At 43.8% G+C, this 144,179-nt stretch overlaps 1 protein-coding gene across 1 annotated transcript; it reads right to left on the reverse strand.

Moving 5' to 3' along the window:
* Positions 1-11,562: 11,562 nt before the first annotated feature.
* Positions 11,563-116,355, reverse strand: LOC147898929 (Nop53 protein). The gene is made up of 11 exons (XM_087378160.1): positions 116,123-116,355; positions 101,710-101,885; positions 101,560-101,608; positions 101,180-101,214; positions 100,939-101,040; positions 74,847-74,957; positions 70,030-70,112; positions 29,936-30,055; positions 12,513-12,635; positions 12,259-12,325; positions 11,563-12,108 (listed from the first exon to the last, which is right to left on the reverse strand). The coding sequence occupies exons 1-11, from the start codon at positions 116,289-116,291 to the stop codon at positions 11,941-11,943; spliced, it is 1,203 nt and encodes a 400-aa protein (XP_087234286.1). The 5' UTR covers positions 116,292-116,355; the 3' UTR covers positions 11,563-11,940.
* Between the last annotated feature and the right edge of the window lie 27,824 nt (positions 116,356-144,179).

Genomic DNA, 144,179 nt, shown 5'->3' on the forward strand with positions numbered 1-144,179 from the left:
CATACACCCAGTATCAAGTTTCAAGTAGCTCTCGAACTTTACAAGGTACCTAAGGTAACCTTGCTTCCAGGTCCTTTCTTCTCTATGTGATACATTGTTCTAGTTGGAGAAAATCCTCCATTTTTTCCAACTTTGTTAGCCCTTCTTGACTAGTTTTATGGGTTCTATTCCTTGGTATTTCTTTGGAAGACTCACATATCTAGTAGCTCTAGTCGATATGCGACCTCATTCATTAGCTTAGTGATCCCAAAAGGTATGTAATCCTAGTTGACAGCTTTGGATATACTTTTTCTGCCTTTCATTTTCCTGTGGCTAGCTTTTTTAGGCTTGAGAAGTACTTAATTTCCTTCTTGGAGATTTATTTCTCATCTATGACTATTTATAGCTCTTTCATGTTTCTCTTTGTGGCCATTCAAACTTGAGAAAAAGCTATCTCTAGGTCTTGAACATTTTGATCAACTACAAAAATTTCGTCCTCAGTCCTTAAGATAGGTGGTAGAATCACCTTTCCATAGATCACTTTGAATACGGCTTGTCTTATGGAATCATGAATGGTGGTGTTGTACGCAAACTTCACTAGAGGATGATACTTTTCCCACTCAGCTTTTTACTCGGACACATAGCATTTCAAGAGATCTAGCATTGTGGAGTTTGCAACATCACTTTGACCATTTGATTGGAGTAGCTCGTACTTTAGGTGGTAATTCTGCAAAAGTTGCATCCAAGTTATACACTTCAATAGGCTCGTCTTCATCCATGTGAAGAAACTCCCATGCCATATGCACTTTGTCCACAAATTTTTTTGAAAGAAATTGGCAATAGAATACTTTGTTAAATTCTACCCATGTCTTCGGAGCTTTTCCAACGATTATCCATGCACTCCACTAGGCACTAATTGTTTTATAAGATGTAGATTCACCATTCGAAGCTTGGGGGATTCTTGAAACTTATTTGTACCAAAGGCCACATCAAGTTAGTGTATGAACTTCATAGCTTTTTTTGTTTGTCCATAATCTCCATCATGTGACGAAACGAACTGGCTTGCCTCCTTTAAACTTTTTCTCCTTGCTCCTTGAGTGCTTTCGTCATCATCTCCTGCATGGAGGAAGAGGACTTGAACTTGTACTAGGACTAGACTTTCTTTTGCGCTTCTTGATTTGGAGAGTAGAGTGGGCTTTGGGCTCTTTTGTTCTTCTCTCGAACCATGATGCTTTCGAGGTGGCGATAGGCTTGGAGAATGCCTTCTCGAAGCTTGATGCTTTCGTGGGGATTGCTTTGAAGTATTGATATAGGAGTACATGAGTATCTTTGAGGGATTGCTTTGTGTACATGCAATGGAAGAGAAAACTCCTCGAGCAGCAGCTTTGGTCTTCTAGAAATCATGCACAATAGATAGAAGGGAGGAGAGAGGGCAGTGATTCATTTGGAAACCTCATCACAATGGAGGACAGAAGTGGGAATGGATGAAGAGAAAAAAATCCACGAACAGGCTCAGAACCTCATACAAGCTGTGGGCAACAACTCTGGTCTTCTAGAAATCATGCACAATTGATAGAAGGGAGGAGAGATGGCTAGATTCACTTGGAAACCTCATTGCAATGGAGGATAGAAGTGGGAGGGGAGGAAGAGAGAGAGAGAGAGAGAGAGAGAGAGAGAGAGAGAGAGAGAGAGAGAGAGAACACACAAGAAATAAGGGTTGGCCAATAGAAATCTCTTGTACAATTGGCTCATCAAGGAGCATGAAGTTGAACACAAATCATTATCTAGTGAGCATAATCTCAATTTATAGACTGGAGTGAACAACCAGAAAGCGAATGCTTTCTAAAAGCTATCGCCTACTTTCTGAAAGTTGGGGCTTTTTAGCCTAGAATAGGCAAGCTTCCCAAAGACTCGGATTTTAGAGATCCTCTAAAAAGTGGGCATTGAATTTGTTTTTGCTCTATAGAATGATGTAGCAAAGGAAGTGACTAAGGTAGACATGGAGGGTTTGTCCAACTCATGACCAAAGGTAGGGAGGTAAAAGAGCCAAGTATACCATTATGTCTTGGATTATTGCATGATTCTTTAAGTCTTTGAGATAAATTCTATGAGTATGTGTATGTATATCAGTACATAAGCCCCTTTTATGGAAGCATACCATCAACTAATGGCAAACTATGCGATATCCCATTTTTCCAACATCATAAACAAAAATTTTCCTTTAACAATTTAGCATTGTTCTCAATTTTCTCAATTGTGATAACAAGCAATCTAGGCTTACGACACTTGTCTAGACCTATAAATACCATATGGTTCTAAGAATATTGAAAAATTTCACAGATGCAAGACACCTTGGGAGTTACCTGCAAACTTGTATTAAAGTTGACATGCATGCACAAATATCCCTCCTCCCGCACTCTCACATGCGACTACACAACATCTTTAATTGATGAACACAAGAGACTCTTAGATAGAGAGCCAATGTTGCATTTTTCTTTTCTTGAAGTGCTAATTAACATATAAGATCAAAACATGAAGACTTATATGCATGCTTGGACTAGTGGCATCAGAGGATATGGAGCTTATGCAGATGGATGTTAAGACAGCTTTCTTGCATGGGGATTTGCATGAGGAAATTTACATGGTGCAACCGGAAGGCTTTGAAGAAAAGGGCAAAGAGCATTTAGTTTGCAAGCTGAAGAAGAGTCTCTATAGTCTTAAGCAAGCGCCTAGAGAATGGTATCAGAAGTTTGATGCTTTCATTCGGTCCCAGGGTTTTAGAAGGAGTGAAATTGATCACTGCCTCTACACTAAAAGGGCTAAGGATAATAGCCTGATAATCTTGGCACTATATGTGGATGATATGCTATTGGCTAGCAAGAATACTTATGAGCTAGATGCATTAAAGGCCAAGTTGCATGAGGCCTTTGATATGAAGGATTTGGGACTTGCAGGTCATATTCTTGGTATGCGCATCACGCGTGATTGGAGTAGGAAACTCCTTTGGATTTCACAAAAAGAGTATGTTACAAAAGTATTACAGCGTTTCAATATGGAGGCGGGGAAGGCAGTGAGTACTCCATTGCCTCAATATGTGAAACTGAGTCATACATATAGTCCCAAATCAGATGAGGAAAGGGCCATGATGGCCAAAGTTCCTTATGCATTAGTAGTTGGGAGTCTTATGTATGCTAAGATAGATACTAGACCAGACATTGCATTTGCAGTGGGAGTTGTTAGCCGGTTTATGGCTAATCCAGGAAAGAGGCATTGGGAGGCAGTTAAGTGCATCATGAGGTACATGAAGGGTACCAAGGAGATGTGCATCTGCTTTGGTAGAGGAGACATGCGTGTACTTGGGTACACAGATTCAGACTATGCAGGGCATGTGGATAGTAGGAGATCCACTTCTGGTTATGTGTTCACCTTTGCAGGTGATGCAGTGTCGTGGATGTCTCGCGCACAGAAGTGCGTTGCTTTGTCTACCACAGAGGCTGAGTATGTTGCAGCCACAGAGGGTTGCAAGGAGGCTATATGGCTTGATCGGCTAGTGGGAGATTTGGGGATTCATACAAGTGTACCGACATTGCATAGTGATTCCATGAGTGCTATTCAGCTAGCACGGAATCCGATCTTTCATGCAAAGACCAAAGACATTGAGGTCAGGTACCATTTCATCAGGGAGGTACTTGAGGACAAGCGCATAGAGCTTGTCAAGGTTCATACAGATGATAACCCTGTAGATATGCTGACGAAGAGTCTACCTAGTCAGTGGTTTGAGTATTGTTGTGTATTGATGGGCATTGGATAGTATGCTCATTGGTTGTTCTCCCTTAAAGGCACATTGTTCTTTAAGTGGGAGGTTGTGGGGGTTAAAGGTCACTGTGCCTTTACCCCGGTTATGTATAATACTAAAACACATATATAAATGAATGAAAAAGAAGATTAGGGTGGTTCTGCACCCACCAAAACTTGTGGCTCTCTGTCTCTCTCTCTCTCCTTCTTCCGTTCTTGCTTCCATTGAGAGCACTCTCACTTTCTTGATTTTCAATAGCTTAATAATGTATTTTACTTGTTTCAAATGTAATAATGTCTATTCTCATTTTGTCTGACAAATTTTCAAATGCATCACATATTTGCAACAATCATAAGTTGCTTTCTAATGTGTGTACCTAGCCCCCAAGCAAATATATGAGATTGAAAGTGGTGAGTTTGATGCACATCAAACATCACTCTAGCTTTGACATTACCACAAGCATAACAATGCAGAGTAGTAGCTAACCGATATCAAAATCCCAATGATTTTATTGATTAGCTCATGTAATTATCTCATTGATTTCACTTCTAAGATTTTGGTTTACCCTAGCTATTAACAATTTTCCTCCAAAATCTAATTCCAAAATCTAATAATGAAGATACTTCTCACGATGGAGAGAACACATTTTAAGCTTAAAGCTATATGGCTTCATGAATTAGTCACGATATGGAGACATCCCACACATGACCAAGCGGACTTCATTATCAACCTCTTATTTCCTCACTTACAAGGCCTTTCAGCAATGTGCTAGAAATTGATATAAGCTAGAGAGGCCTAGGAACTCGGATTTAATTATTTATATAGCAGGATGCTTGGCACCTCTGGAAAACTTGAAGCAAATCCATTATCAGGTTTGAGGTAACGTTGTGCCAACCATTATACGAAGGTCTAGTATGATGTCTACTTCTTCCGCATCGCATGTTCAATTTTGACATGTTGATTGAGGATAAGTGGTTGGACATCAAGGCCTTACTAGTGTTAGTCGATGGAATATCATAATGCTTGAAAGAGTAACATGGCATGAAATAAGCTTGAATGCGTATGCCCATATGAAAGGGCTCCCACGAGTGTTTGAGACCTTTCCAAGCAATTCTATCGCGAGAAATTTCTGCAGCAAAAACCTAAAATTTGGAGCAAATCTGAGTGATTTCTGCAGCAAAAACCTAATTGTACAAGCCTATCAGAAAATTCGTACAGCCGTACCCGTACGAACATGTCAGAAAATCTGTACAACTGTACGGACACCGGAAAGATTTGTGTTAGAAAATTTCGTACAAATATACAAAAATCCGTACAATCCCGTACACCGCGCCAAAAAATCCATACACTGCATCAAAAAAATCCGTACAAATGCGTTAGAAATTTGTACACTGTGTCAGCAAGCATTTACTACAGTATGGGAGTTGCCTCGGAGTACACACCAATCATTTTTCAAGTTTCTCAGCATTTCGAGCTGCCTCGAGCAACGTGCCAACATTTCAGAGCTACCTCGAGCTACGTGCCAGCATTTTGGAGCTGCCACAAGCTACGTGCCGGTGTTTGAGCTGTAAATTGATTCAAAGACTTCTCTTTAAGCCCTTCCCTCCTCATTTGGCATCCTTTTGCCTCGGATTGTGAGCTTCTCTCCATTGGATCTCTTTCTCTCCATTTCTACGTGCTCTCCTCCTTGTGGGAGCACTTCTTTTGATGTAATTCTCATTTTTAGCCCTCATTTGCTTGCTTTCAGAACCTGTCACTGCTGTACATCATTGGGTAAGCCGTTGTTGCATTGGCTTTTTCCAATTTCTGCTTCATTTGCATTTTGGAAAGGCCTCGTGTTGCCTTTGGGGATTTTTCTTGTAATAGGTACACCTTGGGACAGCAGAGTCTTTTGCAGACATAAGCTTTGAAGCTTGGTCAGATTTTTGGCACTTGATTCTGAGAGGTTTCCTTTCTCTCATTTGCTTTGCCAGTTGGTGCATTTGCCTTGTATTTCAACACCATGTTTGGTGGCGAAGATGATTTGTTTGGGCGATTGGCGCTGATGACAAGCTTGATGGCACCAATTACCCCATGTGGTCATACATGATGGGACATGTTTTGGTTGCCAAGAATTTATAACATATTGTTTTAGGTTCTGAGGCCAGGCCTACACACACTGTTACTGGTGCTACACCTAAAGCCTCTGCTTCTTCAGGTGATGGTTCGACTGCTACAGCCAGGACTACTGCACCTCCTGCTCTAGGTGCTTTGCGTCCTTCACAGGAGCAAATTCAGTGGGATGGTCGTGATGCCAAAGCACATGCCTTCATTGCTCTTTCAGTGAAACGGGTTATTATCCCTCATATTTGATCTTGCAAGACAGCTAAGCAAGCATGGGATCAGCTTGCATCTTTGTATTAGGTGCGGAATGAGGCAAGGGTTGCCTATCTTCGCAGGCAGTTGAAAGATTTAAAGCTTGATGAGGGTGGTAACATGGATGCCAATCTCACTAATGTGAAGGATTTGAAAGAGCAGTTGGCCAACATTGATGAGATTCTACCTGATTCTCAGCAGGTTTCTAATACCCTTGATAGGTTGCTTGATTCATATCAAGGCTTTGCTAGTACATTGCGGTTGGTTGCAGGGGGTGATGCCAATCATTTCTCATTTGACTAGCTTGTTGCTCTTCTTCTTTAGGGGGAGCAAAGTCGTGTGAATCGCAATGCTACTATGGCTAGCGATCAAGCATTTGCTGCCTATCATAAACACAAAGGTAAAGGCAAGGTTTGAGCTAGAAAGCCCTCTCATTCCCATGCTGATTATTCACATGGTGCCTCTTCTTTAGGGGATAACAAAAAGAAGAAGAGATGTAACTATTACAGGAAACCTGGGCATGATATGCAGGAAGCGCATAGCATCTGAAAAGAAAAAGAAAGAGTTTGGTCTTGCAATATCTCGTTCTTCCAGTGCAAAAGATCGACATGAGTCTGCTAATTTCGCACAAGACCATCATTGGGATTTTTTGGTCATGTCAGTATAGTCCTGATGTTCATGATGCTTGTATGGCAGTTTTAGATGTTCGTGAGGCCTAGTTCTTTGATGGGTGCTAGCAAGCACATTACTTCCTGCAGGAAGTTATTCAGCTCATTGGAGCTTACATGTAAGGGGGGCAGTGTCACATGTGCCAATAATGCATCATATACCGTAAAAGGTATTGGGCAAGTTGCTCTTACTTTTGTCTCTGGTGGTATTGTCACTCCAGAGCAAGTTGCTCTTACTTTTGTCTCTGGTGGTATTGTCACTCTAGAGCATGTGCTTTATGTTCCAGGCATTCGTAAGAACCTCATTTCTACTTCAGCCATTGCTACATGTGGCTTTCAGGTTATTTTTGATGGTGAGAAGTGTGCAGAGTATGATGTTACACATGCCTCTACCCTGGCACATTGTCTAGCGGTCTTTATAGACTTGATGCTTATGACAGATGTTCTCATGATGATGCTGCACTTGCTAATGCACATGCCTTTGCTATTGATTCTACCATGGTAGATACTCATTTGTGGCATGAGAGGTTTGGACATCTCAAATTTGGAGCCCTAGTCAAGTTATAAAAGGAAGATATGGTTGTGGATCTTTCCAAAATGCATATGCCTACCAAACATGTTTGTGAACCATGCTTGGTAAGATGCATCGTGCTGTGTTTCCCAAGGATAGGAGAGTTGGTGCTTCACGTAAGCTTTATCTGGTTCATAGTGATGTTTGTGGATCCATGAGGGTTGTAGCTCTTGGGAGATTCTACTATTTTGTTACCTTTATTGATGATTTCACCAGATACACTTGGACTTTGGCATTGAAATCCAAGTCTGACTTTTCTTCATGCTTCAAGCACTTAATTGCCTTGGCTGAGAATGAGAGTGGGTTGCACATTGCTCACATTAATACAGACAGGGGAGGTGAATACATGTCAAAGGCGTTTGCTGTTTTTTTGGCTTCCCGTGGCATTAATCATCGATGCTAGGTGCCTTATACTCCTCAACAGAATCCCCTGGTTGAGCGGAAGAATAGATCAATGATGGAAATGGCCAGATGCATGTTGAAAGGCAAACATTTGCCTAATAAGCTGTGGTTGGATGCGGTCATGTGTGCAAATTACATCTTGAATAGATGTCCTACAAAGGCATTGCAGACTATTACACCTCAAATTACATCTTGAATAGATGTCCTACAAAGGCATTGCAGACTATCACACCTTATGAGGCTTGGGTGAGTCGTAAGCCTTGCATAGCTTATGCTCATGTGCCTTCACAGAGATGCACTAAGTTGGATGATAAAGCTGTTAAATGCATTTTTCTTGGATATAGTTCAGAGAGCAAGGGCTATAAGGTATATCAACCCGCACGGGCAACTGTTTTGTCAGTCGGGATGTTGTGTTTGACGAATCTTCCACTATGCCTTTGCTGGATTGTCAAAAACAGCCCGTTGTTGATGCCCCATACATATGTGACAGCTTAATGCCTTTATTTCCATCCGATGCTTGGGATGATGTTCCATCTAAGGTTGCCCCTCCATTTATTGGTCATTTGCAACCACATGTGCATGCAGAAATTCAACCTGATATGCCTATCATTGATCATGATCATTTGCATCGGGCTCTTCACCAAGAAAGAGCGAAAATTCAAGAGCCTAAAAAGGTACCCCATTGGCTCCTTGACACATTAAAAGATAAAGACAGCAAACAAGAGACTCCTCTACTAGCCCATACGATAGCAACTGTCTGAAAAGAGCATGATAGTTTTGTTGCTTATGCTTTGGTTGCTACAGCATGCAATGAAGAGCCATTATGTCATCAAGATGCCTTTCAGAATGATTGTTGGATGAAGGCCATGCAAGCTGTTCTATCCATCAGAATGACACTTGGGAGTTGTGTGATTTGCCTTATGGCAAGAATATCATTGGAACTAAGTGGCTTTACAAGATCAAACGGAAAGCTGATGGTTCTGTGGACCGTTACAAAGCCCCTCTTGTTGCTAAGGGCTATGCTCAGTAGCATGGCATTGAGTTTGAGGAGACTTTTGCTCCCACTTTCAGGATCACTACCATTCGCATTGTTATTGCCTTTGCTGCCCACTTTCATTGGCAGATACATCAGCTTGATATTAAGACAGCTTTCCTTCATGGGCATTTGTAAAAAGAGGTCTATGTTTCCCAACCTCCTTACTTTGAGGTTGAAGGTTGTGAAAGCAAGGTATGCCGCTTGAAAAAGGCCCTCTATGGATTGAAGCAAGCACCTCGGGCTTGGTATTCGAGAATTCATTCTCATTTGCTCACACTTGGCTTTCAGAATTACCCTACAGAGGCTACCCTTTACATCCGCAAGCATGGGACATATTTGCTGATTTTAGTCCTTTATGTGGATGACATGCTTGTAACTGGGACACATGCTTAGCAAATTGCAGATTTTAAAATTGATTTGCAACATACATTTGCTATGTCTGATCTTAGTCTTCTGCACTACTATCTGGGCATTCAATTTGCTAGTAGTGAGGGGTATTTTGATGTCACAATCCAAGTACATTGGACAGCTTTTACAACGTTTTCAATTTGAGGATTGCAAGCTAGTATCCACATCATTAGAGACTAGTTTTCACTTCTCTTCTGAGGATAATAGCGGTACATGTGATGTCACTCTCTATCAGCAAGCAATTGGTTATTTGATTTACCTATGCCATACGAGACCTGATCTACAATATGCTGTTTCACAGTTGAGCAGATATATGCATAGCCCATTTGTGCACCATTTGCATGCCGTGAAGCGTGTTTTCAGATATCTTAAAGGCACTCAATATTTAGGCCTTCTTTATGGGACTAATACTTCACTTGTCATGCATGGGTTCACTGGTAGTGATTGGACTGGTTATTCTGACACTCGTGTGTCACATAGTGGCAACTATTTTATGCTTGAAGCTTCATGTGTTTATTGATTCAACAAGAAGCAGAGTACAGTTGCTACTTCTAGCTGTGAAGCTGAGTACATAGTGACTTTTACAACTACAGTGGAGTGTGTTTGGCTTCAGAAGCTACTTGCAAATCTTTGTGCATATCAAACTGCGCCTACCATCATCTTCATTGATAGTCAGAGTGCTTGGCTGTCACACAGAGTCTAATTTTCCATGCTCGTACAAAGCACATTGAGGTTCACTATTACTATGTCAAAGAGCGATTATCAACAAGTGATATTGAGTTGTCTTATGTTCCCACTGAAGACAACTTGACAGATCTTTTTATGAAGACTCTACCTCGACCTAAGTTTGAGGCTTTTCAGCAAGCTTGAAACTTAGTACCTTTTGTAACTTGATTTGTTGTACTCTGTACAGTCATAGGTTGCTATATCCTATGGGACGAACATATGCAACCATGACACTAGATATTTAGATATCCTGAGCCATGTCCAGGATACCTCAACCCATACCATGGAGGGGGGTTTGTAGGCTGGATATCCATAGATGCCACTTATACCTTGGTATGAGCCTTGTAGGCCTAGTTATAGTCAATTAGGACTATTGGTACAATTAGTTTATGTACCATCTAGGTCAATTAGGACACTTAGTCCAATTAAGGCAATTAGCCCTAGGGTTTTGTTATGTTGGCTCACCCTTGAGCCTCCACACTTCAGTTTTGCAGCAATGTATTACAACATCTCGTTTTTCTCCATTGTACTTCCATTTTTGTGCTACCATGGAGAAGGGTTTGTAGGCTCTCATGGGCCCATAGATGCCACTATACCTTGGTATGAGCCTTGTAGGCCTAGTTATAGTCTGTTAGGACTATTGGTACAGTTAGTTTATGTACCATCTAGGTCAGTTAGGCACTTAGTCCAGTTAGGGCAATTAGCCCTAGGGTTTTGTTATGTTGGCTTACCCTTGAGCCTCCACACTTCAGTTTGCAACAATCTATTACAACATCTCGTTTTTCTCCTTTGTGCTTCCATTACTTCCAACACCCAACAGTTTCTGTTATTGAGAAACTTCCAAAATCATGAGTGAGAAAGTCTGTTAAAAGTTTGGAAGGCCTAGCGAGATGTGTGCAGATTGCTTTGCACAGGCATGAAGGCACACGTCAATAGTATGACTAGTGAGGGGAGGCAGTCCAGTATACAAGCTGCCGAGTGGTTTCACTGTCCCCCTTTTGTTGCACTGCTGAGGGAGACTGGCTGGAAAACTTCACCAACGACCACACACTGGACAACAACAAATCTAAGATCCATGCGACCACTAGAAAGATGGCTGGGTACATTGTTGTGTGGGACATCTGCCATGCAGCATATCATGTATTAAGAAACAAAACATCTATCAGTTGTGGAACTTCAGAGACATGGTTCATTTTTTTAAAGTGTCAACTTAATCAAATTGAAGTCAACACAAAAATGCTGAAGCTCAAATTCCATTGTACAAGAATGTGATTCCCTTTTTTAAAAAAAGAAATGGAAAAATAGAATGTGATTCCCTACTACGATGGGATGAAAAGATACCCTGTCAGCAGGTTGCCCTCTAGTTATAGGTGGTTGTAAAGTAGAGCTGCAGTCCTTTTTTCCCCCTTGGATAGACTATTTTCCCCTCAAAGAACAAGAAGAAAAAAAAGTAGAAAACATATGCCATCTCCTAACAAATCTGGGGAAACAAGTTGAAATCTTCTTTTCACAAACACTAGATGCATAGGGACATCTCAACTGTTTATACCATATTCTCTCTATAAGTCTAGACCTTCAGTAAAAAGCCTACAATCTTTTCATTGACCATACCAAGAAAAGGAAAAGATATGAAAGGAGATATTTTCTTCAAAGCCACATTATTTGATGTACTCCTGCAGCAGTTCAGCTAATCAAAACCTGTGACGAACACCTTAACCTCTCCCAAAACCGCCATGTAGGAGAGAGATAAATCTCTCTAATTCACCACGGAAGGTAAAACACAAACATGACAGCCACAGCAAAGCTTTGTGAAATCACAACCAAGTTGGTGATTAATGTAGCAACACCTCCTATAGATGTCTGGAAATTAAATAATAAGCATACAAATAGTTAAGATTCGTGGGGAATTATGTATCCATGCTTGTTCACTCATAGGATTCTTCACTTATTACAGCAAAACAGAGTGTTTCTTCTATTCAAACCTTTGTCTTGATGTAATTCAATCAGCCTCCTTCGCGGCATGCATTTCTCGCTCCACATTTCCTTTGGTGCCTTGCTCGAAATAAATTCGCTTCTTCCGAGCTCTCCTCTTGACAGGCAAACGCGGTTCTATAAGGCCTTGCTGTTGAAGGCTCTTGTATCGATCCCTTGCTAATGTAAAAGAGCCCTATATGCCAAACAAAAGTATGAATGTTGTGACAAGAAAGTACAAAAAGAGCTGAAATTTCATCCAACTTTCACTATCTGTAAGTGCTTTTGTGACAATGTTGTCAGGCTCTCCATTCCAAAAAGATCTGGTAACGTAAGGTCTTTATACCTTCAATTTGCGCAAAGATCCAGTGACTTCTTCTGACAGAAGCACCTGCACAGGGTCCGGCTGGAACCTGGATACCACAAATTTCTTAAATTATGGCTGAATGCTGTCCTAACCCCCCTTCACCCCCATCCCCAGCAACCATGCCCCTAAATTTTTCAGCTGCTTGGCACACCAGCTTTTTATTCCCCACCCAGTCAAGCTTATGAAGGAAATCAATTAGTCACAAGTTTCTAAGATAAAAGAAAGAAAGATACTTGTGTTTTCCTAGCCGTGGGGGCCCCAAAGCACGTTTTTCCTGCTTTGAAATAGTTCGCCGTATCCACTCTCTCTTCTTATCCTGCTCCTCATTTTCAATGTCTCTCATGATCTCATTTAACCTGTTACACCAAAATTTTCAGAGTTTGTACAAGTAGTAAAAATGAATGAGGTGCAGTTAGCCATATGATCTATATTTATCTTACCACTATGCTTGGATTGTAGAGACAGATTTTGAGACAGATATCACACAGAGTCACACAAAGGTGGCATTTCATTAGAGGTGAGATACACCCACCCATTTATGTTATGCTGATCAAATTTTAATCCCATCGATTAGCAGTATATAAATTCCGGCATATAAAACAAAAGCAAGACCGTTCAGACAACCAATTTATCAGGGAATGTTTGATGGCTGGGTGGTTGTGATTTGTGAACCTTACGCGTTTGATAACACAACTTATACAATTGCATGTGCAATTCATCAAATTTAATGTGCCAGCCTAACATTGTGCCATTATCAAAGTGCCATGATCAAACCAGAGCACTGTGCTAAAAGAAAGGAACTAGAGCCTAATGTCAGGTGCTGCTTCCAGAGAAGGACCCTGCTGTAGCCAAATGAATAAGCAGCAGTGTGTTTCTAGAAAGCTCATTATCAAAATCAAGCCATGGCAACTTGTTTCCTGAATTTTTACCTGATTGGATCAGGAAATGTATGGGAAAAGTCTCTTAAAGTGCTTGAAATATGATCAAAGAAAACCAGCCCCAAGTGTGTCAAAGAGGCCTTCATTGCAGGGAATAACATTCATCTAAGTGTCTTCCAAGTTTTATCACAAAGATGGCTCACACCATGCACTGAGATTCCCCAGGATGAGCTCAGGACAATGTACAGCCATTTGCAAACCCCGGAGCATGGGCTTGTTGAGATGGCAGGTGAACAATGGGGATGTAAGCTTTTAGTATTGTAGCTTCCCCCTGCTAGCACACCTACCCTTTGGCGTCCTCCTTTCCTCTATCCGATTAGTTCTCTATCCGATGGGAAAAGAAGGAAGGGGAAAAGATACTGTGAAGGAAATGGACAAACCTCAGCAGGTGCAATCGAAGCTTGAGGATGTCAACAGACGCCTCAACCGGAGTGGACTTGGAGTGGACAGCTGAGCGATTCATTAAGGGTCATCATCATCATCATCATCATCATCATCAGCAGCAGCCACAGCCACATCTTCTTCCACAGGAGTTACTTCACTTACATCTACACCCTCACCTGCGTTGAGAAGGCCTGCTTCAGCCCTACCACTGAAGTCTACTTCAACTGTGCCAATTAAGTCTACAGCTTTAGCCAACCCTCCCGTGACAGGCGGCGTTTTGTTGTCGTCCTTTTCCTCCACTGCTTTGGAGACCCCAGCCGTTCCACCACCCAGGTCACCCCCACATGAGGTTATGCACGTAGGGCCACTGTCCTCGACCTCCCCATCCCCTCTCCCTCTTAGTCAGACACCGCTCCCTCATACCACTGGGATTACTTCGCCACTAACTCAGTCTTCCATCTCCTATCCGATTGGGACCATTGAGACGTATCTGTACCTCAGGCATCCGCTCTCCTTACTCAGTTTGCATGACCACCGCCTACTATCTTGCCACACCCTACCACTTTTGTACCTCAGCCCTTTCAGTTTCAGCTCGGACAAGGTCTTTTCAATTCCCTGAACAGATAAGAGACTTTACTTAGTATACGAGCCAGGGAAGTGGAGCTGACCTGCTACACACAGGAGCAGGCCAAGTTCACTCAGGACTTGGTGTGGATGGTTCAGGAGCAGGCTCGTCATATTCAGGAGCAGGCCAGTATCATCCAAGTGCTGAGGCACGGCATGGTTCAGCTCAGGGAGGAGCTCTCCTCTACTCGTACACTTACAGGGAGCACACCGGTAGTAGATTCTAGAGGCCCAGATTGCGAGCATGCAATCCGTGATTGAGGAGACATCCAGATGGGTCGATGTGTGGAGCTGACCCGCTACACACAGGAGCAAGCCAAGTTCACTCAGGATTTGGCGCGGATATCTTTTCTTTAGCATTTCCACTCCCTGCCGTTGCACAACATCTTCCACCCCACTGAGTTCTTACTCCACCTATCATGATATAGGCTTCGACGTGACCACTCACCTACTTACTCTGACTGTCCATACGTACTCCTTGCTTACATTGACTTCATACCCCTATTAGAGGACCGTGCTGCCCTGATCACCCGCTCACTACACGAGGCTTCCCTTCATGCTTTTCCTCACACCACTCGCTCCATACGCCCACCACCTCCTGGGACTGTACCCTGTAATAACTGGTACGATGAATAGTGTAAGGCTTTACGTTGTCAACTCAGATTCAAAACCAAAAACAACCTTCCAAGCGAACCAGAGACACTACGCGAGTATTGTCAACTGGTACATAGGAAGAAACTAGATTTTCGTTCTCCAGAACGAGGAGGAACTACTGAACATTTCGTTTAGTAACAACTCTAAAGACTTTTGCTGGAGATTTTTAGAGGGACAGTCCCCTCACCACTCACCTACACTCAAGTCTCGTATAACTATGCACGCACATTATATGACATCTAAAACCAACCAGCCCTTGACCTCTCACATATGCCATGCCCCACATCCTACATTCTCTTCACTGCTAAGGGAGTGAAGGATGCCGTAATGAAACTTCATAATGACCGAGCGAAGGATCATGAGGGGCCATGCACTAAGTTCATTGCATATGGGATTAACCTCCTAGCCCCGATCTTAGCAAAGCTATTTAATGAAGCAGTCTGTTTGGGGTTTCCACGCACCTAGACTATTAACACTATTTCACCCATCCACGAGGCAGGGGATCCCATGAGCCCGGAGAATTACAGGACCATTATGATTGGACATGTTATGTCCAAGATCTATGCATCTCATAGACAGACTCCCTCCCTTCCAGTACAGTATGAACGCTCTGTTTTCTCCCCTCATGTCACACGATGTCAACTAGGTAATCCATGAGGATCTCTTATAGCTACACACATTCCGGACCTGGTTGGGAACGAGCGGACTCCCAGTGAAGCCTAGCTTCTACAGAGATCGTTGTTTACATATCACAAAGAAGGGTTTCATTGACCCACCAGGATACACGCAGATCCATTTACCCCACTCACTGAGGATGTCTATTGGGTAGTTCCGGGTCTCTTCACATAGACTTCGTATCGAGAGTGGCAGAGCAGAGCGCCTACCCAGGGAGAGGCGCTTATGCACATTATGTGACATGCACAAGGTTGAGACGGAGGAGCACTTCATCTTCAGGTGTCCCGTTTACTAAGATTCGAGGGTGTTTCTACTGCCTCTTCAGAGATAGCTATGGGGTTTTGTTCCGATTCCTCTCCTATCCAAATCAGAGATGCTTGGCAGGCTTCATTCATGAGGTAGTCTGGCACTGCGAGAGGATACTTCGATCACGGAGACAGGAGCAGACCTCTTCCTTGGAAGACCCCTCTCAGAGCTCTATCACAGAGTTCTTTCAGCCATATCACCTGGACTCCCCCGAAACGAGACCTCAACATGATCGCGACCAAGAGCTAATGACTCGACAGCTCAGACAAAGAACGGTCGCCCAGATTACACTTGGGGATATTCCCTCCCTGCTTCGCGTTGCAGCACGGCTGACAGGGGTTACTGTAGTCCTTGTTAGGTGTAGAGCTATGACCAGGAGACGTCACAGGACTGCACCCTTGAGTGGTCGATAGCACTCTGTCGCTGACTTCATGCTTCCAGTGCCTCATCTACCCCTAATGTCTTGATGATGATGATGATGATGATGATGTGACTAATATGTAGTTGACCACCGACATGACTATGTTGTATTCAGTATTTAGTACTACCATTCTGCCTTTTTCATTGGTGTGGATGCTCGTTTAGTAGCTCCACCCTCATAGCTCGCTTGTGTTAGGATTTTCACAGTCTCATAGACCCATTGCTCTTCCAAAGACTTTAATAAACTTTCTTTCTTTCTTTCTCTCTTTCTCCTGCATCTTCCTCTTCCTGCTCACTCCCTTGCCACCCCTTTTGTTCCCCGTCTGAGCCTGTAACAGCTCTGGTCGCAGCCTGTTTTGGGCCAAGCTGCAGCCTGTGCTAGGGCTGCCCATTTCGTGGTAACCCTAGCTAGTTTCACACCTGTTTTGGGTTGCAACAAAGCTCTCCACAGGTCTTGCTTTCCCTTCACGCTGCCTTGGACAAATCCAGCCCCTTGCATTAGCCAAACTGGCCTAGGTCCTTTGCACCCCTTCCTCAACCCCTTCTGCCGCACCTCACCATGCCGCCCCAGCCTGTTCTGCCGCCACCCCTCCCCTCATGCCCCCCCTTGCTCTAAATCACCAGTCCTTTGGCTCACCTTTGCCCCTCCTTTTTTGGTCTGAAGGTAGGTCGTCGCCTCCTAGCCTCTTTTGTAACCCCTAGCGCTGCTCATTCAAGCTGAGAGTCAGGGCCTCTTCAATTTCAGCACACCTGCCCACACACCCCCGCCTCTCTTTCTCTTTCTTCTTTTCCCTCTCCTCTTTCCCTTCTTTGCTCCATCTTCATTGACAACAAGAACAATGATCCATTCTCCCACATGGAAAGAAGCCGGACGTGTCTCATCCTGAGCGTCGGACTTCTCTCGAGAGGGAGGCACCAGAGTTGGTGCCATAAGACACAATTCAAGTTCCTTTGGCACAATTCAGACAAACCATGAGGCTAGCACTAGAGATACTCCTTCCTCCGCCTCTCCTCCCTCGCTTCATTCCCCTTGCCTGACCATTTGACTACTCTCAAACATGCCCTCTCCATCTTCCTTGCATCCCCCCCTTGCCCCTCGTCCCCCGTTCGCTGGCTATTATCAGCCTTGTCACCCGACCTCCTCTTAGGCCAGTCCCCCCTTGGAACTCACTTCGTAGTCTTCAGTTCCCCCACTACCAACCTTTCTTTTTTTCACATACTTTACGGGTTCAAGCCTCCTACCGAACAAGGCCTTGAGGGCCTATCAACCCTCTTGGACCATTCAAAGTAGCCCCTGGGCTGCGACTTAGCCTGAAAGCATTCCTATATCTAGGAAGGGGCTCACCCCACTCTCGAGTTGCGTCCTTCCTCTTTTCCCACTTCCTGTCTGCCTTTTTCTCCCAGCTTTTCCTCTTTCTTCGCTGCCTTAGGCAGCTTCTAGGCAGCAAGAAAAAGGAGTCCGTGTTCTCGTTATAACACTAGGAGGACTTGGTTGGATACGAGAGGCTGACTTGCTAAAGAGGGTTTGCCAAGCTCCAATAAAGAATCTTGCGTCGCACGCTCTCTAGCACCCGAGCAACCCACTCCTATGCTTAAACGTCGATACCCACATGACAACCCAAGTACCGTGTTGTCGGCCAACAGAAGCCAAGAGAGGCCCCTATAGTCCAAGATCTCTTAGATCTCCTCAATCCCCTTGAGGAAGCTGACTAATTCCTTCCAGTCCATCCTCGCCCAAGATACCAAGCAATACATCCCAAGGGCACACTGAACTGCATCTAAGATCTCAACCATGCCCTCCACAAAAAGGGCCATAAATTCTGCAAACTTTGAGTCAAGTAACTCCTCCAGATTGGGAGGCACACCTTGTAAGGTCCTCTGCTTAAGGATGGAGAAAATAGCCCATAGTGTTTGACACAAAGAGGAATAAGAATGGGGCTAGAGGGAGCCCTGGATGACCTCCTATAAGGATTTGAATGGAACTCATGTACACAATGCAGAGACCAGCGAATCCACCGATCCAAGAAACCCATCATCCGCATGGTGCCCTTCGAGAAAGCCCGCTCCACCTCGTCATATGCCATCTCGAAGTCCAAGAGAGATTCGGATAGGCTGAGACTGCTCATGGGTGTCTCCTAGAAAGTGAAGATGTTGTCCAAGATGCTACGTTCTCGAACAAAACATGTCAGAGTGTCATGGATAATGTCGCAGAGGTCAACCGCAAACATGAGGTGTCCAAAAGAGTGATTGGGTGCCACTGGCGGATGTGTACCGTTTCCCCCTTTCGGGATCAAGTGAATCCAATCCCGACTGAGCGACCGGAGGAGCAATTCTCAGTCAAAGATCTTCCAAAAGCTGAACCGCATGGGAGAACAAATGACCTTCTAAAAGAAAATAGTGGTCATCTCTAGTATCTCTTGGAGGTTAATTATGGCCTTCCTCATCTTGTAACCATTGTAGTTGAGCTCCCTGTCGAGCGTGGACTAGTGGCCTAGAATTGCCTAGTCATCTTCTCTCCTTGCTGAGGAGGAGTCATACAAGAACTCTGCTCTATGGATCTTTGTGGCTTGGAGGTCAAGTTGGGCACTCTCGCAAGCCATGGGTCTTGCTCCCTGAGATGGAGGCTAGGCCCCATCTCAGCTCTCTCTCCCATCCCTGTCTTAGTGCTCTCTCTTGCTCCTATAGAGACCGTCGTCAGTGAAGCACTTGTGTATTTCATCACTACTTTTCTGAATAGCATTTGCTACACTCATCTGGCCCAACCATCCAATGAGGGATCATCAACAGATGCCATATCTAGACTATGCCTAATGGACCACCTCCTACTGTAGCAACGTATTAGACATCCACACCTCTTCTATGGGAGTCCTCGATGGGCTGTACTAAGAGAAGCACAATCAAGAAATGGTCGGACATCGTACAAGACGCTTGAAGCTCCACCTTTAGGTATAGCCCACTCTCCCGATTGCAAAAATAAACTGCTCCCATGTACTGCCGTCAATTGAAGCATCACCAAGAAGGCGGCTCCCCCTTGCTTATCGTCCTCGAAGTCTAGGTTGTTGAAGTCTCCTCGAACAATCCAAACGTCAATATCCACGAGGCTCTTAGTAAGCCATCTACGGAAACATACATGTTGTTGAGGCCATGCGGGTGAATACACGATCAAGATCCCAATCTTGGAGTCTCCCATACTCAAGCCTATCCACTCAATCCGTCCTCCTATGAGCTCATCCTGATCAAACACATCATGGCTTAAGGCCTGAGCTATTGAATGCCCCCACCCCAGCTCTTGCCCACGAACAAGAGATCATAACTCTGGACCTCTCCGTGGGAGGAGAAGGCGTGGCCATCGTCGCATATCCGAAATTGAAAATATGTGCTTCTATATCATAAGAATGTCAACTGACCAACCCACCAAGGCTCACTGCAACTCCGGTGAAAGTGTCAGCTATTGTGGCTCCTGACATGAAATGCTGAGTACTATCCCTTTCAAGAACAGTTAGATTACTATTGGTTTTTATTAAGTACGCAGCAAACAAGATTGTAGGGATAGAGAAATGGACGGTAGATATGGCCCTCAAATGGGATGAGCACCCCGGACTAGTATTATGTTGACTCTTGCTCCAGCATATAACACATACAGCGTGTATACGAAGTAGATGTGGTGAGGTGAGTGAATGTGACAAGAAGCCACACCATGAGACATGAAGAGGCTCACACCTCTTCCTACCACCCCAACTCAATTGGGATACCCTTAGCCCAATTAAATGACTAAGGTTACCCCTTGAGGTCGTGGATCTTATAAAAGTGTACTCTAATGTGTCTAACCCAACCTAGGTGCCTAATGCATGACTCTTTTAATTTCATTGATAAAATAAGTGTTACCTGCCCAATTTGGTGCTGTTTGAAGCAATGGCTCCAGTTCGATGCGCCCTATCTACTTAAATAATCTTTTGCCATAACAATCTCAGTCGGTGTCTATCATAAATACAAACATATGTCGCACTATCAAATTGACGCATAATGTAATAATGTTCTAAGGTTTGTTAATTAACAAAATAATTATTTTCCTTGTCATAAGATTCCCTCCTGCTTGGATGAACAGAAGTCCTCTTCTGAAATATCTATTGCCTCTTTCTCTTCCATACGCATTCTCATTTTACCTTTGCATTTGCATCGCCTTTTTATAATTTGCAAGTTCTTGAGGAAAATCTATAAAGAACTCTTCTTCCATCCATTGTGCATTACTTGCTGACTGGTTTTTAACTTCAGCAGATACATCTCTCTTTTTCCCACCGATACTTTTCTCTTCATGGTACACAATCCCTCAAGTCAAGATTCCTCTTGAAGCTAAATGTCCAAAAATGCAAAGGCATCAAGAGGTGATCCTTATGTTCCCGAAGTTTGGTCAAACCTCGATAATCTATACACATTCAATAAGATCCATCCTTCTTAATAACCCCAAATGGAGAACTACTTGGTCGGATTAGGTCTTTCTACATTTGATCAAATCTATTTTTCTACCTCCTCCATTTCTATAGGAATTCATCTTATAAGGAGCTCTACATGGAGGAGAAACTCCTTTATTCTCTATCGATTCTCTACAAGGAAAACAACTATTCTATATCCATTCACAAACCCATGCACCTTGAAAAGGTCATGAGAAGTGTTGGCTGAATGGAAAACATTCACTATTGGTTTCATAGTCACGCTAGATTTTTGGGATGAGGTAGAAGCCTCACCCTCTTGTTGGCTGTCGGAAGCAATGGAAGCTCAAAAATGGAAGCACAAAGGAGAAAAACGGGATGCTGTAATAGATTGCTGCGAAACTGAAGTGTGGAGGCTCAAGGGAGAGCCAACATAACAAAACCCTAGGGCTAACTGCCCTAACTGGACTAAGTGTCCTAACTGACCTAGATGGTACATAAACTAATTAAACCAATAGTCTTGAATGACTATAACTAGGCCTACAAGGATCATACCAAGATATAAGCGGCATCTATGGATAGCCTATGAGATAGCCTACAAATCCCCCTCCATGGTATGGGATGAAGTATCCTGGACATGGCTCAAGATACCTAAATAGCTAGTGTCATGGTTGCACATGTTTGTCCCGTAGGATATAGCAACCTATGACTGTACAGAGTACAACATATCAAGTTACAAAAGGTACTAAGTTTAAAGCTTGCCGAAAAGCTTCAAACTTAGGTCGAGGTAGAGCCTTCGTAAAAAGATCTGCCAAGTTATCTTCACTGGGAACATAAGACAACTCAATATCACCTACTGATAATTGCTCTCTAACATAGTGATAGTGAACCTCAATGTGCTTTGTGCAAGCATGGAAAATTGGATTTCGTGCGACAGCCAAAGCACTCTGACTATCAGTGAGGATGACGTGAGGAGAAGTTTGACGTGCACAAAGAATTGCAAGTAGCTTCCGAAGCCAAACACACTTCATTGTAGCTGTAAAAGCCGCTCTATAATCAGCTTCACAACTAGAAGTAGTAACTGTACTATGCTTCTTGTTGAACCAAGAAACACATAAAGTACCAAGCATAAAACAGTTGCCACTATGTGACACACGAGTGTCAGAACAACCAGCCCAATCACTATCAGTGAATCCATGCATGGCAAGTGAAGTATCAGCCCCATAAAGAAGGCCTAAATGCTGAGTGCCTTTAAGATATCTGAAAACACGCTTCACGGCATGCCAATGCTGCAAAGATGGGCTATGCATATATCTGCTCAACTGTGAAGCAACACACTGTAGATCAGGTCTCGCATGGCATAGGTAAATCAAGCAACCAACTGCCTGTTGATAGAGAGTGACATCACATGTACCGCTGCTATCCTCAGAAGAGAAGTGAAAACCAGTCTCTAATGGTGTGGATACTGGCTTGCAATCCTAAAACTGAAAATGTTGCAAAAGCTGTCCAATGTACTTGAATTGTGACATCAAAATGCCCCCCACACTGCTAGCAAATTGAATGCCCAGATAATAGTGCAGAAGACCAAGATCAAACATAGCAAATGTCTGCTGCAAATCAATTTTAAAATCTGCAATTTGCTGAGCATGTGTCCCAGTTACAAGCATGTCATCCACATAAAGGACTAAAATCAGCAAATCTGTCCCACGCTTGCGGATGTAAAGGGTAGCCTCTATAGGGCTGTTCTGAAAGCCAAGTGTGAGCAAATGAGAATGAATTCTCGAATACCAAGCCCGAGGTGCCTACTTCAATCCATAGAGGGCCTTTTTCAAGCAGCATACCTTCCTTTCAGAACCTTCAACCTCAAAGCAAGGAGGTTGGGAAACATAGACCTCTTCTTGCAAATGCCCATGAATGTCCCACGCTTGCGGATGTAAAAGGTAGCCTCTGTAGGGCTGTTCTGAAAGCCAAGTGTGAGCAAATGAGAATGAATTCTTGAATACCAAGCCCGAGGTGCCTGCTTCAATCCAGGCCTTTTTCAAGCGGCATACCTTGCTTTCACAACCTTCAACCTCAAAGCAAGGAGGTTGGGAAACATAGACCTCCACCTGCAAATGCCCATGAAGGAAAGCTGTCTTAATATCAAGCTGATGTATCTGCCAATGACAGTGGGCAGCAAAGGCAATAACAATGCAAATGGTAGTGATCCTGGAAGTGGGAGCAAAAGTCTCCTCAAAGTCAATGCCATACTGTTGAGCATAGCACTTAGCAACAAGACAGGCTTTGTAACGGTCCACTGAACCATCAGCTTTCCGTTTGATCTTGTAAACCCACTTAGTTCCAATGGCATTCTTGCCATAAGGCAAATCACACAACTCCCAAGTGTCATTTTGATGGATAGAATCCAATTCAGCTTGCATGGCCTTCATCCAACAATCATTTTGAAAGACACCTTGATGACATAATGGCTCTTCATTGCATGCTGCAGCAACCAAAGCAGAAGCAACAAAACTAGCATGCTCTTTCCGGACAGCTGCTCTCGTACGCGCTGGCAGAGGAGTGTCTTGTTTGTTGTCTTTTAATGTGTCAAGAAGCCAACGGGGTACATTTTTAGGCTCCTGAATTTTTGCTCTTTCCTAGTCAAGAGCCCTGTGCCAATGATCCTGATCAATGATAGGCATATCAGGCTGAATTTCTGCATGCACATGTGGCTGCAAATGACCAACAAATGGAGGAGGGACAACCTCAGATGGAACATCATCCCGAGCATCGGATGGAAACAAAGGCATCAAGCTGTCAAATATGTCTGGGGCATCAACAACGGGCTGTTTTTGACAGCCCAGCAAAGGCATAGTGGAAGATTCATCAAACACAACATCCCGACTGACAAAACACTTGCTCGTGCGGGGCTGATATAGCTTACAGCCCCTGCTCTCTGAACTATACCTAAGAAAAATGCATTTAACAGCTTTATCATCCAACTTAGTGCATCTCTGTGAAGGCACATGAGCATAAGCTAAGAATCCAAAACTCCTCATGTGGGAAATGCCAGGCTTACGACCCGTCCAAGCCTCATAAGGTGTGATAGTCTGCAATGCCTTTGTAGGACATCTATTCAAGATGTAATATGCACACATGACCGCATCCAACCACAACTTATTAGGCAAATGTTTGCCTTTCAACATGCATCTGGCCATTTCCATCACTGATCTATTCTTCCGCTCAGCCATGGGATTCTGTTGAGGAGTATAAGGCACCGTGCATCGGTGATTAATGCCATGGGAAGCCAAAAAAACAGCAAACTCCTTCGACATGTATTCACCCCCCTGTCTGTATTAATGTGAGCAATGTGCAGCCCACTCTCATTCTCAGCCAAGGAAATAAAGTGCTTGAAGCATGAAGAAACATCAGACTTGGATTTCAATGCGAAAATTCAAGTGTACCTAATAAAATAGTAGAACCCCCCAAGAGCTGTAACCCTCATGGGTCCACAAACATCACTATGAACCAGATAAAGCTTACCTGAAGCACCAACTCTCCCATCCTTGGGAAACGCAGCATGGTGCATCTTACCAAGTAAGCATGGTAACATGTTTGGAAGGCATATGCATTTTTAGAAGATCCATAGCCATATCTTCCTTATATAACTTCACTAGGGCTTCAAAATTGAGGTGTCTAAACCTCTCATGCCACAAATGAGTATCTGCCATGGTAGAATCAATAGCAAAGTTCTATGAAAAAAAAAGAAAAAAGAATCAATAGCAAAGGCATGTGCATCGGCAAGTGCAGCATCATCATCTGAACATCTGTCATAAGCATCAAGTCTGTAAAGACCACTACACAATGTGCCAGTCAAAACCAGGGTAAAGGCATGTATAACATCATACATTGCACACCTCACACCATCAAAAATAACCTAAAAGCCACATGTAGCAATGGCTGAAGTAGAAATGAGGTTCTTATGAATGCCTAGAACATAAAGCACATGCTCTAGAGTGACAATACCACCAGAGACAGAAGTAAGAGCAACTTGCCCAATACCTTTCACGGTATATGATGCATTATTGGCACATGTGACATTGCCCCCCTTAGATGTAAGCTCCAATGAGCTAAATAACTTCCTGCAGGAAGTGATGTGCTTGCTAGCACCACTATCAAAGAACCAGGCATCACGAACGTCGAAAACTGCCATACAAGCATCATGAACATCAGGATTATATTGACATGTAACCAAGAAAGCCCAATGGTGTTCTTGTGCGAAATCAGTGGACTCATGTCGATCTTCTGCACTATAAGAACCAGATATTGCAAGACCAAACTCTTTCTTTTTCTTTTCAGATGCTATGCGCTTCCTGCATTCAGAAATATCATGCCCACGTTTCCTGCAATAATTGCATCTCTTCTTCTTTTTGTAATCCCCTGAAGAAGAGGCACCATGTGAATGATCAGCATGGGAATGAGAGGGCTTTCCAGCTGAAACCTTGCCTTTATCTTTTTGTTTGTGATGGGCAGTAAATGCTTGATCACTAGCCATAGTAGCATTGCGATTCACACGACTTTGCTCCTCCTGAAGAAGAGCAGCAACAAGCTGGTCAAATGAGAAATGATTGGCATCACCCCCTGCAACCAACCTCAATGTAGTAGCAAAGCCTTGATATGAATCAGGCAACCCATCAAGGGTATTAGAAACCAGCTGAGAATCATGCATAATCTCATCAATGTTGGCCAACTGCTCTTTCAAATCCTTCACATTAGTGAGATAGACATCCATGTTACCACCCTCATCAAGCTTTAAATCTTTCAACTTCCTGCGGAGATAGGCAACCCTCGCCTCATTCCGCACCTGATACAAAGATGCCAACTGATCCCATGCTTGCTTAGCCGTCTTGCAAGACCGAATATGAGGGATAATAACCCGTTTTACCGAAACAGCAATCAAGGCATGTGCTTTGGCATCACGACCATCCCATTGAATTCGCTCCTATGAAGGAGGCAAAGCACCTGGAGCTGGAGATGCAGGTGTCCTAGCAGTAGCATTAGAACCATCACCTGAAGACCCATCACCTAAAGAAGTAAAGGCTGTAGGTGTAGCACCAGTAATAGTGCGTGTAGGCTTGGCCTCAGAACTTGAAACAATCTGCCATAGAATTCTTGGCAACCAAAACATGTCCCATCATGTATGACCACATGGGGTGATTGGTGCCATCAAGCTTGTCATTAGCCCCAATAAGCCCAATCAAATCATCTTTGCCACCAGATATGGTGCTGAAATACAAGGCAAATGCACCAACTGGCACAGCAAATGAGAGAAAGGCAACCTCTCAGAATCAAGTGCCAAAAATCTGCCCAAGCTTCAAAGCTTATGTCTGCAAAAGATTCTACTGTCCCAAGGTGTACCTGTTGCAAGAAAAATCCCCAAAGGCAACACGAGGCCTTTCCAAAATGCAAATGAAGCAGAAATTGGAAAAAGCCAATGCAACAATGGCTTACCCAATGATGTACAGTAGTGACAGGCTTTGAAAGCAAGCAAATGAGGGATGCAAATGAGAATTACAGCAAAAGAAGTGCTCCCACGAGGAGGAGAGCACGTAGGAATGCAAAGAAAGAGATCCAATGGAGAGAAGCTCGCAGCCCGAGGAAAAGAGATGCCAAATGAGGAGGGAAGGGCTCAAAGAGAAGTCTCCAGATCAATTCAGCAGCTCCAAATGGCTTCAAACGTCGGCATGCAGCTCGAGGCAGCTCCAAAATGCTGACACATAGCTCGAGACAGCTCCCAAATGCTGAGAAACTTAAGAAATGACTGGCACACACCCCGAGGCAGCTCCGTACGAATTTCTGACAGGTCCATATGGCTGTACGGATTTTTGACAGGTGTACAGATTTCTAACGGGTCCGTACAGCTGGACGGATTTTTTGACAAGTCTATACAATGTGTACGGAAGTTCGTACAGATGTTGTAAATGCACACGTGTGGTCGCTTTTTGCTGCAGCAGGCTGGAAAATGCACCAAAACACAGTTCCCTTCGCGAGAGTTGCTCCAAAGTGCGGTCTTCTCACGACAAAATGAGGTTTTTCACGACATAAGTGCTTGGAAAGGCCTCAAACACTCATGGGAGTGTGAAAACCAGCAAGACCAGCAAGAATGAGAGCTCCAGAGGCTGCCAAACAGCTTGGGAAAGCTGTCAATGGCTGAGGGAATGGATTCCCGACCTGCTCTGATACCACTGTTGGGTGTTGGAAGCAATGGAAGCTAAAAAATGGAAGCACAAAGGAGAAAAACGGGATGCTGTAATAGATTGCTGCAAAACTCAAGTGTGGAGGCTCAAGGGAGAGCCAACATAACAAAACCCTAGGGCTAACTGTCCTAACTAACCTAGATGGTACATAAACTAACTGTACCAATAGTCCTAACTGACTATAACTAGGCCTACATGGCTCATACCAAGGTATAAGTGGCATCTATGGATAGCCCATGAGATAGCCTACACCTCCGCTTGGACGCCTTGACTTTCCCTTTGACTGAATTTGTCTTGGTAATTTCAACCAAAGAATAGGACATTTATGCCATACATTCTCCGGCTTACGTTTCTTTCATCCAAAACATTTGCCTTTCTTATCTTCATCAGTCATGGAAAGAAATGGCACCCATCCGGGACGTAATTGGCTATGTACATTCTGCACAAAAGCCTTTTCCTTTCCCTTATTGTTGACGGGTTTACGAGGATTCAACTTTCTTTCAGCTATTTCAGCCAGTTTAGTGAGGTCTCTAGGAGTGCTTGGGTTGAACATTTCAACATCATACCTCTTCACTCTTTCCTCGTAACTCTAAAGAGACTTTACAAAACTTGGCTATAAATTCAGCAATACTCTCATTGTCAAATTGCTTGAACCTTTCCCACGGAGGTCAAGTTCTCTTCATGCGTTGGTGGCATGAAAGTGGCTATCAACTGTTCCACAACTTAGCCCATTCAAGCATAGGCTCTTTTCGTGTCTGTAACAATGACGACCACATTAAAGCATCCTTTTGTAGATGCAATGTAGCAAAAGCAAGCTTCTCTTGTTCAGTCTTGTCTTGATGGACAAAGTAAAGCTCGAAATTGTGGATGCAATTAAGGATTTTATCAACCTCGCTTTCTCCATCATTTTCAAGGAATTCAATTCTCTCTTGGTTGAAACTTGATTCTTTTTTTAGGAGTGGATTCATGGATTCATTTCTCCTTTCATTTCCAAAAGAGAACTCTCTATCTATATGTTCTTGTTGGAAAGAGGAGGGTAACTCCATTCCTGGGTAATCGTAGTTAAGGTGTGCTGTAAACTGGTGCACTATGCACTCTTGCCTAAGCAATTCAAAAGAGATGTGATGGTACAATGGAATACCCTTCGACAATGCCAAGAAGAAAAAGTTAGTGTGGTACTCTCTTTTGGGACACTTTACTTAAGAGTTCAAGCTTAATATAGAAAGCTTTGGTCGAAAATATAGCAAAACAACTGACAAGGTGTGGAGGTGAGGAGGGAGAAGCTTCATGAGAAGCTTCGCATAGAAGCCAGATGTAACAAAGAGGCTAGTACATATGATATCTACTTAGCTAGCTAGCTGACAAGGTGTGGAGGTGAGGAGGGAGAAGCTTCATGAAGCCAGACGTAACAAAGGCACTAGTTAGTATGCTATCTAGTTAGCTAGCTACTACTCTTTTTAGTAGGCTGATGGTTGTTGCCACGTGGCACTTGGGGATCTGTCCCATAAGCAATGTTGTAATTTGCAGCCAGTCTTGGAACTATAACTAGCCTGTTGTACTACATTTGTATATAGCTATTACCATTGATCATTCATCTATCATTATGAATCTCCTCAAACCTGAGTACTTGCTCAAACTGGCTTCCCTTTGGCTTCCCTTTGCTAATTGCACATTTTCCGGTTCAGTTTATGGTCAATTACTGTTAATGATTTAGGGATTGGCCAGGGAATAGTTCAGTCAGGGTCACTTTAGTTACAGCTAGACCGAAATAGGGTTAGTCCTATTGCACCAGAGCTTCAGCCCCATCTTTTTTTTTTCTGCAGAAAAGCTTCAACCCCATCTTATGTGGCACTCTGACAGAATGTACCCAATCAGAATGCACTAAATACATGCACTAGATGCAATACTTGCATCTGATTGGCTGCCCTAGAGTGAGTGATATGGTGAGTGACTGTTCGTGTGACATGTGGCAACACCACAACAGATAGATAAATAGCATGGTGCAATGTGGCAACCATGCCCTTCATCCATGATGAATGTATGTGAGGGCTCGCCCCATCATGGGGCCCCTTAAAACCCTATCCATGGCAGTGTCATGAATGTCCACGCTAGGACCCAAGGTCTACATATGACTCTTTTTGACATTTTATTAATCCTAACCCAGAATTTCCCCAAAGGTAATTAGTTCATCACTTTTTCAACATCCTTGTCGTTTCCCCCCCCAGAAAACCAACATCTTTGTCATAACAGCAAAGCAAAGGTCTTATTCTGAAGATAGATGCTTTAAATGCGGTGAGTGTGGCCACAATCTCTATGATTTTCTTAGAAAGAAAATTGTCATGTCAGCCCATAGTTTACTTTAAAAATGGCACTTGGGGCTTTCAGTCCGCAAGCTGAGGGTGTACCTCCTCATTGGCAGGCCAAGGGTTCACGTTCCGGGTGTCTTGATCCTTTATCTGTGATGATTGGCCTGATACAAGGCGCAGATTCTCAAAATCCTTAAATTCCAAGATTCCCCTCAAATGGCTGAGCACTTATATACAGATACATTACTAATTCCAGAGCATCCATTGGATACACTAAGGACACTAGAGTTGGCCAACATCGTATTACAACAAGCAGGCAACTTGATAATATATGTATAAGGTGTGTACATATGTGTCTGTACTTTTTTATGGGGACCTCTAATATATTACTAAAGGTTCTTAGATGTTAAAATTATCAACTGTTCAAAATTTTGTCACCAAAACATGTTTAGCAACAAATTCTTTTGCATAAGGTGATAAAGATGGCAGGATTGTGAGGGAGGATAGAGAGAGGAAGAGGAGGTGTGGTGCTGAAGACTCATTATGTACAAGCTTTCCATGTGTATCTAGCCGGTAACATTGGGATTCTGAGGCCTTCGTTTCAGCAAGCAACGAGAAAATCAGCAAAAATGAGATGGAAATAAACAGACAAAGAAGAAAACAAGGTCTGCTCTTTGTAGCCTTACCGAAGGACATCTGTTTTAACCTTCTTTATTTTGCTGCTCTGTTCTTGGACTCTCAATTGTTCTTTCCTCCTCTTTCTCTTGTTTAATTCTGCCCTGGTGAGTTTTTTCACCTTTGCTTGCCTACAACATACACTTGAATGTTTTAATTAACTTTCTAAAAAGGTCAAAGTTTAGTTTCTGAGACATAATAAAGGTGTGTTAAGCTTGTCACAAAATAACAATGTAACTTGATGAGATATATGAACAAGGCCCACCCAAGGAGGGAAAAGTGGACTAATTTTTGCTGATGATTAGCTTAGACAAACTAACCTTAAATTTGCCCCATGGAAAGTGTATAGTGTGTGCACCTTCATAACTACTTGTAACTAAAAGAAAGAAATATTGTCTATTGGGAACGACTGTTCACCAAAACAAAAGATGGATTGCACAAAAACTGTTTACATAACAAACATCCCAAATGGGCAAACTATAAGCAATGCAAAACTAGATAGTATGCAACCACTCAGAGGTGTGATGTATGTATGACTTACTCATTCATCTTAAAGGCAACAAATACAATCAGTTTTACGTCAATTGTAGATTATCAAAGACTGCAATAACGTAAGTGCCCATAAGATGAAAGTTCATGAAACAATAAATAAATGCAAGACCGTTGCCCCATTCAACAATCTCAATTACTAGATCATCGAATTCTTTCTGAAGCCATGCATTTCCAGGCAGCGAGTAGAGTTGAACCTGTATACAGGAGAACAAGACAATCTGGGATGCATCCTTTTCCTCACAGCAGTCATGCCCTAGTTATAAGTATACACTCTAGTTAATTTAGTGTCCACCAGTCGCCAACAGACTTCAGCTTGAACCTGAAACATTTATTCCTATGCAGAATAGATTTTTCTTCAGTTGGATAATACAAAGCTTGCAGTTGGATGATAATTATCCATTGATTGCAAATCACAAAAGCAACAGTTTGACAATATTGCTATAGATGTTGGCCTAAGTTAGCTCCCTATCATGGGTTTAAAAAGGTCCAGTAGATTCCAGCTATACAAAACACTAGTTCTATTCGAGCCATCATTAGAGCGAGACTGGGTTTTTGAGTTATGTACAGTTATACAAAAACACTTGTATTCTTAACTACTCCGGGCATCATTAGAGTGAGACTGGTATTGCTAATTGATTATGTCTATTCTTAACAACTGGCTGTCATGAGCATCTACAGCTTATGGCATGACTGTCTAGGTGGCAGCCCTGCAGCCCCAGCAGCCCAGAACACCAAACAGATGGCAGCAGCAGAACGGGAGCATGCAGGTTGCCATGTGGCCTGTGCAGACATCAGGTGTCAGGCAGGCTGCCAGGTAGACTGTGCAGACAGGTGCAGTGCAACAGCAGGCAATGATATCAGCAATACAGACCTGATGTCAAGCTATGCTGATGTGGCCGTGGGGTCACTCCATCAGCTAGAGCAGCTCCAGCAGATCCAGGAGGCCCAGCAGGCATGTCAGCATCAGAAAGGGAGAGGGAGAAGAGGAGCAGCCTGCCTTTCTCCATGTCCACCTACAAGGACAGCCCCTGCACTATAGTTGTACTTTCAGCCATTTGGGCAACAATTCTAAGGTGAGATATAGCTATATCAGGGAGCATTCATCAATGCATGGTCACCACACACTTTGGCACATCAACCATGAGCAACGAGACATCTTCCAACCCGGGCATAGTGGATAAGGCGATGTCCGCACCAAGTAAAGCTCCAGAGTCCACCAGAAGCACTCAAAGATGCCATCTGCCATGGTAGCAATGATGCAAGAAATGATGCAGATGCAGTAACAATATTCAGGAACCCTTTCCACCCAGACGTTACAACTCCAAGAGATGAGAGAAGAGGGAGACAGAGCAACAAAAAGCACGGGATCAAGCAGCACAAGAAGCAAGAGACACAAAGAACACGAGGCTCGTGAAGCAAAAGGAGAATGGAATTGAGAACTACTCATGTCTCTCATCAAACGAAGATAGTGGAGATGCGCAAATCCACCAAGTCTTCATTTCTCGAAAAGCTCAACTTCCAAAGGTATGATGGCAAGACTAATCCCTTGGTTCCGATCTCTTGGCTAATCAGTTCAAAAGCTACTTCTCAATGGTACAACCCTGAAACACCCCCAACCAAGCCAAGTCTCTCTGACCTCGGTAATGTGTAGCCCTTTCATATAGTAATGGAATACACAAATAGAAACCTCTTAAGGTTGAGCTAGCACCTCACCTCCTAACCATAGGATTAGTACTTCGAGCCTAGAGCACCACGAGAATTTGCCAACATGAAGGTCAAATCATGCTTCCCATACCACTTGACCCTAACTCTAGCAACAACTCCTGGGCCAATAGGTCTAACATCCACATGAGACACCCAAGTCCAAGATGCTCCAAGATAATCTAATATGAAGTCCTAGGCTTGTATTTATATGCCTAGCTTGGCTACCTCTAGCAGTTAGTTCTAACCTTTTATAAACCATGCTTTTTCTAGAAGAACTTACATTAGCTTTGTCTGTCATGGATCAGCCCGGTCCATTTAATCTAAACCGCATCCATACCTGCTCCAATCTCAACCATAGACTAATCCAAACATCATATTAGAATGTGCCCTAATCCTAGATCCAATCCACGATCATAGGTTAAGCCTTGCTTTTCCCAGCATAGTTTACCTTAGATTTGCATTTGCTCAGTGCTGCCTACAGCCTACATAGGCCAAGAGGGTTTAAACTTTAAAGTTTAAACAGCCTATGCATAATTTATATAATTAAACTTTTTAATTCAAGAATCAAAATCAAGGTTCATTATTCAAGAATCTTCAATCAACTTTAAATTTTAATATTCAATGCCCATGAATGAGATGCAATGGCTCAAGACCCAAGAGTCAATCATTGATTCAAAAGAGAACAAAACGAAATACATGTCATAATATTGCACTGGTCAGTGACTCAATGCCAAGTCACATAATCCATAATCCATGAAACACTCTAGTCTCTACTATCTAGTGACTAGTCTCTAGAGCTAGAGACTAGGAGCCGAGGGCCCTGGCCCCTCTCCAAGATCCTCTACCTCATCACTGTGATCACCAAATGAATCTGCATCCTCTCAAGAGGAAGAGGAAGTACCACCCTCGAACCAACCCATGGCTCGCAGTTGATTTGAGTCCTTTGAGTCTGTAGTGTCTACCAATGCCCTGCCTCGACGTCCTCAAAGTGAAGATGCAATAGCAGTAACAGATACACGTGATCCCCCTCATGAGGCTCCGGCTCGTGCTCGATGCTGATAACCACGCAGCTGAGGAGAGACCTGCTGTGACGATACCAAGCCCGTGGCAGGTGTCTTTGTATCCTCTATAGCAACAGCATGTAGTTGTGGTGCCCGAGCTCGAGTCTGTGAACGTGTCTAACATCAAAATCGGAGCATATCCTATCGTAGGAAGTCGTAGATATCATCGTTCTCTTGACTTTGCTGGACGATTGACATATCGACAAGCTTCAGCTTTATTTTATCAGGATCAACTTGCTTCGGCTTCCACTCAATGCTACCAGTACCATCTGTAGACCTGTACTTCTCAAGCAGGCGTAGGTTGGCATTTACATATACCAACCTGTTGAGCTGCTCCACGCTCAACCTAACACAATTTATAAATATAAAGAAGTCAATTCTAAAGTCTGAAGACTTATTTTTAGAAATGTTATAAGCTATACATAATAACTTATAACTTATAAGTTATATTATATATTTACTGACTAAGTAGGTAAAACTTAAGGACTTCTTTTTCTTCCTAGTGCGTATGTCTACACATATACTCCATATCCTCTCAGCCGGACCTGATGTGCAATCTTGGGAGAGGATGGAAAGAGCTAGGGTCTGAAATGAGAAATTCAAAATCCCAAATGTCTCCCACCAAGAAAGAGCCAACAGCCTGTTGTCTCTTTCCTTGGCAATTGCATGGGAGAAATGACCCATGTCATTGCGAAACTCGACTATGTCCTCTTCAATTCTATTGCAATTTGCAAATTGCAATACAAAAAAAACAATATAAACAATTAGGCATTAATAAACATTAAATATAAAGCAATTAGCACTAAGCGGGCTGCATTAATTTACTCTCTGACCTCACCTATTCTGGACTGATGAGTCGCAAACTTTATCCTAGTACTGGGTTCATCCACTCACAAGCATCCGATCATTCCATTTAGCAAGTTCTTTCCATAGTTAATGGAGCATATGTGCCATAGTGTGGATTGGCCTATGAAACCAATCCCATATCTTCCTTCAAAATCCTAGTATGTCATCTTTTCTGAAATTTTATCAACAAGAATCGACTTTCAAGTTAGACCAAGATTGCAAGTTACAAGACTTTTGACCATGGAACTTGGAACTTGCAAGTCATAAGAGTCGAGACTTTTATTCATACCTCCTCTGCTCCAGGATAGATTGTGGGCAATCCTCTGTTACTTTCCGAAGCTTCAGCATGAGCTCATAGAGCAGGCCCATAGTACAACCCTCATGATCAAAGAGTCGAAGCACAAAGTACAAGGGCTCTATGGCCATCTGGATGGAAAGCACTTCCTACCAAAAGTGATTGTCGAGGACAATCCTCTCAACATTTTGTCCAGCAGATAATCTTGAGTCATTCCAGTCCAACCAATCTGAACATGGTCATCATGCGACGGAGGCTTTCTTTGGTCTTAACCAGCCTATGAGAATGAAGCGGCAAGCCCTTCATGAGTACTTGGCCAAGAAAAACATTCCAAGATAGAAAGACAAACAAATTCAAACAATTAATAATTCAATGAATCATCATTCTTGAATCTTAATTGCTAAGAACCAAGAAAATGTAGCCAAATCGTGTCTTCGATGGTCTCATAAGCTCCCACTTGCACTCCCTTCTAAATAGGGCCAGTGCATGTGGCTTACGAGTGATATAAGTCACTAATTGCATGGCTTTATCGACCACATCAGACACCCAAGGCAACTTCCCAATATCCTCCATCATCAGGTGAAGAGAGTGTGAAGCACAAGGGGTCCACACTATCTTGGAATACTTCTCCTCAAGGAGACTTTCCATTCTTCTACAGTTGGAGCCATTGTCAGTAATGACTTGCACCACACTCTCTTCACCAACCTCCTTGATGGCTACCTCAAATTGGCTCCATATCCACTCCCCGGTGATGTGAAGGCCGGCATGTGATGCATCAACCACCCTCAGGAAGATAAATCCAACACAAGAACTAACCAAGATATTAATCATGTGTCTCCTCTTCGTGTCACTCCATCCATCAGAGACTATGGTGCATCCATACCGACTCCAGGCTTCCTTAAGTCACTCCCACTTGCTTCTTCAATTTTGTGGTGTGGAGAGTCACAGAGAGAGAGAGGGGGGGGGGAGAGAGAGAGAGAGAGAGAGAGAGAGAGAGACTCTCTACCAACTGCTACAAGTGCATGGTAAAACATTTTGTAGGCAGGAGTCCTTAAAACATTGAAGGGAATATTGCAAGCGTAGAAAAATTGTTCCTCTGCAATTTCTGCCTCTTGCTTCAAGCGTGGTGCCCAAGCAACCTGCATAGGAGTAACTCTCTGAGTGACAACTGCTAGACCACGTGTCCTCTTGGCAAGAGGTCGTGGAGGAGCTGATGGCATAGCGAACAGCCCAACTGACATGGATGCCAATGGAGGCGTGCCATGTAAAGGCTCAGTAAAGGCACTCCCATGCACTTGTGATGACGATGCACCTGCCCGTACCCCTCCTGCTATGACTATGACATATCCACATCCCTGATATCTGACTGGGATGATGTGGCAGTGGGAGTGACAGTTGCCTATATGCCCAACTTTTGCTGCTCTTGCAACACATTAGCTTGAAGGACCTGTTCTGTGACCAAGGATGGAGGAGGGGTCAAATCTTTGCAAATTTGGATGGGGTACTTCCATATACCAAGAAGATTCCCTCTGGAATGGCTTGGCAAGGACCTCTACCGTGGCCTTCCTCCCATAAAAAATGTGCTCAAACTCGAGGGGCGGATCCTGTCATTGTCTCACCACAAAACTTGCATACTGACCTCCTTGTGCTAGATGATCCATATCTCTTTATAAAAATGGTATCTTGCCATACATCCCACCTTAAGAGCACACCAGCACCACAACTCGAGGCCATAGTATGGATAATGGGAATCGGGATGAAGAAGTTCTTAGAAGTGTTGGAGAGGGAAGACAGGATTGAAAAGGCAACAGGCTAGAGCAAGGGTTGGAGAGGATAGAGAGAAATAGAGAGGGTAGAGTCATGGGGAGGCTGAAGAGAGTATACCAGCTATGGTAGAGGGAATAGGAAGGGCAAGTAGAGGGTTTAGCAAGGGAGGGTAGAGTAGAGAGTGTAGGGAGTGATTTGCAAGGAAGACATGGAGCAGGAGCAGCAAATCGGCGGCCCAAACGATGCAAGCAGCAAAATAGTGTCGGAATTCGCACGTATGGCTGTTTTATAGCAGGGCATTTCTCCCAAGACAGCAAGTTTCACTGAAACGTTTCGGGGAAAATTCGGGGCGTTTCGGTGCCCCAAAACACGTTTTTGGGTTACATTGGTTATAATCCGTCTCATCCAAAATCAAATTCCATTAGTGTATCTGTAATGTAGTAGCTGTGAAGATCTTGGAATCCATACAGTTACCATACAAGGTAGATTGAGAACTACAAGTCTAGAATCCTCTGAGTAAACTCAGAAATTGATTATAGCTTGCTTACTCAATTTTGGTTAAGTAGGCTGTTAGAGAAAAGGATTGCTTGCTACAGCCAACCCTTACACAATGGAAGAAAGAAAGTCTTGAGATCTCACAAGGAAAACTTCAATGCCACTCCGTGTGCTTATAGAAAGAACACTTCAATAGAGAGAAAGTATACACACAAATGTACAGCCAGACAATCTCATATATAGATGTGAGAGAAAGTATATACACTTCTCTGCTAGCAAAGATCAATCCACTGCACCACCTTATGCTCTCCTACACTGTACCAAGGTGTGTGTTGTAGGTGCCAAGGACCTCTGCTGTGCAAGTGTACGTGTAGCTGCTAACCAGTACTTGTTGTTGTGCCGCCGCACTGCATCTGCTGCTCGTACCGACCAGAACTCTCTCTTCTTCAGCCCTTAGCTGGCCCCATTCGGCCGCCCTTTACTACAACCTACGTGCCCTAATCCAACACCCCCTCCCCTCTCATGGAACTAAAGTGGGTCCACACCTACATGTCAATGCTGTGCTCCATCAACTCCATTAGCAAAGCTCATTGGAACAAGTCGAGGATGTCAAGTACATATATCAGGATCACCTCGCGTCCTTGTGAGCCCCCATGTGACGAGGACATTGGGGAGGATGAATTACTATATAAGACGGAAAGAGAGGTTGAGATTAGAGCTGCCATGAGGGAAGTAGACTAGCTGCCAGATGGGGTACATAGACCTTCTGTTTAGCCAGGGTTGTGAAGATACCTGGGCTGGTACAGCAATAGCACTTAGCAGCAACAGCAAGTACAGTGGACGTGTGGTACAGCAGGTACCAAAGCATGTAGAGATTGTACTGCATCAATGTGGCTAACTATAGAGCCTACTGCAGTAGTAAAGCACTTAGACTGAAGTCTACAGCAAGATCGGCATACCTGAAGAGGAGGCTATGGCTATAGGACTGCTAGGGGCTGATTTTATAGGTCCCAACAGCAGTCAGCTGACTGCTGACAGACCTAGGTCGGGTCAAGGCCTGGTCGGTAGTCTGCCAGAACACGTCAGCTGATAGGGTCAACCCGTCGGGGGCGATTCCAGCCCTATAAAAGGGCTTCAACGCCTGCCCTTTCATCAGGTCAGTCTCTGGGCAGAACTGTCTACTCCAAGGTCCAGACCAGCCACTTGCTGGAAGCAAAAAAACGGTTATATGCAATAGAAGAGGTTCGCACAATCATTCTGCAGGAGTATTTGGACAGTCCAGGAGCACACAAAGGGGCATACCTACCCACCATAGAAGAGCCGGATTGTGGTACACAGGAAGAGGAGTAGCAGGCTCACATACAGCGGCCATTGAAGTCTGATTCAAGGAATGCGGTCATCTCAGAGGAGTCCACAGCAGAGGGTCAGAAAACAGTGCCTGAATTTGGTGCCCTACCTCAACGGAGCTTGTTGAAGGTGTTGGAACAATTTTGTACTTGGATTTATACATGTATAGATGCAGTTGTTAGGCTGTATGAAGCGTTCTCCCTATAAACACATGAAGTGAGTTAGCGCTCAAGGTTTCGGTATGAGAACTGGCGACTTTCTTTATTCCGCTGTACAAGGATTGGCTGTAGCAAGAAGACAGTCTGCACAGTACACAAGCATTTTATGTAAGCACTACATCATAACTGATATGATATAGGTTTCAACTTACATCATTGGTAATTATAATCTCCTAGATATAAAATATTTGTCCAGCTCCATGCATGCTCTCTACATTAAGTGGTATAAAAGACCGCGGGTGCATATCTCCATGTTTGTCACATGCAGCATCACAAATAGTGGCCTCAAAGCAATCACAATGGCCTCTACCTCATAGTGACCAGGGAACAGCATTCCGACATCTGGAACGTCTGGAACGTCGTTCTAGGAAGCAGGCTGGAACCGGAACGGCCCCAGAACGTCAAAACAAATAAATAAATTATATATATATATATATATATATATATATATATATATATATATATCCTTGCTCTTTGAAAGTTTCATATGAGTATTTTAGAGCTTATATAGAAAGTTTAAAGCTGTAAAATGTAAGTTTCTTCATTTTCTGACATACTTTTATGTCATATGCTGACGTGTCGTGTATGACATGGCGTTCCAGTTCCCGTTCCCCCTTCCCGGAACATTCCTGTTCTGACACCCGAATTTCCAGAACATTCCCGTTCCCTGGTAACTACGCTCTACCTATTGCCATAATGGGATATCAAGGATAGAAACCTGCACATGAAGAGGATCTACGTCATAGAAAGAACAAAAGAAAGAAAGAAAGAAAGAGATTATTAACGTCTACAAAAGACCAAAGGATCTATGTGACTGAAAAAAACCAGATACAATGAAAGCTAAAGGGTGGGGCAACTAAACGGGCACCTATATCGAAGGCTTATGTTTGTGACAAATAACAATATACACATCATGTTATCATTGTCCATGCGAGAGAGAAAACGCAGATAGGAACGAGGAGGGAAAGTCCCTTGTCATCTATCAATCAGTGAGCTATCCATCCAAGTGACTGGACCTATGTATGATGTTTGTGGGACCAACTCCACCAGACGACTGAGTCTGACAATGGCTTTTGATCTAGTGAGGGCTGGCGCCGTTGAGAAACAAAATCAATGATGGATCATTGCCGATGCTCAGCTTGTCGAGGTCCCTCCCTCTTCCTCTACAGTCTCCGTGACATAGTCCACCGTCTGACAAGTGCTACCATCACTCCAGTGGTTTGTCTTCCCACGTCAAATTAGAGAGGAAATGTTTTCAGTCCTCATATGAGTGTCCATCCATAATCGAATCCCTGGCTCAGGTCATTGGAGAAAAACTCAATGATTATCCTCTGACCGGCATGTAACGGTCCCTCCTCTTCTCTCCTTTGTGCTCGCATGAGCTGATCTCTATGTCGCTAGGTCTCAAGTAAGAAAGTGGCCACATGTTGCTGATCAGGATGTGCCACAAACTCTCAAAGTGGGCCGAATCCATTGCCGGATGATGTCATCCACGGATCTCATAGTGTTTGTATCTGTCTCTTGCAAGTTGCATATCACACAAAAGGCAGATCCATCTCTCACACGGAATGCCCTTTATCGAACCTGTCTCTACCCATAGACTGTGAGAAAAACATGGAACTGCCCAATCGAGATCCTCAATGAATGTGGGAGATGGATCTGGATGTAACTCAATGCTAGGCTCCTCTGAGATTCGCAAGCAATTTTACATAAAGCTCTAGAGGCACTACCCAGCCCTGTATGAGTGGTGTTGTTATCAACCCTCTCTGATGACCTGATTCGTGATAGGTAAGCAGAATGGATGGAGGCTCAAGGCTATACAGGAACAATGGCAATCTATCCATATGTAGTCCCAAGCCTGCAAACTATCTGAGTGTCCGGGCATACCAACTCTGCTTATCGCTCTCTGCCTCAAGTGCAATAGATGAAGTTAAGGCCAACCATGGCAAACTGTACTGTCATGATGTCACTGTGCCAATGTCTATGACTCTATGGAGATAAGTGACCACCTGAAAGGTTGCATCAAGCTGTAGAGGAGTAACCCCAAGCTTTGCTAGTAGAATATGATGTGGGACCGATGACTTGATCCAGATCATCTCAGCAAAAAGTAAAACCAATAGTCTCTCTATACGGGATCAATCTATCTTCAATAAATCTGTTTCCCAAAAAGGACTACTGTATATCCCCGCCACTAGTGGGACAGGTGGGTCAAAGAGAAGAGACTTGGTTTTGGAAGCTTGAAAATGTGAGTGAAAGCATTGAACCTTGAGACTAGCTAGTACGGCATATCCTCTACTCAAACACCTAGAGCCCCATACAAGATAAACTCCTCTAGGTGCTTCGTGGCTCGAGATGTGTAGAACATCAGGACTTTGGTTTTTCCCAGGTTGCCTTCAAATCATGTGTCTCACAAAAAGATTAAGTGCATCCTAATGCGGTTGGAGACTCTCGACTGATGAGGAGAGTAGGACTACATCATCTGCGTACAGTAGAATTAGGATCAAAGAGAACCTGCACCTCCCAAAGTCGTGATGAAGAAGTCAAGCTTGTAAATATATAGGCCACACAAGATCGATGATAATGCACAATCCACTTGAATGTGCTCTTATGCTTGGGCCCCCTCAATGACAACTCTCAGTGTGGAGATGTGGTCAAGTGTACCATGGTCTGCTCGAAAGTTGGCTTGCCCCATTGCTCAATCTGCATCCCTCACACTCCACAAACTAGCTAAAATGGGTGTCAAAAGTTGACGCATAAATCTTGGACATAACATGCCTGATCATGATGGTCCTGTAGTTTTTCAGACCTGTTGGATCCCTTACCTTGTGGATTGGGATAACGGTGTTAAGAAATAAAGTGTGGACAAAACCGCTTTGTTGAATAGCTTTGCCAAGATCGGGGCTAGGGTATGTGGAATGTACTCAGTACATAGCCCCTCATGATTTTTAGTTCGGATTTGTGTTGCTTGAGAGTTGGGTGTTTGATAGCACCAGTGGTGAGGAGTAAGCAAGAGGCAGGGCGAGGTAGATGTGAGAGGCTTGGTGAAGGCTGATGGGGAATGTCATACAAGGTGCATGTGTTAGTGAATGACGAGGTCAATGAGAGGGGATGTGGACCTCCACTTGAGAAACTTCCGCCAAAATTTCTTGGACTTATTATTAGTAATTATTCATCATTTTGACAGATAGTCTCTCGTTTTTCGAAGGGCCAAACGATGATACTCTTGCTTGGTCTTTGCCTCAGTCGGAAGGTGATGCTGGTCTCGAGTATGAGCTGATGGTTCAACGCCTTGCAATCATAGCTATTGTAGGCGACCAATCCAATAGATGGTGAGAGGGTGGAACTAGTGATACGAGGGAAGGACTAGATGGTGGCATCACAAGTGATAAGGGTGGCTCTATCCTCCAGTAGGGGGAGATCATCGAGATCCTCAAGCATAGTGGAGAGGCGGGTGGCATAGGCAGGAGCTAGTATGTGGCCAAAGTGAATCTCCTAGAAAGCGGTGTAAGTGAGGTAGGGCATGCTCTGTAGTGGAGCACGATGGCTAAGCTAAAGAACCTTTATGTATGATCAGCTCCAAGAGGAGCAGGGGAAAACAAAGGTGAAGGCAGGGGATCCCATTGATATAGTCAACTACGCTGTCCCTCCTCCATGTGACCGCCCATGTGAAGCATCGAGTCATGCTGAATATCAATGATTGGTACCTCGGTGGTCAACCGTCTTGGCAGTGAAGTCTCCAAGAAAGAAAACTTCCCCACGACTCAAAAAGCCCATGATATCTAGGTATAACACAGCATATGAAGATGTCTCTCCCTTAACCTGAAATCCCTTGGAAAAAGATGAGGTCCCTTCTTCTAAAGTCCCCTGGCAAAAGATGAGGTCCTTGACTGAAACTAGCAAACTGAAAGTATCCTTTGATGATATGCTCCTGATCTAAATATAGGGAAATCTGGCATGTCAGTCGCGTCACTCGCAGTGATCATTCTTGTATGAGATGAACAGTACAAAACTATCACCTTGCCCGATCCACGTACGCATCTAGCTTCTCTGCTCTCATCTCGATATGCAAACTCCCATACGTACTCACAGACTAATACTAGCGGACGCTCAGAGCTTCTATCTAGAAGACAATGTTTCATCCTATGTATGACTCTGAGAAGTTTCATGGCTATGACCACAAGGTTCCATTACAGTTCCAAATGGTACACGTCAGGGTCTTGGTAATGCGAGTCTCACAAACCTCTAGGGCCGGCCTTGCCTAGGTCCTGTATCACCGTCTACTTCCCCTCCCTACACATGCATCCCATTGCATTAGGAGGGCTTGCCTCTCCTCTACCTATAGAGGAGTAAAGTCCTAATCCATGTGAAACTATAGGTGGTCTCAGAGAGCTGCGCGCTTGAGCAACAAAGCCACTCCAAAAAATTTACTGCAAAATAACTGTCCACGCACGATTGAAGGGGAAAAAAAAGGCAAACTGGGATAAAGATCCGAGGATGCTTCCACATAGGAACCTGAAACTATCATGAACTCAAAAGGCATAGTTGTCCTCCAAATTGTTCATGGTGTATCTGCCACTAGTCAAGCCTACATGTCTCTAAAATGTATCACGAGAGGCTGATCTCTATTGAGGTCTCGTCTAACCCACCATGCTCCCTCAACACCATGTTCTGGCAACCTCAAGGTGGAAGTTACAAAGCTGGTACCATCTGAGATGGCTCAGCTAGTGCCTGTAATCCCATGGATTCTAATGTTGAGAGCCTTATTGGCTCTCTGTTGCTGCCACATCCAGGGACTGATTCGTGTAGCTACCTCTACTGGGCATCGAATGCCATCCACCTCCTACCGAGGATAAATGGCTTTTGTCTAGGCTATGAGAAAATCGGGTCGAAGGGTGTCTATCTAGCTTTGCTGCTCGACCTCCCTGGCCCGCATATGGTGCATCTACGTGAGAAGCTATTGTAGCTGCTACAAGATGTTTGTGTGGGCCATGTGCTGCTGTGGTGGGTAGGCATGGGTGGTGGGTTTGAGAGAAAATAGCCATTGTATGGTATGGTGTGGATATCGCAGGGAGGGGTTTTAACTTGCGGGGAGAGAGGAGACAGTGTGTGACTCGGAGAGGAGAGAGTCAGAGACTCAAGTGACTCAAGAGGGGCTATCTGCAGGGCTCACGGGCCAAGGAGTCACCAATAGGTGGATGAGCTAAGGTGGAGCCATTCCGTTAGTCAGTAGTGCTATCCGCCTGATTCCTGCTACGAGTGTAGCTTGCATTGATTTGATACTTGGTGTTGTCTAGATACACGCCTTTCCTTCCTCTTTTTCAGAAAAGTCAAATACTATTAATGCTTGAAAACACCACACAAACAACTTCCAAAAGGAGTTGTTGGTGAAAGTACAAAAGAAAAACAGGTTGCCAGCAATAGTAGAGGGCTGCGTATGGAGGAGTCTCAACCTCATCGCATAGATCCCTAGCGAAATGTGAGGTCTCAAGGGGGAAGCCGCAGACTGCGATAAAGAGATCCTCACGAGGAGGTCGTCAAATCTGAACCCATAGGAACTTGGCATGTGGATCACGTCTCAATAGAGATCGTACCAACCAGAGATGATCGATTTAAGACTCCCAATTCTCGGACTCCCCCAATCTCCTGCGTCTCATCCCGATATGCTCTCCCATATATACCTGCTGACTATGGGTAAAGGTGCTCTGGACTCTGGTGTGTCTCTATGTAGAATGCTATATCCCGACCTACGTATGATTCTGAGAAATTCCCTGGATTTGACCATAAAGTACTGTTGCATTTCCCAACACTGCAAGTCAAGGTCTCGGTGCTATGAGTCTCATAGACCTCCTCCCCCTATGTGGGAGGGCAACCGGATCTACCTCGGGGATCTATCAAAAAGCCATCCCTCTCAGACTATTGCCCACTTCTCCTTGCGGGTAGCATCCCACTGCTATAGGAGGATACGCCTCTCCTCCACCTGAAGGGGTGTGAGCTCCTCATCTAATTGAATCTCTGGGTGGGCACACAAAGCTGAGCATCTACGTAAGGTTGCGAGGCAAGCCTGGGCGTCTCAGGGGGAAGGGTGGCTGAGTGAGGGGTAAGGGGCGACAGGAAAGAGGTAAACTGTGTGTGTGTAGTCATACAATAGTGGGTTGCGTTAAAAGAAGACGACGATGCTATAAACTCTGGCCCTGCCCTGGGTACCGTCAATCTTGGTGCAATCACCGCCAAAGATGGTGCAAGGGCGGTGAAGGTGATCCTGGAGATGATGATGATCACGATGATGATGATGTGGAGGTTGATGTGAAGGCCAAAGTGGAGTTAGGAACTGCATGGGGAGGGGGTTGTTGGCTGGCTTTTGGGTGGCAGTGCTGTCCACTGGTACTCCGCTCCGATTGCTGCACTTGTTCACATAATCTCTAGTGAGCTGTTTCTGCTGTGTCTCTTCCTTCTTGGGTATCCCTTTATTTGCATCTCCTTTTTCCCCTTTGGCCATTGTCCTTTTCTATTCTCTGTTTTTAATAAAATGATGCTGTGAGATTTTGGTCTGAAATTCAAGGAGGGGGAGAGGGCTTATGGCCCTCCATACCTTCCATTACCCATGGACTGAAGAGGACTCCCTTGAGGAAGATGGAGCTGCCAGCTTCTCGGCTTCTTGGTCACTTCTTGGCATCAAGGGGGGGGGGGGGGGGGGGGCGTGTTCTTGGCATCAATGAGTTACCCTTGGTGGTCCTTGAAAGCTGGAAGAGCCTCAAGAGGAGACTGTGACAGAAGTAGCCCAATGAGGACCCCCCGTGACAGCCCAATGAGGACCCCTGTGAGGGCTACTTGCAGGTTGCAGTGGTGGAGAAGAGCCCGCGTGGGGTGTTTGCTGGTCGCACAGGCCTGTGGGGGCTGTGTCGAGCTCACAATGGCGCAAGGGGCCCTGGTTTCAAATCGTAAGGCCACCGGGGGGTCTGGTCACAGGTTCGCAAGGAGGCAGGTGCCCTTTGTGTAGGTCATGGTGGTGCGGGGTACCTTTGCAACAGGTCGCTATGGTATGGGAGAGCTCGCGCGAACACAAGTGAAGAGCCGGGTGCAGCAGCAACAACGGGATGGAGAGGCGGGATCCAAGAAAACGAGATGGAGGGGCAAGGTGCAAGAGAGCGGGGTGGAGAGGCGGGGTGAGGGCTGAGAGCGGTGAGGAAGCAGCAGAGCAGGGTGAGAGAGCGGGGGGTGAGGGGGCAGCACAGCGGGGTGAGTTGGAGGCGAGGAGAGAGAGCAGCAGAGCAGAGAGAGAGAGAGAGAGAGAGAGAGAGTTTATTAAAGTCTTCGGAAGACCGATGGGTCTATGAGACATTGAAACCCTAGTACAATCAAGCTGTGAGGGTGGAGCTACTAAACGAGCATCCACACCAATGCATAATGTAAAAATAATGCACAATGATGGTTCTAAGTACTAAGTACAACTAGTCATGTCGGTGATCGAACTACAAATCAGTCACATCATCATCATCATCCTCATCAAGACATCAGAGGTGGATGAGGCACTGGAGGCACAAAATCGGTGATAGAGTGTTGTCGGCCACTCGAGGGTGCGGTCCTGTGACGTCTCCTAGTCGTAGCTCTACGCCTAACAAGGGCTACAGTAATCCCTGTCGAATGGGCTCCGATGGTGAACATGGAGGCAATATCCCCGAGTGTAATCTATGCGTCTACCCTCTGTCTGAGCTGTCGAGTCACTGGCTTTGAGTCCCGATCATGTCGAGGTCTCGTCTTAGGGAGGGTCCAAGAGATCTGGCTGAGAACTCCGTGATACAGCTCTAGGAGGGGTCTGCCAAGGAAGAAGTCTGCTCCTGTCTCCGTGATCGAAGTATCCTCTCGCGGTGCCTAACTACCTCATGAATGAAGCCTGCCAAGCATCTCTGATCTGGATAGGGACAAGGTCCCATAACTATCTCTGAAGAGGCAGTAGAAAACGCCCGCGGATGTCATAATAGATGGGACACCTGAAGATGAAGTGCTCCTCTATCTCAACCTCCTACATATCGCATAATGTGCATAAGTGCCTCTCCCTAGGTAGACGCTCTGCCCTACTACTCTCTATATGAAGTCTATGTGAAAAGACCCAGAACTACCCAATAGAGATCCTCAATGAGTGGGATAAGTGGATCCACGTGTACCCTGGTGGATCAATGAAACCCTCATTTGTGATATGTAAGCAGTGATCTCTGTAGAAGCTAAGCTTCACTGGGAGTTCGCTCGGTGCCAACCAAGTCCGGAATGTGTGTAGGGAGGGAGTCTGTCCATGTGGAGACCCAACCCCTCAAACCATCACTCAGTGCGTGCATACTAGCATCTCCAGTCACCTCCTGCTGAGAGTGTCATAGAGGAAGACAATGCCAACCATGGCAGCCTCCTGCATCCAGAAGGGTAATCCCCATACTCTCTGACTTGGTACAGATATGTGATAACCTGAAATGCAGCATCTAGCTGTAGTGGAGATGACCCAAACTCAGCCTGTATGATCTGGTGAGGAAATGATGGCTTACTGCGAATCATGAGAGAGAGAGAGAGAGAGAGAGAGAGAGAGAGAGAGAGAGAGAGAGATTCACGTCTGAGGAAGTTCAAACAGCCTATACAACCAAGCTGAAATACATCATGCTCAATGCTCATACACTCCATGTAGGGAATTAGAGGTGTCTAGCATACCTGAGGGGCTGAGAGAGGGAGGCAAGGAGCTAAGAGAGGAAGGCGGAAAGGGCTGAGGTGTCCCAACGTATCCATTGGTCAAATACCACTGCCGGTGCAAATCATGATGCACAGCATACAATCCCTCCAAGACAAGAAACATGTAAGCGAATTGAGCATTGAAGGGCCGCAATATCTCTGGCTTTAAGTACTCGTGGAAAATGGATAATACCTTGGACTTTTTCCTGAAGAATACCACAACGTTATTAGCCTCCCTCATGGGAGCCTCCACCCACTCGAGCTTACCTATGTTCTCCATCAATTTGTGGATGAATCCCCTATTATCTTGCTGCCCGACTTCCCATCATGGCAATCAACAGCTCACAAGGCGTTTGTGCCTAAGACAAGGATATTAATAATGCTTCTCTGATTAACATCACTCCATCCATAAGTATGTTGCACCCATACTTTCTCCATGCCTCCCTAATACGTTGAAGTTCTTTCCACTTGTTCATCAAGCATGGTTGTCCACATCTTCTTGTATTGCAATCCACTCCCCTATTGATCCAACCTCCGCAACTGCCTTAATCATTTTTCCCATTGAATGAGAGATCAGAATCCACAACTATCTTACCAATCTCAAACTCTATTATACGATCTCTCTTTCTATCAGTCACAGAAGAGAGCATCCCAAACAAAGTCCCCTGTGATATATGTGACACACCAGCATCATTCTGTGGCCTCTTTCCCATGTCAATATAGTAAGAAAAAGGAACAGTGTAGTATCAATGGTGATAGTTTCTATCTCCTCGACATCATCATAACCATGAGGCGTGCCCATAGACAAAGGAAAGTCATCAGGAAGCTAGTTTGCATAGTTGTGTAAGATTGCATTTGCATCCTCTTGTGAGACCACAACGTAACCCTTAATCCTTTCCACCCTGTGTGTAACAGTAGGAAACTCTAGGGTTAGCACTCGGCCACTTAAATAGGCCCAGTTAGCCTTAAAATGAGGGTCCCATTCATTGTAAATACTTTGGGTTCCTTAATAGGGGTTCTTTTTTTTCCCCCCAAAGAAAGGAACCTTCTATTAATGCTTGAAAGATTTCATACAAGACAGCAGCCCTGAAGGTGCTAAGTATGAAAACACAACCGAAAAAGGCTGAAAGAAAGAAACTGGCCTGTTCCAGAGAAACCCAGCTCACTGCCTAGGGGATCTCTGGAACTGGGGCTAGCAGCCAAGTGGGGGGACTATACAGCCAGCGAATCCCTCGCGGAGTGAAGATGTAGAAAACACTTGCAGGCCAAGCCTTGCAAAAACGAGCACACCTCTCAATAGTCGCCCTGGAGCCTAGAGTTCCACACTCCTAGGTAGACCTTAGAGTGTAAATGATATCCTACCAGAGGGCAACCAAGGTAGCCAAGGGTGGAACAAGGCGCTCTCCCGTCACAAGACTGCAGAGAGCCACCCAAATGTTCCAAGCCGTGATGTTGGCTACCACCTCCCAAACATTGTCCTCCCTAGGAGGAGGAGCTAGGGTGTCAGGGGGGACTGCCTCGTGGATTGCAATCCTCTGAATGCTCTGACCCTGTATCCGATAGGCTGGGGAGATCTCATCAATCTAAAACGCGTGTCCTCCCTCTGTCAACCAAGCCACCATCCCCCAGGTGTAGTCTCTGTGAAGACTCTGCATACGTGTCATGATCATGAGGGCTCTCATCCATATCCTCGCTGCGCTACGACAGCTCCATAGGCAATGCAAGATAGTCTCCAGGACACCATTTGAGCAACAATGGCACTGCCCCTCCACTCGCATCTGCTCCAACCACGGGCCGATGGACAAGCCTTCGTGGGCTGCTAGCCAGAAGAAGTACGAAATCTTCCTCGGCCGCAAGCTGGACCACAACTGCATCCACAACCTGGAGCGAACATCCCGGGGCACTCTCTGGGTCACCCAGTGTCTCTCCCTCGAGGGGGTCCACCTCGACAAGTCTCATCTACCATCTCAGCTAGGCCGCCCCTGGAGGGCTAGAACCACTCCCTCGGATCCCACTAGACCTCCCTCAGGGGTCTACCCTCCCACAGCCAAAGGTGCCATCTACAGACGTCCTGCTCTGAGATACTGGGAGGGTCAATGTGCCTGACACGTCCCAGCACTCCTGAAACCCTTGATTTGCAAAACAAACACACGCAACGTGAGAAACTGAGCAGGCTACTCACCACCCAACCATGACATCTACGGGATGTGATCCCGAATCAGGAGATGTCCCCTCCGAGCCACGAGCTGAGCTACTGGCACGAACTCCCAATCAGATCCAAACCAGCCTGGTGTCCCATACCACCAAGTGGCACTGTGAACCCTGGGATCTGCCACTGGACCTTGGGCTACGCTAAGATGCAGGCGCGCGTCCGCGACTCAATCCAGGAATAGACCTAGCACCTGGGAACGAAACTTGCTCCCATCGGCACACAGAACTGAACCCCCTGGGCCCCTTTTATAGACTCGGGCCCCGAGCGCCAAAAATAGCGAAGACCTATAAATAGTCCGTACCCTTGCCACTCAACCCGAGAATCAAGCCTGCCTAGCTCTAAGCCTCCCCAGGCTACCTGAGCTAGTCTTGTGTACCCAGTATACGTCAGATACCAATCCGTGTACATGACATACTCCCCCTCCTCTAAGAACTCACTCCTGAGTTCGCTAAAAAACCGGAAATGTTCTTTGGAGGTTTTGTAATGTCTCCCATGTTGCATCCTCCTCAACACGATCCTTCCACTTGATCTTGTATTCCGTGATAGATCGATTACGAATCTGTCTGTCATGAAATTCAAGAATACACTCAGGTTCGTGTGGAATAAAAGTCAAATCTGTAACTTCTATTATCTCGTGAGGAGAAACAAGTTGATCATCCGCACCCAAGACTTCTTTCAGTCTACTGACATGAAAGACTGAATGGACTTTAACATCAGGAGGCAATTCTAGTCGATATGTAACTGGTCCAATTCTTTTAATGACCTTGAACGGACCACAGTATCTGGGGGATAATTTCGGAACCAAACCAGTACTTAGGCTCTTGGATTCCTTATGAATTCGTAAATATACCATCGTTCCTTCAGAGAACTCTCTAGGTGAACGATGTCTATTAGCATAAAATTTGTCCCGATCTTGGGCACTTCTAAAAGACTCCTTGGCAAACTGCAACATTTCTTGCATATCTAGCAAGAAGTTCTTAGCAGCATCATTTTGAATCCCTTTTAACCCAACCATAACTGGTGACTTAGGTTGAAACCCGTACATAAGCATAAAAGGACTATAACCAATACTAGAATGCTTTGCACTGTTGTAAGCAAATTCTATCATAGGTAGATAATCTTCCCATGAAGACTGTCTCTTAGATACATATGCCCGAAGCATGTCTTCAACCAACTGGTTAACCTTCTCTGTACTGCCATCGGATTGTGCATGATCTGAGGAACTCATACTTAAAGTAGTTTCTAACTTCTCAAAAACAAGTGTCCAAAAGTTACTTGTAAACTTTGAGTCCCTGTCACTGACTATGTCGGATGGCAAACCATACAGCTTAAACAAGTGGTCCACAAACTCGTGAGCTAGCTGAACAGCTGAAATAGTTGTTCTAGTAGGTAAGAATCTAGCCATTTTTGTCAAACGGTCGATTATGACCCAAATGGAGTCATGACCCTTGCGCGTACGAGGCAAACCAGTAATAAAATCCATGGAAATACTTTCCCATTTATTACCTAGAATCTGTAATGGCTGTAATAACCCCGCGCTTCTAAGGCGTTCGGCCTTAGTAACTTGACAAACCCGGCAACCTTACTACATAGTTCTCAATAAATGCACGCATCTTAGGCCAATAAAAGGTATGCTTCACAAGAGACAGAGTCCTATGTATACCCGGATGCCCAGCACTAGGAGCATCATGACACTCCCAGAGAATCTTGGATTTAAGGTCCAGAACATCTGGCACACAGATCTTTTCATTTCGGAACAGCAAGCCATTCCTAATCATCCACTGACCTCCCGCCGCCTGTACCGTAGGTGGCACAATCCCTGAGTCCTGATCAACCATGGAGCTCCCATCCTGGACTCTCTGCCAATAAGAACTGAAATGACTATCAGTTGCGTATAGCCCTCTCAAGGATTGAAATAGGTCTGAGGATATTTCTGTAAATGACAGAGCATTTACAAACTTAACTCGACTTAAGGCATCCGCCACACTATTCAACGAATCCTTACGATAACGTATTTCAAAATCAAAATCTTGCATTAATTCTGCCCATCTAGCTTTCCGTCCCCTCAATTCTAATCCATCACACACAAGGAACTTTGAACCATACAAGTAGTGTCTCCAAACCTTAAGAGCATACACTATAGCATAAAGTTCCTTCTCGAGTGTGGGCCAACGATATTGAGTGTCGTCTAGCTTCTTACTCTCGAAAGCTACAGGTCTGCCCTCTTGGAATAGAGCGGCCCCAATCGCATAATCACTCGCATCGGCCTCTAAAACATAAGGCCGGGTAGGATCGGGTAATGCAAGAACAGGTGCTTCCTTGATAGAAAACTTCAAGGTTTCAAAAGCCTTGTTCATTGCATTATTCCAAGAGATTGGCTGGGTAGACCTGCGTCCACGACCTTTTAATATGTTTGTCAGGGGTGCCGTGATATGTGAATAATCACGCACAGACTTCCACAGAAATACCGTAAATCCTAGGAAAGAACGAAGTTGTTTCACAGTCTGAGGAATAGGCCATTCTAAAACCTTCTGGATACGATCCAGATCAATGCTAATACCTTCAGAAGAAATCTTGTGTCCTAAGTAAATGATCTCCTTCATAAAGAAGTCACATTTACTCATCTTGGCATAGAGCTTATGCTGTCTTAGAATAGCTAAGACAAGCCGGAGGTGTCCTATGTGATCCTCAAGCGTTCGACTATATACCAAGATGTCATCTAAGAACACTACAACAAATTTGCCCAGATATTCCCGAAACAAATCGTTCATCATCTGCTGAAATGTGGCAGGAGCATTGGTCAAACCAAAAGGTGTTACAAGAAACTCGTAGTGACCATACCTAGTTCGAAATGCGGTTCTATCTATGTGTTTAGCATAGATACGGATTTGGTGATAACCCGTACGCAAATCAATCTTAGTGAAATACTTCGCTCCGGCCAAACGGTCTATCAGATCATTGGAACGAGGTAGAGGGTATCGATTCTTAATTGTCACTTTATTTAATCGTTTATAATCTATACACATTCTCCAGGTAGAATCTTTTTTCTTTCTTAAGAGGACAGAAGCACCCCAAGGTGATTTACTTGGGCGTATATAGCCCATATTCAGGTAATCCTCGAGCTGTGAAGCTAACTCATCCTCCTCTACCTGGCTCATCCTATAAGGTGGTACACTAATAGGTTGAGCCCCTGGGACTAAGTCTATGCGATGATTGACTGCCCGTTCTGGAGGTAAACCTTCCGGCAGTTGAGCAGGGAATACATCCTGAAAACTATCTAACAAGATTCTCAATTCACGGTGTTCAAACACACTTAAATCATTTTTGTTTATTACAGAGACAACAAATAAAGAAAGAGGAATCAAAACACACTGATAGACATCATAATGAGAAGTGTTTAATATATTCCGAAGCTGCATCGCAGATACAATAGGTCCCTGAGAAGAGGGAATTTTATCGCACTAAATACAAAATTGGGTGTCCTTATCTACAAAAGAAAGGGTATGCTCCGTCCATCCAATCTGAATATTGTGGATTTTAAACCACTCTATTCCGATTAACAAGTCTACATGTTCCAGATGCATAACATAACACGTAAGAGCCCCTGTGTAAGCTTGAATCCGGATAGGAAGCGCTTCAACCTTGCGATCCCAAAACTGCTTCCCGGTTGGAAGCTGCACCTCATAGGTGTGATCGCTAGGTACTGTGGACAGCCCCATCTTCTGTACCAATTTGTAATTAACAAAGTTGTGAGAGCTGCCCGGATCAAAGAGAATGTGAACCTGTTGGTCCATAACTTCTCCATAAACTCGGAAAAGATCATGGGAACCAAACAATGAAGTATTGAAAGTGCAATTACAAGAAAGTGGGCAGGTAATGACATTTCCAGAAATACCTGTCATCGAAACTTGGTTCGCTCCCTTGGCTTTGGTACCTGGACCCGCCTCGAGCTTCGGTCCAAGTACTAACTTTTGATTCTTGCGCTTTGGACATTCATTCTTGGTGTGGCCCCGCTCCTCGCAATAGAAGCAACGTCCCTCCTTCTTTAGCTTCAATGTGCGAAGGAAACGGGCTCGACCATTTTTTGCCTGAGTCAAGTTTTTCTTGGAGGCGTTGTCCGTAGACTTCGTCTCCCCGGTACCAGTCGTAGGCTAAAAGAACTTGCGTTTGTTCTTTCCACTCATGTCGGAAACTGTAGTTGCTTTTGCACCGGCCATGGTATCATCATAAATACGCGCGTAGCTCATGGCCTCTTGCAACGTTGTGCATTTGTTGTTCTTTATTTGCAACTTGTATGAATCTGGCAAACCATCCACAAAGAAACCTAACAAGGTCACTGGATCCATCTTTGTGACCCTGGTCTGCAGATCTCGAAACCTTTGAAGATAAACTTCAAATGACAAGTTCAGCTTTGACATATCGAGGGCTTTAAGCTTGCCAACGATATCATAATCGTCCTCCTTCTTCAGGAACTCCTTCCTGAAGACCCCTTCGAAATCTATCAATGTATCCGGCTTAGGTTGGAGTTCCTTCCACCATAGCAACGCCTTTCCTGACATGAAACCGGCTGCAAGCTGTATTTTCTTTTCATCTGGGTACGGGTGGAACTGAAAGTGTACCTGCCACTTGTGTAACCAAGTGTCAACAACCTCCTTCGTTCGAGACTTTTGATCTCCCGGAAAAGGGTCTGGAGTTATGTTCGGACCTAGCACTGAAGCCATGGCATCCACATGCGTGAATGCCTACATAGTGCTAGCCAGAAGAGTGACAGTCGCTTGAATCCCTTGGAGTTGCTGTGTCAACCCCGTTTGATTCGCATTAACCTGCTCGAATTTTCTATCCAAAGCAGTGGTGAATTCACTGAAGGCCTTCTTCGTAATCAAATCGTCATAAAGACCCTGGTCTTCCTCTCCCACAGGAGTGTAATCCAAATCCTGATCTCCCATGGTGAACTCGGGATTTGCAAAATCAGACATAACTAAAATCTGATTTGAACGAATATAAACTGAGAGAAATAACTGAGGGAATCGAAGCTGAAAGGAGAGTGGAGCAAAGAAAAACCGTCCCAAGAGATGCTGACGGAAGAAGATGCTGAAAACTGGCGAACCGCGGGCGCAATAAACCTGGAGTCTTCCTCTTGCTGAATTCGCCGCATGCTGCAGTGTACGGAATTCTGCAGCAATCCGTACAGTACGGAATCCTCCTACTGACCGTACAGGTGACGCAATCAATACGGATGGCTGACGTGGCTATACGGTTGCTGACGCGATCCGTACGATTGCTGACGTGATCCGTACGGTTGCTGACGTGATCTGTACGAACGCTGATGCAGTCCGTACGGTTGCTGACGCAAGCTGTATGGATGCTGACGCAATCCGTACAGTTGGTGACGCAGATGTACGGAAGCTGGCGCGGGAGTATGGCAGACACGCTGGCTGTCCCGAATCCGGATAGCGAAATCAACGACGATGGCGGGGAGGGCTGCTTGCACAAGGTTATGGCTGAGCTTGGGACTTTGCCAAGCTATATAGGGAATAGGGCAGCCAAATTAGGAAGCCCTGCTTCCCAGAAAGGCTCACCCTCCCAACTTTGGAGGGTGGTGCTTTTTCGAAAAAAGTAGAACCTCCCACAGGGTGGCCGCACCCTGTTCCAGCCCCTTGCGCATCTCCCTGCCCTGGCCGAAACTCCTTCCAGCCATGGCGCACCAACACAGCCTCACGCCTCGGCGTTCTCCCACGCAGCCCCGATCAGCCTCGATCTGCACGCCTGCACTCAGCTACTCTATCGCCTCTCCTTCCTGCACCTCCGCTCTCTCCTAGCTACGCTCATCCTGCTCTCTCCTAAACCCTTCAGTAAATTCGAAACACTCTCCTTCTTCCTCCTACCTTTTCCCTACATCCTGACCACCCCTGATAACCCATGAACCAAGCAGAATTTGCAGCAGCAAATTTCGAATTTTAGGGCATACCTAGAGGAAGAAATCATCCAAAGTACTCGCATCAGAAATTCCTACCTCAAGAGCTGGCTCTGATACCAACTGACACGTCCCAGCACTCCTGAAACCCCTGATCTGCAAAACAAACACACGCAACGTGAGAAACTGAACAGGCTGCTCACCACCCAACCATGACATCTATGGAATGTGATCCCGAATCGGGAGATGTCCCCTCCGAGCCACGAGCTGAGCTACTGGCACGAACTCCCAATCAGATCCAAACCAGCCTGGTGTCCCATACCACCAGGTGGCACTGTGAAGCCTGGGATCTGCCACTGGGCCTTGGGCTACGCTAAGATGCAGGCGCGCGTCTGCGACTCAATCCAGGAACAGACCTAGCACCTGGGAACGAAACTTGCTCCCATCGGCACACTGAGAACTGAACCCCCTGGGCCCCTTTTATAGACTCGGGCCCCGAGCGCCAAAAATAGCGAAGACCAATAAATAGTCCGTACCCTGCCACTCAACCCGAGAATCAAGCCTGCCTAGCTCTAAGCCTCCCCAGGCTACCTGAGCTAGTCTTGTGTACCCAGTATACGTCAGATACCAATCCGTGCACATGACAGTGCCACTCCTTCCCCAAGCATCCTACCACTCTGATCATCTGCCAGTGTATCCCATCAAAACTCCCATCCATCTCAGGGTCGCTCCCAGTGAGGGGCTGAAGTAGGCCTCTAGGTCCTACATGGAAGAAGCCGGGGTGCGTGCTACCACGCTGCATCAAAATCCTCAAGGGAGCACCAGTACGGGAAAACTGCCCAAACCATCTGTTGTCTCTCCAAATGTGAAGTCCTTCCCACCAAGACTCACGAATGGCTAAGTCGATCTCGCCCATCCGCTGCCTTGCCCCTCGCAGATGCACTAGGGCATCAAGCCTCACCTCTACCTCCATAGGTAGTCTGCTCCAGTGACCAAAGGACCCTGCTGGACCACTGTCCCACTTTAATAGGGGTTCTAGGCTTCAATGTTGGTTTGCCACGAGGCAGCCTGTTGTACTAATCCCATAAGCAATGGTGTTCCTGGCCCACTTTCCAAAAATATGTAAAGGGGCTTCAGCTGTACTTCATTCTCATTCAACACTAATACAAGTACACTTCTTTCTTTGAGTGTTTGTACCTCCTAAGCATCAACCTGAAAGCTGTACATGCAAGGGACAGCATCGCAGCCATGCTAGCCAGCCCAGGTGGGAGCTGCCAATTCCCATGCCCTCTTCATGTAATAGAGACTCTATCCTAATCCCTTGCTTCCATTTCTGCCTTCTCTGCTATTTCCTGCTAAGAAGTCCCTAAGTTTAGTTGCTGTTAGGCAGCATTAGTAGAAGGTTTGTTTCAGTTGGTATCAGAGTCCTTTTTTGGGGGATTTGTGGGGGAATATTCATTACCTCATCCTGAAAATTGTAGCATCCTATCTTGAGCCCAAGGGTTACCTTTGTGCAAAATTCCATCGTGGCAAGTGCTCTGGATTCTGTTCTGCCACATGTCGGCCTGGGAACAACCCTAATTTCCAAAGTTCTCACATTTTGACAATTCTTGTATCAATGCATAGAAAGAAAGAAATTTATTAGAGTCTTCGGAAGACCGATGGGTCTATGAGACTGAAAGAAAACCTGATACAAACCACAATAAGGGTGGAGCTACTAAACGAGCATCATCACCCATGCTGAGTCCTAAGTCTGATCATACATAGTCAAATACATCTGGGTGTGACAATGAAAAGGAAAAAGACTGGAGCGGAGCGGAATCCTCCGTATGTCATGTCGCCCTGGCTGGTGCATAGCCGGTGATGGGACGCTGGTGTCTGTCAAGGGGTGTCGTGCATCTTGGTCTCTTGGAGGAGGCTCGACGCAAGACAAGAGCCACCGTGACTCCCGTGGGATGTGTCTCGGGTCTAAACAATGACGGGAGGTCCCCCAGAGTGATCTGTGTGTCCCCTCGATGCCTCGTGTGTCGTGCTACAGTCATCAGGTCGAGGTCTCTATCATGTCTGCGGCTAGAGACAGGACGATCAATATCACTCGATGGGAAGAACTCTGTGATCTTGCTCTGAGAGGTGTCTGGTGGTGTGGCCAAGCCCCATCCCCTGAGTAAGTACTCTCTGTGTCGGACCCCCTCGTGAATGAAGGTCACGAGGCATCTCTGATCTAGGTAGGCGAGGAATCTGGAAAGGGGTCCGAAGCGTCTCTGAAGAGACAGTGGTAGCAACCTCGGATCTCGTAGTACACTGGGCACCTGAAAATAAAATGCTCCTCCGACTCAACCTCCTGACAATCGCACAATGTGCATATGCAATGCTCCCTAGGGATCCCCTCTGCTCTTCCGCTCTCTATGCGGAGGCGGTGTGATGATATCCGAAACTGTCCGATGGAGATCCGTAGTGAGTGAGGCATGTGTAGCTCAGTGTACCCCGGTGGTGTGATGAATCCCTCCTCCGAAATACGAAGACAGTGATCTCTGTAGAATCTCAACTTCACTGGAAGCTCCCTCGGCTCCAACCAGGTCCTAAAGGTGTGTAGCTGCAGGAGATCCTCTCTAATGACCTGGTTGGTGTGTGGCCCGATCGGGATGGTGGGTGGGAGTACCGGGGGGGCATCCAAACTATACTGAAAAGGAGGTATCCTATAGATGTGAAACCCTAGTCTCACAAACCATATGTGAGTCCGTGCATACCAGCATCGCTCATCTCCCTCTACTGCCAACCTCATGGAGGAATCGAGAGCCAACCATGGCAACCTCTGTCTCCCTAATGTGAGTCCCCATATGATCTAACCCGGTGTAGATATGTGATGGTTTGAAAGGCTGCATCTAGTTGGAGTGGAGAAGCACCAAACTCGGCTTGAATGATATGATGTGGTACAGATGGTTTCCCCTGCATCATCTGTGAGAGCATAAGGATCTGCAGGCGCTCCACCTGTGTCCACTCTATATCTGACATGTCAAGTCCCCAACAAGGGCTGCCATACATACCGGCTGGTCGGGCCAAGGAGTCGAAGAAAAGCCTTGGTCCGAGGGTCCTGGAAGTGGGAGTGGAAGCACTCTCTCTCTAGCCGAGCCAGTGAGGCGTATCCCCTGCTCAGTCTGGCTTGCATCGCTGGTCTCATCGTGAAGACCAGGCCGAAGAAGATGACCCCTAAGAAAGTGTACGAGGATACGATCTCAGCTGGTGACCCACCGAAAGTGAACTGCTTACAGTGCATGTTTGCTCGAGAGGTGTTAAATATCATGACCTTGGTCTTGCCAAGGTTGACCTCCAAATCATGGGATAAACAAAAAGCCTGCAGTGCATCCACGTGTCGTTGGAGCCCCTCGGGTGTGGACGACAAGAGTGCCACGTTATCTGCATAAAGAAGAATCCTAATGATGATCCTGGCAAGTCAGCAACCGGTCCCTCCAGAAGCCCCCATGAAAGTCTCAAGCTCGTCGATGTAGAGGCCAAACAGGGTTGGTGATAAGGGACAACCTTGTTTGACCCCTATGGTGCTCAAGATCTCATCTGTCCATCCCGCGTCTGTCCGAACTCGGCCTGAGACTCTCTCATAAAGTGCCATGACTACCCAGATAATCTCATGGTCAAATCCCAGTGTCTGTAGGCGTGTGATGAGTCGAGCTCGAGGCACTGTGTCAAAGGCTTTGCGAAAATCCACAAAGCAGCAATATACCTTCTCCTTCCGTGATCTGGCCTCCTCTATGACACTCTTGAGTGTGAGTATGTGATCCATAGTTCCATGGTCTCGCCTGAAACCGGCCTGACCCTCTGTTCTGAGCCCTCTCATCTCTGCGGACAGGCTGACCGACGCATCCAATACTGCTGCATAGATCTTGGACATCACATGTCCAATCATGATAGTGCTGTAGTTACTCGGGTCCATGGGATCCCCTGCCTTGTGGATGGGGGTGATGGTATTGAGTGTCCAAGTGCGGGGGAAGCCAAGGCAAACAGCGTCATTGAATAGCTTTGCTAGAATCAGGGCTAACATTCGATCCCATATGCGATAAACTCAGTGCATAGCCCCTCGTGGTCCTTAGCTCGGCCATTGTGCAGTTTCAATGTCGCATCCTTGACTCCCCCTCTGGTGAACAACGTGCAAGTGGTGGGGCGAGGTGTGTGTATGAGATCTGGAGTAGGCTGGTGTGGGACATCATAAAGATGGTGTGCATACGTGTGCCAAACTCTCGTGTCAGTGAGGGGTGATGGAGACCTACGCTCAAGGAATCTCCGCCAAAAAACCTTAGAGTTGCTACTGTACAAGATGTTCAGCAGCTCCTCCTCATTACGACGAAGAAATGCCTGCTTCTTCTGACGTACGAGACATCGATACTTGCGTACCGTATTTGGTGTGTTCAGGAGGTGACACCTGGTTTCAAGTCCGAGTTGTCGGCGAGAAGCCTTGCACTCCGCATCGTACCAGTTGTTGCAGGGTACAGACAGACCAAGAGGTGGTGGTCTAGTGGACCGTGTGGTGTGGGGAAAGACTTGGAGGGCAGCCTCGTGGAGTGTGCGACTAAGCAGGGCAGCATGGTCCTCTATGAGTAGTATGTGATCGATGTAGGTTAAGAGTCTATTTAGGCGTCCAGAGTAGGCAGAGGAGAGGCTGTGATCAAAGTGTATGTCGTGGTAGGTGTCGTGCGCCATATGTGGTGTGTGTGGTGTGGCTAAGCGTGAGGTGGCGATAGTGAAGAATAGGTATGTGTGATCAGCTTTTTCGGAGGGAGTGGTGCTACGGTGAAGTCGGTGATACGTGAGGTGAAGGTAGGGGATCCCATAGAGGATGGTCCCCTCATCAAAAGCCCTAACATATCACAGGGAAATTGCAAGTTTCAAGCTGGAAATTGTCTAAAAGCAGCATGCTGCCAGGAAGCATAATCTGCTGCGATTTGTATAATGCCTGCTGCAAATGATGATATGACTGCATATCAGGATTCGCCTCAGCTGTCAGGATTTCTGTACCAAGTTTGGGTCTGACTGGACATTTGCCCATCCATCTGATCAGAAATCTGCTCCAACAGGCAAATTAGGGTTTTTCTCTACCTACAGACCCTAGAAATTGGGGCTTTTCCATTCTACAGACTATCTTGATCTATTCTATTCTGCCTAACTCTGAATTGCAGCATACATTAACAATTGAGGCTTTAATGTGTTGCCAGTTGATATTTGCTAATAGGTTGAATTTCTCCAAGCAGTAACCCTACAGTGTGCATATAGAGTGGCATTCCCCATTCAAAACCGTGCAATTGAGTTTAAACAGTGGCATTCCCTATTCAAAACAGTGTATCCAAACAGTTTCTCTGCACAGTGTTCTAAACAGGGTCTAAACAGTGCTTCAGACAGAGAGTCTACTGCCCAAACACTTTGAGACAGTTACAGACAGTGTTTTAAGTGCCAATTGACTTGGATCATAGTAATCTGCGAGGTGAATTCTTGACTCAGCAATTGTTGGCCTACAACCAGTTAGACCCTGATGTGAGAGAGGCCATGACCTTTACTCAATTTGTGGAGGCTACTCAAGGTGAAATTCAGGAGGAGTTGGGACAAGGTACAAGCTTGGGCAAGGACTATAAGGATAAGATCATTTTACAGAAGTTCAAGGGGGAATCTAATTCACCTAACGAGCTGCACGGATGGATAAGTAAAGCTGGAAAACTACTTTAAATTAAGCCCAATAAGTGATGCTGCCAAAATCCAGTTTGCAGTTCTTCATTTGGAGGATTATGCCCACACATGGTGGAGGTATTACCTTCAGGAAGTGAACAGTGGACTTAGACCACCTATCGCCACATGGGGAGAGTTTAAACATGAAATGGTTGTTACATTCCTCTCCCCTTTGATTGTGGATCAGTATGTATGTCAGTGGTATGACTTGGTGCAAAATAGATCAGTTAGACATTACATCAAACAATTTTGGAAGCTCTCCTTGTTTGTGAAAGGAGTAGATGAGAAGCAGAGAATGATCAGATTTATACATGGGCTGCAATCATCGTTGCTTCAAATGTAATGGCATCTAGACCCAAGTCATTGGATGAAACCATGCAGTTGGCAGAATTATATGAGCCTAAGTATACCTCTAGGGAGAAATCTATTGGAATTGGGACCTTCCAGAAGCTATCTACTTTGGATCATAGTGGGAGGAAGACCATGGGTGAGTAGAAACATCATTTGGGTTCTAAGTCTTCTCCACCAACGTATGGGACATCAGGTAAAATAATTCCTAAATCGTACAGTCAAGGTCTCAAAAACTAATACTTTTGGCAAGGATTCTAAATCTGATGGTAGGCACCCAGATAATGATAAGGGAGAAAAAGGAGGTTCACAAGCAGCTCTCTCTGTCACTAATGGATGAGAGGAGAAAGAAAGGACTTTGTTTTAAATGTGGGGAGACGCAGTGTGGATCACTAAATCAGTGCCAGGTAAATTGAGTATGATTATAGAGGTTTCAGAATCTGAGGATGAGTCTGAGGGTGCAGAGAAGTTCCAGGATTGTGGGCAAGAAGTTTTCAGAGATGATGAGGTGGAGGAATGAGATGTGTTCAAACCCGGGGGCTTCAATCATGGTGAGGTGAGAGCCATGAATGGCTCAAGGACCTGGAATCTTGAGAATACCACGCATTGCTATTAACCCTGCAGAGAAGCTGAGGGCAATGGGGCTGCTAGTGATGAAGAGCTTTCTTGGGACCATATCCACCCATGCTCTAGAGGGTATAAGCAGTCCCACCACCTTCAGAATCAAGGATCAGGTCATTGGCAGCGATGCTTATGTGTTGGTGGATAGAGGAAGCACTCATAGTTTTGTAAATGCTAAGTCTATCCACTCATTGAAGCTGCCAGTGGATGATCTACCACGTAGCTTGAGGGTTGAAGTAGCTGATGGCACCTTCACCACTAGTCAGAGAATCTGTTCCTAACTTCCAATTAATCTCTCCTCAGAGTATTCATGTACTATTGATCTCTTTGCCTTGAATCTGGGATCTATTGACATTATACTTGGCTGACCATTTTTTAGATATGGGCAAGGAGGTTTGTCTGTCTGGAATTCACTCTCAGAAATTACAGATGGTGACAGCTAAGCCAGTAAAGATTCCTCAAGAAAGAGGTCAGCCTATTTGCTTTGATCCTAGAAGCTGAAGGCACTCAGAAACCTGGTAAGGACTTCAAAGTTAATGATGTGGTGGGAATTGTTACAGCAATATAAAGATATATTCAGAGAACCCCCTCCTGGTCTACCCCCTAAAAGAGTAGTGGATCATGCCATCTAGTTAGAGGAAGGAACCAAACCAAGAAGGCACCTTACAGGCTGTCCAAAGCTGAAAAAGACAAAGTGGCCACTCAGATTCAAGAGCTGATGGACAAGGGTTTCATCACCCCTAGTCAGTCCCATTTGCATCCTGTCTTACTAGTGAAGAAGAAAGATGGTACCTTCAAAATGTGTATTAGATTACAAAGAGGTCAATAAAGTATTCAAAAACAGGTTTCCTATTCCAAGGGTGGATGACTTATTGGATGAGCTTAAGGGTTCTGAATACTACTCCAAGATTGGCCTAAGGTCATGTTACCATCACATAAGGATTAAAGAGGGTGATGAATACCAAAACAGCTTTCAGACAGAAAGAGGACACTGTGAGTTCAAGGTGATGCCTTTTGGGCTCACAAATGCCCAGCTACTTTCCAATACTTGATGAACTTGATTCTAGGGCCCTATCTCTCCAAGTTTGTATTAGTATTCTTTGATGACATTCTTATATACAGCAGGACCAAGGAGGAGCATCCACAACATGTTGCCAAGGTGCTGGAGGTTCTCAGGATGCATCAATTTTACGCCAAGCCCTCCAAGTGCTCTTTCATGGTACAAAAAGTGGAGTATCTAGGCCATATTATCTCTCCTGAAGGTATTTCAGTGGACCCATCCAAGGTTGAAGTGACAAAACAGTGGCCAATCCCTTCCACACTCACCCAGCTAAGAGGTTTTCTAGGCTGGACATCATTCTACAGAAGACTCATCAAGCATTATGCTAAAAGAGCAGCTGCACTTACTGATTTGCTCAAAAGGGGAGCTTTTGCATGGAACCCTGTTGCTCAATCAGCCTTTAATGACATCAAGAAAGCAATAAGGTCAGCCCCAATCTTGACATGCCCTAATTTTTCAAAGCCATTCCTAGTAGAGCCAGATGCAAGTGGAAAGGGCATTGAGCTGTTCTCAAGCAAGGCCATGGAGTAATTGCCTATGAGAGTAGAAAACTGAGTGAAAAGGAGTCTATCTTCCCCACCCATGATAAGGAGATGCTTCCTAGCATTCATGCTATCAAGAAGTGGCATCACTATTTGTATGGCAGCCATCTTAAGGTAAGGACTGACCATAGGTCATTGAGATTTGTTGGGGTAAGTATGATCAAGGGCTTGCTCTATGGTGCATATGTGCATCTAGGGGAGTCACATGTGTGTTCGTGTGTGTGTTGTAAAGGCACATCAAGTGCTATGATGTGTCTAGTGTGTGACCTAAGTGATGATGTAAGACAAAGGCAATCCCACTGATGTAGGGATTGATTCCCACTGATGTAGGGGCTGATTGCCACTATGTAGGGAAGGTATTACCTTCTCCCCCTTTCTATAAAAGAGAGTCTTCTCTCTCACAATCATAATAGAGATCTACCATATTGCTTTCATTGTGCTCTCACACCTCTTGCAAGATGCATCTATTCTATCCTACGGGATCCTACAATTGGTATCAGAGCTTTAGGTTCTAGATCTAGCCTAGTCTAGCATTAGATGCTATCTCAAGCATAAACTACAAGTTTCTTCATCTTCTCCATTTTCCTCCCTCTTTCCCAAATCTTTGAGAGCTCTGTTCTCTGCCTACAAATGACCATTGCCCAAACCCTTTGAGCTGCAAACTCCTCTTGTATGGGCGAACTTCCAGCTGCAAGCATTTGCTGAAATTTCGACTGTATGTGAAATGCCAACACTCACACTCCTCGACGAACATTCGCGCAATTCCACCTCTGTACCTACCTATCTGCAAATTCCTCTGAGCCCGTGTTGGACGACACTGAGGGCAAGCTGCTGCTGAAATCTGAGCTCATTTGGACAACAGATGGAGGAGAAAATGACGAAAAACCAGTCGATCTTCAAGCTACTTGCTATGGCGACCTGATGCAACATTGCGCCTCTCCTTGCTGGTAGCGCTTCTCTGGTATAAGGCCCTTCTTCCTGCATAAAAATCCCCTTGAATAGAGCTATGAGCTGTGATTAGCATTTCTGATGTTTTAAAGTGATGAATAGCTTCAATACAACTATGGCTATAGCTTTGCTTTTAGTTGTTACACCTAGATTTGCTTGGAATGCTTTCATTTGGCCACCTCTATGAAGCATGCAAGTGAAAACATCATTTCCATTATGTTTTGTATTTTGGTTGCAAGCCTTTGCTATTCTAAATGCTTGTATTTTGAAGCTCTTCAACTCTTTCTAGCCTTGTAAGAGAGTAGACACTGCCCATTCTGGGTTAGACCCTCTCATGGCTACCATCTTGAATATGGATAAGTTCAATGGTAAAGGCTTTCACACATAGCAGATGAAGGTTAAGTTTGCATTGATGAGGGAAAACCTTTGGGGGCTTGTCAAACCGGCTTCAACTTCTTCTTCAACAGCCTCTAATGCTGGAGAATCCTCAGCTCCGACACACCCGGCAAGAGATCCTGCTAGAGAGGAGAAAGCCTATGGCATCATTGCTCTTGCCTTAGGAGATGACTATATTCATCACATCTCTGACTTAGAGTCTCCTTCAGAAGCTTGGCAGAAGCTTGACATTATTTTTGGTGCTAGCTCTCACATCTCAAAATTATCACTTAAGATTGCTTTCTTTGAATTGAAGATGGTTAGTGGCACTCCTCTGGCTGCCCATGTCAATCTTATGCCCTCGTGACTCAACTTGCTTCTATCAACTCTCCAATCACTACAGATGATGCAATGGAAGTATTGCTCAAAAGTATGGCTGAAGATTATGATCATGTTGTTACCACTTTGAAAAATCTTCCTAATCCTAATCTTGAAGGTCTTATTTCTGCTCTTCAAGAAGAAGAAAGGCACATGGAACTCCGGAGACGCAATGACACAGCATACCAAAGAGGCAATGACACAGCCTATGCCATAAAATTTCAAAAGGGCAAGTTTTCACCTTGCAAACATTGTGGGAAGACTAATCACCTCTCAAAAGATTGCTTCAAGATCAATCCATGCAAACATTGTGGCAAAAACAATCACCATGAAAAGTTTTGTGGAGCCAAAAAGGAAGAAGCTACAAAGTCAAAAACTGCCAATCTACTTTCATTTGATGAGTCTCCACATGATGAAGACTATGCTTTTTAGGCACTTTGTCTTTTTTGTTTATCATCACTTGGTAAAAATTTTGAGGTTCTCTGCCTGGAGTAGTACTCCAAAAAGAATATGTTATGTAAATCACCTCTGGTCACCATATGATGTAGGCCATGTGATATGTGTTTTTGACTATCCCATTTCTGTGAAACTCACACCCTTGGGAACCCTTGCTAGCATGAGATCCTAGCCATAGATTAATCCTTGGCTACCATGAGATGGCATGAGAAACTATGAGACTAGATGAATCCTTGACACTGCAAGAGGCAATCCCTTAAGGGGGGTTTGTTGGGGTAAGTATGATCAAGGGCTTGCTCTATGGTGCATATGTGCATCTGAGGGAGTCACATGTGTGTTTGTGTGTGTGTTGTAAAGGCACATCAAGTGCTATGATGTGTCGAGTGTGTGACCTAAGTGATGATGTAAGACAAAGGCAATCCCATTGATGTAGGGATTGATTCCCACTGATGTAGGGCTGATTGCCACCATGTAGGGAAGGTATTACCTTCTCCCCCTTTCTATAAAAGAGAGTCTTCTCTCTCACAATCATAATAGAGATCTACCATATTGCTTTCATTGTGCTCTCACACCTCTTGCAAGATGCATCTATTCTATCCTACGGGATCCTACAATTGAGATGCTTCCTAGCATTCATGCTATCAAGAAATGGCATCACTATTTGTATGGCAGCCATTTTAAGGTAAGGTCATTGAGGTATATTTTATCTCGAAGTACTCTCACCCCTAGGCCAAGGAGATGGTTGGAGTTTGTTCAAGGGTATGAATTTCACATTAAGTATAAAAAGGGGAAAGAGAATGTGGTAGCTGATGCTCTATCAAGGCTATGGTCACGTCAGTGCCATGCAATCTCTACTATCTACAAGGATTGGATTCATGACATTCAAAAGGAGTATCTGGAGCATCCTGAATCTGCAGCTATCTTTATAGCCCTTCAGGACCCACACTGCATGGACTACCCTCAATTCGAATGGACTACTTTGGTACTTGGACAGAGTTTACTTGGTCCCCCTCATTCCTTCTTTAAGAATCTGGTTTTGGCTGAGATGCATAGCTCTTCTATGGCAGGACACATTGGGCTAGGAAAGACCTATGAGAAGTTGAAGGGGGTGTGGAAGGATGTAATAACTTATGTCAGGAGCTGTGAGCACCACGAGCAAACCAGGACTGAGGACACTCTACCTGCAGGTCTTTAGCATCCCTTACCCATTCCTGAGAGTAAGAGGACACATGTTAGTACAGATTTTATTACTGGACTTCCCATTACCGCGATGGGATAGAATAGTATCTTTGTGGTGGTGGATAGGATGACTAAGACAGCCCACTTCATCCCTACCAAAACCACTTATACCTCCTCACAGGTGGCCAACCTTACTGGACTTCCCATTACAGCAATGGGATAGAACAGTATCTTTGTGGTGGTGGATAGGATGACTAAGACAGCCCACTTCATCCCTACCAAAACCACTTATACCTCCTCACAGGTGGCCAACCAGTTTGTGGAGAATATATTCAGGTTGCATGGTCTCCCACAGGAGATAGTAAGTGATAGGGATGAAAAGTTTATGAGTGGTTTTTGGAAGGAGATCTTCTCGCAGATTGGAACAAAATTGACACCTAGCACAGCATATCATCCCCAATTAGATGGCCAATCAGAAAGGGTTAATAAGTGCGTGGAAGAGTACTTCAGGCACTTTTGTTTACAGACTTGAATAGATGGTTGTGCCTGGCAGAATTTTGCTATAACTCCACGAAGCACACCTATATTGGCATGTCTTCATTTGAGGCTTTATATGGATGCCAAGTCCAACTCCCTTCTACCATTAGAGATGAAATCCTTCTCAACCAGTTTGTGCAGGATAAAGTGGATAGAATGCAAGTCATCCTACAGCTGGCCAAGGATAATCTCCTCAGGGTACAATCTAGAATGAAGGAGTATGCAGATCAGAGAAGAAAACATGTGGAATTTAAGGAGGGAGAGTGGGGATATCTCAAATTGCATACGCATAGATATGCCTCACTGAAGGGGAACACTAACACCAAGTTGGCCTACAGGTTCTATGGTCCTCACAGAATCATTAGGAGGGTTGGTGACCTAGCCTAGGAGTTGGAGCTGCCCCCGACCACCAAGATTCCTGATGTATTCCATGTGTCCCTGCTTAAGAGGCATGTTGGGACTTAAATTCCTGTTCCACAGAGTTGTCTCCAATGGATGAATCTGGCCAAATTCCTGTTCCACAGAGTTGCCTCCAATGGATGAATCTGGCCAAATAGAGTGCTTTGGGAGTGGAGAAAGAAATAAAGAAAGAAAGTTTATTAAAGTCTTTGAAAGATGGAGGGGTCTATGAGACGGGGAAAACCAGATACAATGTGAGAATCAGAATGGGTGGACCCACGAAGCTGGCAAGCACACCCAAGATTAATACTAATATCTGAACTCATGGGAGAAAAGATAGATATGAGTGGTATCACTATGGTCTACACGTGACTCCCCTAGATGTGTTGAAGATCATAACCTTGCTTTTTACAAAGATTGACCTTCAAACCATGTGTCTCATAAAAGGTCTGAAGTACATCCAAGTGTCACTAGAGACCCTCACGTGAAGAGGAGAGTAAGACCACATCGTCTACATAGGAGAATCTAAACCAAGGAGCCACCTAGAGATGAGCCTGAACCTCCTAGTGTCTCAATGAAAGTCTCAGGCTCATTGATGTAGAGGCCAAAAAGAGTCGATGGAGCCACCTAGAGATGAGCCTGAACCTCCTAGTGTCTCAATGAAAGTCTCAAGCTCATTGATGTAGAGGCCAAAAAAAGTCGATGAAAACAGACCACCCTGTTTCCCAATCATACTCCTAAACTCCTCCGTCAATCTAGTAGCCATCCAAAGCCTACTTGAAACCCTCTCATAAATTGTCAGAATTGCCCACATAATCTCGACTGTATAACAGATCCTATAAGCATCTAATGAGACAGGAGCAAAAAGACCTCTGCCTTCGTGCCCTGGCCTCCTCAACGACACCTTAGAGTATGAGGATGTGATCTAGAATTGCATGATTTGTGCCAAAGCGGCTGCATGTTCAAAACTCCATGGATCAAAAAGGATGCGTAGGTGGCACACAGCCACCCAAGGTGATGATGTGGCATCTGGCCACATGGACAGCACCAGTATGATGCTGATGTGGTAGAATCCACTGGCTGCTGGCATTGCAAAATGCCATGTGGACTCTGTAGCAATCCTGTGTCAACAGGCGCTGCTACTGACATGGCATGTCAGCAGGCTGCTCAAGGTGGTCGGTGGGCACTATTTGTGCCCTGCCCATCTGATGGGCTATATAGCAGGATTCCATTCCATCGCATTAACTTGCCTCTTCCCTCTTCGTCCCTTAAAGAGAGCAAGAGTGTTCAAGGCATGGTGCACCCCTCCACTTTGTTCCTTCACCTCCCATCTGAGGAGTTCAGCAGGGAGGAATGCTACCGACATCAATAGAGGAGAGAATGGTTTAGGAGAATTCTACTTGTGATTGGAGATCCATTTTTAGCCTAATTGGGCTGTGATTATAAGAATCTACTTTGTCTCTTCTATGTCTTGCACATGTGTAAACAAGCCTTGGTTACTTCCACTGTTGTGCATTACATGCATGGTGACTTGTCTCACACAGGAAAGTCAAGATACCATCAGAGATGCTACCAACTTGTTCTGTAGAACGTAATGAAATGCATTGGATGGAAAATGACGACCCAACCCAGACATTGATGGTGAAATTGAGATCAGATGACCCTAGACATGTGCCGACACAAAAGAACAGGACTTTCTACATGAGAAATCAATCCTATGTTGCCCTATGAAAGGCAAGAATACCTCAATCAAGATATATCACTTGGCCACAAGCACATAACTATAAGATGAGGACCACCCACATGACTTGCATTGGAAGTGGGTAAATTAAGAGCTACCCCAAGAGAAGAACAAATATTCAACTTATGGCTCACAAACCACATAAAGAATGTGCACCACACACTATCGAATGCCCTGCATATATACTAGGTACCCTTAAGATGGTGTTCGTGAGAGTACCAAAAGCACATAGCCCGTAAGTGAGGACCACCCGCATGACTTGCAATGGAAGTCGATAGATTGAGAACTACCCCAAAAGAAGAATTTGTATGCAATATACGCCTAACACACAACATAGACAATGAGCACCACACCCTAACTGAATGCCATGAATATATATAGATGCCCTTAAGATGGTTTTCACGAGTGGCTCAGCCATATCATTGAGGGGAATTGAACAATGTACTTAGAATGGTATAGTAATATGGCAATGGTCAACTAAATGTTGACCTTTTCACATTATGGTTAGGGCTAGGGTTAGCGTTTCTTGTATAACCCGAGTCCCTTTGTATTTTATGTTATCATGTGTCCGTTCAGCCATGTTTTGATTCTTTATTCATCCTTGTTCTCGTGTCTTTCAATAATCACCTGGTTCATATTCTCGTCTAGCAAGGATAGAAACAAGAACAATGTACCTTACGCCACCACATAAACTTTCTGTTGTATCTTCAACATCCGCTCCACCATCATCATCATCACCCACTTCCAAAAAGTATACCTGCATAGAAATCACAACCAAGATTCACACACCAATAAACTAAATCTTTGAATTGTGAACTTGACAAGGGAAAACCACTGCAACATTCCTACATGTAAGAGTTCCAATTATGCATTTATAAATGCAAATAATCTAAATGCATGATAATCTCTTTATTGTCGGAAGCCCCTTCACGGAGGTGCCATCAGCCCCTTTGACTCAGCCTTTGCTTAGTCACCGTCACCCCTCCCCCTTGGGGTACAATCCCTCCACTCAGCCTCTTACGCTTAGCAACTCTACTTCGGCCTGCTACCTCTTCTGGGTTCCCCACCTCTATGTTGGGCTTCACCCTTGGCCCAATCTAGAAGTTACCAATACCGAACATGGAAACCCCCATCGACACTTCATATAAGCAACTTAACAATCTACACAAGTTGTATGAAGCAATGACATCAACCTCAAAGGTGCTTACCTCATTCACAAATACATATAAGCACAACATGACTCTAACTGGTATTCAAGAATACATATTTTCATCAAAACGAGAGATTGCAAACCTCAAAACACACATCTGCAATGTAATGGAAGAAAAGTGTATCACACAGATACCATACCTAGGAAAGAAGGGGTCCATTAAGTGGTTCAAGAAAGCATTGCTTCTCCAACACCTCAAGAGATATCTAGTTAGTCAATACGCATGTTAGCAAGGTTCTAGAAAAAGTAAGAGATCAAATTTATGAGAAAATGATTGAGGTAGCTCACAACAACGTGGACGTGAAGAGACACATGGAAATCAAAGAGAGAGGCACTTAATTTTAGAATGGAGGGTCTCCAAGTGGATGATTAGTACAATAAGACACACGTCTTGCAACAAAAAGAAGCTGTACTAGAAATCTCATGAGATTCTACTCAAATAGACAGCTTTAATGAAGTTAGTAAGCATGCAATCACGATCCAAATCGTGTGATGCCAAAAATGTGCTTTGCATGGTTCCAAATCCACCCTTCACACACTCTGGCCAGTATTTGGGCAAATACTATACACACCTTCACGGCCATTTGGGTGAGCATGCATGGGTCTTCTCAGGCAGCTTCTACCAGGAGGACTACTTTCCTTAGGAAGTGGAGTGGCTCCACGTTTTTCTTGGAGCCATGCACAAGGTTTTTTCAGCCTCAACCTTGGATATTTTCTACCTCTATTACATGAGCTTGGTTTTGCCCTTTTAAGGTGCTTGGTTTCTCATGCCTTTCATGATGAATTTCTCCCTTGAGCTTTGCTCTTTCATACTTAATAGAAGTCTTTTCTTGGAAAAAAAAGGGCACAAGTGTGGATGCAATGGACTGGGAAGGAGTCAAAGAGGATACGAAAGCAAAACACGGGCAGTCTACCAAGAAGGTGTTAGAATTATTGTTATAATTTAGCAGTGACCAATGCAATGTAATAAGTAGGTTAGGGGCACTTTTCCCTCACTTAGAGGTTTTTCCCCCTAACCACAGTTAGTTCACTAACTACGGTTAGTGAAGGATAAGGTTTTGTCACTTAGACAAAACCTATCATTCTATTCAGTTGTACTACAAGAGAGAGTGCTAGATTGACGGTTTGACAGACTCTTCCCTTGGTAACTCCGAATTTGAGGAATTCACTTGATGTACTATTCACCAACACAGGATTCAGAGCTGCTTTATTAGCCTTGCATAAAGGTAAATGCCTTGGCTCGTCGGATGGGTTGACCCTCTCCCTTTTTATTCTTTTTTGGTGGACATAGGTGATCATGTTATATCAGCTTTGAAAAGCATTTGGGATTCTGGATTTATGCCTCCTTCACTTTTTGCAGGTCTCGTTCATCTTATTCCTAAAGGGACGTGCAAAAATTTGGTCACACAGTGGAGGCCAATTGCAATATTAGGCATAGCATATAAAATTTTAGCAAAGGCAATCAGCCTCCGTTTGCAGCCCTTACTTTTTTATTTGATTCATGGTACACAGACCAGCTTTGTGCATTGCCATAACATTTTTTATAATATTTGCCTTTTTTGGGAGGCCTCGAAGTGGGCCAGACATAGTGGTCCGTACCTGGCTATTCTACTTCTTGATTTTGAGATGACACGGCAGACTCCGGATTCTTGGACGGCACATTGCTATGTTTTCAAATTTCTGACTTCTGGATTAGAGGGGTATCCCCTCTCTTTAGGGCAACCCATAGTTACATTCTAATTAGGGGTTCCAGAGGGGACAACTGCAACTTTCCAAATCAGTCCAGCAGATATATATCTAGATGAATCAGGGAACATGCCCAAACTCAATCCAGCAAAGTTGCTTGCTTGCTCCTCTACTATATTTTTTTGTGGCAAAGTCCATGAATCTTTTTCTTAGATCACAGTTTGACATCCTTGATTTGAGATTCCCCTTCAAACATGATGAGGAGCTACTGGATAGTGAGCTTGCTAATGACACAATTGTCTTCTTGGATGCCTTCTCTCAGACCCTTACCGTGTTCAAGACAGCCTTGCATCTGTCTTGCCTTGGCCGCAAGAGCACAAATTAATTGGCACAAATCTAAGGGTTTTTGGATCAGTGATGAGGACTCTTCTGATTGGGGTTCAGATTTTGGGTTCAAAGAGGTCTATCTGCTAGATACTTAAGCTGTCCAGAGGGCATCAGCGTTCCTCCAACACCGCAGATTGCTCCGATATTGGAGGGTTTAGGGAGCAAGTCCTTTTTGAAGTTCAGCCAAGGCTGATCTTGCCTCTTGGGTTGTCAACTAGGTGTCGTTGGCCATGCTGGTTTGTTTGCTCTTTGTTGGTCACTCTAGGAACTACATTATGCAGAGCAAGAACATGTCAAGAATTTTTTCCAGTTCGTCACCGTAGGAACTACATTATGCAGAGCTTCGGCTTATATGTTATTGGTTCCAATAAGAGAGAGGTCCTGATTCGGTTTTTTTTGGCACATATATTCTGTTGCAGGTCATTGACCTCACGTAGGACACAAGTATGGTGTCCATCGTGCAGCTCGGGGGCAGGTTGGTTATATCTGTCGACAAGGATGTTATTTTGGGTGCACACCTTGAGCCAGTCAGAGTAGTGGGTCATGTGGAGCAATGCTTTTATGCTATTGGCTTGTACATTGAATTTAGAGGCTTTGGCTTCTTGGAGGTGTTCCCATAAAATTTCTGTAGTGGGACCCACATGAAGGAGTTAGGTAGTCACTCCAAGAGTCTTTCTTTCTTTGACTTTACAGTCAGTAATGCAAATTAGAGCCAAAGGATGGAGACAATCCAAAGCTCATCATTGAGAGCTTCCACATCACCCTAGACTTGCCAAGATATTTTTGGAGAAGGCTTTGGAAGGCCCTCAGGAACAAGGGAAGCTTTTCCATTCATGAGGACGCAATATAAAGGAGCATTTTTGGAGCTGGCCCCTCTTGCCCTTAGTGCTTGACTGTTGTTGAGTCTATTCAACATTGCCTTGGGGAGTGCAAACAGGCTAGGATTTTAGGACTTATGGGCAGGTCTTGTTCCTCCACTTTGTTCATGGCCTCAAGTTTTCCATATCCTCTTTGGCTTTCATGCTTCAGCCACATTTTGTCGAGTTGTCCAGCCTTGACACTGCTCCTGGCTCTCAGTACAAACCTGCACCAGCATCGGTGGACATGAGTTGGCAGATAATAGCTAGTATCACTGCCTGACACATTTGGAGATCCAGATGTACAGAGGCTATAGACGGCATCCAGGTACACCCAGCTCATACCATGGCCTGCATCTAGATAGATTTATACACGCTGATGCTCATACGGGGGGACTTTGAGATCTGCCTCGGCTAGGAGGACCCTTTTTCTTAGAGAGTGAAGAGGCAGTCCCTTCTTCTTCCAGCCTCTCAGTGGGCAGACATGCATTTTCAGCCACAATCCTGATTTCTTTCAAGATTTTCTTATGCTTAGATATTTTCAGTGGCACTTCACCACTGCTTTTTCATGCTATGAATGATGTATTTGTGCTTTGAGTGCTTCGCTCTTATGCCATGATCTTCAAATATGTAATGGGACCACTATTTCCCCAGAAACAGAAAAACAAGAGGTCAAATTATGCAACAAGAAAATGGGAGTGAAATTGCTTGAATCCCCTCACATGGCCATCAGCTTTTATCTCAGAGGAGCGCCCATCAGCTTTGATCTTAGAGGAGCTGAAGGAGAGCTTCCCAAAAAACAAGAAGGTATGAGAACAGGAAAGCTGGAAGTGGAAGCAATGGATGCAAAGTTGAGCTGTGTTTTATCAAAAGCCACCCACAAACACTTTAGAAAATCTAAATGCAGAAGCAAACGTATGCCTTGTAATGCATGGTTCACCAAATATTATGAGACACCAAGTTCAAGTTGGAAGGATGCAAAGAACATGAAAAAAACAGAAAATGAACAAGGACACTAGAAAATAGTACAGAGAAGAAAATACTATTTTTGAGAGACAGAAATAGCAATCATGACTCCCCTCAAATGGCTGAGTGGAAGAGGGTTTTATTCACCATCTACATGTACACAAGTAACAGCGATGAGAATGGCATATATCATGCTCTGGCTGATGGCTATCCAAAGTTTGACATGAAGAATATAACATTTGTGCCACTGAATACCCCAAATTGCAATCAGGACCATTTCACCTCTTTTCCCTTTCCACCCTCAAGCTCACCTGGAACAAACAGCACATAATAACAGAACAGTGATGGAGAATCTGCCTTGCAAGCCATCACAAAAGCAACTCACGTCTTCCTCCTCAATCGCAGTTCCTGGCACAGTCCTAGGAATAGGTGGAGGTTGCAGGTCCTTCTGATAAACCTTCTCCATCTCGTGAGCTACAGCAAGACCTAATGCCTCCTGTAGACCAAAAGGGACGACAAAAAGTCAGAAGTACATGCAATCAAACAGAACATTGCTTTTGTGACGATGGAAGATGGCTTTACTAGCTTGACACTTTTTCTTTTTCTTTTTTTTTCCCTCTTTTCTTTAATTTAAAAGGGAAAGGGGGGGGGGTAGCTTGACGTTACCTACACATTGCCTAAAGTTTCAAACAACAAAAATGTGTCTTTTCATAATTTCCACACAGTCGAATTATTAACTTTTTACATTTTTGTTAACATTCAGTATCAAAGAAACGAAATTAGCTTTTTAGGCCATTTTGAGCATGCTAAGCCAAAAGAAAGACGAGAATAAACTTTCTGGTTGTCTAGCCCATAGAAAAAAGAGTCAACAATTTTGCAGGAAAGCATTCAAAAGCTCTTTGATTGAGTTGTCCTTAGGACAATCAAGCACATATTGGAGTGTATACACGCGCAGACAATGAGAACAAAATAAGGACTCATCATAGAATTGTGTGAAGCCACAAGCACACCTAGGGAGCAGCCGGTTATGCAAACTAGCCACGGTGGAGACAGAGGAGCATTTCCTCTGTACATTATGACCAAAGTTGCCTTTGTTCGTATGAGGATTCTTGCACAGCTTTACACATTATGAGTCTCCGGGACGATACCATCTCTCTTTCAAGAGGGGCATGGTTTTGGGCCACTCTCTTAGCTCATCCACTTTCATGACCAAGTCCGTGTTGGTCTCTATCTAATGCAGATGCGGTGAAACACAAAGACCCAAAGCAGATTAGACAGCAAAGGTGATAGTGCTACACAGCAACATGTCACAGATTTCTATGCATTCGAGTCAACATTGGGACATAGTGAAGTAGAGGAGGAGGTAGCTGATATGAGGGTAGAGTGGACCATTGGGAAAAGATGATGGGTATTGGTCGGCGTTGCCTCTCAAGTCTTTGGGTCTGCTCTACGTGTGCACAATGAGCTCTTCAGAAGCACATTTTTCGTGCTCTCTCGAAGAGTGTTCTTTGTATTTCTCAGTTCTCCAAGTATAAAGCAAATTCTCCCCTGATTGGGGGAGGGGGCCCTCAGTGGGTACAGGGACCCAATCGGTTGTCGACTCTACTGTCATCTCCTTTCTCTCTCTATGGTGTACAATGCTAATTCCTCGCTAAAGGTTTAAAGAAGGTCTTGCTGTGAATTACACGATCAGATTACTGTTGCATGTTACAGATGTCTAGTGTTACGCTCTAGTTGAGGTAGCATGACCTCGGAAGAATCAGTCGACATTTCCCTTTAGAGGATCTATTTCTGTAATACATGTGTTTGCGCTTCATGTAAATGATCGGGAGGGATTGAATGTCAAGGTCCTAGGTGAGGGCTGATAGCACCAGACTAGGTAGATCTAAGGCCAAGGGCCTAGTGCAATGATTGTGCCTAGGGGCAAAGGAATTAATGCATCCCAAGAGAGGGGTGGAATGTTACATTAGCAAGGCGATGACATGTGGCATCTAGATCTATCTAGGGAATTGGGGCTTGCTGAGGCTAGTGAGAGACGAGAAGGGTATTATTCACGTTGATTTTGACGAACGAAGATCTCTGTCTGCTCGTTAGCCTTAGTGAGATATGGCTGGGAGGTGATCAATGGTGCTACTCCCGTGAGTGTGAAGAGAGGCTTGTGAAGAGAGAGTGCTTTACATTTGGTATCAGAGCCTTGTGGAGAGATCAAGGGACATGAGCGTCAAACTGATTGGCGCGGGCCTACACCAGCAGGTCGTAGAGCGCAAGAGCAGGGCACGCAGGCGGTGAAGCTGGGTTGGAGCGGAAGGTTCCTGGATGATCCTTCGACATCGGTACTTGGTGGTTGACTAGATCGATAGGAAGCCCGTAAGGCGCTGACGGATGATTGGCCTACGCCAAGAGGAGCGTAGGGCCTTGAAAAGGGTAGACGAGTCTAAAGGCTGTGCAATTACAGACCAGCGTCGAGGGAGATCCAAAGTTGCTGACGATGCCGTGATTGATGGCGCTCCCGTAAGGCGAGGCATTCGATCAATTATGTGATTGATAATGGGCCTGGAGCGTAGCTGGAATGATAGAGCCGGAATTCGTCATGATGTCAGAGGTGACGCAGTGCAGGTTGACTACCCGTGGTCTACGACGGACTTAAATTAACAAACAGTTGGGCCTGGGATAGCGTGGTGGTTCGACGGTCGACGGGAAAGAAAACCAGACGGGGGCTTCTGAGTTGTGGCTAGAGCTAGGGGGTTTCCGTGACGACGAACAGCAACAGATCGGGGGCGGGAGACCATGTGGTCCGAAATACCCGACGAAATAAGAGAAGGATGCCTATCATTTAATAGCTCGTGACTGCGCCAGATTAATACAGAGCGCTAGTTGACGGACGAATGCAACGCTGAGGTGGCGGGGATCAAGCTGGCTAGCCCAGGATTTGCTGACTTGGCACACGTGGTGATTGGGGCTACGGTCCAACGACAGTCTGGGACGCAGATTGGGCGCAGAAGCGCAGGACTTGACCAGGGAGCTTTCTTTGATCTCCATTAGTTTCGTGTTGTTTTTTTTTCCTTCTCGATTTAGTAGGGTGATGCACTACTTCCATAGACAGGATAGCGTGAACGATCAGCATGCATGAGGCTTCAATGTGGTAGCAGGGACAGATTATGCCTGAATTCCCTAGTATAGGGAATTGTGTCAGACTGTTAGTACACTGAATTGTGTCAGCTTGTAAATACAGTTGGCTAGTGGTGGTTTTTTTTTTTTTAAAACCCCAAATCAAAACAAAACAAACCACCCATAGAACAGAATGGAAGCAGAAGAAGGGGCTTCCAGGAGGGACCCTAGTGAATCAGGAGTCCGGCCGACCCAGCAGGGATCGCGCCCAGTAGCTCATACTTTATCTGGCAAGATTGCATTGCTGGAGGATGCCTTGCAACAGTTGTTAGCGCAGCAATTACAGGCCAATGCAAGGCAGTCCAAACTTAGGAGAGCGATACAGAGTATGTCTGCCAGACCTTCTCGAGAAGAGAAGGGAAAGGCTCCAATGGAACTAGAGTCTAGTGTCCATACGGTCGAGCCTAGGAAGGCTAAAGTGCCAAATATTGCAAATTACAGACCGGAAAAGTATTCTGGTCGGATGAACGACCGTAGCTCCGATGTCATTGAGACCTGGTTACACAAATGGGACGAGGCATTCGCCATTTGTGAAATCAGAAATGACATCAAGAAGATCCGCGAGGCCACCCACATGTTTAGTGAGGCAACAGATCGGTGGTGGATTAAACAACAAAAAGATGGTATAGCATCCACTACCTGGGAGGGGTTTAAAAGAGAGTTAAGGAAACACTTCTTACCTCCTGACGAAGCATCCCGAGCTTGAGATCAATATAGGAACCTTCGTCAGAGAAATTTATCAGTGGCAGAATACACTGATAAGTTTCGAGAGAGTGTAATGAAGGTTGACGAACCCCTGCCTCAATCAATCCAAGTGAAAGATTTCATATTTGGATTGAATGATCGAATAAAAATGGAAGTTCGGGCTAAGTACGCGAACACGTTAGATGATGCAATAGCTATAGCCCTGAACTATGAGGATGCCAAGGGCAGCAAGCCAAGTGGGTTTGCACAGGTCGGAACCCAGTATGAGTATCCGAAGAAATATGGGTTTAAGAAGAAGTGGACTAGTAGAGGGAGTGGTTCGCAGCCGAGTGGTCAAGCCAAGCAGGCGAGACCGGCTGAAACTCCTAAACCAAGTACCACCATTGAAGTGAAAAGGAAAGTAACCCCAATGACAGCCCGGGCTTGGTCTAAGTCTCCCTTAAACCCAAAACAAAGGGAAAAAGCGAGGAGAGAAGGCTTATGCTTTGGCTGTCTTCAACCTCACCAGTGGAAGGATTGTCCACGTAACAAAGATCGTCGGATGGCTGAGATGGTGATCTCAGAGTGCGACGTGGAGATGCAGGGAAGTCCCAGAGCGGAAGAGATGCAGATTCAGCGAGCGGGATCTTCTCAGAGGTTAGTACCTTGTTTGTTATGTGTGTCTGTTGCTAAGTTAGTGACGAGTGCACCTGATAACATCCTATCTAAGCCCGCAGCAACAGGGTATACGGCCTTTAATGATACGGAGTTAATTAAAATGAAAGGGCAAGTGGCCAATCATGATGTCATTGTGTTGTTTGACTCGGCGTCAACTCACAATGTGATTAACTCCAAGCTCGTGAAGAGGCTGAAATTAAAAACAAGTCCATCTGACTATGCGTATACAGTCAGGATGGCAGATGGAAGTTCAACTGAAGTATGGGACCAAAGGGTTACCCAGTTGGAGCTTCGGATTCAGGACTATGCTGAGAAGCTTGATTTTGAAATGACCAAGCTTGCTCATGCAGATATAGCCCTGGGTATGGCGTGGCATTCTAGAAAGAATCCAGCCATTGATTGGAAAAAGCACGTATATCAATTCAAGATGAATGATGTGCTTTATGTCTTGAGAGGTGAAAAAGATATACCTCAAGGACCGTTGGTTTCCGTGATAAAAATCCGAAAATCTCAAGTGGAGTTTTTATTCCTTTGCACCGCATCGGTAGAGCCGGTTGATGATCCTTCGGCTAGCACTGATGTTACGCAAAGTGGTGAGATGGCCAAGCTGGCCAATCTTATAACAGAGGAGTTCTCTGAATGTTTTAGGGATGAACTACCTTATGGGTTACCTCCAGAGCGGAAAGTTCAACATAAGATTGAACTGATCCCGAGGGCAGAGCCTGTAAATAGACCTCCCTATAGAATGAGTTTTACTGAAGAGGCGGAGGTGCGTAGACAACTGGAAGAATACCTCAAGTTGGGGCAGATTCAACCAAGTTTCTCACCTTTTGCTTCGCCAGTGATATTAAAGAAGAAAAAGGATGATACGTTTCACCTCTGTATAGATTACAGAGCATTGAATAATATCACTGTTAAGCACAGGTATCCGATGGCTCGGATTGATGATTTGCTAGATGCATTACATGGAGCTGTGATTTTCAGTAAGATAGATCTTAAGTGTGGCTACCATCAGATCCGGATTAGAGCCGAGGATGTGCATAAAACCGCTTTCAGAAGCAGGTTTGGTCATTATGAGTTTTTGGTAATGCCCTTCGGACTTACCAATGCTCCAGCGACATTCGTCATGCTTATGAACGATCTACTACGTCCGTATATCGGAAAGTTCGTAGTATATTTTATTGACGATATCCTGATATTCAGTAAAAGTATTACTGAGCATTGTGAACACTTAAGAGTAGTGTTCAGTACTTTGAGGAAAGCCAGTCTTTATGTAAATAAAAAGAAAACTATACTGTGTATGGTTAGGCTTGAATACTTAGGGTTCATAATTACTCCACAGGGGGTAGAAATGGATCTGAAGAAAGTGGCTGCGATACTGACTTGGCCAATCCCTCTGACCGCGTTGCGATCATTCTTGGGATTTGTCCAGTTTTATAGAAGGCATATCAAAGGATATTCCGGAATAGTATCGCCATTGACTGATCTGACCTCAGATAAAGTACCATTTATTTGGGGACAGAATCAACAAGAAAGTTTTAACACCATAAAACAAGCTGTGGTCACAGGACCGGTGTTAAAAATAGTTGATCCCCAGAAACCGTTGTTCCTAGAAACCGATGCAAATGGCATTGCGGTAGGAGCAGTTCTCCTTCAAGAGGGAAGGCCAGTAGCCTTTGAAAGCAAGAAGCTTTCTCCCTCTCAAAGGAATTGGCCAACTCATGAATTGGAGTTGTATGCTGTTATCCATGCTTTGAAAACATGGAGGTATTATTTGTATGGTTCAGAGTTTTATGTGGATGTGGATCATGATACTCTGAAACATTTTTGTAAACAGCCTGACTTGAGGGGCCGCCAAGCTAGGTGGGCAGAACTCATGCAGGAGTTTAATCTAACGATTCGGTACCGAAGAGGAAAAGACAATAAGGTTGCTGATGCGTTGTCTCGCATTATGCACAACCTGAGTTTCACGGTATTAGAGAGTGCTCTAATGACCGAGATAAGAGAAACTCAAAAAGTGGACGAGTTTGTCCAAAGCTTATGGCCTAAGGCTCATGTATTACAACCCGGGGAAAATGAAAGGGATGACCTGGCATCCAGAAAAAGGCCAAACTTATGCAAGATATACCATAAGGGATGGTATGCTAGTTAGAAATGGCAAGGTTGTAGTACCTAGTCAAAATGATCTCAGGCAGAGAGTCATTCGACAATGCCATGATAGCCCGTGTGCGGGACATCCAGGAGTCGAGAAGACATATGATCTCGTGAAGCGAGATTTCTTTTGGCCAAAGATGAAAAAGCATATTCATGAATATGTGACACGGTGTTTCTCGTGTCAGGTAAGTAAGGCTGAGCGGGTGAAGCCACCTGGACTTTTACACCCCTTGGAAATACCAGTAAGTAAATGGGAGAGCATTTCCATGGACTTTATTGTAGGGCTGCCTACGACACAAGGAGGATATAATTCTATCCTTGTGGTGGTTGATCGTCTAACCAAGATGGCTCACTTCATTCCGAATAGGGAGTCTGTTAGTGCCCCGCAAGTAGCGGATTTGTTCATTAGACATATATTTCGTCTGCATGGATTGCCTAGATCCATAGTGTCAGACCGAGATGTCAGGTTTACCGGTCATTTTTGGACGGCGGTATTTGAGACACTAAGGACTGAGTTGGGAATGAGTAGTGGGGATCATCCTGAGACGGATGGTCAGACGGAGAGAATCAACCAGACTTTAGAGGATATGCTGAGGGCATATGTGTCATTGAGGCAACATACCTACAATGATAGAAAACATTCATCTACCGGGTTCAGTCCGTTTGAGCTGAACTATGGTTATAGACCAGCCAATCCAACTATAGTTGGAGTACCTCGGAAAGTGCCTAGTGCCGCGAACTTTGTAGTTCAGATGCGGGAGATGCTAGCACTTGCGAGAGCTAATATCCGCCAGGCTATGGATAGAGCCAAGGTGTATGCGGATGAAAACCGGTCTATAAGGGTATTTAAGGAAGCAGAAAAAGTTTTTCTCAGAGTTCCTTCGCACTCGAAGTCGTTGACTTCAGGAGAGTGTGCTAAGTTATCACCTCGATACTGTGGGCCGTGGTTAATTCTAAAGAGAATAGGCAGTGTAGCCTATAAATTAGAATTGCCACAAGGGTGTAAGGTGCACCCGGTTTTTCATGTTTCGCGCTTAAAGAAATTTTTGCATACTAGTGACTCACTAATCGAAGGTGTGGTTTTGTTTCAGGAGATAGAGGATATTGCAAGGCGCAAACCAACAAGAATCCTGGACCGAGGAACAATGCAAATACGAAATCGAAAGATACCCACGGTATTGGTTGCATGGCATGGTCAGCCTCTATCCGAAGCTACTTGGGAATCCGTATATCAGTTGCGGAGAGTGTTCCCAGATTTTATCATCGAGGACGCTGATGTCTGAAGAGGGAAGAATTGTTACGCTCTAGTTGAGGTAGCATGACCTCGGAAGAATCAGTCGACATTTCCCTTTAGAGGATCTAATTCTGTAATATATGTGTTTGCGCTTCATGTAAATGATCGGGAGGGATTGAATGTCAAGGTCCTAGGTGAGGGCTGATAGCACTAGACTAGGTAGATCTAAGGCCAAGGGCCTAGTGCAATGATTGTGCCTAGGGGCAAAGGAATTAATGCATCCCAAGAGAGGGGTGGAATGTTACATTAGCAAGGCCCTATATGGATGACATGTGGCATCTAGATCTATCTAGGGAATTGGGGCTTGCTGAGGCTAGTGAGAGACGAGAAGGGTATTATTCACATTGATTTTGACGAACGAAGATCTCTGTCTGCTCGTTAGCCTTAGTGAGATATGGCTGGGAGGTGATCAATGGTGCTACTCCCGTGAGTGTGAAGAGAGGCTTGTGAAGAGAGAGTGCTTTACATCTAGCATATCTTAGCTCTCCTCGAAGGGACCTTCAGAGCTCGCTCTTGATATGGCTCACTAGATACAAAGATCAAGGAGGCAAAATCTGCCATAGCAAGAGGCAACTCAACAGAAACAGATATGAGATCTTCGTATCTCACCGGAGAGCCACCATGGCACGTGGTTTTGTATTTCGAGCGCTAGTTTTGAGTCTTGAGCTTTTGAGCATTTTAGTATAGCACTTAACAAAGGCCCTAGCGAGCCCTTTGCCTCAACCCACAGTGGCTTGTATGAGCTACTCTTTTTATTGTACTTTGTCACCAGGCCTCCTGCAAATGTAAATACAGCTCCCTACCAAGGTCCAGTTCTATCGTGACCACTTCTTGAGAGTATCAGAGGATGGACTCATCATCAAACCCCAGTACCTTCAGGAGAAAGGAGTCTCACATCCATTGAGGATTGCCATCGAATAGATGCAGGTCTCATCACATCAACTGGGGATTCAGGGACGTAAACCTGCAGATATACCTAAAGAGCAGCGGATCTACAAGGTATGCACACTGGGGGAGATTGAGACAAAGGAGCATTTCTGATGTGTCTCCCCAGCCTACTACAAGATCCAAGGGTGATACCATTGCCTCTTTCAGGAAGGACACAGCTTTGGTCCACTTTCACGACTGATTTATTTGATAGAGATAAGACGGCACAAAGATATGCTACTATAATAGATTAGACATCAGCAGGCAGGTACGACATCACAGGCTATGGAGGCAAACCAAGCATCGCAACATGTCATAGAATTCTATTCTTTTTAGTCGGCTCCAGGACACAGTGGGGTGGAGGAGGAGTTAGCTGACCTCTGAGTGCTGTGGATCAATGGAGAGAGATGACATGATACTGCCGAGTGAGGGACGCAGAGTCCACACATGACACAGAGTGACCAGGGCACCCACAAAGTGACCAGGGCACGCACGATCGAGGTTCGTATTATCTCTGTCCTCCTCAAAGGCGATTGCCTGAGACACGGAGTCACTCTTGACATAGCCCATCGGATACAAAGGTCGAGGAGACAACGCCCTCTGCCACAGCGCGAGACAGCTTAATAGACGTAAATCCGAGAGACCTTTGTAGCCCACCGGAGAGCTAGCACGGTGCCGAGTTTCAATTTTTGATTCAACTCTGGACTCTCATCTCCATTTTTGTTTGATCTTTTGAGTTTTTTAGATCTATAGCTATAGCTTAGAGCAGCATGAAGGAAAGGGGAGTGAGTGAGAGCAAGAGAGATTGAGAGAGCAGGAAGCTTGGAAGCTGAAGACGTAGTTGCAATAGAATAGAGTAAGTGAGTACAACTCAAAGTGAGAAAGATAAGGTTTTGTCCTAGTGACAAAACCTTAGTAGTCACTAACCATAGTTAGTGAACTAACTGCGGTTAGGGGGAAAAACCTCTTAAAGAGGGAAAAGTGCCCCTAACTAGCTTATTATATTACATTGGTCACTGCTGAATTATATCTATAATTCTAACACCCCCCTGCAGTGCCAATGTCATGTACAAGGCTGATCAATCACCAAACGGATATAAGTTCAGGGCACTGCGAAATGCCTCAAATTTTTCACGTGGTAGTGCTTTGGTGAAAATATCTGCAACGTTGTCATGTGTGGACACAAAGATCATACTAATCTCTCCTGCATGCAACTTCTCTCTGCCGTAGTGATAGTGAACCTCAATGTGCTTCGTGCGAGCATGAAACACTAAATTCTTTGCCACTGCAATGGCACTCTGACTATCAGTGAGAATTGGAGAAGGACCCTCCAAAGACAGATGAAGATCAGCAAATAAACGTCTCAGCCAGACACATTCAACTGTTGCTGTGAAAGCTGCCCTATACTCAGCTTCACATGATGAGGTAGCCACTGTAGATTGTTTCTTGCTCAGCCATGAAATGCAAGATTTACCCAAAAAGAAACAATTGCCACTAGTGGACTGCCTAGTGTCATAATCACCAGCCCAATCTGAATCACTATAGGCATGCATCTGCAAGTCACCCCCCCTGGGAAATAGTAAGCCAAAAGACTTTGTGCCCTGCAAATAACGGAAGATGCGCTTAACTGCCTGCCAATGCATAGTTTTTGGGCTGTGCATGTACCTGCTCACCTGAGATACTGCAAACTGAATATCAGGTCTAGTGTTGCAGAGATATATGAGGCATCCAACAGCTTGACTGTAAAGTGTGGCATCAACTGATTCTCCTGCATCATGCATTGTGAGTTTCAGCCCCGGCTCCATAGGAGTGGCTATGGGCTTACACTCTTGCATGTTAAATCTGTCCAAGAGTTTCTGTACATACTTGGACTGAGACATAACAGTGCCACGTCTCTCATGAGAGAACTAGATCCCCAAATAAAAGTGAAGCAGCCCCAAATCTGACATGTCAAAGTTGGTCTGCAAATCAGCTTTGAAATCTGCAATTTTTTCTTCATTGGACCCTGTGAGCAGTAAGTCATCGACATAAAGAAGGATGAATATTTCCCCCCCATCCATCTTGATGTAGAGGGTGCTCTCAGTAGGACTATTGTGCAGCCCCTTGCTGGTCAAAAAGGCATGTATCTTAGCATACCATGCACGAGGGGCCTGTTTCAGCCCATATAAAGCTTTATTGAGCTTGCATACTTGAAGTGCATTTGCTGTAATTTCAAAACCCGGAGGTGGTATGACATACACCTCTTCCAGCAAGTCCCCATTTAAGAAGGCTGTTTTTATGTCCAACTGATGAACATTCCACTCAAAATGTGCAGCCATTGCAATTACTGATCGGATGGTGGTCATCCGGGATGTAGGAGCGAATGTCTCCTCATAATCTATGCCCTTTTTCTGAGCATAGCCCTTAGCAACCAGCCTGGCTTTATATCTGTCAATGGAGCCATCTGGCTTCCGTTTGACTTTAAATACCCATCGTGTGCCAATGGCATGTTTACCCTGTGGCAAGTCCACAACATCCCAAGTCTGATTTTTAGCAATGGACTGCAACTCATCGTGCATGGCATTCATCCAATGCACATTACCTTTTGCCTCTTCAAATGTGGCAGGCTCCTCTTCATCAAGGAGAGTACCTGCATATGCTGATTCCACTGAATTAGCACCTTCCATGTGCCTTGCTGCACTGCGAGTCCTGCCAGGTAACGGAGCATCAAGTTTACTCTCCCTGAGAGTCTGTAACAGCCAGTTTGGGACTGTTTTTGCTGCATGTATGTCTGCAATTTCTTGCTGCACCACCTGTTCCACTGCCTGTGGAGGGGGCAAGACATCCTGTGGCGGAACTGAAGCATTTGGAGGTTGCTGTAAATTCTGATTTGGATCAGAAAAATCAGCAGGGGAACCCAAAGCAATGGGTAGCAACCCTTGAAAGACATCCTCTGAAGATGAAGGCATTTGAAATTCAGCCTGAGTGTGAGCTGAATTTTCAGAAAATATCACATCTCTACTTACAATGATTTTGCGTGTAGCAGGATTATAGAGACGATACCCCTTGCTTTCTGCACTGTATCCAACAAATATGCATTTGATGGCTTTATCTGACAATTTGTGCCTAAATTCAACTGGCACATGTGCATAGGCAAGGCATCCAAAGACTCGGAAGTGATCCACTGAAGGCTTCCTGTCATTCCAGACCTCAAAAGGAGTTTTTGTTTTTAAAGCCTTAGTGGGAGCCCTGTTCAAAATGTAATTGGCACACATCAAACCCTCTAGCCAGAATTTATGAGGCATGTGTTTGCTTTTTAGCATACATCTGTCCATCTCCATGAGGGTTCTATTTTTCCTCTCAGCTTTGCCATTTTGCTGAGGGGTCAGCCTGACTGTGAGCTGATGCACAATACCCTTTTGCTTGAGAAAAGCATCAAATTCTGCAGATAGGTATTCCCCACCTCTATCCGTGCGTAATGTCTGTATCTTGAGTCCGGTTTCATTTTCAACCATGGCTGAAAAGTGTTTAAACACCGTGAACACTTCAGATTTCTTTTTCAGCCCATAAACCCAAGTAAAATTGGAGTAGTCATCAATAAATGTGACAAGGTAGAGATGACCACCCAATGACGGAGTCCTCATGGGACCACAGACATCACTGTGTATAAGCTGTAATTTGCGAACACCTTTAACTGAACCATCCTTCTTGAAAGGGAATCTATGCATCTTACCTAAAATGCACCCTTCACAGGCATGTGGAGGAGGTATCTCAAGAGGTGGCAATGCATCAACCATTGAAAATTTCTGAAGTGTCATTAAGCTGTTGTAATGCATGTGGCCATATCTGGCATGCCATAATTCTGCATTTTGCATGGCAGCTGTAGGGGTAGAAACTGCCAGCAGAGCATGGGCTGCTCTTTTCTCAAAAATATCAAGCTGGAAAAGCCCACGCAGCAAAGTACCAGATAACCTTAAGACATAGTTAGCTTCCCTGTCTCAGACAGCACATTTGTCATCCTCAAAGATGACCTGAAATCCCCCTCTGTTAAGAGTGGACACTGAAAGAAGATTTTTGGTTATGCCAGGCACATATAAGACATCTGAAAGTCTGAAAATTGAGCCATCAATTGCAGTGAGCTCAACCTCTCCTATGCCACGTACTGAATATGAGGAGTTGTTGGCACAAGTGACTTTCTTACCAACAGGAGGTGGATGCAAGGAAGTAAAAAGACACTTCCTAGAAGTGATGTGCTTAGATGCACCGCTGTCAAAATACCATGTGTTCAGTGTTTCATTAACACTGAAAGCAGATGCATCTGTAGAAGAGTCAAAGCTGCAAGTCAAAAATGCATATGTATCATCACTGCAAGAGGCTGTACTGTCCCGAGCATCTGGAACAGCCAACCTTGAATCTGGAATGCAAGATAAAAAGGCATAATCTTGACCAACAAAGTTGGCTGTAGCATCCCCACTGTCAGATGCACAAGGGGCTGAATCTGAAACAGCCATTCCTGAGCTGTTTTTCTTTTCTTTTGCAATCCTTTTCCTGCATTCTGCTATGTGATGACCTGGCTTTTTGCAGTAGTGACAAAAACCCTTCTTTTTGGGCTTACTTGCATCACTTTTAGCCTTTTGTGAAGGCTGTCCTGACCCACTGGAAGGCTGATTTGCTGCTGTCTTTGCCTGTCCCTTTGTTTTTTATTTAAATTTTGAGAGCATGGCTTGTTCACCTGCACGTGAAGCCAAATTTTTCCTGGTCTGCTCTTCCTGAAGCAGAAGTCCTATCAACTCATGAAAAGTGAGGGGATTTGCACCCCCCCTCAATGATAAATTCAGCGAAGTGTGAAAGCTGAGATAAGACTCAGGAAGAGAATTCAGAGTGGTTGTAATCATCTCTGAATCAGGAATAATTTCATCTATGTTTAACAATTGCTCTCTGAGATCCTGTAGCTTTGTGAGGTGGACTGACATGGAGTCACCCTCCTCCATATGTGTATTGCTCAACTCTCTTTTTAAGAAAGATACCCTGGCATCATTCCGTGCTGCATACATGCTTTCCAAAATATCCCACGCTGCCCTGGAGGTCTTACACGACCGGATATGCGGAATGATTGATCTTTTCACTGAAAGAGAGATGCATGACAAGGCTAAGGCATCCCGTGAATCCCATCTCTTCTGCTCTGGAGTATTGACTGTAGCTGCACCAACAACTTGTCCTGCAGCTGCACCCTGTGCACGACCTCTTCCACCTCCTTGCTGAGGAGGGGTAGCAGGTGCAATATCTGCTGGTCGGATTTCATCCCCATTGACATAATCCCATAAATTGCGAGAAATCAGAATATTACGTACCATGAAACTCCAGAGGGAGTAGTTGGTACCATCCAACTTGTCTTCCTGTGAAAGACCACCGAACTGGAACTCATTCTGATTTTGATGGGCCATATCTGAGAAAGAGATTGAAGCAGATACAAAGCTGAATTCCCTTACTGGGAATAAAATGCACAACTCCCAAAAACACAGCCAAGCACGGGCTGTATATGCAACTTAGATTTCTGTAATTGAGCTGTCAGAAATCTGTCCAAGCATCAAACACTCTCCAAAATCTGCCAAAAGTGTTCCAAACACTCCAAGAAAGGCAGTATGTACTGAATACTCCAAAAAATACTCTCTCAACACAAAAGCCCCAATTTGTGGCTAGAAATTGCAGCCAGAAAGGAGCAAAATTACTAAAAGCCCCAAATCTGCAATTTTTAAACAAAAGCCCCAAATTTCAGACTAGATCTGCAATTTTGCTCCAGATGTAGCTCCAAACTTGCACAATGATTGCAATGTCTGCAATATACAAAATGCCCCAAATGTACTCCCAAACAACTGAACCAAACTATGGTTTTCTGCAAGATGTGCCTGCCAAAGAACACCTGTGGCTGAAGGCAACCTGTGTAAATCTGCAAGTACAGATCTGAAAATACAGAAATGCACACAAATCTGTGAAGGGTACAGGTGGTACGGTACAGTACGAACTGTACGGTACAGTTTGTACGGGCAGTACGGCAAGGTTGTCCAAGTGTACGGCGCTGTACGGTAGAAATGTACGGATTCCTGCGCAGGTACGACGAGCAGATACTGTACGGCTAGTACGGCTAGCAGGTACAGTACGGCGAGCAGGTACTATACGGGACTGTACGGTAAACCGTACAATCTGGCCACGATGTACGGAGGCAGACGGCGACACGTACGGAGGCAGACGGCGAATTCCGTACAGTCGTACGGACTGTACGGACAAGTTGGATCAGGGGGAGTACGTTGAGGGAGCAGGGAGCCAGAGGCTCTTGAACCCGCTCTGATACCAAATGAAGGAAAGGGGAGTGAGTGAGAGCAAGAGAGATTGAGAGAGCAGGAAGCTTGGAAGCTGAAGACGTAGTTGCAATAGAATAGAGTAAGTGAGTACAACTCAAAGTGAGAAAGATAAGGTTTTGTCCTAGTGACAAAACCTTAGTAGTCACTAACCATAGTTAGTGAACTAACTGCGGTTAGGGGGAAAAACCTCTTAAAGAGGGAAAAGTGCCCCTAACTAGCTTATTATATTACATTAGTCACTGCTGAATTATATCTATAATTCTAACACAGCATAGCGCTCAGCAATGGTCGTAGCGCCCCCTTGCTTTAGCCCTTTGAGGCTTGTATGAGTTTCCATTCTATATGGTGTACTTTGTCCCATCAGCGTGCCACGCCGCTCGCGGACTCTGTGTGTGTGTGTGTGTGTGTGTGTGTGTGTGTGTGTGTGAAAAACCTCAAAAGAGGTAAAAACCCACCAATAAGTACAAGGAAAAAATTTACAAGTAAAACCTCAGAGCAAAAGTCATGAGGCAGCCAAGTAAAAAGTTACATATCAAGCTGGAGGAGGATCAAACACAGCATCCTCCAGCTTCAAATTGTTGCTCTGTAAAAACTGATGCAGTGATGAAACCACACCATCAATAAAAACAAGCTGTTTTTTGCCCTTGTGATTCTTCTTGATATAGGCTGCTACCCGAAATTTCTGAATCACAGGGTCAAAAACCTGTTGTGACATGGGATGAAAAGATTCCAATAAAAAAGGTACTTCTACATCCCGGACAAAAGAAAACTCTGGCACAAGCATCAAAGGCAAAGAGGCTAAATCAACATATGTATCTTCCGACGAAAAAGTTGCATCTGATAAAGCAAGACTTAGCATTTGAACTTCATTCTGAGGATCAACCTGAGTAAGAGCGGGGGCAGCATCCTGAGAGAGAGCATGCATATCATCCTGTAAAATCCCCTCTGCAAGGGGTACATCCATATCCTGAGTAGAAGGAGACTGATGGTGCTCAACAGGGGTGCAATCCTGAGCTTCTTCACCAAGAGGAAGATTTGCCTGTGATTTATCTACCTTCCTCCAGTAGTGCTTCGGAGCAGTAGAAGGCTTCTCCAAAGAAGCCATAGCAGAAACCAAAGGAGAAGGGAGAGTAGCCTTGACAGCTGAAGAAGGAGCAGGAGGAATGGGCCTGGATGTAGAAGGACAATCGCATGCAAAATGACCAACCTGTCAGCACCGATAACATGCAGTGGGAAAAGATGCAAAATGCTCTCCACATGTGACATAAAGAGGGACCAAAGCACGCACGATCGAGGTCCGGTCTATTTCAGCCCTCCTCAAAGAAGACCGCCAGAGACAAGGCGTCACCCTTGACGTAGCCCATCAGATAAGAGATCCATGAGACCTCCACCACATCAAGAGACAGCTCAATAGACACAAATACGAGAGCTCCTCACATCTCATCAGAGAGCCACTAGGTTTCCTCGGTAAATGGAACTTGGGCATGTACTAGGAGCATTAGCTCTGAGCACCTGATACTCTTCTGATATTTTGTTACTCTACTATTTTGTTCACTAGCTTAGCACTTTAGCTTTTAGCTTTCAGCAAGGAACTTAGTGAGCCCTTTGCTTCAGCCCTTAGTGGCTTGTATGAGTTACCTTTTGGTTTGGCATTTTGTCTCATAAGCCCGCGAGGCCTCTCGTAGACGTTAATACATCTCTCTCTCTCTCTCTCTCTCTCTCTCTCTCTCTTCCTGACCTTTGCGGGACCCTCAGCCTTGCCTTTCAGCCTCGCCCTCGCGCGCCCTCAGTCCGGCTCTTAGCTCCCGCCCTTTGCACGACTGTCACCAAATTGGTACTTCCCCGAACACATAAAGAGGAATCTTTATTGCATTGACGATGGTCAACTTTGGTTAACTAGAATAAGCTTTGTTTTACTTTTGCTTTGCATTAGTAAAAGAGAGTTGTGGGGATGCAAGGGGAGAAGGTCCCAAGATGAGGATTCCTATCAAGAACTATTGGCTGAATTGGCAAAAGCAAGAGATAACCACTTCTTAGTTGAAGCTTGTCATTGGACAAAGTGCTTTCAGAGATGTCATGGGAAATCTAAAGCTAAGTATTTCTTTCATGATTATGATGTTTGATTTATCTTTATTTAAAGAGCTAACCCTTGTATCTTATTACAAGGAAAGAAGTGTGTTGTTTCCTTGATTGTTTCAGGAATCAAAAGCCCAACACACAAGATTGCTTATACATACATATGTGGTCCTAAGTATTCCTTGATGGGACAAGCTAGTTATTCCAAGTTATATTTCAGTTTTGGAGGATTCCAAGTTATTGTACACGAGTGATATAGTCTCTATTATGGAGCCAGTTTTCTGTGACCTATGTGGTCAAGGCTATGGACTATTTGTTTGGTCTCATCAAACTTTTGTATACATAGTACCAAAACAAAAGAGTCTCAAAGTTATTATATCTAGTTCATGGGTTTGAGCAGCTTATGCCAAAGAGGAGAAGTGTCAGAGACTACTTGTATATCTTTTATGAATTGGAGAGTTAGATCCATGACAGATTCAAGATCAGACCCTATTTGAGGGTAGTATGTTCAAAGTTGGCAAGCTGATAGTCATCCACCTCATTTTATGATCTTCAATTAGGGAATTGAGTTATAATAACTAGCCATGATAAGTTATGTTCTTATGGAGGATGAGATGATCAAGTATCCGATCTTTTATGGCTGGATTCGATGTGGTCATTATTGACCAAGTATTTCAGTTTCAAGTTATATTATCGTTGTCGGAGTCGATAACCTTCTTTCCAGAAGATACTACAAAAGACCACATTCTCTTCGGACTCCCCCCAAGTCCGGGATGTATGAAGCTAGAGGAGGTCTAACCATATGATACGGTTGATCTCATCCCATGGGATCGACTCAGGAGGCGCGTCCATGCTGTACTGAAAGAGGGGAAGCATTTCCATCTGGATACCATGCCTGGCAAGCCATGTAGATATGCGTGCATACCATGTGTCTACCCCACTCTTTGCTAGCCATCTAGATAACGCTAGGGCCAACCTCGGAAGTCTCCAGTGGGGTAAGTCCTAGACTCTGTGGATGAAAGTCACTGTCTGAAAGATGGCATCAACCTAGAGAGGTGTTATGGCGAACTCTGCCTGTACTATCTCATGTGGGATTGAGGGCTTACGTCAGATCATCCTAGACCCCATCGTCACCTGTACCTGCTCGAAGCTCCTCCAGTTTGTTCTCGGAAGATCGCATCCCCAAAAGGGTGCTGCATACATGGTAGTCGGTTGCACCAGTGTGTCAAAAAGCCAACCCTTTGTCGGTGGATCCTGGAAGTGCATCTGAAAGCACTGTCGCTCTAGTCTAGCCAAAGCACTACGCCCTCGTGTGAGTTGTGCCTAGGCTACATGGGTCATCGTGAAGATGGGCCCTGTGAAGACTACTCCCAAATATGTGTACGACTGCACTATCTCCATTGGCTCACCACGATAGGTGAAACTAAGTCGGCGAATCACTGCTCGTGAGGTGTTGAAGATCATAACTGAGAAGAGCATGAAGCTGAGTATAACTCTTGAATGAATCTGGAAGGCTTGGGGCCTTTCTTTTATAAACTAGGCCTAGCAAAAAGCTAGGGCTTGCTTTCTAAAAGCTACTTTTACAATAAAAGCCAAGCTTTTTAGGCTTTCTTTTTAAATTTAGTGCTTTTGGTGCCTTTTTTATCTCATGGGCCCTCCTTTATCCATGCTTTTAGGCCTCGTGGTATTTCATTTCGTGCTTTTCTCCCCACTCTTCGATTCTTTTTGCACTCTCTTAGGTCCTACACATTGCACAAACAAGTTTCAACACTTTAACCCATTACAGGTTAGCGAAATGCATGCATTCCTAGTTCTTGGACTAATCCTAGTCCCTTGTGGGTGTCCCCACAATTCTCTTTTATTAATGCAAAGCAAAAGTAAGACACAGCTTATTCTAGTTAACCAAAGTCAACTTTCTTGACCATCGTTAATGCAATAAAGATTCCTCTTTATGTCTTGGTGACATCCCCTCGGCTTCTAATCAGGTGTCCTCAACTGAAAAGATTCTTGATACAGCTGTAAAACTTAAGGATACCTCCTCTCTTGACATCAATTGCTTAATAGTTCTGGTAGATGTTCCTGACTTTCAAGACTTTATGTACAAAGACGCTTGTGCTTTTGGAGAAGGAATCTATCCTCGTGACTCTTGTGAACTGAACTGCACTTCAAGAGGGGATTCTTGTGTTTTCTTAGATCTTAGACTTTCTCAATCTACCATAGGATTAGAGGTTGATATATACGATAACCGTGAACAACCTGAATATAGTGGTTTACACATTAAAAAAATGCCTCACATTGACTCAAACATTTCTAATTTGGCAAAATAGGGAGTCATTTCTTCCCAATTCCATAAAATTTCCCGCCTTTATACAACTAAGGAGTCTGTCATCACTCAATGTAGTAATTTGATCACTTTACTATTACACAATAGGTATAATCCAAGGAAAATAATGAAAAAAGTATGTACAATCTTAGATATGAAGTCTTTTATCTATGGTGTATCGGCCTTAGGTATGTTTAAAATGATCGAACATAAGTTGAAAACAAAAAGTGGGGAGCTAAATAGCCCATTTTTCTTTTAGTTTCAAAAAGAGAGTTTGATTGAGTATGCTTGTGCTTTCTAAGTTAGGAATGTAATTTTGCCTCTCAACTCCAAGTGAAAGGGGCATGGATTTGCCAAGAAAGAAGGACATATAAGTACCGGATGGGAAACTTCTCTAAGTGTATCTATAGACATTATGTTGTTTCTTAGAAACAGAGATGTCAAGAGCTTTGTCATTCCAAGGAATTTGGACCAAAATATTAATATTATCGAGAATGGCACCAGATCGAAAGGACTCAGGTGGGTTGATCATAGCAAGAGGATTATTGCATAGCAGTGGCATGGAAAATGCCCGGACGGAATAATAAATCCCAAATTCAGAAAGAAGGGCCTATGGCTGCCCAATGCTCTTAAAGAGCAGGAAACGCCAAGAAAAAGAAGGGCCTATGGCTGCCCAGTGCTCTTAAAGAGCAAGAAACGCCAAGAAAAAGAAGGGCCTATGGCTGCCCAGGGCTCTTAAAGAGCAGGAAATGCCAAAGAAAAGCAAGAATCTCTGTGTGGAAAGCAAGTGTTTTAGATGCAAAAAGAGGGGCATGTGGCTGCCCAGTGCCCTGGAAGGCTAGTCGGCCAAAAGGAGCAGAGAATGCCACAAGAGCAATCTCAATTAACAATCGGAAGTTACCAAATTCCAAGATCCACTTTAGATAGAAGAGATGGAGGAGATCCTCTAGCAAACAGACTACCTACCGCACACAAAAGAAAAGCACCCAGAGGCAAGTCTATCTGCAGGTATCTTGCCAAGTACCAGAACTATTATATATACCTTTGTAAGACTAGAAGATATCCAATCATACAAATTTAGATTTTTTGTTGTTCTAAAGATCAAAAATCTACACAGAAAATAAAAGATAAAATGAAAGAGAAGAAAAAAAAGGTAAACAAAAACTTTTATGAAAAACAAAAGGAAGACATACTTAGCAAGCAAAGCAACACTTATGTCGTCATCAGTGCCCAAGCATAAGTAGCTATACTGGGTTTCTGGAAAACCCGCAGAGTATCTTGGGCAAACCCGGTGCTTATAAAAATACGTCAAATAAACAAAAGAGAAAGAAAACAAAAAATAAAGAAGAAAGGAAGAAGGTGACTAAGCAAAAATAAACAAGCAAGTCAAGAAACAAAATCTTCCAAAAAACAGGAATAAAATCTCTCTCTCTCTCTCTCTCTCTCTCTCTCTCTCTCTCTCTCTCTCTCTCTCTCTCTCTCTCTCTTACTTATTTAAAACATAACCAGGAGCTCCCTACCAAGACCCAGTTCTACCGCGACCACTTCTTGAGAGTATCAGAGGAGGGATTCATCATCAAACCCCAATATCTCGAGGACAAGGAGGAGCTAGCCAACATGAGAGCAGTCTGGATCAGCAGCCGACACAGTACCACCGAGAGAGGGACGCAGAGTCCACATGTGTGACAGAGAGTCCTCAGAGTACACTCTATTGAGGCCCGACCTATCATAGCCTTCCTTAGGGGGGACCGACAAAGACAAGGGGTCGCTCTGGACATAGCTAAGAGAGTTCAGACAGACAGGGAGACCACGTCCCCCATCGCAGCGCGAGACAGTTTATGCCTAATACTGGATAGATTGATCTAGTCCACTATGCAGTTGCAGTTGACTATTTCTATTCATGATTTTGATTTTGTTAGCATAGATTAGTACTCAGCAAGGGTCCTAGCGTGCCCTTTGCTTCAGCCCACAGAGGCTTGTATGAGTTCACTTTTCTATATACTTTGTCCCATAGGCCCGCGAGGCCTCCTGTGGACATTAATACATCTCTCTCTCTCTCTCTCTCTCTCTCTCTCTCTCTCTCTCTCTCTCTCTCTCTCTCGCCATAGAGCTCCATACAGTACTTCTTCGTATAGTCCGCCGTACAGTTCCGCAACTCCTCCGTGCAGCCCATCGTACAGTCCCACATCCCATCATACATTCCCGTACAGCCCCGTACTTTCTCACAACAGGCTCCCCGGGTCTCTAACCCCGAGTTGGGCTAAACCCCCATCCCAACTGGGGGGTTAGGTTCAGCTAGGGAGTTATAAAGAAATAGCCAATATGGAATGGCATACCCTCTCCTCCAAATCCCCCTCAACTCCACCAACCTCAACTATCAGGACTCGAAGGGAAACCAAGCATAGATTTATTTCAAAGAAAGGATTTTAAGAACCAAGATCCTTAGACAAACCAACAAGCTTAAGGGTACTAGGATTTGGATATCTGAAGAGCTCACTCCTACCCAACTCAAACAAAGGGCAAATGAACTTATCAAAGTGAAAGAAGCAAGGAAAGAAGGTAAATGGGTGGTTTATCGAGACAGGCAAGCCCTCATTAGAGATTTCCAACCTAACCCCAAAGACTCTCAGTCTTAAACTGATGTTATTCAGACCACCCTTAATATAGTACTTGAATGTAGTTATGCTATAATAATTTGGGGCTGAGCTGTTGCACTCCCCCATAGACTCTCAGTTAGCTGATGTTTGATGATTTTGGTGTACAATTTGTCCCATAGACCCGTGAGGTATCCTGTGGACGTTAATATATCTTTCTTTTTTTCTTTCTTTCTAGGCAAGGGGACATCCTTCTTCTTGGTGACTTCAATGCACACACAGGGAATAGGCAGGTGGGCCTACTGGACTTTGCATCATTCCCTCATAGTACCAGAACTAGATGCAGCTGAGCTCGAGATAGTGAGACACTTTGCAGATGCACCACAGGTGAAAGAGTATGGACGACATCTACTTGAGCCAGGGGCTGTTCATGACTTGATCATATACAATGGTCTACAGAGATGGCCATCACCCGGTGGTCTCACTTGTTTCCCACATGGTGGAGGGACAAGCACAGTAGACTACTTATTGGGTCCCTTGGCCTTTGCCTCACAGATATACGACTTTATTGTGCCTCCTCCCCCACTCGGTGCTGATCACTCGTACCTAGCCTTTTGTATCTCTACCACTATGCCAGCCACAGAGAGGGTCCCCCCCCGTGCCCACTCGTGTATAGGTCCACTTTGATCGTGCCCTGGACCCCATCTATGTGAGCAACTTGGCGAAGGGACTTCCTGCCCTACTACTTGGAGATGTTGTAGACCTCGCCCACACCTCAGACACCCTTTCCACAGTAGTCATGGACGCAGCCATCAGGTCTTTCCCCACGACTCGATTTGCACGTGCCTCACTAGGGAAGATGCCATAGAATCCTTGGTATGATGATGAGTGCAGAGAGATGAGAGCTCACCTCACACGCGAGCGAGCCCTTGGCCACTTGACATCATCCGAGGCACAACAGATTTCACGATGACTGACACGTCGTAAGCGGCGGGCTTTCCTCATCCATAGAATGGACGAGGTGATCAATTCTTTTCGAGGGGGGGGATCCCACCATTGGCTGGGGGTTTCTATTAGGGGGAAGCCACCTATACCCATCACAGACCCATGTGTTTGGCACACTTATGCATGCTCCCTTTATGATGTCCCGATGCACGCACCACCTGATATATCCACTATGCCACGGCCTACCACTTGCCACTTGTACACTGCACAGAATGTGCAGGCTGCACTCAGCCGGCTTCATAACCGGAGAGCACACGACCACGAGGGACTCCAGTCTGAGCATTTTGACAATGGACAGGAGGTTTTGGCTCCGGTACTAGCACAGATGTTCAACCACGCCATATGTCACGGCTTCCCACCCTCATGGAGTACCACCACCATAGTACCGATACACAAGGCAGGCGACCCCATGGATACTGGGAACTATCGCACTCTCATGATTGACCACATGCTGGCCAAGATCTATGGATCGATACTAGAGAGGGAGATCAGCAGCCATACAGAGGCACATGGGCAGCGCGCTCTAGGGCAGGCAAGTTTTCGGAGACAGCACTCCACTCTTGACCACATCTTCACCTTGAGGGCTATCATTGAGGAGGCGAGGTCGAGACGCCAGAAAGTCTATGCTTGTTTTGTAGACTTTCGGAAGGCCTTCGACACTGTCCCGCGATCCCACATGATCAGGAGACTACAAGATATGCAGATTCCAGAGGTTCTGATATGGGGAGTGGTGAGCCTATGCGAGTCCGTTAGACGGAGAGTTCGTGCCCCAGAGGCCTATCAAACTCGATTGAGAGCACGATCGGAGTAAAGCAGGGATGCCCTCTCTCACCGACTCTCTTCGGGCTCTACATTGATGAGATTACATATTTCATAGACCGCCTAGGAGGCGAGGGAGCACCACTAGCAAACTTGATGATACAAATGCTACTATACGCAGATGACATAGTCCTCCTATCATCTTCAACAGAGGGACTACAGAGACATCTAGATGCCCTAGAGGTGTTCTGCAGAGAGAGAGACTTGATGGTTAACCTTGGGAAGACCAAGGTCATGATCTTCAACACCTCTTACACAGTGCTTCACCGACATAGTTTTACATACCAGAGTCAGCCAGTGGAGACTGTGCAGTCCTACACATACTTGGGTGCAGTTTTCACAAGGCCAGTTTTCATGATGACCCACGCAGTCAGAGCACGACTCACATGAGGCCAAGGTGCCTTGGCCCGACTAGAGCAACAGTGCTTTCAGGCGCACTTCCAAGATCCACCGACGAAGTGTTGGCTTTTCAACACTCTAGTGAGGCCGACCGCCATGTATGCGGCACCTTTTTGAGGGGGTGATATTTCAGCGGCAGAATGGAAGAGATTCGAGCAGCTACAGGTGATTATGGGCTCCACATTGATGCCATTTTTCAAACAATGACTTTCCTCCACAGAGTTTGGGACCTACCTCGTGAGAGACTTCCGAGGCTGGCACCAAAGTCCTACATACAACTATCTGAGAGTGGGGCAGGTACAGCATGGTTTGCATGCGTCACCGCATGGTTTGCCAATCACGGCATTTAGATGGATCGGCTTCCCCCGTTTCAGTATAGCATAAATGCACCACCCGAGTCAATCCCACGAGATAAGATTAACCGCATCATACACCTAGATCTCCTCCAGCTCCACACATCTCATACGGGGAGGGGGGGGGGGGGGGGGGGGACCAGGAGTTCCCCACCAAGACCCAGCTCTACTATGACCACATTATGAGAGTCTCGAAAGATGGGCTCATCATCAGACCTCAGTATCTCGAGGACAGAGGAGTCTCACACGCACTGAGGATTGCCATCGGACAAATGCGGGTCTCGTCCCATCAGCTAATGGTCGAGACAAGGACAGCTGCACGCATACCCAAAGAGCAACGGACTTGCAAGTTGTGCACGATGGGGGCAGTCGAGACAGAGGAGCACTTTCTATGTGTCTGCCCAGCCTACTATGAGATCTGAGGGCGCTACCACTGCCTTTTTCAAGAGGGGCGTGGCTTTGGCCTACTGTCATGACTAATCCACTTCCAGGACCAGCTTTATGTTGGGCTCTACCTGATGGAGATGCGACGACACAAGGAGATACTACTACGACATATCAGAGAGCAAAAGGATGGGACCACCGCACCACAAAGTACCGAGGTAGACCGAGCACAGAGACAGGTACAGATTTCTATGCATTTGACTCAACCCAGGGCACTCTAGGATAGAGGAGGAGGAGCTAGCCAACATGAGAGATATATGGATCAGTGGAGGGAGCCGACACAGCACTGCCAGACGAGGGGCACAGAGACCGTACATGGCACGGCAGGCGACTAGAGCACACACGATCGAGACCTATTTCAGCTCTCCTTAGGGGAGATTGACCAAGGCATGGCATCACCCTTGACATAGCCAATCAGATCCAGAGATCGAGGAGACCACATCCTCCACCACCACGGGAGACATCCAGACAAATGCAGATATGTGAGCTCTTTGCATCTCATCAAAGAGCCATCATGGAGCCTAGATACGTGGAGCCGGTTCATGTACTTGGGGCTCTAGCTTTGGGCACTTGATATCTTCATGCCACTCTCATGCCTTGTTTGCTACTTTTTTTGCTATTTTAGCACTCAGCAAGGGCCTTAGTGAGCCCTTTGCCGCAGCCCACAGTGGTCTATATGAGCTACTTGATTCCGTACTTTGTCTCATAGGCCAGCGAGGCCTCCTGCGAACGTTAATCTCTCTCTCTCTCTCTCTCTCTCTCTCTCTCTCTATCTGTCTGTCTATCTATCTATATATATATATAATGTATGTATATATATATATATATATATATATATATATATATATATCCTTCCCACCTCTTCCTTTCTCTATCCTGCCCCTTCTCCTTCCTTCTTCCCCTCATTCTCTCTCCCTTCCGCTCTTCTAGCCCCTTTCTCTAATCTGCCTCCTACCCTTTTTCTACAAAAAGAAAATTCTCTCTTTTGCAAACTAAAAGCCAACTCACCTCCCAATGCTTTTGATTATCTTAGTGATGATGAATCATTTCATTGAACACTCAGTACTGATCTGCAGTTTCCACTATATAACACTATTTGCCCAACATGTTCTCACAAAATTAAAGCAAAATCCTACTACTTTGTGTCTGCTTTCTCAGCAATGCGATGCTCTGTAACATCAGGGAATTATTAAAAACTAACAACACCAAAACCAATCTTGCCTGATGATCATCAAAGGGAGGATTGTAAGAGCAGCCAGGCCCATCAACTTCAACAGCTGCAGCAACACCATCCCGATTCCGAACTTTCTTTTGCCGAACAGTCTTTTGGCCCCAAAATAAAAATAATGATGAGTTAAGAATATCCTGGTATAAAGCTAGATATCTCTAACTTCATTTAGTCCATAACTTTCTCACGAAACATTAAAAGCACAACAGAACTGGAAAATATCTGCAAGAGAACCTGACTAGTGGTATTGCACAGGCTATTGTCTTTATCTGGTCCAACCAACAAAGAGAAACATATCAATACAACAAACAACTTGATTTCTATTACTCAACTCATGAGAAGCATGCCATCAATGAAATACAACACCAAAATCACGGACGACCCTGGAAAATAGTCCAAACCACTGGCAGACAAAATCACGGACGACCCTGGAAAATAGTCCAAACCACGGGCAGACGTGTAGGTGTTTATCCTCTAAATAGCAAAATAACAGATAGCAGAACAGCCCGTATGCTCAAATGATGCACCCCAAACCTAGAAGAAGCCAAAAACATTCCTCAGTTGATCATGTCTTGTTTGCAATTTAAACATCCCCAAATTTGAACAGAACAAACCTTCAACACCCCAAATGTCGAAAAAGCCTCCCACTCTCTTCTCCTGAGTCTGTGCCAAACAATCACCATACGTGAGATGTTGCTTTTTTCAATGACCAAAATATATGAATCCACCTGAATCATTGATTAAACATGCATTGTGAATTACACCTTTCTCACGTCATGCCCTGGGGTTTTGCTTTTGATTAACTTTGCCGCCATATTGCTTTTGCCCATCTTTTTGGGGGCCTTTGGTAAAGGAGGTACCAGAGATGCTCTCTCTAAGATAGAATCACAATGAAGCATCCTTTCTTTATGCTTAGTTGTTTTCTTTGCTATTGAGGTGTCTGTCCAACATGGCATCAAATAATGAGCTTCCCGGTTTGAGAACATCGATAACATTGTCAACCTTCTTCCTTTTTTTGACATCCAATCCTAATAAACATTACCTGGAAGACCTATAATAAGAAACACAGACATCCATAACATGATCGTTTTTACTCATGGATGAAAACAAATCAATGCAGGCTTCCAAGTTTATTTGATGCAAACACCACAAGCACGTATTCTAACCTAGAAAAGAGTGCCTTGAGCGAATATGATTTTGCACAGGAAACAAAATAATCTTGGAAAAGAAGACATCAATAGCATTTGAATTGACAAGACAAGCTTGGAGGTGGTGGAGGGACTCTGAATACACTGAATGCTTATTGCTTATAAAGTAAATGTGCCCAAATTGTCCTAAACTTGTTCACCTCTTTTGACTCTCAATGGTCCAAGGAGATAGTGCTTCTAGCAACATTTACTCTACCACCCTCTCATAATAAAATTATTCTAGCTTTGAGTTATCTCCTTCTACACAAAAGCACTTAGGGTTCCTGATTCACTCCAGTTCTATGATGTATGGCGGTATCAAACTAAACAATAACTGCAAACCTCATAAATCATCCAAATCTATGATGAATATCTCCACCCCATGCAAACCCTAGGTGAACTCCATCAAGGACTAGCTACTATGGAATCCCCACTAATGCCATCAACGCCCAATAGAGGGTGCAAACAATAGTATAAACATAAGCTCTCACACATCCATATCCACACACCCACATGTACTTGACATGTCCATTTATACCGAGCTCTTCGTTTTGAGTTTCTGTCAGCACTCCGGGCAGCGGGGTGAAAGGCAGGCTCGGCCGAGACAATGGCTAGCACTAAAGAAGAATGTTAGAAATCCATCTCCACCACTTCCATTTGTTCACATTCGGTGTCAGAGCGGGTTGCCCCCTGCCTCCCCATGCTTGCCCAAGCCTCGTGGGTTGATTCCCTTGCAAGGGGTTTCCTAGCTGGGTGACCTACCTGGATTTTTGACCACCTTCAGCTGCTGGCTGGACTGTACAGAAGCAAGTCGCACCTGTTTCTTGCAAACAGTGAGCTTGGTAGCTCTGGCTACTGGCTGCGGACCCTTCAGGCAAAGCTTTGAAGCTGCACCAGATAACCCCAGTCAGGCCACCTTTAAAACAGTGAATTTCCTTTGGAAGAGCTCCTGTGCTGTTTCTGTTTCAAACTGTTCATTCAAAGCTATGACAGGTTTGGAAGGTCAAGTTTCTGCCCAAACAGTCAGTGAAAACAGCTCGCACTGTTCATCACAGTTGCTCTCTGCCTTGATTTCTGTGCAAACAAACTTGTCATCTTCAGGCCCGGCCTATTCTGTAAAATTGGAGGAGGATCTTGTGCATGAAGAAGGCCTTTCCAGTCAAACTTGGTCGCCTATCTTAGTAAAAGTTTTGCAGCAAGCTTGGAGCTTGGTTGACCTACTTGGAGAGCTACCCTAACAGAGTTTTCGCTTGAACAGTTCTGTAATTCACTCGTCAAGCTACTCTTGGAAGTCATATCTTGGGGGCATTCAGTCCAAAAACTGATTTTTCAGTCAGTGTACTTGCTACATACTTTTGTGGTAATTCCCCTGGTAAAAATTTATTCCTTTACTCCTTGCATTTGGAGTTTTCCTGTCCTTACATTTTGGGGCATTTGTTATTGAGGAGTTTTTCTTTCAGCACAGTCAGTATTCAGTGGGATATTTTTTTCTTTTGGTTGAGTCAAGCATTAGATTTGATTCTTTGTCCAACTATTCAAACAGTCCATTTTCAGGCTGCATTTGCCTAGCAAAGTAATGGCTCGTGGAACAAAGTCCTGTTGTTGTGAATGCAGTATAATGATTCACAGCATCTGAATTTTTTGGGACTGTTTGTGCATTCATCATGAAATCAGACTCGGGATCCTGAAGATGTTTTTCAAGTTTTGGCCCAAGAGGATAAATTGGATGGCACCAATTATACTCTGAGTGAGCTTTGTGGTCAAGAATCTTTTGGTTACAAAGAATCTATGGGGTTATGTTACAAGTGAAGATGTGAAACCGGACCAAAAACCCTAAACAAATCTGTATCCAGCTTTAAAACCCTAAAAACAAATCACTGTTGGTTGAAACGCAACCTGGATCTTCGATTCGCAGCAGATAATCACCAAGATGGACTTCGAATTTCATAGATAATAGGGAAAAACAGCATCTAATAGTTTCATCTGACAAGGAGCAGCAGTAGATTTCTTCTGGGAATCAAACCGAACTGAGAGAGGGAGAGAAAGAACAGAGACTGATACTTCCACGCAATATTTCACAAGAACTTTGCGATAGAAACTGGAGAACACAAACTGAAATCTGAAAATCAGAATTGCAGCACTTATCTCAAAGATTCTTCGCGCTAGAACTGAGGGAGAGAACAAGGAGACGCAGCACGCGCAACACTAGGGCCCAGAAATAAGGGCTGGACCCCCCCGAAGGTCTTTATTGCAATAGAAAATACTTTGTACAACTAGCTCTAAGAAGAGCATGAAGCTGAGTACAACTCTTGAATGAATCTGGGAGGCTTGGGGGCTTTCTTTTATAGACTAGGCCTAGCAAAAAGCTAGGGCCTGCATTCTAAAAGCTACTTTTGCAAAAAAGAACCAAGCTTTTTAGGCTTTCTTTTTAAAACTAGCGCTTCTTTTTGCACTCTCTTAGGTCCTACACATTGCACAAACAAGTTCCAACACTTTAACCCATTAGAGGTTAGCGAAATGCATGCATTCTTGGTTCTTGGACTAATCCTAGTCCCTTGTGGGCGTTCCCACGGTTCTCTTTTACTAATGCAAAGCAAAAGTAGAACAAAGCTTATTCTAGTTAACCAAACTTTCTTGACCATCGTCAATGCAATAAAGATTCCTCTTTATGTCTTGGGAGAAGTTACCAATTTGGTGACAAGATACCCGACCAGGAGAATACAAGACATTGTGGAAGGCTTGAATCAGTCCTATCAACTAATGACAACAAAATCCTCCCTACTCCTTTCATGGGATATGAAGGATTGTTAGCACAAGACACTCTTTTGCCAACACTTCCTGAAAGTAATGTGCCTGGAAGCACCGCTAGCAAAGTACCATACACCATCTGAGACATCACTCACAGCGAGTGAGGCAACCTCATGGTTCGCGTCGCACTTGGCATCATAACTGCAAATAAAAAAAGACCACTCTTTTGTAACAAAGTTAGCTGAGGGACCCTTGTTTGCATCTAATGCATTTGAAATTGTCATGCCGACTTCTTTCTTTTTCCTTTCTTTCTCCAACCTTTTCATGCATTCATTTATCTGGTGTCAAGGTTTCTTGCAATAATGGCACCATTTTTCTTGGGTTGATCCGCATTTTCTGAAATGTTCTTTGATGGCTGAGTTGTATCAGTCGTGGATTGATAACCACAAGACTTATTTTAGCCTTTAGCCAACAAGGCTTGATCATCATCATGCACCTTAACAAACTTGTTTGTCCTTGTCAGTTCTTCCTGCGACAGCAACCCCACAATCTCTTGAAAAGTGAGTGGAGCTTTACTCCCCCTCATGGACAAATTCAGAGAAGTGTGAAAACTCAAATACGTCTCAGGCAAAGAATTCAAAATTGTAGATATAAGCTGACTATCAAATATGACTTCATCAATGTTCAGTCGTTGTTCTCCAAGATCCTGGATCTTAGTCAAATGGTTTGACATTGAATCCCCTCTTGACATTATCAGAGACCCTGGCCCTATTCCTGTCACGGGCATCCACAAGCCCGTGGCCATGCTAACTGGTGCCAGTGCAGGCAACCAAGTCAACTACCATGCAAGCATCCATACAGCCATGCAGGAAGCCCTGCACAGTCAGCAATCAGCACACAGTCAACAGACAATCAGCGCCACATCATCGCAGGTCAAAAACATAGAGTTGACTTTTTGGTCGAAAGTTAACTTGTTGACTTTTTGACCGGCTTGGTCTACGGTCAGCGTTGACCAAGTCGGCCAAGCTGACCTTACAGCCTATAAAAGGGCAGCCTCATTCTTCATCCACTCCTCAAGCCTTCAAGCCTTCAGAGCAGCAGAGCCCAGGCCTCCCCACAGCAGACCAACAGGGTAGCCTCACCCTCTTCAAGGATCTAGTGAGGATTCACCTCCTCTAGGCAATCTAGTCTTCCAGTTTTGCAGTGAGGTATTCAGCCCCTTCATACAGTTGTGTTCAGCCCCTTGGGCATTCATTATTCAGTTGTATCTATTTCCTCTTCAGAAATCCACTACATTCTCTCCCTCTGATTCTCTCACTCACATCCACAGCATCACTTTGTGTATTGAGTGCATCATCTTGCAGTAGCAATTAGTATTGAGCAGGAGAGAGAGTGAGGATAGTCTATCTCCCACTACAATTCCTTGCCAAATACATACTCTCTTAGGTATCCCCAGCTTCCTTCGAAGTTTTGGAGGAGTGGATATGAGGAATGAAAGACAAAGCTTGGGCATCTCCCAATCCTATCTCCTTTGATCCTCTATAGGAGGGAGCAGCGAGTGTAACTGCTACAGCCTACGACTGGCCTCGCCTAAGCTTGCTGTCCACCTCCTTGCTGAGGTGCACCAAGAGAAATAACAGTTGCCAAGGATCCCTCCATATATCATTTTTCCAGATTTTCATGGGTGTATCATTTGAAAGAAAAATCCGATGTCTTTTAATGCTTCAAGCAATTCATAGCTATGCTTGAGAATGAGCATGAATGCAAAGTGCAAACTTTGAGAGCAGACAAAAGAGGGCAATACATATCCAATGCCTTCAAAAATTCTTGAACAAAATAGAGAATATGCATCAGTTTACAGTCCCTTGTACACCTCAACAAAATGGTATTGCTGAGAGAAAGAACAGGTCTCTAATGGAATATAGTCAGATGCATGATTAAAGGGAAAAGATTGCCACACAGATTTTTGTTGGAGGCAATAAGTGTGCAGCACATGTTTTGAACAGATGCCCCACCAAGGCCTTTAAGTGTTTGAGTCTTGGTACAATAGAAAACCGAAGGTACACTACCTCAGGGTGTTTGGCTGTACAACCCATGCACATATGCCTAATATATTCAGAAGCAAGCTAGATGATAACAGTAGAGAGAGCAAGGCTTACCGTCTCTACAATCCTCAGACAAGAAGGATTTTGGTTAGTGGATGTCATGTGCACGGATTGGTATCTCACGTGTACTAGGTACACATAACTAGCTCAGGTTAGCCTGGGGAGGCTTAGAGCTAGGCAGGCTTGATTCTCGGGTTGAGTGGCAAGGGTACGAACTATTTATAGGTCTTCGCTATTTTTGGCGCTCGGGGCCCGAGTCTATAAAAGGGGCCCAGGGGGTTCAGTTCACAGTGTGCAGTTGGGAGCAAGTTTCGTTCCCAGGTGCCAGGACTGTTCCTGGATTGAGTCGCAGACGCGCGCCTGCATCTTAGCGTAGCCCAAGGCCCAGTGACAGATCCAAGGCTTCACAACGCCACTTGGTGGTATGGGACACCAGGCTGGTTTGGATCTGATTGGGAGTTCGTGCCAGTAGCTCAGCTCGTAGCTCGGAGGGGACATCTTCTGATTCGGGATCACATCCTGTAGATGTCATGGTTGGGTGGTGAGCAGCCTGCTCAGATCTGACGTTGTGTGTGGTTCGCTTACAGATCAGGGGTTTCAGGAGTGCTGGGACGTGTCAGTTGGTATCAGAGCCAGCTCCTAAGGTAGGAACTTCTGATGCGGGAATTTTTGACGAATTTTTCCTCCATGTATGCCCAAAATTCGAAATCTGTTGCTGCGTTTGCTGCTGGGTACCTGGGTTAGCAGGGGTGGACAGATGATAGGGAAAAGGTAGAAGAAAGGAGGTAGAGAATTCGAGATTCCTGAAGGAGCTCGTGAGAGAAGGCTGTAGGAAGCTGGAGAGAGAGCAGAGAAGTAGGAGAGAGAGGCGAAAAGGCTGCGAGGGAGGCGGAGAGGTGACGCCTAGGCTGTACGGAATCAGGCGGGTGCAGGAAGAGGCGCTGTAGGGCAGCGAACAGGCTGTGAACAGCCTGCGTAGAGGGTGCTTTTTTCGAAAAAAGCACCCCCTCCAAAGCTGGGGGAGGTTGGCCTTTTTTGGAAGCAGGGTTTCCTAATAAGGCTGCCCTGCTCCCTATATAGATGGTGCAGGGTACCAGCCCACCCACAGCCTCGCCTAGTGCCTTGTAGCTGCCCCTTGAACTGCGTGCCTGCCTGCGCCAGCCTGCTTCAGCCTGTCCGTACCTGCGCCAGCCCTGCAACAGCACCGTACAGTTGCGCCAGCCTGCGTCAGCAGCCGTACGCTGCCTGTGTCAGCCATCGCCATCCGTACGGTACCTGCTGCTGCGAACTCTGCCTGCGTCAGCACCTCCTGCATCGCGCCTATACCTGCAGACTGTACGGACGCCGTAAAGCCCATGTCAGCACCTGTACGGCCTGCGTCAGCAGACCGTACAGCCACGTCAGCAGCTGTTCACCGCAGGATTTCGCACGTGTATCGGGTGGCGGGATCAGTGAAATTCGGGGATTCGTGGGCTTCCGGTTCGCGTTTCCAGCATCTCTTTCCGTCGGCATCTCTTGGGACGGTTTTCCTCTGCTCCATTCTTCTTTGCGCTTCGTTTCAGTCAGTTATCTTTCTCAGTTTATATTCAGATCAGATTTCAGTTATGTCTGATTCTGCAAATCCCGAGTCCACCATGGGAGAACAGGATTTGGATTACACTCCTGTGGGAGAGGAGGATCAGAATCTCTATGATGACTTGATAACCAAAAAGGCCTTCAGTGAATTTACGACTGCTCTAGATCGAAAATTCGAGCAGGTCAATGCAAATCAAACGGGGTTGACACAGCAACTCCAGGGGATTCAAGCAACTCTCACCCTTCTGGCTAGCACTGTGCACGCACTCACGCATGTGGATGCCATGGCTTCAGTGCTAGGCCCGAATATAACTCCAGACCCTTTTCCGGGCGACCAAAAGTCTAGAACGAAGAAAGTAGTTGACACTTGGTTACACAAGTGGCAGGTACACTTCCAGTTCCACCCATACCCAGATGAGAAGAAGATCTAGCTTGCAGCGGGGTTCATGTCAGGTAAAGCATTGCTATGGTGGAAGGAACTCCAGCCTAAGCCCGATACCTAGACAAATTTTGAAGGGGTCTTCAGGAAGGAGTTCCTGAAGAAGGAGGATGATTACGATATCGTTGGCAAGCTCAAAGCCCTCGATATGTCAAAGTTAAACTTGACCTTTGAAATTTATCTTCAAAGATTTCGGGATCTGCAAACCAGGGCCACTAAGATGGATCCAGTGACCTTGTTAGGTTTCTTCGTGGATGGTTTGCCAGACTCCTACAAGTTGCAGATAAAGAACAACAAATGCACAACGTTGCAGGAGGCCATGACTTATGCGCGCATATATGATGATACCATGGCCGGTGCCAAAGCAACCACAGTTTCCGACACGAGTGGAAAGAACAAACGCAAGTTCTTTCAGCATACGACTGGTACTGGGGAGACGAAGTCTACGGACAACGCCTCCAAGAAAAACTTGACTCCAGCAAAAAATGGTAAAGCCCATTTCCTTCGCACTTTGAGGCTCAAGAAAGAAGGACGATGCTTCTATTGCGAGGAGCGGGGCCACACAAAGAATGAGTGTCCCAAGCGCAAGAACCAAAAGTTGGTGCTTGGACCGAAGCTCCAGGCGGGTACAGGTACCAAGGCCAAGGGAGCGAACCAAGCCTCGATGCAAGGTATTTCAATAAATGTCATTATCAGCCCACTTTCTTGTAATTGTACTTTCAATACTTCGTTGTTTCGTTCCCATGATCTTTCCCGAGTTTATAAAGAAGTTATGGACCAACAGGTTCACATTCTCTTTGATCCGGGCAGCTCTCACAATTTTGTTAATTACAAATTTGTGCAGAAGATGGGGCTGTCCACAGTACCTAGCGACCACACTTATGAGGTGCAGCTTCCAGCTGGGAAGCAATTTTGGGATCGCAAGGTTGAAGCGCTTCCTATCCGGATTTAGGCCTACACGGGAGCTCTTACATGTTATGTTATGCATTTGGAGCATGTAGACTTGTTGATCGGAATAGAGTGGTTTAAAACCCACAATATTCAGATCGGATGGACGGAGCATACGCTTTCTTTTGTAGATAAGGACACCACATTTTGTATTCAATGTGATAAAATTCCCTCTTCTCAGGGGCCTATTGTATCTGCGATGCAGCTTCGGAATATATTAAACACTTCTCATTATGATGTCTATCAGTGTGTTTTGATTCCGCTTTCTTCATTTGTTGTTTCTGTTATTAACAAGAATGAATTAAGTGTCTTTGAACACCGTGAATTGAGAATGTTGTTAGATAGTTTTAAGGACATATTCCCAGCTCAACTGCCGGAAGGTTTACCTCCAGAACGGGCAGTAGATCATCGCATAGACTTAGTTCCAGGGGCTCAACCTATCAGTGTACCACCTTATAGGATGAGCCAGGTAGAGGAGGATGAGCTAGCTAGCCAGCTTCAGGATTACTTGAATATGGGCTATATCCGCCCAAGCAAATCACCTTGGGATGCACCTGTCCTCTTAAGAAAGAAGAAAGATTCTTCCTGGAAAATGTGTATAGATTATAAATGATTAAATAAAGTCACAATTAAGAACCGCTATCCTTTTCCTCGTTTCGATGATTTGATAGACCGTTTGGCCGGAGCGAAGTATTTCACTAAGATTGATTTGCGGACGGGTTATCACCAAATCCGTATCTATGCTAAACACATAGATAGGACCGCATTCCGGACTAGGTATGGTCATTACGAGTTTCTCGTATTACCTTTTGGTTTGACCAATGCTCCTGCTACTTTCCAGCAGATGATGAACGATTTGTTCAGGGATTTTCTGGGCAAATTTGTTGTAGTGTTCTTAGATGACATCTTGGTATATAGTCAAACGCTTGAGGATCACATAGGACACCTCCAGGTTGTCTTAGTTGTTCTAAGACAGCATAAGCTTTATGCCAAGATGAGTAAATGTGACTTCTTTATGAAGGAGATCATTTACTTAGGACACAAGATTTCTTCTGAAGGTATTAGCATTGATCTGGATCGTATCCAGAAGGTTTTAGAATGGCCCATCCCTCAGACTGTGAAACAACTTCATTCTTTCCTAGGATTTACAGTATTTCTTCGGAAGTCTGTGCGTGATTATTCACATATCACGGCACCATTGACAAACATATTGAAAGGTCGCGGACGCAGGTCTACCCAGCCGATCTCTTGGAATGATGCAATGAACAAGGCTTTTAAAACCTTGAAGTTTTCTATCAAGGAAGCACCCGTTCTTGCATTACCCGATCCTACCCGGTCTTATGTTTTAGAGGCCGATGCGAGTGATTATGCGATTGGGGCAGCTCTATTCCAAGAGGGCAGACCTGTAGCTTTCGAGAGTAAGAAGCTAGACGACACTTAGTATCGTTGGCCCACACTCGAAAAGGAACTTTATGCTGTAGTGTATGCTCTTAAGGTTTGGAGACACTACTTGTATGGTTCAAAGTTCCTTGTCTTGACTGATCATCAGTCAGTCAATTAAATATGTGTGTGATCGATCAGAATTGAGGGGAAGGAAAGCTAGATGAGAAGAATTAATGCAGGATTTTGATTTTGAAATACGTTATCGTAAAGGTTCGTTGAATAGTGTGGCGGATGCTTTAAGTCGGGTTAAGTTTGTAAATGCTCTGTCATTTACGGAAATATCCTCAGACCTATTTCAATCCTTGAGAGCGCTATACGCAACTGATAGTCATTTCAGTTCTTATTGGCAGAGAGTCCAGGATGGGAGCTCCATGGTTGACCAGGACTCAGGGATTGTGCCACCTATGGTACAGGCGGCGGGAGGTCAGTGGATGATTAGGAACGGCTTGCTGTTCCGGAATGAAAAGATTTGTGTGCCTGATGTTCTAGACCTTAAATCCAAGATTCTCTAGGAGTGTCATGATGCTCCTAGTGCTGGACATCCGGGTATACATAGGACTCTGTCTCTTGTTAAGCATACCTTTTATTGGCCTAAGATGTGTGCATTTATAGAGAACTATGTAGTAGGTTGCCGGGTTTGTCAGGTTACTAAGGCAGAACACCTTAGAAGCGCGGGCTTATTACAGCCATTACAGATTCCAGGTAATAAATGGGAAAGTATTTCCATGGATTTTATTACTGGTTTGCCTCGAACGCGCAAGGGTCATGACTCCATTTGGGTCATAGTCGACCGTTTGACAAAAATGGCTAGGTTCTTACCTACTAGAACAACTATTTCAGCTGTTCAGCTGGCTCACGAGTTTGTGGACCACTTGTTTAAGCTGTATGGTTTGCCATCTGACATAGTTAGTGACAGGGACTCAAAGTTTACAAGTAACTTTTGGACACTTGTATTTGAGAAGTTGGAAACTACTCTAAGTATGAGTTCCTCGGATCATGCACAATCCGATGGCAGTACAGAGAAGGTCAACCAGTTGGTTGAAGACATGCTTCGAGCATATGTATCTAAGAGACAGTCTTCATGGGAAGAATATCTACCTATGATTGAATTTGCTTACAACAGTGCAAAGCATTCTAGTACGGGTTACAGTCCTTTTATGCTATAGGTCTTCGCTATTTTTGGCGCTCGGGGCCCGAGTCTATAAAAGGGGCCCAGGGGGTTCAGTTCACAGTGTGCAGTTGGGAGCAAGTTTCGTTCCCAGGTGCCAGGATTGTTCTTGGATTGAGTCGCGGACGCGCGCCTGCATCTTAGCGTAGCCCAAGGCCCAGTGACAGATCCAGGGCTTCACAGCACCACCTGGTGGTATGGGACACCAGGCTGGTTTGGATCTGATTGGGAGTTCGTGCCAGTAGCTCAGCTCGTGGCTTGGAGGGGACATCTTCTGATTCGGGATCACATCCTGTAGATGTCATGGTTGGGTGGTGAGCAGCCTGCTCAGATCTGACGTTGTGTGTGGTTCGCTTACAGATCAGGGGTTTCAGGAGTGCTGGGACGTGTCAGTGGAGATGTGATTTTTGCAGGAAACTCATATTATTCCATGACTAAGTTGATAGGCATCTGCATATAGGCACTCTGGATGTGTTTGGAGGGGCAGTTGAAGGCAATTCAGAGCAGCCACTAGAAAATCAGCCTGCACTTGTTGATGCACAGCAGCATTTGGATGCTCCAGATCAGGTCCAAGATCAAGCAACACATAAGGAGGTGCAAGAGGTTCTCAGAGAATAGAGAGCTGCTTCAAAAGAAGCTAGAACAGTCCCTGCAGACTTTCAGCCCCTCTCTCCAGTAGAACAAGGGCTGGTTCAAGCGGGACAGATGGAGCAAACTTAGTTAATTCAGCTTGGATGAGTTCAGTGTATCATACAAAAGAACCAAGCAGTTTTGAGGATGCTCATGACAGGATGTGAGCCATGCAGGTAGAATTGGATTCTATTAGGAAGAACAATACATGGGAACTAGTGGATTTGCCCAGAGACGAAAGCTACTGGGACAAAGCCGGTATACAAGATTAAAAGACAATCTGATGGTACCATTGACAAGTACAAGGCAAGGCTGGTTGCCAAGGGCCCACTTCTCGGATGACCACCATCAAGTGTGTGGTTTTCAAATCCCTTGTCGGGAACATAAAGTGTGCAGACTCCACAAGGTACTTATGGTCTGAAACAAGCCCATGGGCTTGATATGAGAAAAATCATACATTTTTTAACCGGATAGTCCAACTGAGAGTACCCTTTATGTCAAGAAAGACAAAAAGGATTTGCTGATTATCATACTGTATGTGGATGATATGCTGCTCAACATGCACAATGACGAGAAAGGTACAGGTTTCAAGAAGGATCTTGAAGCTTCATTTTATGCTAACATATGAAGGCATTGTGCTCAAACAGTCAAAATACCTTCAGGGACTGTTGCAAAGGTTCAATTTTCAGGACTGCAAGCCTATTTCACCTCCCATGGAGCCAGAGTTGTCCATGCATGATGGCAATGAACCTTTTGATTTTGTTGTTTACAGTCAGGCTGGCTGTTGGATGCCTTATTTATCTCTGCAATACCCATCCAGATATTCATTTCAATGTGTCCCAGCTGAGCAGGTGCATGCACAACCCAAAGCCACAGCAGTGGTGTGCTCTAAAGCGTGTTTCAGATATTTGCAGGGTAACTTCTTGGTCTGTATTATGCCAGGGGGGTAACTCTGACTTGCATGCTTTCAATGATCACATTGGACTGGTGATTATGCACTAGACATTCCAGCATTGGAAATTGCTTTTTTATTGGCAGTTCATGCATTTCCTGGTTCAGCAAGAAACTATCCACTTTGGCAACTTCATCCTGTGATGCGGAGTACAGAGCAGCCTTCACAACTACAGTTGAATGTGTATGGCTCAGGAGATTGATGCCAGATCGTCATGGTAGTTTTCAGCCATCTACTCTTATACTCACTAACAGTCATAGTGCTATTGCAGTGGGCATGGAATCTTGTGTTTCATGCATGCATAAAGCACATTGAGATCCATTATCATTATGTCATAGAGAGGTTACATGCAGGAGAGATCAATTTGATCTATTGTCCTATACATCAGAATGTCGATATCTTTTCACCAAGGCCCTCTCCTAAGAAAAGTTTGACGCTTTCCGCAAAGCTTTGGGCTTAATTGCATAATGCATTTGATGATGAGATCACACCCTGTACACTAGGACAGTGTTACCGCAGGATGGTCTTAGAAATAATGTATTATTAAGGCAGTGGCCAATGTATGTATTAGCTAGAAGGGTCAGGGACACCCGTGTGGTTAGCCCTCATTGGGTGCCACCCTATGGCATTGTCATGTTGGGCAGCCCTTGTACTCTCATGCTACATCTTGCATTCTTGAGTTCAGCTTGCTCCCTCCATCTCCATCACTTCCAAGCTTCCATTTTGTCCACAGAAAAGGCTATTCAAAAAGTAGTTCACATTCTCTTCATTCAATAGAACTGCTTGTGAAAGACTATACAATTTCATTTTAGTCTCTCCCAAACAAATATTTCTAAACAAAAAATGCTTAGACAATATAAATCATAGGGCAATGCACCACTTAAGAATCAAGATAGAAAAGAATTCGTCGCAATATCAACAAGCCACAACATGGACAAAAACTCTACAAGGTGAAATTTGCATGTCCACTAATATGGCAATAATATATATCTAGATAAATCCAATAACATATCAAAACTAATCCTCTAAAACATAGTGCAGTGTGAAGTTTATTGCTTCGATCTCATGACAGTCACTCACAAGGTTTGCCCTCCTGGGGTGTTTGCTTTCTCATGCTGTGCATGGTGTACTTTTACAATGAGCATACTTAATAGAAGTCTTTTCTTTGGGGGAAAAAAGAAAGCGTAGGGAGTAGTGATCGTGGCAATGGCAATGGCAATGCCAATGCCAATAGATAGAGCCCAAGGATGAACAGTAGATCCGAGCTGACCTTAAAAAAACAGTAAAGGCCGTTATTGTGGAAAGAGGGGACACAAGGGATACTTATGGCACGCGGTACCCAGCATTAAAGTACATGTATATGGGATAATACCCTGTGGCAGTCTAACACTGCTCTAACCTTAATTAGGCCTCTAGTGCTCAGATTTACACGAGTAAGCACACTCTATAGAGCCAAAGATCTAGCTAACTAGAATGCGGTTTCGTTATTGATTGTGATACCTGTTCCAAGATTACCTTGGCCAAGTATCATCATAGGAAAAGGAACAATCACGACTTCTGATTTTTCATAGCAATGCTAAATTCGTCATAGTCATTTGAAAATCCGTCTAAATTTCAAGGACTTCTCAGATCTAGGACGAAGAAGGTCAAAACATAGCGCTTGGGACCCGCATGTATATTGGCGCACGTTCTTGTCTCTGCTGGCAACGCATTGGACTAACTAGTTCTTCACACAGTTGAATCTCTGAAATTTGTTTCCAAAGGAAGCTAGTGCTTCCATGACGGTGCATGAAGCTAAAGGGTTTACGCTCCTATAATTGGAAGCCAAATCATGTCCAACTTCATGCTCGCTCGGCTTGCTACTTCCACGCAAACATGATTTTCCAAGATAACGTCGAGTCACAAAGTACGCACAGACGTTGGAAAAACCATGTCTCCGTCATAAAATTTGCAAGTTGCGCCACGTGTAGTTAAGCAAGCACCTGACGATTTGTCCACGAAAAAGATACGTTCATTCGGGACTGCGTCCAGAGAACCACCGCTGCGCTCTTCTCGTCCTGCTTTTTCGACATAATCATCTATATCTTTGAAGCTGATGTTTGTCCGCCAGGCTTTCTTCCCTTTCCTTGATGATTTCTTGCCTTTGCCCATGGGAGCTCAGTTGCCTGCAGCCCTTGAGCTTCAGGGCTAAAATATTTTGCAGCCCTTGAACTTCAGCGCATTCCCATTGGCACCAGTTAACTTAAATCTTCTTAACGGTTGTTAAAAATGCTTGACCCCCCCAAAAGATGTACTTAAGGCTTTTTGTTAAGAGAAATAAGTTGGAATGTATGGTGGAATGCTACTAAAAGCAAGATTCTTGTTATCATGGTCACGGTCAGCTAATAACTACACAACTTGGGTAGGTTGGGTAGGCAGTCGTTTAAAAGGTCTTCAAAAGATGAACCCATTGTGACCTTAGCTTTAAAGAAGAGAATTTGGATTTATTAAAAATAAACCATCTTGTACGAAAAAAAGCTGCGAAACCTTTAGTCAAGACCACTTAGTGTTTATTAACATAGTGGGTACCAATGGAAATGTAATTCCCTTCTTAAGAGTATCTTTAACTTAACTAAATCTATTATGTTAAACTCACTAAATATAACCTAGCTATAGGTGGGAAAGGGCACTCATTAGTTTAAAGGCCTATCGACAAGGAGTTAAAAAGGCACGATTTAATAAAGTGTCCATTCCAACACGTTAACAAGTGGTACTAGGCGTTGCCAAAATGGGCTAGGTTGACCATTCATGATGCTCAAGGCTAGCCTTCTTTAGGAAGGACAAGGGAAATTTATTGGCGCGGTCAATTATAAGCCTTTATGAGCACTATCATGGATGTTGAAAGTGAGCCTCAAACATTTAAGGATGCACAGGGTCATCCCTTCTAGTAGAAAGCCATGGAGGTTGAGATTAGGTCCATTGAAAAGAATGCCACATGGGATTTGGTTGATCCTCCCATTGGAAAGAATGTTGTGGGCCATATCATCATGGCATAGTTTGAGATTTTCGTTAATAAAGTTTTTCCTTTGCCCTTGTTAAGTGATTGAAAATTTTACCCCCTTGCGCTAGTCTTTTCTCCTCAAATGCACCAAGAGAGACAGACAGACAAACAGACAGACAGATGGAGGGAGGGAGGGTTGGTTGCTTAACAAAAATTAGGGAAGGATTTCGATCAGTTGATGGAGTGTCCATGGTGATCAGATGGGAGGTTGTGTTGAAAAGATTCATTTTTGGTAGAGGAAATTCTAAAAAGAAGCTTGCAATTGGAATAGGTGCTTTAAGGACCTTTTGTCAAGGGAAACAAAGTTGCAATATAGAAAACATGGGATTAACTTAACGGTAAACAACCACCTTAAGTAAGATTTTTTACTACATTAATTAAAACTATTCAACATGGGTACTTATTAGAAAGCCTTAAAAAGAAGAGGCCCATTATGAGGTTGTGTTGAAAAGATTCATTTTTGGTAGAGGAAATTCTAAAAAGAAGCTCGCAATTGGAATAGGTGCTTTAAGGACCTTTTGTCAAGGGAAACAAAGTTGCAATATAGAAAACATGGGATTAACTTAACGGTGCACAACCACCTTAAGTAATATTTTTTACTACATTAATTAAAACTATTCAACATGGGTACTCATTATTAGAAAGCCTTAAAAAGAAGAGGCCCATGTGAATTAAAACTATTCAACATGGGTACTCATTATTAGAAAGCCTTAAAAAGAAGAGGCCCATGTGATCGTAAGCTTAAAGAATGAACTTTACAATGTTAAGGTAAATCATTTTTTGAACAAAATGATTTATACTTTCTAGTTAAGACAATTTGTACATAAAATAATGGGCACCCACTGGAATGGATTTGTATTATTAGGGTTGATGGAACTAAACAAGTCATGCTAAGTTTACTCTGATATAACATAAACGATAGGTGAGAAAGACACTAATATATCATAATTTACATGTAAGAGGTAATAGATCATTGAACCTCACTGCTTCTCTTCCATCCCTTTAGATTTGGGTGTAGATAGCAATGCTCCTCTTTCCTCTCAATCAGAAGCATGTTAGAAATCAAATCATACCTAAAATGGACAAATTTTAAAACCGTTTATTCCATTAAATCTATAGTTTATTCTGGCCTCAGAGCTATGGATTGTGCAAGACTGAGTTTGTGGCCAAATTCTCTAAGAAGAGGCGAGGTAGACCCTTACCTTTTCGAAGTTTCTCTTTCTTGATATACCTTGAGTAAACAGGGTTTGGTAGGTCTAACGCATTTCATTGACCTTAAGCCTCAACTCCTACAAGCTCACTCCATCCATCCAAGTAGATAGGGCTAATACTCCATCAAACAAATACCATTGTATGCATCCTCTATGGCTTTCACTACAAATAATTTAATTGTTATGCTTTTAAATAGGCAGCATATCATAAAGCTCTAAAAATCACTACGTCTACCATTGTGGAATTAAGACCTTTTGACTACGACATCTCAGAGCTTTCATAAGATAGATTCAACATCAATTTCATTTCAAACATGTCGTCTAGTCCAGTTTTCCATCAATCCAAAATCGCTGCCAAACTTTGTGTAAAAAGGCTCCATGTCATGTATATAGACATTTTATAAGTAAACTTTATTCATTTGTTTTTTGAAGCACTCCACTATGTTTTCTTGTTCATTAAAATTTGATGAAAGTAAATATACAAAAGTTATGATAGGTTTTTAGATAAAGATTTAGCTAATCTAATTCATTCAAGAGTATCTAGTTTAAAATTCTCAACTAAAGTTAGTTGTGTTATCTTTGTAGCCATTAGGAATGCTAAGCTAATAAATGTTAGGCAATCATTGAAAGGACAAAGTAGCAAAGGAACACGACAACCATAATGCCATTGCATTGGAAAATAATGCAAAAGATCAAGAATGGTCAAAGAATATAGATGTATGCTACAATTTCATTAGGAAATATGTGGAAGAAGAGATTGTTCATCTAGTTTAGAGGTTCAGGAATGATCAAGCAATAGACATCATCACGAAGCAATACCTTCGGTAAAGTTTGAAACTCGTTTTTCCCTATGTGATATAGATAGATCTAATAATGGGGGAGTGTTTTAATGTATGGAGCATTGAATTAGTCTCATCCATGCACATATCGAGATAGACATGGTGTATATGGTAGAAGGGTAGATTTACACAAATTCTATCTCCCAAGATTTGAAGTCAATGGCAAGTAGTATTGGGTCCTCTAAATGATTGAACTTTTTAGGATTAATCATCTTTCATCATGTACATGTCCTTTGCCCTACTTTTATCATGTGCATTTTCAATGCCCTACTTTTATCATGTACATTTTGTATGCCCTACTTTTGCCGTATGAAATATCTAGTCTAGTCTATCCCCAATTGAGTTTTTTGTGATATTTGAAATGAATTGCTACTAAAAACACTTAGCATTGGTAAAGATTACGGGATTGTGGTTGTTCCATGTTGCTACAAATAATTCAAGCCAAGTCCTTTGGTGTTAAGAAAAACTTACAAACTACTTATAAAGAGCCAAGAGCAAAGAAATCTACCTATTCTCTCATCATTTAAAGCATTCTGGATTAGCAAAGAAGGACTAACATTTCTCTTCACATATGTCTTTATTGGATTGCCTTACTTCTTTAGAAGTCGACTCAAAATTGGACCTAGTAGTTCTTGTTGTATAACACATTCACTAAAATAAAAAAACATACTATTTCTTGATCATACATCCCACAATTTTAAAATTAAAAAAATGCACTATATCTACATGTGAAATCACACTTTACAAAAGATGCAATATATTGGCAACTATTGACTAGCCATGGATGAAAAAAAACTTTTTTTAGAGCTAGGCTCTCAATTGATGCTTGGCTCACACCACCATCTAACAAGAAAAACATGATGAGAACCAGATAAACCTTAGTTGGGAAGACAGGTGTCATAAACATCCCTCCCTTGTTATTGGAGTCACAATAAAGATAAACGCTTAACCATTGACTTACAAAGCTAGTTGAAAAAAAAAAAAAAGGAAAATTGTATGGTGTGATCACTAGGGGTGTGTAGAATTATGTTAAGAGAATTATGGGGGTGATAAAGTGGAGGTACGGTGAAGAAGTAGACGATGCATAACCAAAGAATGAAAAAGAAACTAGGTTAAATGGACAAAATGATAGTTATGAAAAAATAGAAAATAGGGTGAGAAAAGAAATTTTTGGAGAGGTCATTTAGAGGAGATAAAGCTAAAGAGAAGCAGAGAGTAGGAGCGACCAAAGTAATGAGGGATGCGAAAGCATGAGTGAGTAAGGTAAGAGCAATGAGTAGAGAGTGATGTGAGGGTTTAATAAATAGGAGAGACAGTCGGGTAGGGAGAGTTGGGGAGGTGAGAGGTTCAGGGGGTAGGGGGAGTGGAAGCACGCATTGCGAGGCAAAGAGACTGCTACGGGGAAGTGGGAGAGGCGTATAACATGAGGTGATAGGTACGCAAGAGTGGAAAAGGGAGGTAGAAGGGGCAGCGCACGTGGTGGGAATTAAGGAAAGAAAAAGTGGGGGGGGGGGGGGGTTTAGTTACTTTTAGGCTTAGTTAAAAGTTTCTTTTAGGCCTAGCTAAAAGACATAGGAATAAAAAATAGGGCTAGTTTCTTTTAGGCTTAGTTAAAAGATATAGGGATTTTAGGGGAACATTGGGAAAATTAGGAAAAATGGAAACTTTAGAAAAGTAGAAAAAATAGGGAATTTAGAAAAATAGAAAATTTAGGGAAAATGGGAAATTAGGGATATTAGGGAAATAGGAAAATAGAAAAAAATATGAAGATAGAAAAAAAGGAAAAAAGGTAATTAGAGAAATAGAAAAGATAGGAAAAATAGGAAAAAAAATTAATAGGGGGTAGGAAAATAGGGGAAAATAGGGAAGTTAGGGAGTGTAAATGAGAGAGGAGTGTAATTGTAAGGGGGGAGATAGGGATCAACATAAATGACCAGCAGCATAATCCCTTTCTCTGTTTTTCTCACATAGAGTGAGAAGAAAAGGGGGGGGGGAGGGGAAAATGTAAAGTAACTATTAAGGGAAAAATGAATAGGAAGTGTGTGTGTGTGTGCCCGCCTTTGCCCCAGTAGAGTACATCACACAAGGTGAGACAGTAGGTCATCACTGAGTGCGATGACCTACTGTCTACCCAAAAAGGGTAAGAAGTGTCTGTAAATGAAGTTTAAGATGTGGAAACGAGTTTGAGGCAATGTAGTTGTGAAAAATTTTACTGATTCTGTGGGGAAGGAAGCCGTTGTCCTTGCAAATGTCAATAAGTAAAGATAAATGAAAAAAGAACATGAGTAAAGGATAGGGAGAATAAAGGTTAGGCAAGACTTTGTAAGATGATGAAAACGGTCGATTGCTATGGCAGTAAATAAGGGAGATGGTGGGAAAATTGAGGAGTTTTTTCTTCCAAACAAATGTGGAAGAAAAATCTCCAAGAAAAGGGGGGAAAGAGAGATGTGAGTGTTTAAAAAGGTGCAAGAGAGTCCTATGAGATTTTGGTTGGTGTTGATAAAGGAGGAGGTTAAGCTGCATTTGATGGAGATGATGTGAAGAGGGTAGATGGTAAGGGAGTCATCCTCATTAAGGAGTTTGGAGGGGTCAAGGAAATTAGTAATGAGGGGATTATTGATGAAGAGGATGTCGTCGACATACCTAAAGGTAAGGAGAAAGAGAGAGAGAAAGTCGAAAAGGCCAAGACGTGCTAACTTCTTTATGAACTTGAACTCAAAAGAAGCGAGATACAAGTGGCACCAAAGAGGTGAACAAGACATGGGGATGCCTTTAGATTGGATCCAGCAGAGAGAGCCAGCTTAGATAACACATGAATCAAGAAGAAGGTGGTTATAGCTTAGAAAAGTATCAAAGCTAAAAAGAGTTTTTACATTAACCCTTTTTGTGAGGTGGAAACTACCGAATTTGAGATAGAAGACTTTGTAGCCTACTTTAGAAGCAAGTTCGCAAAAATAGGTGAGGGACTTCATAAGGCTAAAAGGGCCAAAGTGGGGAATGGCTTCGTAGCAGTTTGCTATGTCAGCAGAATATAAGGAGTAAATCTCAAGGGGTAAATTAATGAGGAATTGTAAGCTAGAATCAATGCCCCAAAGCATGTTTGTGGAAACATTGAGAAAGTTTTTTAAGGTGGAATGTCATTTTTCTCCCTCTTGGGAGATGATGTTTTTCATCTCTTTGAGCCCAGAGGCTAAGAGATTAGTAAGTGAGGAGAAGATGCAGTTATGGGCATTGCTAAGCCAATCAAAGCTATGTTTGTGTGCCTTATAGGTACACATGAGATAGGGTAAAGAGTGAAAGAAAAAGGAAGATTGAGGGAATCAAGGGTAGTAGCAAGGGATGAAAGAGTAGTGGAAGGGGGGTTGGATGAGGGTAGGAATTCAGGGGAGTTTAATCTTTCAAGGGTCAAGGTGTGTACTAAAAAATTGCAAAGAATTATGGGGGTTTGGAAGGCCTTATCTAAACCAACAATGAAAACATGGCCAAGAAGCCAGTTAACTTCATTGAGAAGAGTTTTATCTTCAAGAGGAGACTTTTGGATTTTAAGGAGGGGAAAGAAGGCACAGAAATCTTTCCAAAAAAGAAGGGAGAGGATTTTTAAAAGGGGAGTAGGGTCCAAGTTTAGGGAGAAACATACATTGTGGAAGGTTTGGATGAGTGCTTGAAGAGCGAGATGTGGATCTAAGGGTGTGATAGGAATGTGATTGAGGCCATAACGAATGTGGGAGCAGAGAAAGGGATGATGAAAGAAGCTAGGGTCAGAGGTACAAATATGAAGTTTGTTATCAAAGGATTTGAGAAAGGGTTAAAACCTTTTGAGAGAAGTGCAAAGACAAGACGAGATGAAGTTTTCTGCAAAGAAGGTAAGTTTAAGCTTGTAGAGAAGGGATCTAAGGGGAGGCGTACATTTCCAACTAAAAGCAAAAGTGTAAAAGGTTTGAACAGTGTCTAAAAGGGAATTGAAATGTAAAAGTAGAGTATTTCATAAAGGGACTTGGGAGGGATTTAAGTTAAAATTTTGTTAGCATACAGAACATGAAAATATTTTAAATTCTTTTGAACAGGAGACAACTGTAAATGCAGTAAACCATTGTTGAGAAGAGTAGTAGTGTGTACCTTGGGTGAACCAAAAGGGGCAATCTGCAAAATCAAAGAGCTGAAGAAGATCAGTGCTTATCCCAATCGATGGAGTAGTGCATATCATCATCATCAAGAGCTTTAACTTTGGGAACTGAAGCAGTGGAGGAGGTCAGCAGTGAGTTTTTAACCAAGGAGTCTTGTGAAAGATTAATCTTAGGAGCAAGAGGGGATGTCTTTTGAAGTTTGGGTGTATACTTATGAGGGGAACTGTGTCTGCGTTTGAGTGAGAGGTTGGTTTTTGAAGATGAGGGAAGGGAGAGAATGCTGAGAGCAAGAGAAGGTCCGGGAAGGTTTTAGAAGGAGGAAGGGAAGGTAAAGTCAATGGAGGGTGCAAGGGATTTGGCAACTTCAATAAGTATGACTCAGAAATGATAAAAGGTGATAAGGGAAAAAATGACTTCTTTTGGTAACTGAGAAGTTCGATTGAGAAAGGTGAAGAATTTAGCTTGAAGGGAGCCGAGAGGAAAGAAGTCTAAGTGATTAAGCATGTACCATAAAACATGGTCAAGCCATAAAATGGAGGATTTATAGGAGAGATTGGTCTTCTTGATAAGGCAGGTACATTTAATGTAAGGATGAAACACATTCGAGCAGTTTTTTACATAGTAATTGTCATCTTTGTTTGAGAAGCCAGAATCCTGTCAGTTGGAACCTTTGGAGTGGAAAAAGATCTCCTTAGTGAGACCACACTTGGAGTGATCAACGGTTTTAAGAAAGAAGAAGATGTTGAGGAAGTAATTAGAATTCAAATGCTGACGACTATGGTAGGCATCATTTTTGCATTGTTCGACCTCTTTGGAAGAGAGGTTACAAAGAAAGGCATGAGACTGGATGGTGAAAGGGGCAAGGAAGCTAAGATTGTCAAGGCACCATATTCTGTGGTCAAGCAAAGGGGCCTTCATTTCGATGTGTCTAGAAGGGAGTAATGGAACACATGAGGCAAAATTCTTCAGCTCCTTTCCTTCAAGGGGTTGAAGAGGTTGGGAGTGAGACTGGGAGAGGGTCTCAAAAGAAGCTTTGTCCTCAGGGGAGAGGAGGTCAAGGTTGATGAAGGATGAAAGGTGCTATTGGGAGGAGCAAGGCTGACGGGGATGTGGAGCGGGAAAGCACCATTGAGGATGAGTATGTCGTTGGTGAGCTCAGGGATGATGGAGTGATACTCATTAAGAGCAGTGGTATCATCGAGATCAATTGCGGAAAGATTATCCCGCAACTCTTTGAATTCTTGCTAGAGCGCCATCGGTTTTAGAGTGGGAGAATTTCATAAGTTTAACCTAATCATTGAAGGAGAGGGTTTTGATGAGTAAAGGGGAGTTTTTTGCCAAAGCATTAAGATCATGAGTCCTGATAAATGAAAAGAACTCAAACACCTGAAAGCATGAGAGTATTGCCCGAGAAGCGAGAGAGGGAGCAGGAAGTGGATTGTTGAGAGTCTATGTCTGGAGCGAGACATCCCAGAAACGTTTTTGTAAAGGAGGGGAGAAGAGAAAAAAACAAGTTAGATCAATGAGTCAAAAAGCCAAAAAACAGCCTTGATGACTTAAAGGAACTATGTGCAACCATGCAAAGTTGCAGGGGAAAGTGTGTGCGTGTAGTAGACATTAACAACGCCCCTTTGCATAGTGAAGAGAAGACAAATTTGGAGTGAAAAAAGAGAAATGTTTTAATAGAAATACTTTGCAATAAATATCCACAAAAAAGGAAGTAGCATCATTAAAGGATGAACAATCTTTTTGAGCAGTAGAGCTTTGAAACGTCGTTGGCAGCATCACTTTTATTAAAGAGGGGAGTCTGCCTACCTGCCACCATCCAACAACAAAAACATGGTGAGAACCAGTTAAACCTTAGTTGGGAAGACAGGTGTCATAAACACCCCTCCCTTGTTATCGGAGTCACAATAAAGATAAACACTTAACCATTGCTTACAAAGCTAGTTGAAAATTAAAAAAAAAAGCAAAATTATATGGTGTGATCACTAGGGGTGTGTAGAATTATGTTAAGAGAATTATGGGGGTGATAAACTGGAGGTACGGTGAAGAAGTAGACGTATGCATAACCAAAGAATGAAAAAGAAACTACGTTAAATGGACAAAATGATAGTTATGAAAAAATAGAAACTAGGGAGAGAATAAATTTTTGGAGAGATCATTTAGAGGAGATAAAGCTAAAGAGAAGGATTATAGGGGACATGACAACTAAAAAAGTTTTGCAATATTGAGCAAAGGAAAGGGTAGGGAGAAAACTAGAAAATAAAAAAATAAGGTGCCATGAGATGGCAAGAGGTAGAGAAGAACAAGGTAAGAGTCTTTAGTGAGAGGGGTTTGAAGCAAAAATAGAGAGAGGGGGGGGGATTTTATGTATAAAGAGAGAGGGGGAATAGATGTATTTACATAGAAGGGGGGTTATTTTAAACTTAATAGAAAGGGAAAGAAATCAATAAAGAGAAAAGAAGGGGGAATTGGGAGTTAAAGGTACATAAAAGGAAGGGGAAACTAGTAAAGGTAACTATAAAAACGGGGGAATGAGAAGGGGGATTTAGATGTCGACGAGGAATTATAGATATAGAGTTAAATAAAAGCTTGGGGGCTTAAGGTAAAGGATAGAGAGGGAAGGGGGGCTTAATGAAATAAGAAAAACCGAGAGGGGTTTTAAATCATTTTAAGTTAACTAAATTAAAGAGAAGGATGGAGGGGGAGAAATAAACAAAACAAAGGAAGTAAGAAGAAGTAAGAAGAGGTAAAAAGAACCTTAGAGTCCATGGTATGGTGGAGAAGCGTTGTTGCATTGACTGGGGAGGTGAAAAGATGGCATGAATCAGAGAGGATGTGGGTCGTGCTAGCAACGTCGACCGATAGACAGAGGAGAGGAGAAGGCAACTGGGATGTTGACGGGCAAGGAAAGCTAGTTGGAGAGTAAGGAGGGTGCCAGAGTAGACAGTCATAGTAGCAGCAAGTTGCACGCAGAGCCCATGAATGGTGGAGGGTGCACGAGCCATAGAGAGTAGGAGCGATCGGAGTCGCGATCGGAGTCAGGAGGGATGCACAAGCGTGAGTGAGTATGGGTAAGAGCAATGAGTGGAGAGTGATGTGAGGGTTTAATAAATAGGAGAGTGGAAGGAGGCAAAATCCACTAGGAGTTTGGCATGTAGATAATTGACCAAAAGTCTGCTGGGATCAACAAAAAGTTTGACATGTAGCGGGGCTCTCCTTTCTCTAGTATCCCGATATGCAAAGAACATTGAAACATGCAACAAGATCATGCAAGCACTCTCTTTCTTCGGCCATCATCCTATCCTATTTGAGCAAGATAACGTAGTAAACCAGCATGTTGCCATACCTCTAATAGGGCAACAAAATTAAAATTAGATTTTCACAATGTGCATCGTCACATAGCAACCATATCATGGAGTTTTTGTTACCCAAACGTCCTGGGAGCTTGCCATCTATTTTAGCCATGTAATAGGGATTGAGAGTGTGCTAGCAAGTGTTTGCCATACACCACTCCCCTAGCATTTGGTGACATTGTGTAGTGACAACAAAAATCCAAGAGGTTCACCATGTCTAGAAGGCATACGAGCAGGGGAGTTCCAGGGTTGCTACTACCCAAGGGTCCTCGTAGCCTCCCTCCTAGTCTATCAGGCAAGGCCTTCTTCATGTTCTGCCTTGAGGGAGCCTTTGTGGAAGTCAAGGGGCAAGATGGGCGAGTAGGAAGTCAAATGGGCAAGATGGGGCAAGAATATGTAGAAGGCACAATGAGAGGGCAGGAGCAAAAGGGGCGAGCCACAAAAGGCAATCAGTTTTGAAAGAGCGAGTAGTGGGAGAAGGTTGGGTCATGAAGGGATATCTAGTAACAGAGGGCAGGGGGTTCTTGCCTTATGGTGGGATCTTCATCAGTGGGTCATTGCTCACGCTATCCTCCATAGCTTGGAGTGTTTGAGCATTCCACCAACTCTCTGTTTTTGCTAGTTGGTGAGGTGCCTCGAGACACTTGTGGGAGATGGGGGTTGGCAATGCATTTTGACATTTTTTCGGAGTGGTGGTGAGAATGGTGGTGAGCCATCAACGCTCCACGCTTAGCCTTTATCCCCCTTCCTTATGCCAAGGGCATGGGGTGACTATTTACCCCATATCGTGGATAAATTGTAAGTCTGTGTCTCTAGTCTATCAGTGGTCCTTGCTCTGCGTATGAATCTATGGGCAATCTGACTGTTATACCATCTGTTAATCTTTTTCGCAATGTTCAGTCAAGTACATGGCTTTTCTCGTCTATTGTTATGTCTTACCCAACCCTCATGTCTGTGGGCTACATTTTTACCAAGACTCCTAAGAAATATTATTACCCCTCTATTTCCAAGTAGTTCCAAGGTCCACTCCCTGTTGGATCTAGTTCTTCTATAATGATTTCCTCTGCTACAGGGGGGGTATGGTTCGAAGATGCGGGTTTGCTACTTCAATGATGTATATTGTCCTGGTCAGGGACCATGCCTCATGGTGGAAGGAAAGTGTGTTTGTGTGTGTGTATGTGCACGTGCGTGCATGCATGCACATGTGTGTGTGGACCATGCCTCATGGTGGAAGGAAAGTGTGTTTGTGTGTGTGTGTGTGTGCACGTGTGTGCATGCGTGCGCATGTGTGTGTGCTTTTGTGCACTTGTGTGTATTTTAATTCTTAATGCATTCCTCATTCTTGATAAATGTCCTTGTTACATGTACATCTCATAATATTACACATAATATTCAAGTTTTGTGAGATGATTACTTGTCTTCATTATTATTCATCATATTTGAAGTATTTGAGCTTAGATGTTTATTCTTACCACTCACTACTTCTCAATCTTATCATATTTTGGACATTTACAATCTAAGCTTGATGGCCCATCTACACAAAATTTTTAAAGGTTTTCTAAGTTAACAATGGATTTAATTTCTCTTAAATTCAGATGCACCTAGAAAAATTGTTTAGCGATGCACACGACATTTGAATAAGCTATCTTGGAAAAATATTTAAAATGTTACACCTCACTACGAGCCCTATTGTAATTGCACTACTAACCACCAGTTCTTTGTAGTATTTGGGCCACCAAGTATTGGTCATTTTAATGCATCATAAAGTGAAGCTCTAAAGCTAACTTAGCTTCGTATAGCATGCTCTTCACAAGCCATCTCATAAAAATGGTTTAGTAGAAGATTATCAAGACGAGTCATGTAACATATTCTCCCTTGCTCCAAATAAGATGGAGGATCTAGTAAGCATCACTACATGATACTCCATTTAAGCATTGCTATTTGACATGATAATCTAACATTGCATGATGATCCATAAAATCATTGCTGCTTAGTTCATGATAAACTAACATTGAATTACCAACATTGACATAAAACACTATTGTGAGAGCTAACATTCTAGTGGAGTTTCCTTCTAGTCAATTAAAGTTGCAAAAAAAGGACACTACTTGGTTGATGGCATTGCAATTGGTAGCTTTACTAGTTTGCCCTAGTAACATGTTTTTTGTTAGCCATCTATCTGTGTAGGTGCAGATTAGCATTTCTAGAAAATTTTCATCACTTAAGCCACTTCTTTTTTGTTATCATGGTATGCTATTTGCTAGCAAGTCTGTCTCTTTTAAGGCAAATGATTTTTGGTCAAAATATGGCTCCAAAATATATAAATACGAGTAAATATCTGACTAAAATTAGTTGTCACTAAAATTGAACTACATTGCATTCTAATACACTTAAGAATTTAGAAAGTAGTGTAAAACATCATAATACTTTGTCCAAAATATATGGCTTGTTGCCAAATGTTCAACATGTTTCCTCCACATTTCTAAGAAGATGCCTTGAAAAAAATTACAGTGTTGCTAGTATCAACATTTTTAGAAGTCTTAGTGTTCATTTACATACTTTCGAGTCATAGTACTTTCACTTAGCAATACAATGTGTTTCATTGTTTTAGAAGCCTTAGTGTTCATTTACATACTTTTGAGTCATAGTACTTTCACTTAGCAATAGAATGTGTTTCATTGTTTTATGACGAATTGAAGGATGCTCCTACAAGTCAAAAGACATGGAAGTGCTCAACTAGCAACTTAAAAGTGTGTGGAACCCACTCAGCCACATGTTCCAAGTATAACCTATCGAGCCTAAAAGAGCTATTATTGTACTACAAACTAAAGTAGGTGTGGCCTACAAGTACTAACCACTCTCCAACATCCCAAGCATCTACCAATCTCTTCAACATGGATGATTGCTCCTACATGCATTTCTCAGCCCCATAATTACATTGCTTGAACCCATGTTGTCTTTTTGCTTCACAACCATGTTCAAGTCCCCCCAGCTAGGATCCAAGTTTTTTGTTGTCCAAGCCAATCAACCAATCCTATCTTGGTCACTTGGGATTCATAAATGTTAAATATTAACTAACCAAAGCCAACCATCTCCTTTCACCACCAAGATCCTACATTACCCACTAACATCGGGTTCTAAGAATTATGCACATAGTCATCATTACACTAAACTCGTGGTTAAAGCCCCCATAGAAAACTCTTAGACCTTTGAACCTTTGTTTTCTCTTAGTTTTCCTTAGAATATGGCACTTGTTATGGCCTCTAAATCAATGAATAAAGTTGCAATCTCCAATTCTAATGCCATGAAATTGAGAGTGGCTTGTAAAGTGGGGTCCTTTGAGGCAAGTGATGATGTGCATGAGCTCTTGGAAGGCCCTAGAGGGCACAAAGATGTTAGGGTTAGGATTTTGGTAGACCAAGAAATTGGTAAAAAGCTAAAGCCAAAGGAGGAGATGGGAAAAAAGACGATTGGATCTACAAAGCAATAGGGTGCAAGAGTCCAATAGGGGAAGGTTTGGAAGTTAGGCAAGAAACATGGTTGTTTCTTGACTCCATAGGACGTGATGTAATGACATTGTAGAATGGAATGAGCAAAGAAGAGAGTGTATGAAAGCCTATAGAAATAGAGGAATATGAGAGGATGGGTAAGGAAGGCCAAGGGATGGGAAGAGATGGATTGTATGTAGGAGCATTAAGGTGATTGTGGTGTCCATTTCTTCATAGTTTGTCTATAGGTAGGTGTCCCTCTTTGCCTCACAAGGGCTCTTGTTGTTTTTCATGTGAAAGGTGCTCTCAGGGATGGATAGACTAGGAGGTGATGCACTCTAAATCCATCAAGGAGGTCTTCTATTTGGGTAATTGATTTTACAATGTTCTATTGGGGCTAGCCCCACTTGCATCCTTAAGGTACTCCCCAAGGCTTCTCTTCTTTGTTTCAAAAACTTTCATCCATGTATTCCCATGGGATCATTGCTTTGACGTAAGCAAAGTGCTAAGCAATGCCTATCCAATATGCATGGAATTTGTTGACCTTCCTTCGTATCTATGGACAATCATTGAGGAAATTGCAAGAGAATTAGGCAGGCCCCTTTTGCTCCCAAGGTCAAACAAAGTGTGTGTAGTTCTAGAATATAGAAGTCCATACTCTTTGAGCCTACCATGGCAAGGTGATGATTAAACTACAACTTGGGTCCTTTCTTCATTGTGGGAGTTTGGACACTATCCTAGGAGCTTATTGTAGTCTAAGGTAGTCTAGTGCCTCAAAGAAAAATGAACAATATTCTAGAGAAAGGGGAATCTAGTTTGGACACTATCCTAGGAACTTATTGTAGGTGAAGGTAGTCTAGTGCCTCAAAGAAAAATGAACAATATTGTAGAGAACGAGGAATCTAGTGGGAAGTTCAAATCTATTTCAAAGCTTCCCAAGATATCACAAAAGGAGGGAAATATCTTACCAAAGGACTTGAATAAGGGGGAATCCATTGAACTACAAGTGGGGGAGTTGGACAAGCCTGAGTTAAGCACGCTAATGAGATATGGTAGAAGATCTGATCCAAGAACAAGGGTTGTTAGAGGACTTGATACACGTGGAGACAAATAAGGTAGGAGGAATAAGGGGTGGATGAGAGAGATTGGGACTCTCAAGTCCTACACTAGATCTTTCATGAAGGATATGTCATGATGTTCTTCGAATGCCAAAGGCTTAAAGCTAGACAAAAGACAAGAGACATCCATGATGCATGTGAGTGAAAAGAGTTTGGTCTCATAGATGGTTAAGATTGACCTTTGAAAACCAAAAAACTTGGAGCTTAGCTAGGGACTTGAACATGGTTGTGATGCAAAGAGATAGAATGGTTTGAGCAATATGATTATGGGGCTAAGAAATGCAAGTGGAGAAGATGACCATGTTGAAAATATTGTTAGATAGTTGGGATCTTGGAGAGTGGTCACTACTCGTAGGCCACACCCACTTTAGTTTGTAGTACAAGAATAGCTCTAGAACATGGGGCTAAGTGGGTTCCATGCAGTTTGAAGTTGTGGGTTGATGACATTTCCATGTAGTTTGACAATAACAACATCTTTCAATTTGTAAAATGATGAAATACATTCTATTGTTGCTAAGTTAAATTACTATGACTCAAAAGTATGTAAATGAACACTAAGGCTTCTAAAAATGTTGATACTAGCAATGTGCAATTTTTTCAAGGCATATCCTTTGAAACATGGAGGAGATGTGTTGAACATTTGGCAACAAACCATACATTTTGGACAAAGTTTTACACTACTTTTCATATTCTTATGCCTAATAGAATGCAATGTAGTTCAATTTTTGTGATAACTAATTATAGTTAGATTTTTTCTAGTATTGATTTATTTTGGAGCCATATTTTACCAAAAAATCATGGTCCTCAAAAGAGAAATACTGGCTAGTAACAAGAATACCATGATAATAAAAAAGAAGTGGCTTAAATGAGAACTACTAAAAAATATAATTTGCATCTACATAGATGGCTAACAAAAAATGTATTTTTGGTCCTCTTATGCCTCTTTAAATCTTAATGGGCACAATGTTGGAGTGGCTCCAAACATGTCCATTGTAGCTTGTGTTGCTTGACTCAATCATCACCCTTACAATAGGTGTGAGGATCTGCTTCCCAAAACTTGCTCTCATTCATTAAACGTTGAGATCCTTAACTCTCTTGGTCATCCAATTCTTCCTCGCATCATTCTTGGTGAAGTAATCTTCCCACTCACTTTCTTCAACCAAAGTTGTCTTCTTTGGTCACATCTAAAGTCCTCCTGCTTGGGATTCAATCTTGACAATCCATCGCTCTCTCTCTATTGTTGGAATCTTTGATGGTGCTGCATCCTTAAGTCTCTATTGTTTTTAATATTCATTGTAAGTCGATTCACACTACTCCCACGACCACCAGTTTTTCCAGTGCAAAACACTTGCTTCCCCTACAAGATCACCAAAATGTTAATACCAAATCATGATTCCACTTGCTAGTTAATCACATCATCTCATTGTCTTTGCTTCACTATGAGTGTGCAAGACAGACTACCTTTTGTAGTAGATAACTAGGTGATGCGTTTCTTTGCAATAGCAACAACGAATGAGTGTGCAAAGATGCTACATTGTATGTGAGCTACATGGGGTCAACAAAAAACATACAACTTAGAAAACAAATGGAGAAGATATACACAACAAATTGGAAATGAAATCCTTCTATTACTTAGCCAATTGGTAGTGAAGATACAAAGAGTATTGAGGATTTGATGTACACCCACGTGTTGCTTTGGCAACAAGATGAAGCGAACTCCTAGGACTTTATATACATGACTCTCCAACATTCTCGGTGGGTATTTCCCACTTGCATTTGCAATTATATGCACCTCCTCGCACTAGAAGGGTAGCTGCCATTACATTGTAGTTCTAACACTTCTAACTTTGCAAATCCCATGTGCTTGGCCTTCTCTAACATCTGTCAAAGCCTTTAACAATCATAGGCCCCTCCATTTCACCCTTGTCTTCTAGTGCAATGGATTTCTTGGGTTTGGCGTTGTGTAGAGTATGTTCACCTATGGGAAGGAGTTGCTTCCCACTTTGCTTTACCTTTCACACATTTTGGTCCTTTTCTCATTGATTGGCCATTTTCTCCCTACTCCTTGAGGATTTATTTTTCACCTTAGTTGGATCCCCAATTGTTGATGTCATGGTTCTACATACATACATACATACTTGCAAGCATACATGCATACATACATACATACATATGTACGTACGTACATAGGTACATATGTATATATACATAAACATATACATATATGTATACATATGCATACACACACATGCACACACACACACGTACACACACGCACGCATGTGCGCACATACACACACACATGCACACACATATGCATGCACTGTGTGTGTGTGTGTGTGTGTGTGTGTCCATGGAGGTTGGATAACTTCTCTCCAAAAGGTAACTTCTCTCGAGAAGGTAATGGCTAATTGTAAGTAGAGTCATTTTTGAGGGGTTGTACTCTAAGCGTGAGGTAATGGTTTTGAAGTTGCTCCATTATCTTTTCCTTGGATTGTCTTTTTTTTTATAAAAATTCTTTTCACAACAAATTAAATATATAAATATGTTGTTGCCAAAAGGGATGGATTTTTACCTATTGTTGAAAACAAGCATAAGTTGTTCAATGAAGTGGTATCGCCAACCCCACTTGGAATCTTCATTGTCCCTTTAGAAGCAGCAAAATTTGATTCTTGTTGAAATAAGAACAATAGTGGAATATATAAATTTTGATTTTCTATGCAAATTTCTACCACTATAAATGATGGAGTATATATAAATTTATATTTTCAAGCAAACTTCCAGCACTATAAATGGAGGCAATAATGATGCTTTTCAGCCCATTGTCATACTTACGTAATTTTGCCAAACAAGTTTGAGAAATACTACAACACCAAATACTATAAGCATAAATAACCATAGTATTATTGTCAAAATCATTGTCTTTCAATCACATGAACGTTATAAAGTGTTGCTAGCATTTTTATGGCTATCATGTCATTGTATAATCCATAATTATAATCAGAACAATTGTCATTACTTACCTTTTTCTATCTTTTCATCCTTCTATCACTAAGTCACATAAATTATAAATTAACAATGCTATTTGATTTATGGCCCTATATCTCTATAGCCTCTTCAATGACCTCATTCACACATCTTGTTCTTGTCAATTTGAACCATTTCTCACTTTGGCTCTATCCAATCCTTATCTTTCACTCCCATTTGTTCCCCTCTTTATCAGATCTAGCCTCCCCATTGATTCATGTGTTTTGCTTCATTGGTATAAGATCTAATCCCATTAGGCACTATCTTGCATCCCCATATAGATGCATCAAATGTATCCTCCTTTTTCAAACATCTCATCCTAGATTTTTAAACATTACACTTAAAACTAAGGCATCACAAAGCAATTGGACAATGTTGAGAGCCTTTCCAACATTCTCATGGAGGCTTCCAAAAGTAGTAATGAATCATTTGAAAAACATTGGTCACCATTTGGGAACTCTCATAGTTCTTTACAAACAAAATTTTCACGTGCAACAATTAGTAGGTGGTAGATGACTCCAAAAAAATGAGGGGGATAAGTAGCCTTGCCTCAGATATTTTAATCATGAAGGATTTCATCATAAGCCCACGTAGTATTAGATTGGACCTAGCCTTAAATCTCAAAGTAGTTAGCTACCCAAATCCCATCTTGGACAACATTCTACCAAGGAAATATCTATGCACTCTTGCATAGGCTTTTGGCCAATTCTAGTCAGCACATGTCTTCTTTTTAGCTAGTGTTAACTCTTTCCCTAGCACATCAACATAGATATTGCCCACTATGTGACCTACCTTTAATAAATTTGTGCTACTTGGGAGATACCACCTTTTGCAGATGTAGATTCATTAGTATGTACACCACCTTTGCCAATCTTTTGTACACCATATCAATGGGAGAATGTGTAATAAACCTGTTTGGGAATAACCTCAAAATCTTTATTAACAATTTGATCCACAAGATGGGTTTTTCTTTTTTGCAAAAACTCAAGAAAATTTTGAATCTTGTTAGGCCATCCATATTAGGGACTTGTCCTACCCTATAGCTTTGAGTGTCACTAGGAATTCATCATGCTTGATTTTTCTTTAGAACCAGTAGCCTAACCTTGGTCCACCACCATTGGGATGATATTTGGCATCCAGATCTCAGCATGAAACTTCTCCATAGAGTCATTCTCCTTCTAGCTCAATGTGTCCCCATGAAGGCAGTGATGGACTCTAAAATTAACCTCCCAAAATTTTTCCTTAGCCTTTGAGCTGCATTCTCTCCCCTCTTTTGCTAAGGATCCTTGAATAAATATTTTGATTGATCTTGATCTTGATCCTTCTCAAAGTACAATTTCTTAGACATCAACCTATCTACTTGATCTTTCCATGTCTGTACTTTGTCTAGCTTTATTTTGCATACAACATAATCCCCTAACACTTGTTGGATTAATCATCTAGTTCATTTGGCCAAGAGGAGAGCATCCCATTAACCTTGAAGATTCCCTTGTTTTCTCTTCTATTTGTAGCCTTCTTTTTGTCCAAGTTTAGAACCCTACATGACATCCTTTCCTAGTATGGCAGCCTTGGTACTCTCCACAAAGTCAGACTATTTCATTAGATATTTTTTTGCTATGAGATTTCTCTTGGGAAAGGGAAGGTTCTCCTCCCCCCACCAATAAATGATATTTGAAAAAAGGATGAGAAGAAAGCATCCAATGCTATGGCTAGCAGCTTGATTAGGAAGATGGCACTTGCTATCACTTCTAGATCCATAAATAAAGGCAAATTCTTCAATTCTAATGCCAACGATTGAGAGTGGCTAGTAAAGTGGGGTCCTTTGAGGCAAGAGATCATGTGCACGAGATCTTAAAAGGCCCCAGAGGATAGAAAGATGCTGAGATTGGGACTTTAGTAAACCAAGTAATTGGTGAAAAGCTAGAGCCATAGGAGGATATGGGAAAAAGAGGATTGAATCTACAAAGCAACAAGGTGCAAGAGTCACATAGGGGATGGTGTGGAAGTTAGATGAGAAACATGGTCGTTTCTTGACTCCTTAGGACATGATGCAATGATAGTGTAGAATTTGGAATGAGCAAAGAAGAGAGTGCATGAACGCCTATAAAAATAGAGGAATATGAGAGGATGGGGAAGGACGGCCAAGGAATGCCAAGAGATGGATTGTTTGTAGGAGCAGGAAAGGGCATTGAGGTGTTTGAGGTGTCAATTTCTTAAGATTTTGATAAGTAGGTGTTCCTGTTTGCCTCATGAGGACTCTTGTTGTTTTTCATGTGAAAGGTGCTCTCAAGGCATAGTAGAGAAAGGTGATACACTATAATTCCATCAAGGAGGTCTTTTATTTGGGTAAGGGATTTTACAATGTTCTATTGGCTAACCCCACTTGGGTCCTTAAGGGATTCCCCAAATCTGCTCTTGTTTATTTCAAAAGCTTTCATCCATGCATTCCCATGGGATCCTTGCTTTGATGTAAGCAAAGAGTTGAGCAATGCCTATCGAATATGGGTGGAATTCGTTGACCTTCCTCCTTGACTATGGCCAATCATTGAGGAAATTGCAAGAGAATCGGGTAGGCCCCTTTTTTTCGCCTGATAATGAGGATAAAATGGTTATGCTTACAAAGCATTGCAACAAGTACTTGCCAACAATGCTTCCTAGGATGTCAAGAATGATGAGCATCACATTAACAAAGGTAAAGGGATCAATCAATATAAACAAATCCGACAAGAGTATGTCTACACAACAAACAAAAGATGATAACCATGCTAAAGCTCCTCAAAGTAGTCAAAAGCCATCAAATCAAATTGCAATAGATAGTAACCAAAGTCAAAAACCCAGTCTCTTAACCAAGCTTGCACCATTTGTTCTGAAACCAAAACCTCCCATCAAACTATCACACTCCTCAAGATGATGGAGTAGGACATTGGATTCATGGAGGGTAGCAGCGATGCCGCCCTCGGTGCTAGAGACTAGAGAGTCACCTTGAGAGGCTTCACTGAGATGATCAGGGGGTACCTAGAGAGAAGGCAGCGATTGAAACTCAAAGTTGTGAGCCACCTTCATTGGTATGGCAAGGTGATGATTAAAATACAATTTGGGCCCTTTCTTCATCTTGGGAAGTTTGGACAATATCTTAGGGACTTCTTTAGGCTAAGGTAGGTCTATTGCCTCAAGTAAAAATGATTAGTATTGTAGAGAAGGAGAATCTAGTTGGAAATTCATAGCTACTTCGAAGCTTCCCAGGATACCACAAAAGGAGACAATATCTTACCAGATGAGAAATACTCAAATGTATCTTAGATCTAGGAGTTGAACAAGGGGAAATCCATGAAGTTGCAAGTCGGGTTATTGGAGAAGCTAAGCTCAGCACGCTAATGAGATATGGCAAAAGATCTGATCCAAGAATAAGAGTTGTTAGAGGACTTGCCTGCAAGGGGTCAGTGCCACATGTCAGATGCTAAGTTGGCTCATTAGATGAAGTGACAATGTAGACTCGACTTTGTGCTTATGTGGTAGTGACATGTCACTGCTGCTAGCTGATGTGGCAATGATGACATGGGTTATGATGTCATCTTGTTGACATGATAACTAGAGACATCCAAGAAGCATGTGAGTCAAAAGAGTTTGGACTCATATATGGTTAAGGAACACAATCTATTTAGGAATGCTTTCTTCTTGGCCTCTTTTTCAAAGATCATTTTTTGGTGGGGAGAAGAGAACCTTCCGTTTCTTAAGAGAAAACTTAAAACAAAAAAATAGCTAATGAAATAGCCAGACTTTGTGGATAGTACCAAGGCTACCATATTGGGAAAGGATATCCTCTCTCTCTCTCTCTCTCTCTCTCTCTCTCTCTCTCTCTCTCTCTCTCCCCCCCCCAACCCCCTGTCCCCTCCCTCCCTCTTAGCCCCCCCTCGCCTATCCACAAACCTCAGGCTACCGTTGTGGCCTAGTTGCCTTGCTACCCGTGACATGTTTGTCCCACTAGAAGTGGCTAATGTGACTACCTCCTAGCCACCACTGTCATGATGCACATGCCTCTAGGCCCCTCGTATTACTACTGCTATAAAAAAACCACCACATGGGGTTGCTCCATCTGCCACTAGGCTGCCATCAAGCCCTTGCCCCTATAATTGACAGGGCATTTTGCTCAACCTCATGGCCTCTTGTAGTGTTCCATGGTCGCTAGCAATAGTGCAAACATCTTGGGGGGCACTCCAAGCCCCCCCCTTACCTCCAAGGGCCTATGACCCTATTGCTCTCTTTCCTATCTACATGGTGCTTTGTCACAAGGCTCTTCCTTGGGGTGTTGTCTGCATTGCAGTCTGCGTCACCCCTTTTTGGGACTACTCTGTGGACTATGCCTATTCCAACCACCAATAGGGACTCTACTATCTCCGACCATGTCCTAGGCCCCGCTAGGAGTTGTTCATGGTGTGTGCCAAGTGCCTCCACAACACTCTACTACCTCTGACCATGTCCTAGGTCCCCGCTAGGCGCCGTTCATGGTGTGTGTCAAGTGCCGCCACAACAAGCCTTCCACCCGACCCCCTCATTGGGGCTATACAATACCTCTCCTAGGCCCTCAAAACTATTGCACCAACTTCTTGAATTTAAAAAAAGGGCATACGGGATTCACAATGATCTACAAATATATCATTTTGGAACTGTGAAGTTTTGGCCACATGTGAGGGCCTGGCCAAATTAGAGAAGCATGCATTACTAAAAAAAAGGGGGGATTATAATATTTATCATTCTAGTCAAGGGGATATGCAAAGTTGTATGTCCAGGATGGACAACTCACCGGATAGAAAAACAAGAGGGGAAAATGAGAGCAAATATAGTGCCATTTGGGCTAGTACACATAACTTAAGTGACCAAAACATTAAATCATGCATAAATACAATGAAGGAAGTCTCTAAAATGCAAAATGGGGACATTCAAAACTTGTAAAAGAAGTTTTGGGGTGGTAAAGAGATGGATATTGATGCATTCATGCAGATTATGCATACCTCATTAGAAGAGGAAATGAACAAATGGAAATCTAAAATGCACATACAATTGGGGATCCAACTTGGTAAGATGCGAGAGGAGATGACTCATATGGTTGATGCCAAGACCAATCACCACACACATCAATGACAAACGAACTACAAGTTTAGGTTGCTAAACTCAAGAAATAAAATGATTTGCTGAATGACTTGTTGAAGGCTTGCAATCCACTTGAAGAAGGGGAGATTTGACCACCCCTTGATGAGGAGATGAATATACTCGACGAAGAATGAAAAGCTCAAGGAAGAGATTGTTGCCCTACAATTGACAATATAAGGGAAACATGAGGAGTTCTCCAAGCAATGAGATAAAGCAAAAGGCTAAAATGAAGGAATGGAAGAAGGTGGCCGATATGGGAACAACATCCTCAACAAAGAAATTGGGGACATTGCAATGGTAGATGCAAAGCATTGATCACTCAGATGGGGGTCAATCTCACCTTCGAGGCAAGTTGGAGAGTGGGAAAGGATGGTGCATTAATAAGACCTATGATAGTACAATTATGGACACTAGCAAACAAGCCTACCTTCATGAGCATGAGGGCAGTCTTGAAGGGTACTAAGACATACTTGAATGATGACATCACACCTTGCATAGAAGAGAGGTAATGAATCAGGTGTTGGCTATAAACAGGAGGAAAGATGGACAGCTTATCATTATGGTAAAGTAATCATTTTGGAGAGGGTAGAAAGAGGAGGAAGAGCTACAAATAGTGCATGATGGTGTTGGGCCTTTGAGACAAAGACACAAGAAAAATTGAGCATAGCTGTTTGGAAAGAGGAGGAAGAGCTAAAAATAGTGCATGATGGTGTCAGGCCTTTGAGACAAAGACACAGGATAGATTGAGAGGGCAAAAAGAGGAGGAAGAGCTATAAATAGTGCATGATGGTGTCGGGCTTTTGAGCCAAAGACACAAGATAGATTGAGCATGGCTATTTGGAATTGCAATGGCACTCTCTATTCCAAATCCAAGAGGTTTTTCAGAAACATACATAGATAGAAATATTATTTTCTATACCAAGACACATAAGAGACCAGAAAGAGGACTCCACTGTGACATGGTACATGTAGGAGTTAGCTCTTATAAAAAGGAGATCAATCGAGATATAGGGATATGAGGTTTTGGGGGTGTGGCTATCCTCTTCAGATCACATCTAAGACCCCTCATATTGGTTATATGGAAGAAGGAACATGCACGACACATGTGGATTCGGATTCGTCGGCCACCTAATGCACAACTGATTTTCATTGCAATGTGCCACTTTCCCCAAGACAGGTCGTCATATGTCCATGAAGTCATTGTAGAGGGCCACAGTCCATATGATATGATTTATGATGATAGCATGCCCCCTCCATCTGCCTTTTCCTTCATTCCAGGATAAGGGCTCAAAGCACCCAGGCACCCACATAGTAGCAAGGCAACAAAGTTCTACAAGATCAGTGATTGATGCCCCTCCCTTCCACCCTCCACCCTCTGGATCTTTCCCTCCCACTCACCCTCCCCTCCCTCCCATTCCCCTTGCTACAACCACCCTCACTAACCACTCCCCCTATTGCAATCACACTCACTACCAACCCTGCACCCTTCCCCTCTCCCCCTTCTTACACTCCCCTTCTTGCTACTGTAGCAAGCTTGATCACTTCTTCTACCTCCTACATTTCCCCTAGACTTGGCCCTAATCCCCAACCTTTTCTCAAGGGTGAGGCAAATCATTTCCCCCTTCCTCCCCAAACCTGTAGCAACCCAACCCCCCTTTGCAATAGATAACAGGTGTCAGGGATAATGGGGCTTGTTCTCCCAATTTCCAATTCAGGGCCCTGTCCTTAGCAACCCTTGCCAAGTGAGTTTTGCAGGCTTGGACCATATTTTTTTAAAGAGATTTTGTACGTGTATCCTTTGGCTCTAGAGATGATGGTATTGATCTTGCATCCCCAGAAAGGGGGATTCATTAGCATGGTTGGTTCATGCACTCGCCATTTTGGGGGATTTTGTTTTGCCTCCATAGGAGAGGAGTGGTGGACCCCTTCTTTGTTTGATTGTCTAATGAAAGACTAGATGTACTACATGATGGAGGAGTGGATGGGCCCATAGAGGATAGATTTGTGGCTCACCAATGGTGATTCAACCACTAAGGGAGATCAGGTGTAGGCATGGTAGTAGGAGTAATTTGCTTGAAGCCATAACAGAAACTCACAAAGGTGGCATACTTGATGCTTCAGAAGTGCATTGATAGGTTTGGGATAGACATCTCCTTCATGATGCACTGGGCTTGACGGCTAGCATAGAGTTTGTCATGCCCTTGGTACATTACCGCATAGATGCAGATTACTCTCCTTCCAAGTCACCCCCTAAAGACAAAAGTCCAAGGGCGTGGTGCAGAATGGGATTTAGAGTGATGCATGCTAGGGCAGCAAACACATATCGGCTAGGCATGGTGGTACAATAGCCTAGCAAGGTCCTTTGGGGTTCAAAGACAACTTCCTACGAAAGAAGAGATAAGTGTGCAAGCACTATCACATCTATGGGGGAAGGTATATGGATGGTAAAGATTGACACAACAATCCTTGTGACTCATGGTGGGAGGGGTTTAGTAGTACCTCGATCTTGCACCTTTGGTCTAGACAATTCTTAAGGACAGGGGCAACTCTTAAGATTTAGTCTCTTTTGTAGTCCTGTGGGTATTAATGTTGCAACTACTATAGATTGGAACTAGGGGGCCTCTTGCAAGCTGACACATAGAGGGATCATGGGAATGATGTAGTATTGGATGGGATGGAGTGGTAGAGGATCAAGATTGTGGATTGTTTGGGCAGTGTCTAGATTATTGACCCAAACATGGCCTTATCAGGTCAGGAGGGAGCACATTGGCACCTTATCAAGTCGAGAGGGAGCACATTGGCTCCTTTGGCTATGGGAGGGTCATCATCTTTGTAATATCTAGTTGAACTCTCTAGTGAGTGGTCTTGGCGTGCTTGAATAGGGCACTTAGACATAGTGGAAAGGTGCCCTTTTTCTCATACACAACCCACATTGGTCAATGCATTCAAATAGAGGCAATATCCTAGACCCCCTTGAGAGAGCACCATTAGGTTGAGCAAGATATTCCCTTAGAGGTTATTTCACATTTTTTGTCTCCTCTCTGGACTAGCCTGAGGCCATAGAAGATATCCTTATTCTTTTGGATGGTGGCACATGAAGGCTTGCCCATCAGCCCTTAGCAAGAGAAGATGCAATGGTGTGTTTGCTATAGAGACAAAGTATTAGAGAGGATCCCCCACAGCACAAAGGATATAGACAACAAATCTTAGGATTGTGGCTAGCATATAGAGGATATGGACGTCAACTTTTAGGGTTGTTGCTAGTACATAGAGGATGTAATGGGACTTCACATGGGGGATGGTGGTGTGGCTCACAAAAAGAAGGCATTCCTTCTCCATCGATCTAGTCTCTCTAGCTTACACAGTACAGGTCTACATGTCTCCAAGATTGAGGCACATGAGGCATAGCCTCGTGTATGGGAGATAGTGTCTAGCATCACAACTTGGAACATCTAGGTCACCCATTGTAGTCAAGTGATGGGAGGCCATTAGGTCTCTCCCTCATCACCATCTGGTAGGACATCATATTCACCATGTATCCCATTTAGGAGAATAAGACTCTAGTTTCTAGAGCGATCGCGAAAAGGTGAGCGGGTTTTTGCAAGGTTTGGCATGCAGACATTCTTTATTTCATTACAATGAGAAGTATTTGCTGGATGTAGAGACCACCACTTGGTTGGTATTCCCTATTATAAAGACTCCCTAGTTACCAGAAATAGGCCGATATCTTTTAGATAACCAATGTTTTGCTTCTTTTCCATGATGTGCACCTTTTAGTTTTGTTGATTTGTATGGTTGATCTGCAAGCTTTAACAAAAGTTTTTTTTCTAGGATAATAATAATAATGATAGCATTTGATCTTGGGAGTTTTTCCTTCTTACACATTGGCATGCATCACAATTCTTAAAGTGTTTTGCAACATCTCTATATGTGGTCTCCACTATATTCCCACACTAAGGATCTTTATTACTATGCCTTCACTAGATAAATGACCACCAACCACACCTTAATGGGCTTTATCCATGATGACTGCTCTCTCATATGAAAAAATACATCACTAGAGGATCATTCCCCCCCTTTTTGGTATAAGGTGATGCCTTTCAGCATGTAACTCTAGGATTTGAGTGCTCTACTTTGTGATTCGCCTGTGCTTGCATCTTCGATGAATGACACCGAAGAGAATATTGTGAGATACCTTAATGCTTATCTTTGTACATCAACATTGCCAATAGGCTAACATCTAGAAGACTATCATCTATCCCTTTTTTTGTTGTCTTATCCTCAATGCAAGACAATTAATCACTATCTATGGATGGTAACAAGAATGGATCTTGATGGTGTGTTTGTTGAGCTTTCAGTAGTCAACGTAGATGTGCTAGCAGCCATTCTTTTTTTAGAGCAATCATGATTAGGAATGACCAATTTCTTTGGTTGACCTAGTAGATGAAATTCCTTTGAGTAGTTGGTCAATCTCAACCTTCATCAACTTGGCATAGTTGGGGTTCATTCGGTACCTCTATCATCAAATTGGTTTTGTATCTAGAATGAGGGGGTTTGGTGTTAATAGTCGTACCACCTTCAAGTCTATGTATTCCAAGGAAAATACATCCAAGACTCCATGAAGAGTCCTTTGACTTCCTTGAGAAATTTGGCAGGGAGTTCATTAATACCTTGGTACTTTCCAC

The sequence above is a fragment of the Dipteris shenzhenensis genome, chromosome 8, assembly GCF_047967505.1.
Source record: "Dipteris shenzhenensis isolate YYH24624 ecotype China chromosome 8, Dip_SZ_1.0, whole genome shotgun sequence".
NCBI lineage: Eukaryota > Viridiplantae > Streptophyta > Polypodiopsida > Gleicheniales > Dipteridaceae > Dipteris > Dipteris shenzhenensis.

Coding starts and splice junctions, on each gene's coding strand:
- LOC147898929 (XM_087378160.1), bottom strand. CDS start 116,291: ATGGGCAAAGGCAAGAAATCATCAAGGAAAGGGAAGAAAGCCTGGCGG. Junction 101,886..116,122: donor TTTCGTGGACAAATCGTCAG/GTGCTTGCTTAA, acceptor CATGTTGGACAG/ACACCTCAATAGCAAAGAAA. Junction 12,326..12,512: donor CCACGGCTAGGAAAACACAA/GTATCTTTCTTT, acceptor TGTGGTATCCAG/GTTCCAGCCGGACCCTGTGC.